This window comes from Odocoileus virginianus, chromosome 23, assembly GCF_023699985.2.
Source record: "Odocoileus virginianus isolate 20LAN1187 ecotype Illinois chromosome 23, Ovbor_1.2, whole genome shotgun sequence".
Lineage (NCBI taxonomy): Eukaryota > Metazoa > Chordata > Mammalia > Artiodactyla > Cervidae > Odocoileus > Odocoileus virginianus.
This window is the reverse complement of record NC_069696.1, coordinates 11599894-11725809: the sequence shown is the minus strand read 5'-3', so window position 1 is coordinate 11725809 and position 125916 is coordinate 11599894. Positions and strand designations below refer to the sequence as shown.

Sequence of the window (125916 nt, the reverse complement as noted above, 5' to 3'; positions counted from 1 at the left end):
GTCTCCATCTCTCTCTGTCCTTGGAAAGGCTGGTCGAGCTTTCTGGTGAAAATGCCGCCAGGCCTCCTGACCGGGCTGGAAGGAACTTCCCAAGACCCAGATGGGCGCAGGTCCTTTTGTCCTGCTGGAAACCCTTCCCTGGTTCCTGTCACTCCCAGGGCTAAAGCCCACCCTCCTGCGAGGGCCTGTCTGACCTGCTTCCGCCATGCCCTCTCCCACTGATTCTGCAGCCCCCTCCCTGAAGACGACCCTGCGTCCAGGCCTCAGCCCCCCCTCCGCAGGCCCAGACTTCCCGGGGTTGCGGTACCCCTGGAGCCTAGTCCACACTGCTCCCTCCCTGAAGACGACCCTGCGTCCAGGCCTCAGCTCCCCCTCCACAGGCCCAGACTTCCCCCGGTACCCCTGGAGCCTAGTCCACACTGCTCCCTCCCTAGTTCCTCCGGGCAACTCCTATACACCTTTCAACATGCCCCTCCTGCCTCGGGCTCCCTGTGATGAGAACACACCTGCTGTTGTTGGGGACACTGGGTGACACCCTCATTTGTCTGGAGTCCGGGCCGGGCGGGTAATAATGACGGTGTAGCAGTTCCTGGGCGCTGTTAGCCCCCTCCCCTCCCCCGGGGACAGGACCTCGGCTGGCCTGGGAGGGAAGCCCCAACTGCCTGCCTCCCCAGGCCTGCCATACACACATTCCCCTGCGTGTCCATGCACACGACACACACATCCACTGTGCACACATGCGCCTGCCCTTGGAGCCCTCAGGGCCCATTGCTTACCGGCGAGCGTGCGGTCTGCACCCCCTCGCTGGCTTGCGGCTTTCCTTCCTCGTTTCTCCCCGGGGAGGGCTCTCCGTGTGGACCAGCTGAGTGGCACGGCTGGAGACATCGCCTTCACTGAGCAACTGAGGCTTAGTTGAGATTAAACTCAATGCCATGTACACAAGACCAGGGTCCCGTCCCCATTTACCCCTGCTCCCCAAAGCTGAGGGCAGGTTGCCCGCCTGGGGGACTTGAGTGCCGGGAGGCATCCGAACCCAGGGAGCCCAGGGATGCCCAGGCCAAGGAGTCCACCCTCTGGCACCAGGATCCCAACATCTGCACAGAGCCAGGTGCGACTCTGCACGGGTCACAGGACAGGTCATAGGTCACAGCAAGGTCACATAGCCTTCAGCTGAGCTGGAAGGAGGCTCTGCACCGGCCTGGGGAAGCACTGCCCTGGCCTCCTCCAAGCCTGCTTCCCTCCCAGGCCAGCTGAGGTCCCGTCCCCAGGGGAGGGAAGGTGGGTGACAGCGCCCAGGAACCACTACATCATCGTCACTACCTGCCTGGCCCAGGCTCCAGACAAATGAGGGTATCACCCCGTGGTCCTGACAACAGGAGGCACCACAAGTAGAAAACACATACATACACAGGTGCACAAGGCCAGACCCACCCAGACACTCCCGGGGCGTCTGCAGGGAGCTCCGTTCAGCCGTGTCCCCACTGCTCTCAGAGTCTGAGGCCCGGGATGTAGGAGCCACGAGAAACCCCTGCAAGTGTTTGCTCCGCGAGAGACCAAGCCTGTGCATGCACGTGACCCTCGGATCCTCACACATGCAGGTGTGAGCTCACGGAGACAAAGACCACGTGTCCCTCGGGAGACGGGGAAACCAGGGCAGGGAGAGCCCTTAGCGGCTGGGGCACAGGAGTGGGCTGAACTTGGAGCCCAGACGCTGGGCCAGAGCTCCAGGGTGTCCTGAGAGGCTCTGGCCTGGCAGTCAGGATGCCGCTTTGAGACCTGGCTTTGCCGTCTGCTGGCTGTGAGACATAAGGAAAGCAGCTCTTCTCTCTGGGGAGGATGTCGTGAGGGGATGTCTGGCTCAGGGGCCCAGAGGATGGGGAAGAGGCTCCCCCAGTGGGCGGGGCCCCATCCCGGTGTTTCTGTGGATGCAAAGGCACACACGCTGGCCATCAAGGCTGCTGTCAGGGCGGCTGGGAGAGTGGGTCTGGAGCTCAGGGAGACCTCGGAGCGGACTTCTGCTGGTGGGCACTCTGCGCACAGTGGGGGTGAAACCGGGGGGGGGGCTGGCCAAGGGGGGCGCATGGACACAGACCGGGGAGGAGGATGCAGGGCTTAGGGTCCAGACCTTTGGGGGGCTTTGGCTAACCTCCGCCACAGGGCTAGGGGCAAAGGTGGGTGGGGGTGAGCACCCCAGCCCCTTAGACCAGAAAACAGGACAGGGGAGGCATGACTGGGTCACTGACACTCACAAGTCTGGGACTTGGGCAGGTCCTATCTCCTGCTGGTCCCCAGAGCCCTCATCTAAGAAATGGGGTGGGGGGAGGATGTTGAGCCCCCCAAAGACCAGGGCAAGATTCTGAGAGGACGGTTGGCTGAGCACCAGTTAAGTGTGAAGTGCTATGGTGAGACCCCTGGTCAGCTGCCACATGGCCGGGCAGCTGGGAGGGGTCCCGGGGGGGACTCTGAGATCCAGGAGGTGAGCGGGCCTTCCCCAGAACTGATGTCTGACCTCCTTGGCACCCCCAGCAGGTTCAGCTGAGGGGTCTCCCCTGGCAGGTGTCACGATGAACAAATGTCAGCTGTTCCCTGATCACCCCTCCCCCATCTCCTCGGGAGCCTCGACCCCCAGCATCTGAACCAAGAAGGGTCCTCCAGCCCGAACTTCAAGGCGGATCCCGAGGGGCCCGCTGCTCTGGCCAAGTCGCTCTCTGCGGCCACTCAGCTCTCACCTGCTTCCTGGGCGCCCACTTCCTTAGTCAGCTCCCTGTGGACGCCCCCTTCCCAGGGCTTCTCAGATGGCCCATTTAGTGAAGTCAAAGCATTGGTTGCTCAGTGGTGTCCAACTCTTTGTGACCCCGTGGACAGGGGCCCACTAGGTGCCTTGGTCCATGGGATTCTCCAGGCAAGAATACTGGAGGGGATTGCCATTCCCTCCTCCAGGGGATCTTCCTGACCCAGGAATTGAACCCAGGTCTCCTGCACTGCGGGCAAATTCTTTACTGTCTGATCCACCAGGGAAGCTCAGACTCTTTCTATAAAATCCTGTTGGCATCACGTCCCTTCTCTAAGCAGCTCTGAGGTCTGCCAGTGCACTCGGGATAAACACCGAGGCCACCCTGGTCTGTGCCGTGTCCCCCTGGGGCCCTCTCCTCATCTCAGGAACCCTCCGCAATCCAGAGCCCCGCCTCCACCCCCATCCGGGATCCAGCCACTCTGACCTCCTGGCTATTCCTCAAGCCCAGCCCTCTGCCGGCTCCAGGCTTCTAGAAGCTCCCGGATGGTTCCTCCCGGGCTGTCCACATGGTGGACAGTCCTCACCCTTCTGCCCACTTCACACCAACCCCACAGAGAAGCCACCCCAGGGGGAACCTCCTGGAAACCAGGGGTTTAACGCTCTTCCCCGCGAGCCAGTCTGGAGCCCGGGGACACCAGCAGTTTGTAAACACTGGAATTAGGGCAATTAGTGGGGACGCGGGTTCCCTCCCCATTAATTCAAGGCAGCTGCTCTTTATCTCTCCCGCGAGTGGGCGCAGGGCTGCTCTCCCCCACTGCGCCCAGCACACCATCCTGGAGGGGGGGCAGCCTGGGAGGACACGCAGTGGGAGAAGCCGGCGGGGCTGGGCTGGGCCAAGGGCACATCCCAGCTCCCCCGCACCTCGCTGGGTGACATTGAGCCAGTCCTTGCCTCTGAGTCTGCCAGTGACACGCCGAGGGTCCTCAGACGGGCTGTGCGGGGTGTCCCGGCTTTCAGCCCCCTTCCTCCAGAACAATACACCCCCAGCCAGCTCCTCCGTGTGCAGACACTTTTGCTCAGAACTGAGCCGGGGGGCAAAGAGAAGGAAGGGTGACTCTGAACAGAGGGGAAGTCAGGAGGCTTTAGGGAGGAGGCGGCCTTGATCAGTAAACCTAGACAGCATATTAAAAAGCAAAGACTTTACTTTGCCAACAAAGGTCCATCTAGTCAAAGCTATGATTTTTCCAGGAGTCATGTATGGATGTGAGAGTTAGACCATAAAGAAAGCTGAGGGCCAAATAATTGATGCTTTTGAGCTGTGGTGTGGGAGAAGACCCTTGAGAGCCCCTTGGACTGCAAGGAGATCCAATCAGTCCATCCTAAAGGAATATTCATCGGAAGGACTGATGCTGAAGCTCCAATAGTTTGGTCACCTGATGCAAAGAGCTGACTCATTAGAAAAGACCCTGATGCTGGGAAAGATTGAGGGTAGGAGGAGAAGGGGACGGCAGAGAATGAGATGGCTGGATGGCATCACTGATCCAACAGACGTGAGTTTGAGTAGACTCTGGGAACTGGTGACGGACAGGGAGGCCTGGCGTGCTGCGGTCTATGGGGTCGCAAAGAGTCGGACATGACTGAGTAACTGAACTGAACTGAAGCCCAGATAGAACATCTGCAGGAAAAAGGGCAGGGAGAGGGGAGGAGCCTGAGCCACAACCTGAGGCAGGAGAGAGGGGACCAGCCCCCGGAGGGCTCGAATGTGTTCAGAGCTGAATCAGAAGCTTCCAGAGGCCACCCCAGATCAACCAGGGACACCCCTCTGTGTGCGGACCTGGGTCGAGTGCTGGGGCCAGGTCGAGGACTCGCCCTTGAGGGGCCCACTCCTCTGCTCACTGTCACGAGCTCTGTCCACTCTGTGATGGGGAAGCCCAGGGCTAACTCTGGGTAGTCAGGGAGGGCTTCCTGGAAAAGGGCACACCCTGACCGGAGCCTTGTAAGCCAGGCAGGCTGGGAAGGAGGCCCAACGGCCAGGGCACTGCTGGGCTGAGCTGCAGGAGGATCGGGGGTTGAGGGTGGGGGGCAGGAGGAGGTACGTGAACCATCGCCGATATCTGGCTTGTACCTGGAACCGAGCCAGAGTCTCCCTCTGCGGGATCTGATGATTTTCTCAGCAACCCGCTCTGGGCAGCTGTTACTTTATACCGTTTACAGAAGAGAAGCCTGAGTTTGGGGAGGTCAGGTGGCCTGCTGGGAACAGCAGGCCAAGGCTAGGGTTCGGGAAGGCTGCCCCAGTGAGGGCTGTGGTGAAGGGGGAAACAGGCTCCCTCTTGAAAGCAGGACTCTGTCTCGGGCCGGACTGTGGACTCCGAGCTACACGCCCAGTGTCTATGGAAATGACATACCAACTGGAAAACCAGGCCCCCCAGATGGAAGAGCCCCAGGGCTCGAACCTAAGCCTAAAAGAATACCCTAATTATCTGTGTAACCGAATAGAATCATAAATTCTATTATGTTTCCTGGGGTGTGACCACAGGCCTATTGATAATTGTCCACTGTTAACTACCTAGGCTTAAGGCATATGAATCACGGGTTAACTTTGATTGTATCTTTCTTTTCCTTTGTTCAGACTAGTTTCAGGAGTTTGGGGAGGTGGGTTTGGGCATGAACACTTGGGGTACATAAAGTTTTCACAAAAACTGGTCGGGGTCCTTGGCTAAGAGGAGACTCTGCCTCGGGCCCGAGGGTATGATAAACTGCGCTCCACTGTCTGCATCGTCCTTCTGAGTGAGTTTGCTTCCCGGAACACGTGGCTACCACGGTGAAAGTCACGCAGACGCCGGCCCGCGGGAATCTGATCCATATCAAGGAAGGTCCAGGCAGTGCTGGGAGGGCAGTGGGAGCCGCTGGGGGCTGCAGGCAGAAGAATAAGTGAGGCTTGGATTTTTTTAAATGTGAGGGGGGATGGATGAGCCAGGAGCAACCAGACCTGACTGTGGCTGAAAGCTGCGGAAAGGGCAGGCTGGGAAGTCACTGCGTGGAGTGTGGCCAGGGCTCACCGGCCACCGCCCCGCGCCCCCCGCCCCCCCCACAGCCCCCACCTGAGCCAGACGTCGGGCCGACGGGGAGGGAAGGAGTGGGACTCTTAACCACTAGGGCCCCTGACAATGAGGTGATTATGTCTTGAGCTTTGCTTTAAAAAACCTTAATGGATTTTTTCCACTCCATAAAGCCACCCTGTGGTCTAGAAACGATAATTGAGATCCGGGGAACAAGACTTAATGCGGCTGAGAGAGCGTCCGCCACGCCCCACTCCCAGCCCCCGTGATGGAGAGAGAGCTCCCTGGCTGTGAGCTATGAGCTGTCCACACTGGTCCTCAGGCCTGTGTGACGGGAATCCTACCTGGCTCCCTCCATGCCAGCACCCTGCCCGGGGCTCTGCAACCAAGAACAAACGCGGTGCCCACAGCAGCCCTGCAGGAAGGGCCCGCTGTTCTCGGGATGCCTGTGGGCTCATCCTTGGTACCACCGACCTTGCCTCTCAGAAGCAGGGCATTCCTGACCCGGGAGTCCCAGCCCCGCCTCCAGCACTGAGACTTCACACCTCTGGTGACGGGGAGCTCACCACCATTTTTCACAGTCTCTCAGCTGATCCAGCGGCTCTGACTACCCGCCACGTGGGTGCAGGATGTCATAGCTGACTGTCACCTCTCCTCGTCTTTGTCTCTGTGCTGCCCACTCTGGCGTCCCTCCATGCCTGACCCAGGAGGCCCCCAGGGGACCGAGTGGATGGATAAGAGCCACGTGTCCCCCGCAGCCCAGCCGTCTCTGTGTTTCTCCTGCCCTGAAATCATCCTGGGCCCCTGCTCACCTGTCCAAGAGGCTTGAGAGGGAGTGACACACGGGGCCACCTGGCAGCTGGATCCCTCTGCCCCGAAGCCCCACTCCTCTGAGTCCTTGCGCTCCCCCTACACCTCCTCCCTACACTCTCTGCCAGGAAGTCACAATGACGACAATGACAACCACAATAATAACAGCAGCGAACACATTTATGGGCACCAGGCCTTGTTTGAGGCGGTTCACACATAACACCTCCTGGAACACTCTCCCCATTCTATGCAGAACACATGGCATTGATTCTATTTCACTGCTGAGGACCCTGAGGATCAGATGGGTTGAGATACTTGCCCAAGGCCACACAGCTCCCTAGGTGTGGGGACCAGGGAGACTTGCTCTTGCGTGCTTGGGATCAGGAAGCCAGAGGCCCTTTCAGTCCCTGAGGGGGCCTCTGACTCTGGGGAGCAGTGTGGCCCTCCCCCCAGCACTGGATCTACTCCTGGGGTCCCGGACATACAGATACTGTGCTCCCGTTCCCGATGCCAGCTTCTTTTCTCTGCAGAACAGAGCACCCTTAAGCCCATGCTGCCGCCAGGCCAGACGTTTACTAAAGGGCCCAGAGGCTCTCCTCAGGGCCTGTGTGATGCTGCGCCCCCTTGGATCCCCGAGCAGTTACAAGGTTCAGAGGCCCCTGGCTTGTACCCCTGAGCCCAGCAGTGAATGGGTCCGAGGGCACAGGAGGACTCAGGGTCCCACGTGCGACTCGAGCGATCGGCTTCTGGTCCACGACCCCTTCAGTCCCGTCAGCTTTGAGGGCCGGGGCTCTATTTCCTGCACGCCTGCTATGTGCTGGGCACCTGGAGCCTTCTTCCACCTTCCTGATCTGTAGTCCCGTGAGGTGAGCGACGGTCCCATTTCACAGAAGAGGAAAAGTGAGGCCCGAAGAGTGAGGATGGGGTCAACCCAGCCATCCAGCTGCTGCCTCCAGGTCCCAGTGCAGGCTGGGGTTCCGGAGTTAAGCCTTCCCTCGTTCCCAGACCAGCAGCTGCTCTTTTTACTCCCAAGCCTCTCTGGTGGCGTTCCTTGCAGGGCCCTGTGTGACTCTGGGCACAGAAGGAGAGAGAGTTGTTTGGAGCCGACATTTGGGTCCGCTTTCTCCTGGCATGATTGGATTCGACTGGATGAGTGAAGAATGCACCCGATTTGCTGAGAATAATTTTTATTTTGCATCTTTGAGCGCCGGCCAAGTTTCAGCTTAGAGTGCAGAGTGGATCCGTTCGTCAGCTCTGAAGATGGGGCTGTGCCATTAACCCCCTGCCCCTCTCCCCTCCCAGGCCACCCCAGAAGCAGTGCTGTTTGGAAGCACAGAACATCTGGGCTGTGCGTGATCCAGCTGCAGGCCTACGGAGAGGAAGACAGGGACGGCCCTGCCATGGAGATGCCGTGCCGGGGGGTCCTGCTTTGCCAGGACACACAGCAGCCTGTGCCCTACCCCTCCCCACTCTAGAGGTTTCTCTTCTCCGGCCCAGGCCAGTTTCTGTTACTGGAATCATAGGTTATTGAGCTGGGTCTATGCTTGAACCACAGTCCTATGTGATTTGGGGCAACAGTTTTCATTGAGCCTCAGTTTATTTATCTGCAAATGGGGTAGTAACACATGCTTTGCAGAGCTGCAATGAGAATTTAGAGAGGCTTTGCAGAGGTCAGTCAGATGCCTGGCAAACCGCGGGTCCTCTTTCCATTCTACCCAGATCTGCCCGCACCCCTGTCACTTTCCGAGCCTGTTTCCTTCAGGTGGTCATACTGACACTCCTACCCCCACGAGACACCCCTTTTCATGCCCTACATGCCTCCTTGCTTTTGTACACTGCGCTCGCATGCATGTTTGTGTCTAGCTTGATAGGAGGTCTTAAATCCAGTTCTGTGAGTTCCAATTTTGTTCTTTCTTGAGATTGTTTTGAATATTATTGATCCTTTTATTTTCTGTATAAATATTAGGATCAGCTTGTCAATCTCTACCCCCAAACACACATACAAGACTGTTGGGATTTAAATTGGGGTAGCATTCATTGTACAGACAAATTTGGGTCGATTTCAACTTGTTATGATATTGAGTCTTCTTATCCATGAACACAGCTTGTCTCTCCACCTTTCTAAAAGTCCTATTTGATTTTGCTCAATAATGTTCTGGTTTTTCCATGCGAATGTCTTACTCTTCTTTTGTTAGATTTGTTCTTGGGTGCTTTGTGTTTTTGATGTTATAAATGATTTCTTAAAATGTCATTTTCTAGTTATTTGTGAAAGTTATAGAGAAATACAGTTGATTTGGGCATATTGACCTTATATACAGCAAACTTGCAAAATTTATTAGTTCTAATTGATTATCTGTACATTCTTTTGGGTTCTCTGTCATAACCAATAATGTCATCAGTATATACTGACAGCTTTTTCCCAGTTCTTCTCCTTTTTCTTGTTTTATTGTACTAGCCTAATGTCGAATACATACAGTGACAATGGGTAGCCTTGTACTTATTCCTGACCTCAGTGGGGGATGTTTTTAATCTCTCATCATTAAGAATGTTGTTTGCTGAAGGTATCTCTAGATATCTTCTATCAGATTAGAGAAATTTCCTTCTCTTCCTAGATTGCTAAATATTTTTAAAAATCATGAATAGTTGTTGCAATTAACCACAGGACCACCAGGGAAGTCCTCTACATTCACTGAAATAAACATACGTTTATGTCTTCTATTCTTCTAATATGATGAATTTTACAGACTGACTGTCAAAATCAAGTCACTTTTTCAACCTGCAGTAAACTCAACTTGATCATAACATATTGCTCTTCGTGTCTCTAGTTGGATTCTATTTTGCTAATATTTTATTTAAGATTTTTGCATCCTTCATTTTTTTGGACATTGAGTCTTTTCTTTCATGTTAGTTGCATTTTGTTGCATAAAAACCTGCACCCCCAAGTCCTGGTTAAAACACTAACCTCGTCTCTCCTGGGTTCTGTGGGTCAGGAATTCAGTCGAGGGCACAGCAGGGAGCTTGTCTCTGCTCTTCAGTGTCTGGGGCCTCAGCTGGAAGCGTTGGAGGCTGGGGACAGGAATCCATGTAAAGTTTCAGTCAATTATGTGCTGACTGTTGATGAGGTGCTGGATTGAGCTCCCTCACAGCATGGTGGCCTGAGTCCAAGAACAAATGTTCCAAGAAGGGGAGAGGGAGAGAGGAAGCGAGAGAAGCAGAGAGGCGCTTTCATCCTTTGTAGACCAAGCCTGGGACCTCACCTAATGTAACTCCTGCAGCTTTCCTTTGGTCAAGGAGGTCACCAGACTCCTTCTAGGTACAGAGCGAGTGAGAAGAGGGTCAATCTCGTTGTAAGAGGACAGGGCAAACATCTTGGTATGTCTGCCTTTAAAAAAACACATTCTTCCTTCTTCCTTGTAAAGTTCTCCTCAGTTTTAAGTATGAAAGCCCTGTTTTGTCTCTAAAATAAGTAGGGAACCATTCCCACTTTTTCTATTCTCTGCCGAGTGTCTACGTGATTGGTGTTATTTCTTGCTTGCTTGTCTGGAAGCATTCATCACTGAAGCCATGTGGTCCTGGAGATTTCCTTGTGAGAAAGCTTTAGATCACAGATCAAATTCTTTAATAGATATAGTATTATTCAAAATTTTTACTTTTCCTGATTGGTTTTATTTCTTCCAGGAGTTCATTCATCTCAACTGAAATTTTAAACTTACTGCTTGAAAGAGGTGTTCACAATACATTTTCTTTTTTTTTTAAGAGTTGGTAAGCCCTGTAGAGATATCAGCTTTTTATTCTTGATACTTCTTTCTGTGATTTTGATCAGTCATATTAGGGATTTGGCAATTTTATTATGTATTTGGAAAACAAATTTAATACTTTGTGGATTTTCACTATTATGCTTATTTTCCATTTTATTATTTAAGATATCTCCCTTTCATTTTTTTTTTTTTTTTTTGAGCTCACTTTGTTGCTGTTGTTTTTCCTGCCTCTTTAGATATTTATTTAAACAACTTCTTTTCAGTCTCTTTTCCCCTGAAATACACGTTTTGGGACTCTCAGTTTTCCTTTAAGCACTGCTACAGAGACATCCCTTATTTTGATGACTAATTTTAATTGTTGTCCATTTCAAATTATTTTCTCATTTTCATTGTGATTTCTTGTCCAACTCACTGAATTTAGAAGTGTATTTAACTAATGATAAATGGTGGGGATATTCTAGTTGTTTTTTTGTTTTTGATTTCAGTAAAATTCCACTATAGTCAAGGAACATATGATTTTAATTAATCGAGATTTACTGAAACCTGCTTTATGGTCTGACACGTAAGCTATTATGGTAAATCTACCAGGTGCACTTGATAAAAATATGAATTGTGCTGTAAACATAAATGTTTACACAATTCTGTATATGTCAGTTCAACCTGGAGTACTGATTGTGTTCTCTAGATTTTCTGTATCATGAGTAAGGTTTTGTCTGCTCATTCTGTCAGTTACTGAGAGAAATGAATTGCTCTCCCGTGTGGCTGCTGCTTCTCCTCTTTTAGTTCTGTCCATTTTTTGCTGTATTTATTTTGAGACTATATTATGAAGAGCATGCACATTTAGAATAGTGTTTGTCTTCCTGGTTGATTGTCCATCTTTATATCTATGTATGATTTTTGTCTTAAAGTCTACTTTGTCAGGTGATACTAGTGATAAAGAACCTGCCTGCCAGTGCAGAAGACCTGAGAGGTGTGGGTTCAATCCCTGGGTCGGGAAGATCCCCTGGAGGAGGGCACGGCAGCCCACTCCAGTGTTCTTGCCTGGAGAATCCCATGGACAGAGGAGCCTGGCGGGCTCCAGTCCACAGAGTTGCAAAGAGCTGGAAGAGACTGAAGCGACTTAGCGTGCGCGCGTGTACTATAGCAAAACCCACTCACTTCTGGCTAGAGTTTGCATGATCTCTTTCTATTTCTTTGCTTGCAGCCTATCATGCAAATCCTTTTATTCAAGATATCTCATCCAAGCAGCATATGGTTGGATTAAAATTAAACCAATTTAAGTGAGATGATCTTTTTCGTATATGAAAAGTTTTTAATTTCTATTTATCCCACCTGTTCTATGTCCCTTCACTGACTTTATCTTAGAAAAATCAAAGGTTTTTTATTATTTAATTTTATCCTTTCCATTAACTTGTTAGTTACCCTTTCTTTGTTCTTTTATTGATTACTCTAGAGATTATACCATGAATCTTTGACTTGTTATAAATTAATTTTAGTGACTATATTTACTGCTTCCTAGAAAATGCAAAAAGGCAAGGACCTTGGAGCATTTTAACTTTATTTGCTCCTTCTGTATATTTTTCTTATTGTTCTGTTGTACCCACACTTATGCTTCATTAGCTCATTTCTGCCTATATCGTTATGTGTCTGCCTGAGATCAATTTTCCTCTCCCTGAAAAACTCCTTTTATAGTATTTCTTTTCTCAAAAGTCTACCGGGAATGAATTCTCTGAGCCATACTTTGCTGAAAGGATCTTTATTTCACTTTTATTTTTTAAGGAATATTATTCATTTCCACTGTATGCATTTTAAAAGCTATGCATTCACTCATTCATTCATTCATTTATTCCTGACTGTGCCAGGCCTTAGTCGTGGCACCCGGGCGTCTCTCAGTTGTGGCATGCAGGCTCTCTAGTTGAGGCACCTGAGCTCAGTAGATGTACTGTGCAGGCCCAGCTTCCCCGAGGCATGTGGGATCCTAGATCCTTGACCAGAATTCAAATCAGGGTCCCCTGCATCAGAAGGTGGATTTTAAACCACTGGACCACCAGGGAAGTCCCTATTTCACTTTTATTTTTTGAAAGGTATTTTCATAAGGTGTGTAATTCTCACTTGGCATTTCCTTCCTTTCAGCACTTTAATTAAGGATACTGTTCCATCATCTCCTCGATCGCATCATTTGGTTGAGAAGTCATGTCGGTCTTATTGTAGTTCTATTGAAGGTCTTGTGTCTTTTCTCTCTGACTGCTTGTGAGACTCTCTCCTTGTCTTTCGTTCTGTGAGAGTGTGTTAGGGGTGACTCAGGGGCCCTTTAAGCATCTTGAATCTTGGCTTGAGGCTATTCATCAGATTTGGAAAATTCTTGGAAATTATCTTGTCAAGTATTGTTTCTAATCCACTGCTTCCCTCTTCTGGGATTCCAATTATATGTACGTTAGATCTTTTATGGGCTTCCCTGTGGCTCAAATGATAAAGAATCTGCCTGCAATGCAGGAGACCTGGGTTCTTTCCCTGGATCAGGAAGATCCCCTGGAGGAAGAAATGGCAACCCACCCCAGTATTCTTTCCTGGAGAATTCCACAGACAGAGAAGCCTGGCGGGATACAGTCCATAAGGTCACAAAGAGTTGGACATGACTAAGTAATTAACACTTTTCTTTTTCTGCTCTTTCAACTGATTCCTGTGTCTTTTATCATCTTTTCTGTATTGGTTCTTCTTTTGTCACTCTGCACTGTAGGTAATACAGATTTTTCTCATTCATTCATTTTCCAGTTAATTAATTCTCTATTCTGCCTAGTCCACTGTGCTTTCAACGCCATTGACTGAATTCTTATTTTCAGTTATTATGTTTTTCAGATCTAAAGTTTCCATTTGCTTTTTTTTGGGTACATCCTGTTTTTTTGGCTGAAATTGTCCATCTTGTCACCAATTTTTACAATAATTACAATAATATTTATATCTGTGTCTGATAACTCCAGGATTTGCATCACCAGTGGGTCAGTATTTTGTCTGTTTTTTCCCCTCTCTTGTTCCTGCTACTGGTATACCCGGAAACTTTTAAATGAATGTTGAACACTGTGTATAAATTTGTAGAGCCTCTGTATAATGTTATAATCCTCTTGAGAGAGTTGACTTTAGCTTCTGGAGGTGTTTAGATTATAAGGAGGAAACATTAAGCCAAGCAGAGCTGATTCTCTGCTGGGTGTTAGACTTCCTCAGGCCATCTTTATCTCCGACTTACCCTTATTCCTGGGTTTTCCTGGTGGCTCAGAGTGAAGACTCCACCTGCAGTGCAGGAGACGAGCGTTTGATCCCTGGGTCAGGCAGAGCCCCGGGAAGAGGGCATGGCAACCCACTGCAGTGTGCGGGCCTGGAGAGCTCCAGGGACAGAGGAGCCTGGTGGGCTATAATCTGTAGGGTTGCAGAGAGTCAGCCATGACTGAAGCCACTAAACTGAGCACGCATCCTCACTCCAGGACACAGCCGCCTCCAACTGCTCGCCTCCTTGGTGGGCGCCGAACTCCGATTTTTTTTTTTCTTTTCATGATCATAAATCTGCTGAAAGTTCTGCTTAGGTTTTTAGTCTCTTAGCAGCCGCTTTCTGCCAGGCGTATTCTGCTTAGGATACAGAACCTTTTTGGAAGAGTAGATGGAGAGAGTTCTGGACTCATTTCTCTGTGCTTCTCCTCTCCTGGAATTTAGATCGTCAGGTTCTGGGTGCCCTGACAGCCCTCAACTCCAGGTTTCATCTCCCCAACCCCAAGAGATTTCTAAGAGCTCTGATTAGCTGCCACTTTTTGTCTTTTTTTTTTTTTTAAGCTTGGCTCCTTCGCCCCTCAGAACAGCTGCCTGCAAATTGGAAGATGTCTCTGGGGAAAATCAGAGTGAACTCTGGCTTTGCGTTAATGAGTTTCCCTCCTCTCTGGATTTGGCCTCTTTGGTCCTGGTTGCCTCTGTAGCTCTCTCATGCCTTTAGACAGACGCTCTGGGCATTTTATCTCACTTTGCACTTTGCTGGGAAATCAGGAAGGAGGGTAGGCAAGAGGCGATGTTGGCCTCAACTCAGCTGGAGGCAGCGGAGATGGCAGAAGATGGATTGAGAGAGAGGAGGTCATGGTGATTTATCAGAGGGGGAGGAGGAGCTCATAATGAATGCAGACTGTTCCTCTGAGATGCCAGGCACACATTCACCAACACTAGGCTTCGACAGGCTCCTCTCTGGATGTCTAAATCTCTCCCCTGTGCATCCTGTTATAGTCCTGAACTCCCATCGACGTCATTTGTGCCCTTGTGGACACCATTTATGTTCCTGTCTACCTCCCTCAGTTTTCCCTGATGGAGGTAAAGAAATTGCCTGCAATGCAGGAGACACAGTTTGGATCCCTGGGTCAGGAAGATCCCCTGGAGAAGGAAATGGCAACCCACTCCAGTATTCTTGCCTGGAAATCCCATGGACAGAGGAGCTATAGTCCACAGGGTCACAAAGAGTTGGACACGACTGAAGCGACTGAACAACCACCACTTCCTTCATCAGCTGGGAGCTCTATGTCCCCAGCATTGTCCAGAACTGAGATGATTGCAGGCCACAGAGGGAATGAATTCATTAAAGAAATGTGAATTTGTCTAACAATGACCTGTGGTGAGATGAGTGTCTCCTGGGTCCAAAGGCACCTGGAGCTGACTGCCCTGGCCCCGGTGGGCGGGCAGCATGGCGAGGCTGAGCCTTCCGAGGTCCCCCAGGCCCCAGTCCATCTGCTCCCCCGGCAGCTGGCGTGCCTGGGCCCCGCTCTAACTGGGTCACTGGACGAGTCCTAAGGCTATTCCCAAGGCAATCCCCGGGCTGCCAGCTGTGCCCAGCCTTTACCCACTCCTGTCCAGGCCACATGCTCAGCACCCCCACCCCTTTATCAGGTCAGAAGGGGTGTGTACCAGCGGCAGGCCTCTCCCTGGCGATGGGAGAACCCAGGGAGTGCATGCCTGCAGCAGCCTGGAGGAAGAAAAGAGGTAAAACCACCACCACCGAGCCTCTCCTTCCAGGCCGGATTTAGACCAACAACCTGATACCTGGCGCATGCGCCCCACCCTCACGCTCCCACCTTGCCAGGCCCTCCCCGACTGCCCACTCCTCTCTCCTGATCACACAGGGAAGAGCTGGCGCAGCAAGTTACCACTCACCTCTGACCGTCCGGGCCCCCTCTGTGCAGTGGAGCCGAGGTCCCCCTAGGGCAGGGGCCATAGGACAGAAAAAGCTGGCCAGGCAGGCACAGCTACGGGAAATTTCTTTGGGTCTCAGATGGAGACTTTCTGAGGTGCTGTGGACAGGTGTGCAGGCAGAGTTGGGAGGTGAAGTCAGAGGAGGGGGTACCCCAGGTCATGCAGCCTGAGGGAATTGGGCTGGGGTCTCAGGGGCTGTATTTTCATTCTTTCCAGAAGCTCCAGCAGTTTCTGGCTCCAGGGTAAACTCCCAACCACCACCCACTGCCTCCTCCAGGCCCTGGCCACCCGATGGACTCCTATTACCCCTCAAAACTGCAAGGCTGCCTCCTCCGGGAACCCTGCCTGAGCCTCCCTGCCCCTCCCAGAAAAGGAGTCATTCTTTCTCTAGGATGCCTCCCCGATCTGACTTCATGCTGGGTGGGCAGTCCCTGCATCAGTCTCCCTGGCCCCTGCCCAGATGTGGGCACCATGAGGACAGTCTGCCTCATCCATCTCTCGCTGTGCCCCCAGCTCCCAGTTCCTTGCTTCTCTGAGGCTCAGCCACTCCCCTTAACTGATGGGTCACTTCCCCAACAGGTCATGTCAGGTCCTCTGACCCCACTGTGAGGGGGCAGAGCTTTCAGCAAGGGGTGACCATCGAGGGCTTGTTTGCCAGCAGGGGAGATACTTTCTAGGAAGCATACCTGGGGCTTCTCAGAATCAGAGACCCAAGCCCAGCCAGGAAAGGGACCAGGAACCAAGAGCTGCCTGGTGGCTGAGAACACAGGCAGATCCACCCGTGGATCAGCCGGCCGCTCCCCCAGGGCCATCCCGCAAGGCCACAAGCATGCTGCTGCCCTCACCAGGGGCTTTGCGGTCGGTTTCTGGCCACTAAACAATGCCAAGTTGGTCCCCAACATCCGAGGCATCAGCGGGTCAGAAACACAGCCTGTGCCTGAAGCATCTGGTTTGGATATTGCAGGAGAAACGCCCGGAGCGCTTTCATGATGGGGCCTGGGTTGCCAGGAGAGCAGGGCTTGTGGCCAGAGAGTCCCCAGTGTCCGGCTGGAGAGCCCTCAGGCCTAATGACATCACTGCACATAAAACGTTCAAGCTCTCTGCTTGTTCTCAGGTAGAGACCAACCATTTTAGCAGGGCCAATAAGGTCCTGCAGGTTCTGGCCCAGCCCTTGACCGCCAGCACCTGTCCTCTTGGCTTGGGCCACCCCGTGAGTCCTTCACTGCCTCAGCTACATCCTGAGGTCCTGCCTCAGGGCCTTTGCACAAGCGGTTTCCCAGGCTGAGAAGGCTCTTCCCCGCCTTCCATGTGGCCAGTTGATTCCTCCACGCCCTTGGGGTCTCAGCTTGAATGTCCTGTACTCAGGGGGGGACTCCCCACTCCTGTTTGCACTCACACACTATTGTGTCCCCTCGAGAGAGACTGCAAGCTCCCCCAAAGAGCTGGTATCCTTCTGACTAGCCCTGTACCCAACATGTGTTTGGTGCTCCATGAATGTTTCTTGAATGACTATGTGAGGGGTCTCTGGTCTTGGCAGGCTTGAATCTGCACTCCAGCCTCCCTCTGCCCCTTAACATTTTACATGACCTCAGACAAGGCACTGAGAGTGAAGCCGGCAGAGGCTGCTGGGCGCACCCCACAAGGAACTGCACCCCGGGGCTGGCTGGGCCTCGAGAGGCCTGAACGCCCCGCTGGCCACGGCCCCAGCACAGGTGGACATCGGAACTTCGCCTGGGGAGTAACTTGCAACCAGATCTGTGCGAGGCAGCCCGAGGTAGACTCTCATCTCGGCCAATCGGTCCCCAAAGCTCCTCCTGAGGAGGAGGAAGGAGACTGCCCCGCGCCCAGCATTCCCCGTGCCTCTGTGCACACACACACACACACACGTGCACACACGCGCGTCCTCCTTTCTGACGCCCGCCCATCTTGCATACTCCACCCAGACAGATTCAAAAAGGCCCCAGCTGCTCCCTGGGCCTCCAGGTCCCTCCAAGGCAAGGAGGAATTAATCAGGCTGGAAGCAGCTGACAAACGTACCCATGGGCTGAAAAGGCCCAGACCCGTTGCACAAACCACCCCATCTCCCTGCTCTGGGCGGATGTGGCCCTAGCTGCCCCCACACTGTGCCATCCATCCTGGAGGCACCCCAGCCTGCATCCAATTATCTCCAACTACCAGCCCAAGGAACAATGGGAGGCTGGGCTCTTATTGACAACTGCCCTGGCCCAGAGGGGCTTGGCCCTCCCACCCCAGCTGCGGGTCATTCTCAGCTGCAGAGGAGGCACCCTGGGGACTGGCCGTGGCCCATGGGTCCAGTGGAGCCGGGTCTGTCTCCCTGTCAGTGCGGGGAGGGGAACAGCATTAATTCTGGTGTGAGTGATGCTGGGAAAGACTCACTTGGTACGCAGTCCGAGGTGATGGCGGGTTGGAGTCCCAGCCCTGACATGGACCAGCTAGGACTGCAGATTCATCACTTTGGTAACAAGTGCATGGACGGGGGGCTGGGTCTTTGGTAATTGCAGCCTTTCTCCAGGCTCTGCACATGAGCCCACGTGCCCCCTGCACAGGACTCCATTCCCTCTTGACCCCCTCCCAGGGGAACCCGTCCCCTTCCCAAGGGTCTGCTCCCCAAACCCCACTCAACTGGCTGATGGCTCTTTACCCCTCAGCAATAGACACGCCCATGATGCACTCAGCAAGGGTTGGGGACCTGGGGGTGGGACAAGCTTCATTCTTCCTCCAGCCCCTCACTCCTACCTGGCAGACCCTTTCCATCCTGGCATGAACACTAACGGTATTTCCTGTAGTTTTTCCAGGCACCTTGGGGTAATACAAAGTCCAGTCTAGTCTAACATTAAAAGTTTAGAGTCTCAATGAATTTAAAGCTTCCGCCTGGCCCAGCCCAGCTCATTGTGGTTTTAGGGGCTGGGATGTGGTCACTTTCTCCTCTGTCCCCCCTCCTCCCCCATTGCTGGGTGTGATTCTTACCCCTCAGTGACCGGGCTCACAATAGGGCCAGAAGAAGGGCAGGGAGAGTCTTCAGATGGGTGCAGCCATCTTCAGGGACCCTCCCCAAGGGCCCCAGAGCTTGTGGTTCCTTGGGCAATGCCCGTCCTCAGCCTCAGCTCCCAGGATGCACCTTTCCTCAAGGTCTAACTGGCCCCAAGAATGAGCCCCTTCGTCCCACAGTTCCTAGCACAGCCTCGCTCCTGACTCACCTCCAGCTGCCTCTTGTCTGCAAACCTATATCCCCAGAGAACCCCAGGGGACACTGGCAGACCCTGGGGGGTGGTTTGTTTGCTACCTTCACCCATGTTCCTCCAGCAACGACTGGCACACACCAGTGTTTTTGTGCAAATTACAGCCAGACCCCTTCCTCCAGGCAGACCCCCTGGCATGCCTGGAGTTCGACCCTGGTCACAAAGTGGTGGCTACCTTTGGGACCTATGCCCAGGGCCAGACTGGCTTGGGTGTGCATCCCCTCCAATGCCTCCACCCCGGGCTCTCTTGACACCCCACGCTCCCCCTTCTCAGCATTGGCACCTAGCCTGGAGACCACCTCTCTCGAGCAAGATCTTGAAGGCAGACACTGTTTCCTGGACAGGACAGCGTTCCCCATGTGTCAGCTGAGTGAGTGGGCTGGTGGGGAGCCAGCTCTCCATGAAATGGGGCCCCCTCCATCCTGGAGTCCAGGGAGCCAGAACCTCAGGGGGTCAGGGGGGCAGCGGCTGCACCTTGGGGGATTGGTTCCCCATGGGAAGCTCCCCCTGCCCCGCCCCGCTGCCTGGGGAGGAGTCCCATGACCCTCTGATCCCACACCCAAGACCCAGTGCCCCACCCAATTCCTCTTTCCTTACACCAGGCCTGTTCCCACGCAGGAGGTGGGATGCGGGTGGCCCCACCTCTGTGATCTCTAACACGCGGGGCAGCTGCTGGAGCGGTGGTCAGGGCGGGGGCGGGGCCTGCAGGAGCACTGCCATCCTTCTCTGGGCCTCAGTCTCCACATCTGTGAAAGGGAGCAGTGAGTCAGGCCCATCTAACCAAGGAGGCTTCTGGGCCAGGGTCCCCCCAGGACACTCAACCGTTCCTTCTCCGATCCTCTATTTGTGGGCCGGCCCAGAGCCGCCGACGGGTGCGAGCACTGACTCAATCAGTGTCAGACGGGGAGCCGAGCAGGATTCCAGGGCACCCTGGGAGGATGCTGGGTGGCATCCAGACACTGCTGCCAACCCGCTCCCCAGGGAACCCTCGTTACAGCTGGGCTGTGTCCGATCCTGCGAGTCGGCCCTTCCAAAGGGCTGTGCTGGGCGGAGGGGCCTCAGATCCTGGATGCAAGCCTGTGCCCGCTCCTTCTCAGGCCCTGGGCTCGCTGACATGCAGACCAGAGGCTCCTGAAGGCAACTGCCCGGGGCCAAGGAGGGCCAAGAGGCCCAGGGAGAGAGGCCGATCCTGGGATTCGGTTCTGTGCGTCACTCACCAGCTGCTCACGGGATGCCTGCTCTGAGTCAGGCTCCAGGGTGGAGACGTCCCTGCGCTCCCGGAGGTCCACACATCTAGAGATGGGGCCCAGGACTGACCAGTTCAGGCTGGCCCTCCCCTGCCTCTCCTGCAGCTGTCTAGGAGCCTCATGGCAGGGACCGAGGAAGGGAGCCAGGCCAGGCAAAGCAACGGGCCCCAGACCCCTGGGCCCCTCTTCTAGCAGGTCACTCAACACGCGTGCTGAGGGGCAAGCTGGCCCAGTGATCACATACCCCACCATGGGGGCCAAAGTGCCGTGGGTGAGTCCTGGTGTCCACCTCCAGGTATTTATCTCGGGCAAGCCACTCAGCCTCCCTGGGCCTCGGTCTCTCTACCTGTGAAATGGGCCGGATCACAGCACATGCCGCAGGTAGTGGACACAAGGCAGGGGCGCGAAGCGTGTCTGCTATCAGGGTCACCTGCCATGCAGGGCCTGTGCCAGGTGCCGGGAGGGACAGAGAGAGGCACAGTGCCTGCCTGACAGACACCAGCAGGTGTCAGGGGCTGGGGGGGCCTCCCCCGGGAGGGGCCGTGGACCAGGACCCTGCGATCAGACTTTTCCTTCCTTTCTGTGGCGAATAGAACAGGCGCGTAGAAGTCGAGTGTGAGAGAGAAGGCCTCCTCTCTGTCCCCAACCCAGTAGGGTGCCCCCAGGGCGGGCCCCCTCCCGCCACCATCCTGGGCTGGCTTCACTTCCTCTGCTCCTTTAAACACCTGCCCTCCACTCCCGGTGGCCACATGGCCCTGGGCATGCTTTTTAGCCCCACAAAATGGGATTAAAAAACATCTATCTTACTTAGGATGATAAGAAAAATAAACTAGATAATCAGACAGCCATTCGAAACCCATCAGCTCCCTCTTCTCAGTTTCCCTCTGTAATTTTCAGATAGGCTGAGTTCAAGTGACTTTAGACTCTACTGAGTGGATCTGCACAGCTCACTTTGCTTCTCTGAACCATCTGCTACCGTGATAACCCCAGCGAACATCTTTGTAACCAGGGCTTCCCACGGATGGTCCCTGGAGGCGGAAGCCGGGGACTGGTTGTGACAAACTCTGGCTTTGCCCCCGTTGGGAATGGTGGAAAGCATTGCCTTTGAGAAAAGCATCTGGGGTGCTCTGAGAGCTGCAAGGACCAGCTCAGGTCAGCCCTAAGGGACCCGGAGGCTCCACCGACGTCCCACGCAGGTAGTGGCAGGATGCGGGTGGATTCAAGCCCGAGAGGCTCTGATCCTCATTTTACTCCTCTGACATCAGTGGTGGCTGCAATTATTTGCTGATGGCCTAAACAGCAGACTTTTATTTCCCCTTTTTATTTCCCCTCAATCCTAGAGGCCTGAAGTTCAAGATCGACGTTTCAGAGTAGGTTTCTTGCGAGCTTCTCTCTCCCCATGATCGCCCCTCTGCATGTGTCTACTCATCTCCTTATAAGGACCCCAGTCCTGTGGGAAGGGGGCCACCCTAATGACCTCGTGTTAGCTTAATCCCCTCTTCAAAGGCCCTCTCTCCAAATACAGTCACTCCCTGAAGTACTGGGGGTTAGGACTTAAACATATGCATTTGGGAGGGGACACCATTCAGTCCATAGCATGGGTGATTCATCATCATTCCAGAATTTATAGACCATGACCCCAGTGACTCCTATAAAAACAGCAACGCCTACCCCCTCAGCAACAACTAGACTTCTGCCTCCAATGGGGAAACTGAGGCGGGAGAGAATGACTTGTCCATGATGACACAGCCAGCCAGAGGCTGAGCAGGATGTGGGTTTGGGCCTGACTCCTTCCAGAGCCCATCAGCTTTCCACGTGCTACAATAGGCTTTAAAATGATCAGGGAAGGTTCTAGACTCCCCACAAGCTGTCTTCAGGGACGGTGACATGGCTGACTGCTTTATATCAGGTCGCCCATGCCGGCCAGGGGCCCACTCCTGAAGGAGCTCGAGGACACAGGACTCAGGACCTATTTATCTTGGCACCACGATGCCCCACCCCTGCCTGGTTCCGCAGCTGCTCAGGAATTGTCGGACCGATCCGAGGGTGACTCAGGCACGGTCACTGCCCGGGAAGAACGCACTCGCTCTGGGAGTGGGCGGTGAGCCAGCACATGTCACCACACATGGGGACACGCAGCCAAGAGCCGGCCGCTTCTCCCCTCCTATTTGGGGCCCACCATTGCTCCGAGCGACGGAGCTGACCTCACTGCATCTGCTGGCAGAGCTCAAGTTAATCCCGAAGCCGTCAGCTGTCCCGGAGCTGAGTCACAAGGGCGGTTGGCAGGGCTCCTCGGGGGTGATCTGGCCCCCACGTGCTTTTGCCTGTGTCCCCATTGGTGCCAGGGGCTCAGCCCATCACTGCAGCCCCCAGAACTACCCAGAGAGCGCATATCCTCGCAGAATGACAAGCCCCGCTGGCCCCAGCCCCGGATTCCTCACCGCTTATGGTCCCAGCCAGCGGCCAGCTGTAAACAGCCTAACAAGGCGGCCCTGCGGGCCCGGGAGCTGCGGTAGCAAAGAACACGTGTCTTTGTCCCAGTTGGAATCTTCTCCCCAAATCGCACTGGAGGCGGTGGGCCTCTGGGTGGCAGCTCAATGTGCAAACCCCAGGCTCTGGGGCGCCGGATCCAGAGCAGGGCTCACGCTTGTCACGCCCCTTTCGTGTGCAGCCCCTGGGTGTTCTCAGGACCCACCAGGAGCCCCACCTGGTAGATGGAGGACTGAGTCAGAGGGTCAAAGCACAGTCCCAGCCGCCTTCCTCCTGGCCCCGGACATTGGCCATCCCCTCACACATCCTGGGGCGTCTCCAAGCCCTGCCAAGTCCCCAGGGAGGCCTGGAGAGTCACACTCAACCTCCTTCTCCTGACGGTCTCCCCCCTTCCACGTGGCAGCCTCACTCCTGAACCAAACTTCCGTCGGGCTTCCTGAGCCCTCTTCTCCTTGACCTTGAGCTGCCAAGCCCAGTTTCAGCTGAGAAGCCTGCTAAGCCACTTCTGGAAGCATACTCACCCCCTCGTAGCCTCGTTCTCCCATCCCTTGGTATCTGAGTCCTTGACTTTTAGGCACAACCCTTTTGGAACAATTTAGCAAGAATTCCCCTACCCTTGAGATCTAACCAAGCTCTTCTTGGTAACTTTCCAACCGCTGACCCCCTCACTTCACTCCTTGGCTCTAAATCCACCCCAGCAATCCTTGCTGGATCCACAAATTGAGCTCAATCTCTCTCCCCTATCGCAGCAACCTTGGATAAAGGCTTGCTTGCCATTTTTAGCCAATGCCCAGTGCAATTTTTCTCTTGATCACACGTCCCTAGACCCCTCCTCCCCACCGCCTCCACCCTCACCCCCAGCCTGGCCGTCCTCCTGAAGTTGCTCTGCCCTGAAATCTTACTCTGGGTCTTGGTCCCCAGCAAGCTCGACAGTCAGAGTCCCTGACTTTCCCTACCGGCTCCCCTCCTGGGCGGGCTCTCTCATGTCTCAGCGCACAGCCCCAAAGTTCACATCTGTAAAACAGGGACGGGGAGAAGAGAAACCACACGCATAGGGCAGAAGGCAGCTCTCTGAGTGGAACAGGTGCTCAGCAAACCGGAGTTCCCTTCTCTGTGTCTGGCTCCTGTTTACAAGATGCCTTCAATCTGCCCGCAGAGAAAGAGTCCGCGTCGCTAAGGGTACTATCTTCCATCAGGGAAAACAAAATCCCAGGTGGCAGGCAAGGGGCGACTCTCAGAAACTGTGACATGTGCCCAGCTCTGGCATTCCCGTTTATCACTCTATTTCAGTGCTCAAAAGGACAGGCAGGTGGCCAGCCGCAGAGCTGAAATGGAATAAAAGAAGCGGGAACTTATTGGATGGTTCGGGCTCAGCCCGGCAGGGTGCGGGTCTTCAGCAAGATAGGTTCGGCTATTTGTTTTCTCCTCAACTGGAACAACGGGGCAGGGGGTCGTGAAAGGCTTTAGATGTTTGTCCAGAGGATTCTTTTCTTATCCACAGGCACGCAGCTCTCAGAACTGGCTGAAATGTCAGCCATGAGCCTGCCAGGCTCAAGCGCCTCCAGGGAGATATGGGTCCTTACCTGGGTTGGCTTTGGAGAATAGGGCCTGGGCTCCATGAGACTCAGGGCTTCCCTAGGTGGCTCAGTGGTAAAGAAGCCTCCTGCCAAGCAGGAGACGTGGGTTCAATCCCTGGGTCGGGAAGATCCCCTGGAGAAGGAAATGGCAACCCACTCCAGTGTTCTTGCTTGGAGAATCCCATGGACAGAGGAGCCTGGTAGGTTACAGTCCATGGGATCAAAAAAGAGTTGAATATGACTGAGCAACTAAACACCACCAACAACCATGAGACTCGGCAGGTGTGATTACTCCAAGCTCTTCTAGGGGGTGGGCGCTTGCTTTTCATGCAGGGAGATGGAAGCCCAGAGGTGAGGGGCCAGCCCAAGGTCACACAGCACACGGACGTGGGAGCTGGGAGTCTGGATACGCAGAGTCCCTTCCTTTGATGCCCTTTTCAAAAAGTCACTTACGCTGTGAAGCATTCCCTGCATCTACCACCCTGTCCAGGTTGGATCAGGTGCCCCCTGGGCCCCCGCAGCCCATCTGGATCCTATCATCAGAGCCCAGGTCCTGTGGCATTTCACCCACCACTGATGCACCTCCCTCCCAGGAGGTGTAGACGCGTCTGGACACAAAGCCTGCAACAAGGGCTGAATGCGTGAACTCACATCGGCCATATCCTACAGGCAGCCTACTCTCCCCTGTAGGGTGGTGGGCAGAGGCCCCACTGCCTGGCTCTCTGATCCCCCCTCACACTAGCTCAGGTCCTGCGGCCGACAGCCAATGACAATCATACTATTAATAACAACAATAATAAAAATAACCGCGGCACGGCTGCCACCAAGGACTGAACCTTACTACGAACCAGGTGTGTTGCCGCTGTGTTTTCCTGAAGGCTCGTGACAGCCGTGGGAGGTGGGTATTATTATCCCAATTTTCCAAAGGCAGAACAAGGGTCCGAGAGCTGCCTCTTTGCTTGATGAGCGAGGGCGTCGCTCCCAGACAGACAGTTCCAGACGGGGTGGGGCTGCAAGGGGGCCGCTGAGGGAGGGTCGGGGGCCGGGCAGTTTGAGCTTGGCAGTGCCACCGGCGTCTTGGGGCAGCTGTAGCGAAGCACCACAGATCGGGAACTCAATGCAACAGACATTGACGCACTCACAGTCTGGAGGCCAGGATCAGAGCTCGAGGTGTGGGCAGGGCCGGTTGCCTCCGAGGCTCTGAGGAGTGATCTGTGACGAGCCCCTGTCCCAGCTTCTGCGGGTTTCTGGCCATCTTTGGTGTTCACTGGCTTGTAGCTGCAGCCTCCCATGTCTGCTCTCATCTTCACGTGGCCTTCTTGCCACGTGTCTGTCTCCAAATGTCCCCTTTCTATAAGGGCATCGATCATGCCGGACCAGGGCTCACCTGACTCCACTACAACCTCATCTGAACTTACTCACATCTGCAACCATCCTAGTTCCCAAAAAAGTGCCACAGTCTAGGCACTGCGGGTTGGGATGTCAACATGTAAATCTTGGAGGGACACAGGTCAAGGTGGGCGTCCCAGGTAGCTCAGCTGGTAAAGAATCCGCCTGCAATGTGGGAGAGCTGGGTTCGATCCCTGGGTTGGGAAGATCCCCTGGAGAAGGAAAAGGCTATCCACTCCAGTGTTCTGGCCTGGAGAATTCTATGGACTGTATAGTCCATGGGGTCACAAAGAGTCGGACAAGACTGAGTGACTTTCACTTTCATTTCAGTTCAATGTACTGGAAAAGACCCTGGCGCTGGGAAAGACTATGGGCAGGAGGAGAAGGGGAGACAGGATGAGATGGTTGGATGGCATCCCAGACTCAGTAGGCATGAGTCTGAGCAAACTCGGGGAGATGGTGAAGGACAGGGAAGCCTGGCGTGCTGCAGTTCATGGGGTCACAGAGAGTCAAACACAACCTAGTGACTGAAGGACAACAATAACAGTTCAAAGTATAACAACAACCCAAGGGCACCCAAAGGTTGCTACGGGTGATCGGGGCCAGCCACAGGGTTAGGGAGGCCAGGCTGAGTGCCAGGTGGGCCCTGGGGACAGGCCAGCCAGAGGAGGGGCCACATGGGGGCTCTGCAGGTACCAGCGAAACTGGGACACCAGCTGCTGCTCAGGGAACTGTGACCTTTGCTCCCCATCCATCCCCCATCCCACTCCTCACCCCAGAAACCTGGAGCGGTCTCTGCCCCTCCGTCTCCCTCAGCCCACAGACCTGAGCCCCCACCCACCTAAAGAATGCTTGAGTCTGTTTACTGCTTACAATTAAGTGAGTGCATATATCATATAGCAGACAGCAATAAATGTCCCAGGGAAAAAGAAGCTGAGAAGGCAAGTGGGAAGCTTCAGGAGTTGAGGGGTGCTTTAGAGAGGTCTCCTCTCAAAACTGCCATTTCCACCAAGGCAGGCAGGAAGGAGGAAGCCAGCCTCGGGGATATCTGGGGACAGCAGAAATGTCCAGGAAGCAGGACAGGCCAGTGCAAAGGCCCTGAGGCAGGAGTGGGCTTGCTGGAGTCGGGAAAGGGTGCGGACAGGGAGCCTCAGAGGCGAGTTGGTTACCTTGTGTGCCCCTGGCCCAGGACTCAGCCTCTGACCCCCACCTGTTGCAAGAGGAGCTTCAATATCAGCATCAAGACCCCCAGGCCGGCTCTCTCTGCACGACAGGCCCGGCTCCCAGACTGGCAAGAACAAACAGCGTGTGATTTCCATGACTGGAATCACTTTATATAACAATACCAAGAAACCCAGGGGAAGAGCAGTGAAGAAAGCCCCCAGAAATAATGAAATAAGATGATGATGGCCTCGCTATGAATAGAAAGCCCATTTGCAAAAACCGCACCAGGGATCACAATATTTCTAAATCTTCCCGTGGCTTCTGTTTAATTGCCACAAAGTACCATTTTCTTCCTTGCGCTTTAATCAACCAATTTAGATGTATTACTGTGCTTGACACCGCCTTGATTTCTGATAAATGAAACAAAAATATTTAAAAAACAGTTGCGTGGTTGAGAGCAGCAGACCCAGATACCCGCCCGTGTTCTGCTGGATGTCTCGGCAGAATCCTGGTTGGTTCGTTCGTTCGGCAGATTTTTGCTGAGGGCCTACTGTGTGCTGGGCCCTGGGGGGAGCAGTGGAAGGTGAGCAGATCCTGAGCCCAGCTGCTGGGCGGTGGGACAGCCGAATGAAAGGGGCACGTGTAACAACGAAGCAAAGGGACAGAGCCCACAGACAATCAGGAGGCGCTTCGGCCACGGCGGGGGGCAGAAACCAGAAACCAGACCGAGAAAGGGCATCTTAATGGGGGGACGGGCAGTGAGACCCCTGAGGCCTTACTGGAGAGCTGACATCTCAGGAAGGATTTGATGGAGGTGAGCAGCGTTGCTGTGTGGTCCCAGGACCAGTGCCCGGCAGGGAAGGTGCCGTGAGCCAGCTTTGCTCTGGGCGCCATGGGGCGATGGAGGGTGTGAGTCTGATTGTGGTTATCGCTGATTGGCTCTGCCGAGTTCTCAATAGGGCCAGGTGGGCACGCACCTGCTACACACCTGTTGGGAGGCAGAGGGCGTGGGGGTGGGGACCACCTGGTCGCCACCAACAGGGATTTCACTATAAGCAAGGGATGCTTCTAAAGGTGCAGATCCTCCTCCCGCTCCGCCTCACTCGATCCCCTGCCTGAGACACCAGGGGCCAGTCTCTGGGCTGGAAAGGGACCCTGCCCAAGCCCTGTCCACCATCTAGAAATCTCCACGGTCAGTTCACGTGTCTGCGGGTCAACACAGGCACCTCCAGATCCCCTGAGACTCAGGCCCAGGCAGAAGAAAGCCCGGGGCCCCACACATCCCACCCTGATGGGCAGGGCAGCGAGCCCCACCAGCCTGGCTACGTGGCTTCACGGTCTGGGCCAGGGACCAGAGCCGCTCCGCCTGCGGAGGGAGAGAGGGGCGGGGAGCCCCAGACAGTCAGGGCTCTGGGTGTTTCTCCTGGAGCGAGGATGGGAGTCAGCTGACCCGCTGGCTCACTGGGCCCCTAACGCAACGCCACCCCAGCTGCCGCGCGTCTGCCCTCCTTGGCCCACCGTGCACCAGCGAGGCACCTCCGCCACGGAGGCTTCCCAAAGCAATCGCAGGCTCTGGGCTGCAGAGGCTCCCCACTCCAGCTCCTGCCTCTCTGGTGTCCACGCCTAGAAGCCTCTCTGTTGGAGTCCCTTGTTCTCCTAGGCGGGCTCTGGGCCCCGTGGCTGGTCCACAGGACTCAAGACAGGCACCTTCACCAGGACAGCCATGGGGGCACCACCGTGTCCAGCTCCACCCTCTCTCCTGCTCTCTCCTGGAGGGGACCCCGGGGCACCGAGGCTCCAGAGACGCAGGACAGACCCTCCAACTGGTCCCGCCAGGCTGGAGGTGGGGCTGCAGCCCCCTCCCCGCTGGGGACTTGAAGGAGGACAGGAACTCCTTGTCCTTCCAGGCTCCCTCTGCTCTGGTCTGCCTGGGGAGCCCGAGGCCTGGAGAAGGGCCCCTGCTCATTTTCTCCATCTGGGGAAGTTGCCTGTCCGATAACCCCATTGACATGCTACTGAGAACTTCAGCTTTACTTGTCCATCGCGAGTGCCGGATGGACACCAGTCTGTGACACCGGGTGACGGGGTCAGGGGGGTGGGGAGGGGCTGACCCCAGGCAGCCGCTGCCCTTGTTGGTTGTCCAGGTGACAGTGCCTGTGGCATTTCCGCGGGGTCGTTGTGGCCGGAAGCAGACAGAGCCTGGGAGGGGCGTCCGATTGGAGGGCAGGACGGAGCCCAAGGCCACAGAAGTGGGTGGTTTGGGGCAGCAGGACAGAGTCGCACCTCCGACCTGCCTGCAGACCTGGGGCCTGAGCACCTGCGGATGCAGGTTTGGTGCTCAGGAGAGATTTAGGCTCAGACTTGGGACCTGACGGCCCACAGAGGGACGAGAGAGGGAGGAAGTGGCACAGTTATAAATACAACCAAGAATCACCCGCTCCCTGACATCTCTCCAGGTGGAGCAATCCCTGGTTTGCAGCAGTCACCGCGGGACCCCTGTTGAATGAATGAATTCCTATTCCAGGCCACTGTGGGAGGGTTTTAAGCTGAGATCTTAATGCAGAAACTGGCCCTCATTGTACTGACTGTGTAAAATACCCCTGAGGCCGCCGGGTATCGATACTGTCTGGAGGAGGTGGAGGAGCACATGGGTCAGCTGCTTGGGGAAAACGCCCTGACCTGTAGGGCAAGGACACGGTGGGGCGGGAAGACACCGGTGCCCTCACCTCCGGCGTGTCAGTGGGAGGAGGAAGCCGTCTGTGCATCTGCCGGCAAGTCAGGACGGTGCAGCACCAGGGCTGGGAGGTGGACAGCCCGGAGAGCTACCACTGGACCCTGCAGGGCAGCGGCACCTTCCCCTCCCGGGCCACACCGTCTGTCTTTTCCGGCCCCAGATCCAGATAAATCCCCGTGTCATGGAACCCCAGGGTAGATACTGTCCATGTATATGTGAGTCGCTGTTGCAACATCTCTGGGAACCAGACTATACTTGATTGCCCCTCAGAATGGGGAGCTCTGTACCTGAGGGGACAGCCTATTCTCTCTCTTTCATCTCTCAGAGTTGAGGCTGTTCCTCCATCCAAACCTGCTTAAATGCTCTCCCTGCCAGTCCCAGGCACCGCCCCCTCCCCTGCAATCGCCGCCAGAAACACAAACAGCGCGTCCATTTCGTCTCCTTCCCAGCTTGGTCTCCAGAGGTCATTTCTGTGCCAGTCACCATGCCCAACTCTTCCCACAAAGAAGCTTGATACCAACACCAAGCACCTACTATGTGCTTCATAAGTACCTACTATGTGTTACTTTGCATGCATATCTCCTTCCACAGCACTGTGGCATATGATGATGGGTGGGTGAGTCTTTGGATGGACAATAGCAAGAGTCATAACATTCTATCCAGAGCTAATTTTTATTGAGGTTCCAGGCACTCTTCCAAGCATTGGCTCCAAGTATATTTGTTAACTAATGTAAAGGCATGGCAGCCGACTCCAGTACTCTTGCCTGGAGAATCCCATGGACAGAGGAGTCTGGCAGCTACAGTCCATAGGATCACAAAGAGTCGGACATGACTGAAATGACTTAGCCTGCGCGCGTGCGCACATACACACACACACACACACACACACACACACACACACACAACAACTTAATGCTTGTAACCATCGTTAGAGGAGACTGCATGCTGAATTGGGAGATGAGAGATGTCTGAATGTGTGCTTTGGGGGGAGACAGATGGGCAAGTGAGATGGGCCATTACCCCCATCTCATGGTGGGGAAAATGGGCTGGGAGAGCTCAGGTGAGCGATCTGAGGTCACACAGCCTGTGAGTGGCTGGGGTTTGCCCCAGGCTATGAGGCTCCAGGGCAAGGCTCTGAGCTGCTGGAGGCTCCTACCTATTCACACGGACTCAGGGGAAGCCAAGGCAGGAGTGCGCTCTCAGCAAAGCTGGACAATGGAGGCGGGGCCTGGGACAAGGGCCTCCATCCTCCAAGTCCACGCGCAGGTGCAGGATCGGGGTGGGGACCTGAGGCACCTCCACACCCTGAAGCAAGGCGCGACAGTATCCTCACCTGGGAAACAGAGACCAGAGGACCAGTGCTGAAGGTCACCCACGAGTAAGTGGCCAAGCCAGGATTCAAACACCTTCCCAGGCTCCAGGTGGACCCCCAGGAATGCAGCCATGTGCTGGCTTGGCACTTTTGGAGATGGAAACTCCCCCCTCCCTCTTGCTCCTCTCCTCCCAGCAGCTGGCAAGGCTTGGCTGTGCCCCAAGGAGGCTAGCGGCAGCTGGCCTCACCATGGGGGGGACAGGACGTGCCCCCCACCCTGCACACACATGGAGTGTGAGGGCAGCAGGCTGCTCGGGTTTCCAGGCTATTCTTAGCAGCTCGGGGCCCACAAGCAAGGTCACCCTGTTGTCCCCGAGAGAGAAGTGACTCAGATTCAGACACACAGACAGAGGGCCTGCCCTGATCTGGAAGGCAAGGGCCGCTTCTGGTCCCGAGAACAGGCCAGGGCGAGCGGCCAGGTGGGAACCTGGCCACGAGGCCCTTTCACTGGTCCTGTCCGCTCTCATTTAGTGGGCACACGATTCCGCCACTGGTCATCACTCCCCAGCAGGTGCCAAGGCCCCGAGGCCCGGGATGCCCGTAGCCACTGATGTGTCATCTTAGAATCAGGACAGCGCCTGGCACACGGAGAAGCTCCAGCAATATTTGCTGAATGAGTTGATTAGTCCGTGCACCAGCCCCAATCTTATTTTTGAGAAATATGTACTGTCTGGTGGGGGAAGGCAGACACTTTATTAATAATAACTGTAGCTGATTGTTTGTGAGCACAGTTCGGTCAGCTTGGCACAGTGAGCATGGCCACACCTCATCAATCCTGGTGACAACCCCACAGGGGAGCATCCTGGTCTTACACACGAGAAGGCCGGCCCTGGTGAAGCTGGGGGTCACCTCCCACAGGGACCTCTAAGCCCAGCTGGAAACCTCTGTGCTGCCTTGAAGATGGGCAGGCAGGGACGGGAGACCCTGGAGAAAAGAGAGTTCCCTGGGCCACGAGGCGGACAGTGGGGTCTGGCCTTCCAGAAGGGGCACCGCATGAACAGTGGGTCCAGAAGCCTGAAGGCACCTGTGGGGAGGAAACCAGGGCCCTTTAGAGAGTCTGCAGGCGCTGACTGTGAAAGGCTGGGTGTCCACGGGCACTGGGGGCCAGAGGAGGACTTGGGGCTGTGTTTTAGTGAGGTCCTCTTGGCTGCCACGTGGAGGGGACACAGGAGGGCCCAGGACAACTTGAGGGGATGAAGGGCCGAATCCAGCCAGGGCTGTCAGGGGTGTAGACAGCTGGAGCTCCGAGATTTGGTGGGGTAAGGGGTGAGACAGCGGCCAAGGATGATGCCAGGTTCCCAAGGCGGGTGTGGGGGGAATGGGGTGGAAACAAAATATCCAGGCTCTTCCATTTAACCTTGACCTCACGTCCACTACTCCCTCCGCCTCATCTCCCCGCCCAGCCAGCACCCATCCACTTAACCAAGCACCTGCCCAGCTGTCCGTCACAAACACACACCAGCCAGGCACCTGCCCATCTGTGTGCCCACCAGCACACATGCTCAGGCATCCCTCATCTCCCAATCCAGCGTGCAGTCTCCTCTAATGATGGTTGCCAGCATTAAATTACTTAATGAATATACTTGGAACAGATGCTTGGAAGAGTGCCTGGACCCTCAACAAAAATGAGCTCTGGGTAGAATATTATTACTGTTGTTATTGTCCATCCAAAGACATGCCCACCCATCATCACATGTTAACCCATCTAGCCGCACATCTATCCCTCATCCATCCATCATTCTCTCATCCATCTATCCATCAACCCCTTCCTCATTCATTTCTCCATGAAGCTCACCATCTAGCCAAACATCTTGCTGCATATTCATCTTTCCATGAGCCTGTTCACCCATCATCCACCCACCTACCCACCAATCCATCCATCATCTACCCACCCATCCACCCACCTACCTGTTATATATCCATCGATTGATCTCTCCACTCATCCATCCATCCACCCACCAGCTTTTCACCCATTCCCACAGTCCCCCCCACAGTCACAAGTACTCGTCGCTGAATGCCCAGTCCTCCGTTCATTCTCAGGATGCGAAGATAAGGAACCATGAGTCCTCCACAGAGACTCTCACTGTCACTGGGAAGGGCAAACCCACACAGAGCAATCACCTATCAGAACATGAGTCTCTGCTCTAAAGGCCAGCGTGACGCAGAAAAGGCCAATCTGTGTGGACTTACCAGGGGAGTCTTCCTGGAGGAGGGAGAATGGCCTAGAACTGATTTCTCAGGGCCCTCCCCGATACCAGCTCACCAGCCTGCTTGCACAAATCAGGCTCCAACGTGCTCTGCTCCACCCACCGCCCCTCTGGTTGCCTCTCACCTCTGCAAAAATTATCTTGTCATTTTTTTCTTATGACACATCTAAGCTGTTGAGACAGCAATCTCTTGCATGGCTTTATCATAACAATAATAAATAAGCACTCCATCCTGAAGGTTTTGAGTCCACCTGCCGGCCCCAGGGAGGGAGGAGCAGAACTGGGAAGCGCCTAGGAGACAGGGAAGAGAGGGTTCTAATTACACTCAGAAATGAATCATGGCACCTTTACGGAAAGGAACTTCACACATCATTATCTGCCGTGGGAAGAGCAGCTTATTTGGGGTGTGGGGAGAATTAATTAAAGTTGGGGAGGCGCTCGGAGAGTTGAGGATGAAAGGTGCAAGGCAAGTGCCAAATGTGCTTATTAATAAAATATCGGTGCCAAGTTGCAGAAGAGGCCAGGTTGTGCACCGGGTGTCCCGGCGGGCGCTGGGAGGGGCGTCAACCGCTCCTGGCTCCTGGGTTGGGCCCAGAGAACCACTTATGCAACTTCTCATACCAAGGATGTTCCGGGCTGGGCCGGCTGGTGGAGAGTGTGGGTGCCCTGGAGCAGCTCAGACACAGGCCAGCCCTCAGGGAGCTCCCGTGGTGACAGACAGTAGCTCAGTGTGACCAGAGCTGTGATGGACACAGGGATCCACCCGGCTCAGAGGAGGCTTCCAGGAAGAGCAGACAGATGACCTGGGTCCTCAAGGTGAAAAGAAGCCGAGAGGGACAGTCCAGGAAGAGGAAACAGAGAGAGCCGGGATCTAGAGGCCTGAGAGCACCGTCGATTCAGGAAAAGAGGAGGGTAGCGCAAGCCTAGGGTGGCCTTGAGGCAGGAGATGCAGCTTGCTGGCCAGTGGACCACAGACTTCATCCGGAAGGAAGGAGGGAGCCAGCAAAGGGCTTTAAGCAGGAGGGTGCTGCCGTCAGGTCTGAGTTCCACGTGGATCTCTTTGGCTGCCACTGGAGGATGGTCCACTATGTGGGGGAACCGAGCCAGGGCGACTGCTGGCTATTGCACACGTCCAGGCGGGAGACACAGAGGCTGGGGAGGGCAGCGCCAGTGAATACCAGGATGAGCAGCCCAGGGGCTGGAAGTGGAGCATTCTCGGGGCCCGGCCCGACGAAGCCAAGACACCTGGTGACCGGCAAAGGGCTGAGCCTGCATGGTCAAGGGCAGATTGCCCACACAGATGGGTCCCTGTGGCCACGGCACTGACCGCATCCTGCTCTGACTGCCAAGTTCCGGGTCCCAGGGTGGGGCCTTGGCCCAGGGTGTGTGTGGAGCATTAGCCCTGTGGACTCCACCTCTGGGGAGGTACCTGGAGCCTGCAAGCTGCAGCTGCCGAGCACCTACATCCAGCCCCGCTCCCCGTGGCATCTGATGAGGACCCCAAGTCCTCTCCTCCCCTAGGCTTCCCGGGGATCCCCTCATCCTTTATGGGTGGAGGAGACCTCAGCTTCTCTGGTCTGACTTTGAGAGCTGGGCTCTGGGATCAAGCAGACCTGGGTTTCAGGAGCCTTGGGTAAGTTACTTCCGATTTCAGTTTATGGGTCTGTGAGATGGGCATGATTTCAGTCCACATCACTTTAGGCCATTTGAGGCTTGTCAGATGCACAGAATAGCATCCAGCACACGGCTCAAAGCCACTGGTTGTGCTTATTTTTAGAATGCTGAAGACCCAAAGCACCCAGTGTAGTGAGTCACACACAACAGGTGCTGAAGGCCTCGTGTCTATTATAATGATCAGTAAATACCAGACTATAGGTACTAGCTACTAGTGGGGTAGAAGCAAGGAGAGCCAAATAGAGGCCCTACGGTGTACCAGACACCTAATAATTTGGCCTCAGCCGACCATTTGAGTCCCTGAGGAGTAGGAATTGTTGTCCCCATTTCAAAGATGAGGATCCTGAGGCTCAGAGAGGGAAAGTGACTTCAGATGCAATGTAGACCCAACAGTCTTGACTCCAAAGCTGGGGGCTTGTTTTGTAATTTTCACATCAAAATAGGACGTTAAGGCGACAAGAAGGCTTCACGTGCTGGGGACCTTGGGCAAGTCACTGGGTCTTTCTGAGCCTCAGTTTCTTCATCTGCAATTTGGGCTCATGCTGCTGACCTTGGAAGCTTGCTCCAGCAGGCCATTGTTCTGAGGCTCCATCTTTGCAGGCAGCACCCCAGGATATTCCCATGATGCGCTGGGGGTGGAAAGCAGCCCATATCCTCTTTGGCTGGGCTCCAAAACCGGACACGGTGCTCTGGGAAGGCCTTAGAGCAACATGTGAGCAAGGCTGGCTGCGGAGGGCCTGGCCCCTCACATGCTCTGGGTCTGGGAGGGCTGAGACAAAGGCATCTATCTCCTGGACACCAAAATGGAGCCACATTTTCTCTGATCAAGAAAGTAATGCAAATAGCATAAAGCGTTCTGAACTTGGAAATCTAACACAGGGCAGGCAGCAGCTGCCACTCACCTGCTGTGTGACCCTGGGCAAGGTACTTAACCTCTCTAATCCATCCTACCCTCAGTTGAAATGAGGCAAAAATAATAGTGCCTTGCTTTGTGGGGGGGCGGGTGGGACACATGAGAAAACGTTTGCAAAGCCCCAGGCCTGGCATAAGGTGCATGAATCCAGGCTCTGAAAGCTGGAGTCTCCTTTCCATTCCCCTCTTCCTAAAGAGCCAGGGTCAGCTGGGGGAGCCCTTGGGCAGGGGCTGCAGGCTGCCCCAGTCTGTGGCTGAAGGCGCTGCCCCCAACCTTCATACTCTCCACCAAGCCCCCAAGTAGCCGTTCAGAGGTTCTGATTCATCACAGATGTTGACCAGTGAACAGGCCACGGCTGGCAGGCGGCCAGACAGGCGGGGGCTACCTGGCCAGGGCCATGGGCTCCGCTCCGCGGCCAAGCTGGGGCCAGCATCCCCACAGCCGGGAGCCTCACCAGAACAGAGTGCAGACAGATGCTGGAACCCAGCACCAAAGGCTCCTTCTTTTCCCTGGGCTCTGTGGAAACACGAGATTTTGCAATAACAAAGGTCCCTCTGTGAGGTGGGGCCAGATCATTTATAACATCGGGAGAGACCGCTCAGCAGAATCAAAGAAGTTTGGAATTCCAAGCCTGGCCGCGGTGCCTGAGCTGTCAAACCCTGGACAACCTGCCTTTCCCACAGCTGGACCCAAGGGCAAGAAGCCAGCCCTGGGCTGACCTGCCTCACCCTCCCTGAGCCCAAGCGGCCTGACTGGCAGCAAGAACAGCGCAGGTGGGGAAACTGAGGCCTGGGGAAGCAGAGCCAGTATGTGCTCCCAGCCCTGGGCTCTCTACTCTGCTCCTCCTTGCATCGAGGTCAAGGCAGGGACAGGGCAGGGGAAAATCCCAGCTATGCTGTTTCTTAGCTGTGTGACCCTCTTAACCTCCCTGGGCCTATCTGTCAAAAGGGGTGACTAGGAGCAAGTCCTGGGGTGGTCATGAGGATCCAAGGAGACCACCTGAGTGACAGCGGGGCCCACAGAGCCCCCAGAAAGTGGGAGAAAAGGTAGATCCTCGTTCCAGAGAGGTTAGGTGACTCACCCAGGGCTTTACTGCTCTAAAATCTATCATGGTCTAAGCTGCCTTGTCCCGCCCTGGGGGATTTAAAATGACTAATCTTTGCTCCTTGGAAGAAAAGTTATGACCAGCCTAGCCAGCATATTAAAAAGCAGAGACATTACTTTGCCAGCTAAGGTCTGTCTAGTCAAGGCTATGGTTTTTCCAGTAGTCATGTATGGATGTGAGAGCTGGACTATAAAGAAAGCTGAGTGCCAAAGAACTGATGGTTTTGAACTGTGATGTTGGAGAAGACTATTGAGAGTCCCTTGGACTGCAAGGAGATCCAACCAGCCCATCCTGAATAGTCACTGGAAGGACTGATGTTGAAGCTGAAACTCCAATCCTTTGGCCACCTGATGCGAAGAACTGACTCATTGGAAAAGACCCTGAAGCTAGGAAAGATTGAAGGCAGGAGAAGGGGAAGACAGAGGATGAGATGGTTGGATGGCATCACCGACTCAACGAACATGAGTTTGAGTAAACTCCGGGAGTTGGTGATGGACAGGGAGGCCTGGTGTGCTGCAGTCCATGGGATCGCAAAAGAGTCGGACACGTCTGAGCGACTGAACTGAAATGAATCTTTAGAACAAATCCCCCACCCCCACCCCCTAAACAGAGGCTTCTGAGAAGGGGCTGCAGGGCAGTAGAAAGAGCTGGAGACCTCAGATTTCTGTCCCAGGACGGCCTCTCACGAGCTATGTGACCTCAGGTCTATTACATGACCTCCCTGGGCCCCCTCCCTACCTCTCCGAGATGAGGGTGCTCCCTGTCCCACTCCTGCGGTTTTTTGAGGTATAAATGAGTGTGGAGGACATGGGACTGACAGACCCTGCATATGCCAATTATCTTGATTATCATTGTTGTTATTATTATTCAGGGGCTGCCCATGGGGAGTGCTGGGCTGTGTGGAAATTGGGCCTCCAGTTCAGTGCTTGGCTCAACTTACCAATTTGCATCACATTAATTCTCATCATTTGCACATTGGGTCTGAGAGGCTGGTGAGACACAGCGAGGCCACTAGAGCCGCCAGCTGCAGCAGAACTGAACCCTGGACAGACACGTGGATGGATTCTGTCTCGTTCACACAAGCTGATACCTCCAAGGGTGGGGTGGGGGTGAGGGCCCCGAGGGTTTGGGTGGGAGTCTTTACCTCTTGATCTGTTAATCAAGAAGGTAAAGATCTTTATGCCCTAGAAATTAAGGAATTTTGGCACAAGTGGTTGCTGGGTCAATTGGCTTCTCTGTGGTTGTGTAAAAAAATTTAGCAGCTTAAAACTGCACCCCTGTATTATCTCACAGTTCCGTGGGAGCAGAGTCAGAGTGGACTCAGGGAGTTCTCTGCTTAGGGTCTCAAGAGCTGGAAATCGAGGCCTCAGCCCAGCTGAGCTCTTTGGGGAGGGTCTGGAGAGACTCCAGGCTCCTCAGGGTGCTGGCAGAATGCAGTTCCTGGCAATTGCAGGACTGAGGCCCCCGTTTCATCCTGGGTGTTGACTGGGGGCTGCTCTCACCTCCCTGCCGAGACCCCTCCATCTCAGCGTCTCACGGTCTCCCCCTCTTTGACATCCTCTTATGCTGACAGCAGAGAAAACTTGACTCTTTAAAGAGCCCTACTTTTAAAGAGCTCCTGTGACTGGCTTAGGCGCACCAGACAATCTCCTTATCTCCTGATCTTCTTAATCAGCTGATTAATAACATTAATTACATCTGCAAATCCCCTTTGGCCTTAGCGGAGTAACACCCTAGGGAAGGGTGAGGCCCTCTTGGAACTGGGTCTGCCAAGTACCTTTTCAAAGCAAACAGAAGCCCAGTTTCCTCTTGGCTAGGAGGGCTGTCAATGGTTCTGCCAGACCTCCTGCCGGGGCCAGAGGAGAAACTAGTTCGCACCCTGTGGCCCAGGAGGGAGGCAGGGGGGAGGCCCCAGCAAGTTTATAGCCCCTCGCCTGGCACAACTTGGCATCAGTACAGCGTGTCTGGCCTTAGGAAGGCCTCTGAACCAGATGACTGACTGTTCTCACAAGTCTTGAGAAGAACATTCAGCCATGGCAGTTATGGCGGGGTCTAGGAGAAGACCCTGATGCTGGGAAAGATTGAGGGCAGGAGGAGAAGTGGGCGACAGAGGATGAGATGGTTGAATGGCATCACTAGCTCCATGGACATGAGTTTGAGCAAAGTCCAGGAGATGGTGAAGGACAGGGAAGCCTGGCGTGCTGCGGTCCACGGGGTCACAGAGTCAGACACGACTGAGCGACTGAATAACAATGGCAGTGGCTTAGACATACTGAGCACCTACTATGTGCCTGGCCTGGAAAAGTCAAAACTCACAACATCTTACAGAAGAGCAAACCCAGGCCTCCGGGGGCTCCCAGCTCAGCACCCCGCTCCAGAACCGGTGTTCCTCATCACTGGGATGCCCAGCCGTCCACTGACCCCACCCTGCAGCCACAAGGAGGCTTTGCCACCACCCGTGACTCCCAGAGCCAGCTGGGAGAGTGCGAGCAGCAAGGGCATAAGGACGGCAGGGACACAGCCCCGGTGCCTCTAAGGAGCAGGGCGGGGCGGCAGGAGACTGGCCAAGGGCAGGCTCCTCCTGGGGCCTCCTTTCCTCGCAGGGAAACGGGCTGTAGTTAGTACCTTCCAGCGTTAGGCAGACCACAGCCTGGGGACTGCAGCCGCCTTGGATTGAGAAGGAAACAGGCTCAAAGAGCTGAGTGCCTTGCCCACCACCTCCATCCACTTCCTTGAGGGACCAAGTGGCCCCCAAGCCAGGCCCGCAGTTCGGACCCCAGCTTGGCGGGATGACTTGGTCAGGGGGAGCCCCAGTTCCTTATGTCTGGAATTTGGGAAGTGTAGGCTTAGAAGCCTAAAGATCTTGAGTCGGAGGCTGAGGAGGAGGGAGGCGGAAGGACTCCGGGGTCCTTGGGACTGCGGGGGGCTGTTCCCTAGGGAGGTGCGGGGTGATGGCAGAGCCAGCCTGCTGGCCGGTTGTGGCTCCTCCGCCCACCCCCCGGGGCTCAGGGGCTCAGACTGCTCGTGCCTCCCTCCCCCCTTCCCAGAGGGGCTCACCGGGCCTGGACGTCGGCCGCCCCCACCCCCCACTTCTAATTAAACAGCAGCAATTTTGACGTGGCAGGTGATCTTCTCGGGAAGCCTGGCTTTAAATTTAGCTCCCTCCCCAGCCAGCCCTTTGAAAAGGCTGCTCTCTCGGTGGAGAGCGAGGAGCGTGAGTCATCCGCCAGGCCGCCCGCCCGGGTGAGCAGCGTTTGCGGGGGAGCAGGCCTCCCGAAGACAGAGAAATAGTAAATAGGGCCGGGATTAAAGGCAGGCAAGGAGTGGAGCACCCGCCCAACTCTACTCACAGTAGGTGCTCAGAAATGCCGGTAGCAGGGTCAGGGGTCATTGCCGAAAAGCCCAGCCCCCTTCATTTCTCCCCCAGCCCCGCCCAGAGTAGAAATACACAAATATTTGTTGAATGGGTCCAGTATTCTTACTGGTCTCACTCGATTCCTCCCGAGATCCCAGGAGTCTGCCCTGTCCTGCTTCCATGGATGCACAGCGTGTGAGAGGCTGAAAATACTACCCCCACCCCCTAAAGATAGCCTGCGAAGAATCTCCAGAACCTGAGGACCTTACCTTATATGGGGCGGGAAGAAAGGGACTTCAGAGATGCGATTAAGGTCAGGATCTTGAGATGGGAGCTTATCCTGGATTATCTGTGGACCCTAAATGCAATCAGAGAGGAGCAGGGTTGGGGGCTCTGACACACACAAAGGAGCAGCCACATGGAGACCCACATGGGGATGGGGCAGGGACAGGCGGGAAGATGCTTGGTTTGAAAGGGCCAGAAGCCAAGGGTGCCGGCAGCCACCAGGAAGTGGAAGGATTCTCCCTGAGAACCTCCCTGAGGGGCAGCCCACACTTCAGCCAGTGACACTGATTTGGGGATTTCCAGCCTCCAGAACTGTAAGAGAATATAAAGATATGCTGTTTTAAGCCACCAGGTTCATGGATATTAGCTATCAAAGCCTCAGGAAACCAGTGCCCAGGAGTTGGGAGAAGTGACCTTGCCTGTGGGCACACAGTTGGTAAATGGTCAAGCTGAGAGTCAACTCCAAGTCTGACCAGTTCCAAACCCCACGCATTTTCCTGTCCACTCTGCCATTTTCTGGAAGGACAGAAGGGCCACTGATGTAGGTCACGGCACTCACTTATTTAGGATAATCAATAGGACTGTCTCCTATGTGATGCAGCCTCTCATTTAATCCCCATGATGATTCTTTGCAGGGGTAGAATGATTCCCATTTCGTTGGTGAGGAAACTGAGGCTCAGGGACGTGAAGTGGCTTTGCTAGGGAGCCTGACTGTAGGGAAAGGAAGGTGCAGAGCCCTGGAAGCACACAGAGGGCAGCCCAGCCCAGCATAGGGAACAGTCACCTCTCAACCTAAGTCCCCCCACCTCCAGTCCAGCACTGGGCCCTCAGCCTGTTCTGTAACCTCTTCGCTCCTTGGTCTCCATCATCCCATGGGGTAATCATGGTCCTCCTCCTTGGGAGGGTTTACAGAAGCTGGGCAAAGTGCGTCAAATATCCCACCTCATCTAATCTTTAAAACATTTCGTGAAGGAGATGATGCTGTGACCTGTTTAGGAAAGGAAGCTGTCAAAGGTGTGGAATCTGGGCTTGGAAGTCAGGGGTGGGTGGTGGTGGTGGGGAATCTAGGCTGGAGCCCTGGTCCTGTCCTTTTGCAGCTGTGTGGCTCAGGGCAGTTGCCCTAACCTCTCTGAGCCTCAACTGCCTCACTTGTAAAATGAGGAAGCCAGGACCCAGCACTCTGGTGAGGAATAAGTTAAATAAGGTGTGTGGCAGGCTCAGCCTGGTTTCTGGAGAGCTGCAATCAATGTCTGTAAAAATGCAGCCAGAGCCGGTGACGCCGCGGATGTGGGGTTTGCAGGGCTGAGGTCCACCTGCCTCCCGGGGCACTCAAAGCCACTCTCCCTTCCTGATCCACCGATCAGGAGCCATCCTCACTGCCATTCCCTCTGCCAGGCCCTTGAAGAGGCTGCAGTGTTCCCTACACGACCATCTTTAACCCCCAGAGGTCACTGGGCTGGGGACAGGTGGGGAAACTGAGGCTTAGTGAGGTTGGCTGGATCTGGCCTGGGGAGGTTCTGCAGGTGAGGGGTGCAATGGGGGACAGGGTGGCTGCTGGGGAGGAGAAGTGGAGAGAAGGGGGGTTTGGAACAGGGGCGGGGAGCCCACTCTGTCCTCAAAGAGGCCCAGGGAAGTCGGGGTTTTCTCATTGGAAACTGGCCAGATCTGGTCTGCGGAGAAGGAGTCTCCGGCCCAAGTCTGACCCTGCCAGGGGCCACCTCAGCCTGACCCCGGCCCTGAGCGCCTCCGGAGGAGGGGCCGCCTGGAAGGGATGTCTGGCTCAGCACCCGCAGCGGGAGGCGCGCGGCAGGTGGGGCCCTCCAGCGGCCGGCCGCCGGAGGAGGGGAGGCTGGAGGGGCCGCCCGGCCTGCAGCCAGGTGGCCGGAGCGGGGCTGGCGTGGCCCCCGCCCGCGCCCCTGTAACAGCTGCGCCGGCCCGAGGGCTGGGGAGCGGCCAGGAAGGAGGCAGGTGAGTGTGGCGGCGCTGGGGAGACGGAGAAGGGGTGCCGAGAGGAGGACGGAAGAAAGGAAAGGAACAGAAGGGAAGAAAGAGGGAGGAGAGCGGTAAGGGGACAGCAGACAGCAAGGAAGGGGGGAGGCGGGGAGGAAACAGTGAGAAAGGGGGAAGCACAAACGAAAGAGGAGGTCGCCAAAGGGAAAGACGCAGAGACACGCGAACGGGGAGAGGGCGAGCGAGGGGAGGAAGAGAGATTGCGAAAGGAAAAACAAGGGGGGGAGAGAGAGAGAGAAGGGAGCCGCGGGCGCTAGGGAGGGAGCGCGGGGCGCCGCGAGCCGGGAGAGGGGGCAGCAGAGGGCGAGCGGCGAGCGGCAAAGAGTGAAGTGGGCACGGCGGCGGCGGCGGCGGCGGCGAGCGCAGGGCCGGCGAGCATGAGCGCGGCGGCGGCGGCGGCGGCGGCGGGCGCGGCGCGGGGCTCCGGGCCGGCGGGCGGGCGGGCCGCGCGGGCCGCCCAGTAGCCGGCCGGCGGGCGGGCGCGCGGCGGGGCGGCCGGCGGGGCAAGCGGCCGGCGGCCGGTCCGCGAGCCGGAGCCCCAGCCCGAGCCCGCGCCCGCGCCCGGCGCGCGTAAGAGCGGCTGCCTTCCCGGCACTGGCCCCGGAGCCCCCCGGAGCCGGGACAACTGTTGCGGCGGCGGCGGGGCCACCGCGGGGGCGTGGGCGGCCCCGCTCCCCGGCAGGCGGCTCAGCCCCGCGGGCGCCGACTCCCCGCGGCGCAGCGGAGAGCGAGCGGGCGGCGGGCAGGAGGTGAGCGGCGCCCCGGGGGCGGGCCGGGCTGGGGCCGCGCGGGGGAGGGGCGCGCCGGGCCGGGGGTCCGAGCGCAGCTGGGGAGAGGGGTTGGGGCGGAGCTCCTGGAGGAGGAGGGTCCCGGCGAGTTGGGGCGGGGGGCGCGGATCGTCGGCTCCCTGGCTCGGCGAAAAGGGGATGCGGGAGCCCGAGGCGGGCGGGGAGAGGTGGGTGCCCTGGGAGAGGCAAGTTCGGAGCATCGTGGGGTCCGGGATGCTGTGGAAAGGGGCCGGGGACGCTCGGGGAAGAGTCTGGGGGCGGGAGCCGCGTCGGGGAGCCGGCGCCTCGGCATTGGGGTCCGCGCCAGGGCTCTCCAAGGTCGGGGTCGCTGAACCTTGGAGAGGACCTGGGCCGGGTCCGAGGAGCGGTCCAGGCGCACGGCGCAGGGACGCGGCCGCTGGCACCGGCTTTCGCGTCCGAGGCGGGGACCGGCGTCCGAGGACCAGTACGGGAACGGGGCGAACCCGGAGCCCCGTGCGCGCCGGGCAGGGTTCCGGAGCCAGGCTGGGGGCCCGACCGGCTCCGAGGGTCCCGGCTGGGCGGCGTGGGCGATCACGAAGGCCTCTCCAAGTGCGTGCCCCTCGCTCGCCACTCGCCGCGTGGTCCCAGTGGAGCCGCTGCCGCCTCCTGGGGCCGAATCAATATTGATTCCGCGCCCGGGGGCCGGGTGGCCTGGCGGCGGCCTCCGAAACGCCTTAGCGCCAACGGTTGCCATGGCAACGAGACCCCGAGAGTCTTCAGGTTATATTTATTCTAATTATTATTACCATTATCAGTGTTAGTATTTGTTACTCAGCCAGAGGAAACCAGAAAGGAGGACGAAAAGCCAGTGTGTCCTGGCGCCTCCAACTGTCATCTCTTCAGAGAAAGCCGATGCTGGCTGGTGGGCCAGGCCCCGACCTCCCGGGTCTGGTGCCCTGAGCGGTTTCCGGAGGCACCCCTGGGGCAGTGGGGCTGGGAAGGCGGCTTATATAATCTGCCAGCGCGCCTTCTGTCTCCTGTGATGCCTCTCCTGACCTCTCGGATCCCTTGTCTTCGTGACTGCTGCTCCTGCCCAGGCAAGCCCAGGCCAGGATGGGAAGAGCGAAAAGTGCTCTGTCCCAGCGGCCTCCAGCCCTCTCTCCCCACAGCGGTGTGACCTTGAGCAAGGCGCTTGAGCCCTCTGCGCCCCTGTTTCCCCATCTTGTAAAGTAGCACGGGCGCCATGCCCACCTCTGAAGGTTGCTGCGAGGTCACACCGAGGAAGCTCTGTGAGTTCTGACTGTGTGACCCTGGGCAGGTGCCTGTCCTGCTCTGGGCCTATTTCCTAGTGTGGAATGAGGGCCTGGACCCCAGTGTGTCTTTATAGTCACCGGCGTCCCGCGAATTTCACTCTGGGCCGCTGTGGAAATCCAGTTGAGCCAGCAAGTTGCGTTCAGATCAGGCTAAAGGGAGCTCTTCCGTCACCCCCGTTCCCTCACCTAACAGGTGGGCTGAAGGTGGCGGGATGCCGGCAGCCCAGCCTCAGTCCTTGGGGTCAGCCAGGACCGTAGCCGTGCTGGTCAGTGTTGCCCGGGATTGGGATCTGTCCCCCACCACCCCCTAGACCGGTGTCCGCTCAGGGCGGAACACGTCCTTGAGCACGAATCCGTCTCCCCCAGAGAGGCTGTGGTCTGTGCCTGTCCAGGCTGGCTGACTGTGGGGCAGGAGGTGGCTGGGAAGTTCGCTGTGGCCAGGCACCCCCCCACCTCTCAAGGCTCGAGCTGAAAGCCCCAGGGAGGGGTTCCTGCGTTTCTTTTCTGTCACCATCACACTGAATTCTCCACTGGGTCTCAGGCCCCTGGGAGGTGTTGGACTGGTGGGGGGAGCTGGTAGAGGGGAGATTCGCTCTGAGCCATGTGGGGTGTTTGTGTGCGTGTGCATGTGTGTGTCCCACCCCGCCTCTCCCAGGCCACCAGCCTGGAGCTTATCGGGGGCAGCTGGACTGGACAGGCTGAGTGGGGGCAGGGCCAGCGCTGCTCAGACCTTTGTGAGTGAGAGAGAGAGCAAGGTCCCAAGGAAGCTGAGGGTGTCATCCAGCCATTCCTCTGTGTATTCGCTCCTTCGCTCACTCCTCTTCCTCAGCCAGACTCCGCGAGCCCCCACGTCTGCTGCTGGAGGGCGGCAGCTCTGCCCTTGGCAGCTCTCAGGGGAACCAGTCCCCGACAAGCCAGTGGGGAGGGGAGGCTGAGTGGGGGGATGCAAGTGGGGAGAATCTGCCCAGAGACCCTGCGGTGGCTTCAGGGCTGGGGGAGCCCGGTCCGGAAGGCAGGCAGGCATGAATCAGCCAGAAGAGAGGAGCGGTGGCATTTTCCTGGCGGAGCCCCTCCAGGGGCACAGATGTGGACACACAGCAGGGAAGGAGGCATCCTGTGGACGGGCGGGCGGGGCTCGGAAGTGGGGCCTGGTGGGGGGTGGGGAGGGGCTGCAGGACTAGGGCGCAGGGGGAGATGGTGCAGTCGGAGCAGGGTTAGGACGGGAGAGCAGGTCACCACCGCCGCCGCCCATCCTGGGTGTGGGTTGGGTCGTGGGACTGGCGCAGGGAGGAGGGAGGGATGGTCAGGTTCATGGACTGGTCCACGGCCTGTGGGTGGAGCCTGTGATTGGGGTGGGCAGAGGGAGGTTTGGAAGAGCAAGGAGAGTCTGCTTTCCAGCTCTCTAGGACAATCCACCCCCACCTTGCCAGCCTCTCTCCTATTCTGGCCAGCATGGTGGGAGAGGACCGCTTCCTGTCCTGGCCCTTGGTTGCTGCTGGGAGGGGAAAGTAGCAAGTGGCCACCAGATCTGGCAGCTCCAACTGCCCGCATCTGTGACAGACGACTTCATTGTCACGAGTATAAGGATTTGCCTGAATGGCAGTGGGATTGCCCTTGACCGTGAAAGCTCAGAGGCCCACTGTGCACTAGGCCCTGTGCAGGGCAGGCACTGAGCCCGTTTAATTCTGCACACCAACCGTGTGAGCAAGCCATTGTTAATTCAGTTGTACTGCTGAGAAAAACGGGCTCAGGGAGGTGAAAAGTAACCCAGCTACTCTCACGCTCCTAACTACTATGCTCTACCACCTGGAGCTCAGCCTGTGCCCGACGGTGACCCTAGTGTTTCTTCAGACACTTTGCTGAGTCTCATGTCCTCCTAGTCATTGTCCTGCTCACTCTCTTCTGGACTGATCCAGAAGATCAGTGGCCCGTCTTAGGCTCAGAGGAAAATGATCACCTCCCTCCTTGGGGATGTTCTACCTCTATTAATGCAACCTCTTGCTTCAGCTTCTCTCCGGATGAGTCACACAACAGATTCATATCAATCTTAGGATGAACTCAGAGCCCACCTCCAGCTCTCCCAGAGTGGTTTTTCCCCAGCCCAGCCACTCTTTCTACAAGTTGCTGAATCAGTAGTCAACTCCTGAGCACTGTGGGTCCTTGGTTCCTAAACACTCTCCTGGCAGGTGGGGTCCTGACTATCTGGAGCCAGTGAAAGTGGGGAGGGTGACCAGAGGCCCTGCCCACCCTGGCCACAGTCTCCCGGGGGGGATGCCAGGTGCTACCCACTCTGTTGATGTCAGCACAGGGCTTGCTGGCAGGGGAGAGGCCTCACCGCCTCCTTTCTCCTTCTCCCCCTTTTTTCTCCTTCCCTTCCCCCCTCCCTCCAGCACACACGTTCCTTGACCGCCTTCTGCAGTGTCTGACTCCCTAGGAAGGTAAAGAAGCAGCCAAGCCCCCTCAAACCTGCCCCGAGATGTGACCCGGGGCGCAGGATCTGTTTGACCACTGATATGAACAAATACCTCTCTGAGCTGAGACCGTAGCTGTCCCAGCACCCTTGGACCTGCCAGTGCACCCCACCATACCCCAGTTTGGCCTACATGTGATGAGCCACTCTTTCCTTTCCCCCTTAGCTGCGAGCAGGTTGAACATTTTCCAGAGGGTCTTCTCTGGACGTCCTGATGTGACCACTCACTGGCAAAGCTCTTGCTGGCTGAGCCTGGGTTTTCTTGTTCAACAGTGCAGCGACTTAGCACCTGCCTAATGGGTTTCATGAGGGTTGCAGTGGGGAAAGTCACAGGCAGAGTCTGGGGCGTGGGAGCCCCTACCCTCTGCATCCTACAGCTGGGGAAGGGGCAGATAAAGTCAGGGACCCCAGCATCTCCGAGGCCCGTATGTTGTACTGTGATGTCAGGAAGCCCTAAGGAGCTGCTGCTTTAGGGCCTGATAGGGAGCTCGAAGCTTGTACACTTACCCATGTAAGTGGGGACCCTGGGGCCCAGGGCGGACTGGCGGCGTGCTCAAGGTCCCAGTGAATTGGGCATCCTGGAAGGTCAAGGATGTTCACGATATGATGTCAGCCCTGTTGGCATCGTTCGGGGGCATCTGAGGCCTCTGCCTGGCGTGGGAGAAGGGGGTGCAGATGTGAAATTTACCCCCAAAACCCTGAGGCTGTCCCGTCAGGGAAAGGCTTCAGAATCTCGCCCTCCCTGGCCATGCAAGCAGAGAAGCAGAAGCCGTGAGATGAAATGCAAACGCCTCCTGTTCCACGTTTCCAGCCACCAGCCATGAATGGAGTGTTCCCTTGGCGTGTTGTGGGCTGGCTGCCCCCTTTCCTCACCAGTCTGGGGCACACACTCCCATCACTGCCCATCTGTCCACATGCACACCTACCCCAGCAGATGAGTGCAAACTCGCCTTCAAGAAATTAAGAAATAATGCATGAGTTTCCCAAATTACACCCATTTAACACTGAATTAAGTAAGTTCTGGAAGCTTTTAACAGAGCCCTGGGAGGAAGAAAAGAATTTTTTTTTTTTTTGGTTCACACTTCCCTGGAAAATGAGACAAACCGTGATCTTTTAAAACCCAGCTACATAATCTGATTATTCCTTGCTGGCAAGCATCTGAGAAATGCCCGGCGGAGGGCGGAGACGGCCGCTTTGCCGAGACTGCGAGATTTGCATTGGGAAATTGGGAAAGTTTGTCTCCTGCGCCAGATTGGAAGCTCCCCGGCGCATGATGGGTTGAAAAGAAAGTGCCGCTTTCTTAGATATCGGCACAAATTAAAAATAAAGGCAAATTCCTTCCATAATCCAGCTCAAGAATTTCTTCCACGGCTCCCTGAGTGGGTTCCTGAAATGATGGTGATTTGCTTTCACTTCAGGCTCCCCGTCTTTGTCAGGAGAACCGTCCACGCACAGCTGGGTTTATAGACTAACAGAATACGCATTTAAGCTCTGGCTCATTCCACCTTTCCAGGACACCTACCCTGTGCCAGACACAGTCCCAGACCCGGGGAACAAGAGATGGTTAAAACAGGACCCTGCCCTGCTGGGTTTTGTGGTGTGTCTGTTGGAGGCAGAAGAGCAGAAATTAAAAAAAAAACACCTATGAGGTCCCACTATACCTGAGGGGTCAGGGAGGGCTTCCTGGTGGTGGTAACTTTTGGCTTGGGTCTTGAAGGGTGGATAGGAGTGTGCCAGCACAAGGGGGCGGAGGGCATTCAGGAGGCAGAGGAGCGCCTGAAGAAAGTCTTAAAATGGGTCTCAGACATCTTTGGATCATTGGATTTTAATGTTTGCAGATTCCTTTATTACAAAGCTCTTTTTGTCCATTATATTCCAGCACTCTCAGACAACCCCAGGGCCAACTTCCTAGGTTCTTTTTCCCTAAGGAGAACAGAGGCCAGAGAGGAGAAGCAATGGCCGGGAACCCAGTCCAAGCTCTGAAACCTGAGGTTCTGGATTAGATGGGCTCTATGGGGCCAGCAGAACATGTCGTAACCTGCTAAATGGGCATTCTAAACATTAAGTCAAAGAATAACAGAATTACTAATACCAAAGTCTACAAGATCCTCTTTCTGTTCCTCCTCCTCGGCTCCAGCCCAGGCTTGGCTTTAGGACAGGATGTCCATGCCAGACCTAGGGGCTCTGAGCCTCAGTCTGTACATCCAGAAAATGGGAAGACGGAGCCTCTCCCTGCCCGTTTGTGGAAAGCCTGGGATCATCAACTGAGCCCCAGAGTCCTGGCCAAAGAGGCCCAGTCAGTGGAGTTCAGCCTTCAGCTCAGGAGGAGCCCAACACACCCTCCCACGGGCTTGCCTCTAAAGGGCCCTGTTGTTTAGATTTTTCTGGGAGCAGATGGGGAACACGGCATCATCTGGCTGTCACTGCTCGGAATCTGATCCCTGAGACCTTGAGGCCTTTGGGGGATAAGCAGGGCCTCTGAGCTGAGGCCCATTGTCAGGGTGACAGGCAGAGCTGAAGGGAAGCTCCTGGCTCCGATCCCAGGGGAGCAGCCTGGATCACCAAGGCTGCACCTGGGGCGCCACCGTGGACCAGTCTCCCCTCTGCTTGTTCCTAACTCTATGGCCCTGGGCAGGTTATATAACTTGTGAGCCTCAGTTTCCTCATCTGTGAAATGGGTTGTTGCATGAATCAGATAAGATAGATTTGCAGCTTTGCACATCGTGTGTATTCAAAGACATGCCAGCTCTCTGTAATCTCACTTTATTACCTGTTACTCTGTGAGCACTGCTCCAGTCTTTTGATGAAGCAGCTGGGAGGGACCCAAACCTGATCATCCAGGAACCCCCAGAGCAGGGCATTCCAAGACTGTGGTTGTTAAGTGAAGAAGTGAATCTAGTGGCCCCGTAGACTGCGCTGGTGCCTTCCCAGTGCCATGGCAACCACAGAGCTGGGCGACGAGATAGCCAGCCCTGGGGCTCAGCTGCCTGAGTTCACATCCCCTGCCTGCAGCCAGTGCCGGACTGCTTGTTCCCCTCTCTGAGCCTCAGTGTCCTCATTTTAAAAATAAGCTTGATAATGTTGAGGATAGTCCTCATAATACCTTACAAGGGTGGTTTTGAGGATTCAAGGTGAGGACTGTGACATTCCAGGCTCCTGGATCAATTACAGTGATGACTATTATTTATTATCCCCAAGTTCTGGAAGGGGCCATCAAGATTTGAATCCCAGTTTCAACCCCTAATAGCTATGTGACCTTAGGCAAGTTACAAAACCTCTCTGAGCTTCCATTTCTTCCCCTAAAAGCAGAGAAGCACTCACCTAGCAGAGTTCTGGCAAGAATGAAAAGAGTTGACTCAAGGAACATGTCCGGTACAGAGCCGAGCACATAATAAGTACTGAGTAAATAATGCTGTTATCATTGTCACCACCACTACGTTTAATAACAGGAACACCCAGAGAGCACAGAAGCAGTGGACTTTCTCTCTGTCCGTGAAGGGTAGAGACCAGCTTATTCCTGATTTAGCTGTGTAGCCAGCTTCTAGCTAAGGCATGCTCTGGGTGGGTCTGTGAACAAAGGGATGTACTTCTGGATGGATGTGTTTGTTAGTCACTCAGTTGTGTCAAACTCTTTGCAACCCTATGGACTGTAGCCTCTGTTGATGGACTTCTCCAGGCAAGGATACTGGAGTGGGTAGGCATTTCCTTCTCCAGGGGATCTTCCCAACCCAGAGATCAAACCCTAGTCTCCAGCATTGCGGGCAGATTCTTTCCCATCTGAGCCACCAGAAAAGGTGGATGGATGAATGAATGGGTGGATGGATAGATGAATGGATAGATGGATGGGTGGATAGATTGATCGATGGGTAGATGGATGGATGGGTGGATGGATGGATGGAGGGATGAATGAATGGGTGGATGGATGGATAGATGGATCAGTGGGTGGATGGATGGACAGGTGGATGGATGAATGGGTAAATGAATGAATGAATGAGTGAATGATGGCTGTCAGGAAACATTGAAAGCCTAAGATCAGGGAAGCTTGGGAAAGGGCCCAAGGACTGGGGCAGAGTCTTCTCTTTGAGGGCTATGAGCGATGGGATAGAATGAGTTTTATAGCCAGATATGATCTCTCTTCTCTGCATGAACATTTGTCCACCTTCCAGGAACTGGGGGTGAGGGGCCAAATCTGAAGACCCAGGTTGCTTGGCATCCCTGACAGTTTGGTTTGGGAGCTGGACAGAGCTGTGTTCAGACTGTGGCTTCCTCCTCTTTATGGCAGGGAAGTCCTGCTGCTTCCCGGAACCTCTGTCTCCTCCTCCATAATATGGGGGAATGCTGTTTCCTTTGGGGGCGTGGTGATGCACGAAGATCACACGTTGAGCATACTGTGTGGTTTGTGAAGGTGCGTGGCAAGCCAGAGGAGGTGTTTGGACTCCATACAGTGGACAAAGGTTGCAGGAAGGTTCTGAAGCTGGGGGAGGCATGGTGCAGGCAGTGTGGACCACCAGCCTGTGGACCATTTGATTCCTTCCAAAGAGGGCACCAGACATGGGTTCTGGAAAAGAGTGAGGGGGGAGGGCACCGCCAACCTGCTGAGGCCACAGAATGGCCCCATGGATGGGGTGCTGGGCCCTAGACCCCGGGCCCTGGAGCCCTGACCTGCTGGGAGGTCCCCCAACTTTGCCTAGCCCTGTCCTGGGTGCTTTGCAAATACTACCTGATTCAATTCTTGTAATACACCCAAACAAGGATGGATCGCCATTCTCACCTGAGGCTCAGAGAAGGGCTGTGACTTCCCCAGGGACACACAGCTGCTAAGTGGCGAAGCCAGGATTCAGATCTTCCCATGGGGGATGGAGAGAAGGCAGGGTACCCTCCGTGGTCAGGAGAGGTGCTGGCCTGGAGGTGTGGGTCGCCATGCTCCTGTGTGCCCCCTTACATCTGGGTGGCCTTGCCCCCCCACCTCCATCCTCTCTGCCTCAGTTTCCTCCTCTGCAGAGCGGGGTCCACAGCAGACCCTCCTGCAGTGTGTCTGAAAGAGGGTCACGGAGGCCAAGCGCTCCAGGAGGGAGGCCTCCACAGGCCCCACCCACTTGTCACTGTTATTTGCATCCCTTCTCTTTGGCAGAGAGAGGCCTGGGGGACCAAGTCCTTGGGGCCGGGTGGGACCTGGCAGGGGCCGGTCAGGGGCTGCACCGTCTGGGCCTGGAGCTCGAGGCCAGTGGGCCCTTAACACCTGGAGCCTGGTTTCTGCTGCCCCTGGGTCCTCCTCTGAAGGGGCCGGGTGTCAGCCAGGAGCAGGCAAGCATTTACCTGGATGTGTGACTATTCACTCCCAAGTCTGCACTCAGGGCTTGTCCTGCTGGGACTCCAGGTTCCCAGAAAGACTGTTCTGCCTGCGTCCAAGTCCCGGATAAGGGACTGCCCTGATGGGAGTGAGACCAGAGGGCAGGGTAGCGACTCTGCCTGGGGGAAAGGGCCAAACATCAAGGAGGCCTCACCAGAGGAGGTGGCACCCAAGGAAATGGAGGATGAGCTGGCCAGGCGGCTGAGCAAGGGGTCGGGCGATCTTGAGGAAGAGGGAACAGTGCATACAGAGCTCAGAGGAAGAAGTTTGGGAAACGTCTGGACAGCGTGGCTGTCCCGTGGTATTTTTGGAAAGTTGTTGAGGCAAGGCCATAGAAGTTGGCAGTGGCTTGGTCTCCAAAGACACTGGCTAGTTAAGGAGTTTGGACTTTACCCTATAGACTCGGGATGGCAGATATGTGGCTTGAGTACCAACACCGGCCACTGCTGCACCCAGGGCAGACATGGCTAATCAATCCATCACAGCATGGAGTCAGGATGTGCTCTGGCCCAGTCTCCCCGCCCCCACAGTCCTGACCAGTCGATCCTGGAGGCACACTCGATGACACCTGTTTGCCCCACCACCATTGTCAACGGGAATCGTGACAGTCCTTCACAGCTGCTTATGGTGTGTGGCTCACCCAGCACCCAGAGTCCTTTCCTGATTAGAGGAGGCAGGTGGCAGCCTTCAGTTCCACCCCGGGCCCCCAGGCTTCCATGTGGTCCCACAGTGTGGGGTAAGTTCCATCCTTCCTGCGAAAACAGAGTCTTTCTGTCCAGTGGGTCCGGGCACAAGCGCCCTTCTGGGGGTGCACACCCACCTATCCTGGGGGGGCCCCCATCCATCTCCTGCAGGTTCTCAGGCTAGCAGGCAAGCCCAGGCAGCCCCCGGATGTCCCGCTGGGGTCTGGCCGAGGAGTGGGGTCTCCGGGGGAGGGGGTCGGGGCCTGGCAGAAGTCTGGGAAAGATTAGGAGGCTTTTCTCCTGAAATTCAGACAATTGGACAATCTGTTCTGGATCGATTTAGAAGCAGTGAAGTGAAAAAAAAAATCAGAAAATATAGTGTGAAAGCTATTTTCTCTCTCAGTGGGGAAGAGCGACGAGCTGGAGTTTATTTGTGGACTGTCCGAGGCCGTGGCCAGGGCCTCTCACCCCCTCGCTGCCTGTTCCGTCACGGCCCTGGCCCACTCCTACCCCCACGCCCCGCAGCCGCCTCCTCCTCCGTGCCCACTGCTGAGCTGGGCAGCCAGGGGTCTCAGAGGGGCGTCCTCCCTGGCGGCAGCCTCGGGGAGCCAGCAGTCTGCAGGGGACTCACACGGATGCACGGGACAGGCAGACAAGGCGACTCCATGACAAGGGCCGTCTGTGTCTGTCTCCTCACTCCTGTATCCTCAGGGCCTAGAGCTGGGATTGGCACCTGGCAGGTTTCCTGCCTGAGTGATGGATGGAGGGGAGGGAGGGAGACAGGAAGGAAGAGAGGCTTTGAATGAAGTGACCTGTTCATGGTCTGTGTTTGTCAGTGGTGGAGGTGGGGTTGGAACCCGAGCTGTGACCCCAAGACCCGGATGTCCCCCCTCCATCCCTGGGGCCAGGAGCAGGTCTGAGACATCGCAGGGTTTCCCCTACCACAGGTGCTTTCCTTTCCTGCAGACACAACTCCCGTACAGGGTCTTTCACCACTGGGGCCAAGTGCCCACGGGTTGGTGTGGGGCCAGACCAGAGCAGGCAAGGGGTGCTGTGCAGAGAGAGGCAGGAGGGCAGGTCCCTCCTCCCCACTTTCCGGTCTGTGCCCAGGGTGGTGGCGTGCTGAGTTCTGGGCGAGTTCAACCAGGGACTGGCTCCCTGGGAAGTCCTGAGTGTGGAGGGCTGGGGAGGGCTCCATCACAGTGGGAAATGGGGCCAGCTGACTCCAGTCCCCAGAGCATGGTCTCTTCTCTTTTCCCCCAGGCACTGGGACAGGGGGAAATACCCAGTGGTTCTGTTTGAGGGTGTGGCAACTCCCTCCCCCACCCGCTGTTTCCTCCCCAAATACCAAGACCAAGAGCCAAAGGCCCGTCAAGGAGGAACCTTGACCTGGAAACAAGATCAACTTGGCCCCAAGTCCCAGTAGCTCCGCTGCTGTGTGATCTTGGGCAGGTGACACAACCCCTGCGCGTCTTAGTTTCCTCATCTGCAGACTGTGAGCAGTAGTGCCCTTTTAAAAAAAACATTAAAAGGAGAGGGTCTTTGTCAACTGTCCGTCACGGGGGCCGGACAACGCATAGTAAGTCCTCGAGAATCGTCTCTCCTCTCGTTTCCACGTGTGGAGGGCCAGCCCTGAAACACAGTTTAACTCTTGTTTGGGTTCTGTCCGCACCCACGTCCTGAGCGCCCAGCTCGGGTTGGTTTCACATATCCTGTCCCGTGTAATCTCACCTGTCCGTGTGAGGCTGGGGGTCAGCACCCCACTTTATGGGGAGAGGCCCAGAGAGGCAAAGGGGCGTGTCCAGGGTCACAGGGTAACCGTGTCCCCCCCCACCCCACCTCTCCAGCCTCTCCCTGGCTGTCCTCTGCCAGGCGCGGGCCTGGCACCCGCCTCCCCAGGAAGTCCCGTCCTCACGCCCCAGTTCTGATCCGGTTTCCTGTCGACGGCTCTCTCATCAATGCTTTTTGATGTTACCTCTCCATTCCCCAGAAATTTCGGAGCCAGCGTTTTCCCCACCGCAGCGCACTAATTAGACCTCCATAACACTGTTTACCTAGATGTCAACGTATGCTATAAAATTTTGCAATTTTTTTTTTCTGCACTGTAAGCAGTGCTTGGTTTTGAAAAGGAGGAAGCCTGCCACGAAGGGCCCAGGAGTTGTGTTCAGCCCTTGGAGGACCCCTGGGAGGAAGGCTCATCCTGGCCCCAGGCTCTGCCTGGAGCAGAGCCTCCCCTGGGGCAGTGGGACCTCCCCTGGGGGTGCAGGTCGCTGTCAGCCTGAGGGTGGGGTCTTCATCCAGCCGGGGTCTGTGCTCCGCCCCTTGCTCTCCAGGTCCTTCTTAAGCTTCTTCGGTGTCAAGGCCCCAGGGTCAGAGCCAACCTAGGGGATGTCAGGGGGGCTCCGGCCACTCTGAATGCCTGCAGACACATTTATTATGAATTCTTTTATTTCCAGAGTGCAAACTCAGAATGGGTCATGAGTCAGGGGAGGACAGGTTTAAACAGAGGACTGCTGGCCGATCCTGGCTTTGTTGGGGAGGTGCCCCCAGGCTGGGAAGCTGTGAGAGCAGACAGGAAGAGATAAATGCCGATGGAATGGCTCAGAGGGTCTGGTCTGATTCCAGAAGCAAGCCGTTACCCAGACACCTGCTGGCACCTGGACACGATGACCTCAGGCCTAAGAGCTGGCCTCCCCTCCCGTCTCCTAAGAGACATGACGCTGCCAGTCTCGGAGACCAGGATGAGGACTCAGGGAATGCATCTGAAGGGGTGTGCATGAGCGGGGTCTTCCCTCCCTCCCGCTCCCCGCCCCGTCAGCCTGATGACTGATCACTTGTTCTTCTGGAGATGGGATGGCTGAGGAGTTGAGTTCGGGGTGCAACACACGTGGGGTGCTGGGGGGTCCCAGGAGTGGAGATGAGCAGGAGGCCACTGTCAGTTCAGGTCAGGGCCCAGGAGAGCTGGTAGGGGTGAGCAAGTGTTAGCAGCGATAGGGAGGGTAGCCTAAAGCCACCTCCTGCCACCTTCGGAAGCGTCCTTTTTTATCTCTGCACTCATCCGTGGCCACCAGGGAGCCCTCCTGGCTTGCAGCCTCAGACCCTGCCTAGCCTACTGAGGGCCAGCATGGCCAGCCAGGCTGGTGACCTCCCAGGCCAGTGTGGGCAGCCGAGCTTTGGAGGGAGGGGTCTGGGCCTGGCCTGGCTCTGGGCGGCTGGCTGCAGGTTCACCTCCGGCTCCGCTCAGCAGCTTTGGTGCCAATTTACAAAGAGTGTGGGTGGGAGGCTCGTTAACCCCCAGAAGTGAAGCCACTTCAGGGGAGACGCATGGATGGGGGGCCCTTCCCAGCCGGGCTGGGTGGGGGAGCCGGCTCCGCACCACCCCTGTGGTCTCTGCTGCGGCCCTATTTGCATAATTTTGAAGTTGATTGGCCTGAAGGCAACTTCGCTTAATCACAGCTGACAAGTCTCTCGTTGCAACGGCAGCTGCTTCCAATTAGCCGTGTTGGTGCCGTGGTTTGTTAGACTCTCCTAGCAGCCCCTCTCCCAGCCAGCCCCCCGCTTCCCAGCCCCCCCTTATCAGGCCCAGAAGGAACCTGCGGGGCCTGTAGCTGCCTGGGGATCGGCCTCCTGCTCCTTGTGTGTGGACAGGCTAGCACACAGCTCAGGATGCAGCCGTGGGGACCTGCCAGCTCCCGGGAGATGTTGCCACGCTGGACTGTGGACTGTGCTTTAGTGCTGAGGCTCCAATGTGGGGGTGCGAAAGCTGGGCTGCCCGGTTTTGTTAATGAAGTTTTCTTGGCACACAGCCTCCGCCGTGCAGCCCCTCTTGTCTAGGGCTTTCTTGCTCTGATGGCAGTGTTGAGTCATTGTGATGAGACCTCCTGACCCACAGAGCCCTTAATATCTATAGTCTGGCCCTTCACAGAAAAGTTTCCCCTCCTCTGACCCAGCCCAGAGCTTCTCATACTTGAGCATGCGTCAGAATCCCTCAGAAAGCTGGTAAAATACAAATTCTTTGTCCTCACCCTGGTTCTAGTCCAACAGGGCCCAGGGGGCCCGCAACCAGCATTTCTAACCAGCTCCCAGGCCCGTACTCCAGGCTGCACCGGTCCAGCCACCTGCAGGGTCCCTTAGGCAGTTTCCATCCACCGCATCCCACTCTGAACACCGTCCTCATCAGACAGAAGAGGAGACGAGGGGTCCCTGGCTTCTGCACAGTCTTGAGCTGATAAACTCTGGCTCTTCCCCACTCTGCTATGCCCTTGACCCAGACACCTCTCCCCAGATGCACCATACCCCAGGGTACCCCAGGCCCCCAGCTGGCTCACCTGGCTTGGCCGGTTCCCTGTCTGGGTTCTACACTGGGGTCTGCCATTAGTAACACTAAGTCCTCGCCAAGTGAGCATGTCAGTCTTCCTTGGGGGTGGGGGAGCCTGCTCGCAGGAAATCAGGGCGCCAAGGGCGCCTTGTGGGGGCTCGGCTGCTTCCCCCGACGCCTGCACTAGGTTCCCAACGTCCGATGGGTGTCATCTGCCTGCCGGGGCGGAGACCCTGCCGCCACCCACCCAGTCACCTGCCGTCACTCTGAGGATGATCGAGGGTGCCTCACAGCCAGCGCGCTTTTCACCCGACACCTTCCCGTGACCTGGGAGGGGTGGGGACGTGCAGGACACCCACTTACCGAAGCTGAGCTACCTGTCCGAGGAGGCGGAGGAGGTGGCGGTGGGGTTCTGAGCCTGGGTTACATCACGTGGGCACACAGGCTTTGGGGGCACATTGCTGAGCTTAGGAGGATCGGTCGTGACCAGTGTCCCCAGTTTCCGAACGAGAAGGCCGAGTTACCCAGATTCATGACCAGGAAATTCCTGAAGGGGCAGAGTGTCTGGGACTCCCCTGGGAGGAGGGGGGAATCACACAAAGACCCATCCTTATGGGAATCAGAACATCCCGGCAGCTGGGATAAACATCCTTGACCCCGCCAGCCAGCATGACAGCCGGAAGAGGAGCCCCACGCCCCCTGGGGCCACCCCCACTCCCCTCTGGGCCCCTGTCACAGCTGTCGGCATTCTTCAACAGCACATTTTTCATAGTCCTTTCGGACCGTGCAGGGTGTGACGGGGACGGAAGTTCCTCCCTCGGCCCAGGGTTGCTAGAACGCCCCGTGACGTTCGTTTGAGCGGCTGCAGGGCTGCTGTTCAGTGTTTGGACATCCTGCAATCCTTCTCCTGTCCCTCAGCTGGACTCTCTCCAGGGTTTCCATCCCATACACTGGGCGGCCGAGAAGGTTCTCGCACCTCGCACCCGTGGCCAGCAGGGCCTTCGCTGAGCCCGGGGTGGGGGCGTTAATACTGCTCATCACAGGTTCTCCAAGGAGCCCGCCATGCGCAGGAGGCCGCCCTGAGCTTGCTGTGCGGTCCTGCTCCCTCCAGGGACCCCTGCCAGCCCACCAGGCAGACTGGCGTGTGCTGTGATTACAGGCCTCTTTTAAAGAGGCGCGAAGGAGCTCCTGCTGTGTGGGGTCGTCACCCGGGGTAAATGCCATGATGCCACCGTACTTTCAAACGATGACGTATGACAGGCGCCCAGCATCTGGCTGAGGCAGCCCAGCTCAGAGAGGTGAAGGCGCTGGCCCAGGGCCGCACAGCCGAGCCGCGGCAGAGCCCCAGGCCGGTCCCTGCCGTCTGGTCCTCCTCTGCTGTGCTGCATCTCAGACCAGAGTCAGGGGAAGCCGTGTTCCCAGGGTGATTGCTACCCCCAACCCAGTCCTGTGTTGATTGCGCTGAACGGACCCTCTCTCCCACGTGTGTTAGTCTCTCTGCCTCCTCTCTTACCCGGCCCCACTGCCGGACGCTCTGGTATGAGTTGAGTCTCAGCTTCACCCCAGCTAGCTGGGTGATCCAGGGTGAGTTCCTTAGACTCTCTGTGCCTCTGTTTCCTCATCTATAAACTGAGGGTAAACTCAACACCTCCTGATTGTGAGGATTAAATCGACACCCACCCGCCCATCCCGTCGGGCTGGCTTGGGCACTTCTTCTGGGCTCCCACAGTCCCCTGGCTTCATCCTCACAGCACCAGTCACCCTGGGCTGCCAGTGTCCCCCTGGACGGTGACTAGATGAGGGGCACCCAGGCCCGTCTGGACCCGGCGCTCTGTCTGCCATAAGCAGAGCACCTGTGACTTCAGGGCACAAGAAAGGTTTATCTCTGGCCCCACTCAGGACAGGCGGGGTCCCACGATGGGGGGGAGGGAGAGGGAACCGGCCTCTGTTGCGGCCTGGCTTTAAAGGCCACTGTGGCACCGGTCACGACAGAAACGCCAGCTACAGACGGGCGGTGGGACGAGACACAGAGTGCCCTGGGTGTGGAGCCGGTGCCCGGAGCAGGCAGACCCGCGGGCCCTTTGACTATGTCCAGGTCACATGATGTGTTTCCAACTGCAGCCGATGCCAGCAGCTCTCCCTGGCAGACAGGGCTCCTTGCTGCCAGCTGGGGATATGCTGGGGTGGGGTGGGGGTGTGTGTGGAAGGGGGCAGGTGGGAAGCTAGCCCAGCAGTGGAGTCAGGTGGACATACCCACCTCCACAGACTCTGCATGTCTGGGGTTCCTTTCCCAGAGCCCAGTAGGCTGAATGCATTCACCAGTGCATCTCGCCGGGGCAGTGACCGGCATGGAGGACAGCCTCCAGAAGTGACAGCACTGGCCAGCATCTGGCCAAGACCTTGGCAGTCTCTCTCACCGTGTGGTATGTTAGCCCAGATGCGCCTCTGCGGCCCCAGTTCAGCTGCTTCTGAGCCGTGAGACCTCATGAGGACCAGCCTCAGTTTGCTCACCTGTAAAATGGGACTCTTTGTGGGGGTGTTGTGTAGACAGAAAGGCAAGGAGACCTGAGCCTGGCCCTGGGGACAGACCCTGGGCAGTGCCCCAGGACCTGGGCCTGAGCTGGACCCCCGCCACTGAGGCAGGACCGAGGCTCTCTTCAGCTGCCCGGCCTCATCCCGCCCCAGAAGGGAGCTCCCGGCCACACAGGCCGGCAGCCATGCTCCTTGGCCTGAACAAGGCCCGACCAAGTCGCTCTAATTTATTGGGGTATAGGCTTGATCGTGGTTGGAAGTATGGAAGGCCGGAACTGCAAGGGACAGGGTTCCTGGGTGTTCCCAGACCCAGGCCGTGCACAGATATGACTTCCTTTGGAGCAAACCCCCCTGAGCCCAGCCATGAGCCAGGGTCCCTGCCCTGGACAAGTGCCTCGCTGGGGGGAAGAGCTGGGCCAGGCCGTGGAGTGACTCTCAGTCCCAGAAGGATGTGAGGGGCTCCAGTGAAGGCTGTGTGGGGCAGGTCGGGCCAGGGCAGGCTCTGGGCAGAGAGGCTGGGCGCCCCACGTGGGGTGCACAGAAGCTGGTCCCAGACCGTCAGCTCGGGTCCTCTGCCTACAGGCTGTGTGACCTCAGGCAAATTGCAGACCGTCTCTGCTTTGGTGTCTTGTGTCAAGAGCCTAGCCCAGCGAGCGGGTGAATAGAGGGTCAAACGCCCAGACAGGCTCGTGCTTTGTGGACCAGCGAGGAAGCCGGGATGGCAGGGAATTCAGGGTGGGGGAAGAAGCAAGAGGCTCCGACTTAGGGCAGCTCCAGCCCCTTCCCCCAACCCCCCATCCCCCCTTTAAGCTCCTCCCCAAAGCCGGATGCCTTTGGGGCCCCCCGGCCCTGGTGCCCTGGTGCCCTTTCTCATCTGTCCTTCACGCCCAGCTCCTCTGATGGTCTCTTCCTGTGCACACGCCCAGCTGGCCAGCCTGGCATGGCCAGGCAGAGGACGGGGTAGGCAGACCCCAGGGCCATGTTTGCTGCCCCACTGTGTGAGCGTGGGCCAGCACCTCCCTGCCTCCCCTCACCCATCAGGTTCAGTCTTCCTCTCTGCTTCCTGCCCCTTCCTCCCCTGAAAGGGCCAAACCCCTGGTTTATGATCCTTGGGGGTGGGCCCTGCGGAATCCCATCCACCTACTGTGTGCGAGGAGTCCATCACACCTACTGTGTGCGAGGGGTGCTCACAGGGCCCTGCCTCCTGCTCCCACTGCAGCCGCCCGCTCCCTGAGCCTGTCCCGCCCCTTGGCCTTTGCACACGCCCAGCTCCCTGCTGGCATGCTCCCTCGCCAGGCCCACCTCCCTTGGTCCAGACGGGCCTGCTCTCCTCACCGATCTTGTGTTCCTTGGGCACACCCTCGACCCAGACCAGGTCAGGGCCCGCCTCTGTGCTCAGGGGCCCCGAGTCTCTGCACATGGGAATATGGTTGGCTCCACGGGGGACGGGATGGGTCTGTTCCGCCCGCCGCCGTGTCTGTGGTCCCTAGCCCACTGCTGCTGGATGGATGCCTCCACCACCTCCTTGGCCGCTCCCAACAGCCCTTCAAGGGGGGCATGTTACCCCCATTACAAACGAGAAACTGAGGCTGTGCTTCGACCTCTCTTCTCCTCAGTGAAGAAGGGCCCCTGGGGCCAGAGCCCCCTCCCACAGAGGGAGCGGGGAAGGAGCCCCCAGGGTGGGGAGAGAAATCGGGGCGCCCTCTGACAGTCTGTGGGTCTGTCTTTCCTCTCCCTGGCCTGACACTTTTAAGTGATTCATTCTTCATGTGATATTTTTGTGTTTCTCCACTGGGGGAAAAATACCGCTGGGATTTCCAGGGGTTGGTTGTTTCATCTCCATGGTGTAGCCAAATAACTCGAGAGAACAGATAGAGGCAGAGGGCTTAGCCGAGCTCTCGGCTAAGCCCTCCCCTTAACCGGGGGGGAAGCAATGTGCCTTTGGCCGCTGCCCCAAGCAGGGAGCAGAGCATCCAGGCCTCCCGTGGGATTCGGGTTTCCAGCCCAGCCTCAGCTGCATGCTTTCAGGTGGATCGCTCCCCTGCCTCGGCCTCAGTTTCCCCACCTGTGGAATGGGAGCGCAGCAGTGCCCACCTCAAACATTCAAGGGAGGGACCCGCGTGGAGGACCTGGTGAGAGCCCAAGAAGGGTGGAAGGAAACTAGCCAGGTTTAGAACTTGAACCCAGAGCCAGGTTGGTGGAGGTGGGGAGGATGCCCTTCCAGGGATCAGTGAGAATGTTCTCTTGAGGGAGGGATTTGGCTAGCAGGTGGTTTCCAAGTTGCTGGTGATCTGCATGCTGTCCTGTGGTCACGCCCGCGCTGATACCCCACAGGGCGCCTCGCAGAGCTCAGTGCTCCCCTCCTGAGTTGACCCTACCCTGGCCATGTAGAGCAAGCACTATCAAGCCTGCCTGATAACGGGGATGGTGGGTGGGGTCAGGGAATGTAGATCCAGGAGTCTGCGCTGTCCCACCTGGGCTCCCCGAGGCTCTGGAGTTGGGTTCTTGGCTTGGCTGTGTGGCATCCACCCAGGGCTGACCCTCCGAGGTCACTCCTGGTGTCGGCAGTGAAAGTTGCCCTCCTGTCTCAGCGAGAGTCACGCTCAGGCCCCGGACTGCATCTCACCTGTTCCCATGGGAATGCGCTCTTTGCAATACAGCCAACCTGGCATTCAGGTCCATGAGTGTTGACAGAGTTCCCGCTCTTTGGGCAGCAAACATGTATTCAGCACCTACTGTGTGCAAAGCATCCTCTGTGGGGGGTAGAGAGGCCTAGAACACCCCCCCACCCAGGAGCTTGTGCCCCACAGGGAAGCAATTAACAAGCAGGCAAGGCGGAAGGAAGTCATGCATGCGCGATCAGTCACTCAGTCGTGTCCAGCTCTTTGCGACGGCATAGACGGCAGCCCGCCAGGCTCCCCTGTCTGTAGGATTCTCCAGGCAGGAAGCACCTTGGAGTGGGTTGCCATTTCCTCCTCCAGGGGATCTTCCCGACTCAGGGATTGGACCCGCGTCTCCTGCGTTGGCAGATGGATTCTTTACCACTGCGCCGCCTGGGAAGCTGGAAGGGAGTCAGTGCTAACTAAGGGCACTAGTCTTCAAGAGTTCAGACACACTTTGCTTTGCTCGAGGGCACACAGCAACCTCTCAGGTGCCTAAACCATCAGCTTTAGAAACGACAGTAGCACCACCAGATAAGAGCCGTTTACGGAGCATTTGCTAATTTACTAGATGTGCTGGGTGCCCTGCTAGCAGTTCTGCCGCTTTCCGTCTTTCTCAGTACCCCAGCAAGGGCAGGGTCACGGTTCCCATCTTACAGATGAGGAAGCCCAGAAGACTCAGCTGCTTAGTGGCAGGACTCAGATTCTAGGCCAGGGGAGACTCAACTCCAAAACCTGTGCCATCTCCCCTGACACTCACTGTGAGCCCCTGCTTGGGATCAGACTAACCTGAGTTCGAATCCCAGCCCTGCCACCCTCCAATTCTCCGCAAGCCACTTAGGCTCTCTGAGCTCAATCTATTTGAAAAACAGAAATGATAATATCTGCATTCATTGAACCCGTCCAACAAGTGTTTATAAAGGGCCTACTTACGTGCCATTAATGGAGCGTTTGCTGATTTACGAGATGTGCTGGGTGCCCTGCTATCAATTCTGGTCCTTTCCATCTGCAGGCAGTACAGGAGAACTGGGTTTGAACCCTGGGTCAGGAAGAGTCTCTGGAAAAGGGGATGGCAACCCACTCCAGTATTCTTGCCTGGAGAATCCCACGGACAGAGGAGCCTGGCGGGCTACGGCCCATGGGGTCACAAAGAGTGGGACACGGCCGGGCGACTGCGCGGCCGTGTGCCGGGCTCTGTGCTGCATCGTGACAAGGCCGAGCGGTGTCAGCCGGACCAGCTTCACGGCGTGCAGTCCGTGCTGAGGGCCCACCCTGGGCTTAATGCTCTTCCTTGGCTGTCTTAGAAATGCTTGGTGATTCTTGAATGAAGACGGTTCTGTGCATTTTTCATTTCGCATCGGGCCCTGCAAATGATGCCGCCGGTCCTGGGTCGCAGCCCTTATCCAGTTTACAGTCTGCAGTCTAGGGGAGCAGACAGGCATAGCTCAGACAGAGCCACTGTACCCAGCATGCAACTATAAACCACCATCTGTATGCGGAGAGGTAGACAGGCTGTGAGCGCACACAGCAGGGTTCCCGACCTCGTGCCTGGGTTGGGGGGACACCTCTTGGAGGACACAGGCTCCGGGGGATTCATCTGAATCTGCCAGGTGAGGGGTGGGCACAGGATGGGGTGGGAGCCGTGGTGAAGGGCCTGCAGGGCGGCCAGTGTGGCTGGAAGGTGGGCCTCCTGGCCAGGGAGGGGTCAGGGCCCTGGCAGGAATCTGGCCTTCACTCCAGTGCTGTGGGAGGCTTGGAAGGTTTTTTGTGTTTTGTGTGTGTCTGTGTGTATGTGTTTTATTCAGCTGCGCTGGGTCTCAGTTGCAGCATGTGGGATATAGTTCCCCGACCAGGGATCAAACCCCAGCCCCTGCATTGGGAGTGAGTGAAAGTTTCTCAGTTGTGTCCGACTCTTTGCGACCTCATGGACTATACAGATCATGGAATTCTCTGGGCCAAAACACTGGAGTGGGTAGCCTTTCCCTTCTCCAAGGGATCTTCCCAACCCAGGGATTGAACCCAGGTCTCCCGCATTGCAGGTGGATTCTTTACCAGCTGAGCCACCAGGGAAGGCAAAATCTTAACCACTGGACCCCCAGGGAAGGCCCTCCTGGGAAGGTTTTAATCAGGGGTGGTGCAATGGGGTTTGCATTTTGAAAGGCAGCTCTCTGACTTTGAAGGGAGGGTGGGTTTTAGGAACAGGGGTGCTGGGAGTCCCCATGTGCTTGACTGATTCACAGAGAGGGTGCAGGCCATCGAGGTGGGCACAGCGTGGCTCTCAGGGCCAGCGTGAGGTTGAGAAGATGGGGATGGGGACCCTCCACAGGCCGTGGCCGTGACTGCTGGCCGTGCAGCCTGGAGTCCGGCTGCCTGCGAGCGTGTCGCTGTCTGGCTCATATCCAGCCCGCTTCCTGGCTTCCCGCCCGCCCTCCACAGGCCCCTGGGGTCAGGAGGACATGCTCTGATCTTGCTTCACACTGGCATCTATTCCTGGACTGCACGTTTGGACTGAGATTTCATAACCTCAAAGTGGGTGTAGTCCTTAACACAAAGATTCACAAACTCAGGGTTATGGAAGGGCCTGGACACGTGAGGACTTGCTGGGGGGTAAAGTCACTGCTGATGCTGCGTGTGCCGGTCCCTGGTGTGTGGGGCTGGTGGTGGGGAGGGGTGCACACCTGTGCCCATGTGTGCACACGTGTGCTGCCTGGAGTGTGACACACCCACCTGCCCATGGGAACCGGGCACAGCAGAGCGCAGGCTCTGAATCCTGGCTCTGCCCCGCCTGCCCCTCCATCTGCACTCCAGGGAGGGCAGGGGAACAGCCCTCAGGGCATCAAGAAGTGAGTGAGCTTGTCAGAGTCCTCGCCTCCCCGCCCAGGGTGGGCGCCCGGCTGCTGTCTCCAGGGTTAGTTCCGATACCCGTCTTGTGGGCACCTGTTCTGCCTGCAGGACTGTTCGTGAACCCCCAGAGGGCTCTGCCCTTGTTTCATTATTAATTCACAGAGCTCATACTATTATTAATAAGAAGAAGAACACCCAGGCTTAGTTACTAGTTCATCATGGGATCACTTGCTCCCTGACTGTCCCCCACAGTCCCCGTGTCGTCCTGCGGCAGCCAGACCTGGTCCTTCTTGTCTGTGGCTGAGCCCCACCCCCACCCAGCCCTGGGTTTGGCGCCTAGCAAAGGCCTGTTGCACTGGGCGTGCAAAAGAGGACCCGTTCCCTGGACAGTAAGGGTCGAGAGGGTGAGCCACTGAGGCGGCTTCCTGGACCAGGTGGCATTTGAGCCTGACCATGTGGTAGGTCCGATGTGGACACGTGAACTGGGGGAAGGGCCAGCCTGAGCAGAGGGCCTGACTCCTATAACTCTGTCACCTGTGCCTGGCACCCAGGAGGCTGGCATGGGACCTGTCCTCACCCCGCAGAGCTGCAGCCCTGCAGGGATGGGTCAGGGTGGGACGTGTTTGGGTGACAGGTGTGTAACTAGTCACAGGCCCTTCTTCGTTCTTGATGCTGTGAAATAAATACAGGGCTCAGGTGGCGGGGTCTATAGCGGCCAGGGCGCCCCCTCGGCAAGGGGTCTGGGTTCTCCACCCACCACCTGCCACTTGTTTTTCTCCAACAGGTTTGCTCTCAAGTCAGGACACAAACCAAGCAGGCAGCATGCTCTCAACCATGCCAGCCTCTGGAGACTACCCGGGAGAGTGAGAGAATTAGAGGGAGGGAAGCTTCACTGAGAGATGGGCACCCCCAGCTGGACCTCGAAAGCTGGTTCCAGGCTGCCCACCTGCAGGAGAGTGGAAGGGTGTCCCCCAGCATGGGGAGCAGAGTGTGCAAAGCCCAGAGGAGAGGCAGATCCTGGAGGGCTGAACCCCAGAGCAGCAGCAAGGGCCAGACCACCCAGGCCTCAGAGCATGGACCTGAACCCGAGCAGGTGGGCGGGTGGTCGGATGGGCACTTCGGGAAGCTGGCCCTGGGCCCGCAGGACCCGGCCTGGTGGGCGAGGCTGGGGCAGAGGCAGCTGGCAGCCGGCGAGGAGCGGCGCTCCCCACGGACACTTTTCAGCTCCAAGCCCCATTTCCAGGCCCTCGGATGCGTCACTTCGTCCAATCATCCCAAGGACTCTGTGAATTAGCTGCTATTTTTATCCTCCCTTTAGGGCCAAGGCGACTTGTCCCAGGACACACAGGGTGTGGTTACAAAAGGTGGAGCCAGGCAGCGTGGCCCAAGTGCAAGGCCCGCCCTCCGAGCCCTGCTGCCCTTGACCCAGTCCAGGCAAGAACTGATGCCCTTGGCCACAGCCAGGGGAGCTCGTGGTAGGCTGAGCAGGGGTCTGGGAGAAGCTGGGAGAGGATGAGGAAACTAGGTGTTGGGCCAGTGGCCACCAGGCATATGGGGTCCTGGGGGGCGGGGGTCTGGGGCAGCAGCCCCCCGCCCAGTGCCCAGGGCCCAGCGCCCCTCCCCACCGCTGCCCCTGTCCCAGCCCTGCCTGGCCTGGCTGACTCGAGAACTGATCTGTTGTTGCTGCTGGTGGGGTTTAATTCATCTTCGCCGGCTCTGTTTCTCATCGCATGCCCTCCTTCCTTCCTTCTCAGGCCTTGCCAAATTCGGTGTTTAAAAATACTCCTCGGATATGGGAACAGCAGTCCCCAGCTGACCCGAGGGGCAGATGCGGGGATGCGTGCCTGACGCGTGCTTTTGGAGGCCGTCCGCTCGGGGAGTCCCGCTCACCCAGAACATTCTCCCCGCAGTGGGAGCTTTTACCATCGGCCATCAGCTCCCACGGTGGACAGTTTACTGGTTCTTAGAGGAATAGAACCCGGGACAATCAATTAGGGCTTCTCTCGTAGCTCAGTTGGTAAAGAATCCTCCTGCAGTGCAGGAGACCCGGGTTCAATCCCTGGGTCGGGAAGATCCCCTGGAGAAGGAAATGGTAGCCCACTCCAGTATTCTTGCCTGGGAGATCCCATGGACAGAGGAGCCTGGCAGGCTACAGTTCATGGGGTCACAAGAGTCGGACACAACTGAGCGACTAAACCACCATGATAAACTGAATGTGTCTGTAGATGTGCCTTCTGGGGTTTGGGGGGCTCCAGAGGCCCTAGAAACTCCTAAGTGCCTGGAGGGACCACCTGCTTGCAGACTGGGCTTCCTTCCTGGAGGAGCCGCAGGGCGGCTGTGTGACCAAGGCAAGTCGCTTCACCTCTCTGAGCCTTGGTGTCCTTTACCAGATGGGTGTTTGATAGCTGCTTGATCAGGCTGTCGGGGGTCATCTGAGAAAACGTGGTGAAAAGCCAGCATACTTTCATGGAGAAGCCGGCTGGTTTGAGCCAGCCCCAGGGCGCAGCCCCAGAAGCCGGGCCAGCCCTGCGGGGTGGGAGCAGGGCTGCTCACTCTGTCAGTCCCAATTCCTGCCTCTGCTGGGGGCTGCCCCCAAATGTCACCAGTGGGTGGGTCCCACGTGCTGGCACCTGACAGCCTGACACACCCAGAACCCCCTCTGCAGGCTCCAGGGAGGGGCTGAGGTGAATGTGGGTGAGCAGACGGCTTGCCCTCTGGGCTGGCCCTCTCGTGGGAACCCCACGGGGCTGGCATCCATGGAGTTTCCAAAGCCGCTCTGTTCCGGCCCAGCCGGGAACAGAGACACTGGTTGGCTTCGAGCTTTGCTGTCTCAGGTCATGACAAATGGAATTTTTATGTAAGTTCCCAGTGACTCTCTGCGGGGTTTTCTTTCCACCACGAATTCAGCCTTTAGTGCTGGCACCTGAGCTGCCCAGGGTTGGGGGGCAGGTGGGCCTGGGGAGGTGGGCAGCCCCCACCCCAACCCTTGTCCCACCAGCAGGGCCGTGGCGTCCATCACCCGTTGACTCATCCTTAGGCGGCCACGTTGGGGGACGTGGGGGGGAATTGGAGACATGAATGGGGGAGGGGGCTGAGCAGATCACAGGTGGGCTTGCTCCTTTGGACGGCGGGATGGATGCGGCCGGCACAGCACATCCCCATGGTGGGGACACCTGTGCTGGGCGGGACCCTCACACCCACAGCGGGCCCTGAGGCCACTGTTGCTTCAGTGCCCCCAAGAAGCCAAGAGCCGGAGTCAGCCAGGCGGGGGGCTGTCACCCAGGCTATGCCAAGCCCTGACCCAGGACTTTCACGGTCTGATAGAACAGGGCGTGAGGACCAGTCCCATAAGGTAGAGCTGGTGGGCGCCCTCATCCTTCACACTCTGAGTCCCTAGAACCCAGCCCAGGCCTTGGCCCAGAGTTGGGGAGTCAGTGAGTGGATGTCGAGAGAATACATAAGTGAATCATTGAATGAACACGTTAATGAAAGATGAGATGGAATATGATAAGCCTCAGTGGAGGGACAAGCTGCTTCCAGCTGACAGAATCGAGGCAGGCTTCCTGGAGGAGGTGACATTATACCAGCTTCTAAGGCCGTGCAGGATTTGGTCTCACAGGAAAGAGAGGAGGGCACCCCAGGTGTGAGTGACAGACCCCCTCCATAGGCGCAGGACTTTGTAGAGAGAAGGAGCAGCAGGAGGGAGGGCTGGGCCCGTGGTGGAGGTGGACCCCCACCCTAGCATTTGTTCAGTGAACCCACCAGCTCTCTGATTGCAGCCCCGGCTCAAAATGTGGGTGGCCCCACCCTACAGGAGCCCAGAGTCTAGAGGCCCGTCTTGGCTCTCAGGGAACCTTCAGCTTTCCCTTCTGCAGAATTGGGGCTCAGGACTTGGCACTCCCCACCCCCTCACAGGACCTTTTCCACGGCTGATCCTTAGGTCTCCCCAGAACGAAATCCTTTCCTAAGCATTTTCAAATGCTTTAATCTCCTCCATCCTCCCAGGAGTGCCCTGAGGAAGGCAGGGAGGAGGCCCAGACTCAGAGCAGTTAAGAAGCTGGATGCCCGTGGGGGCCGGGCTGCTCGTGGTTGGGGGGAGCAGAGAGGCCTGGGTGGAGGGGTGGGCGGGGGCCCTCCCCAGGGGCTGGCGCCGACGTCACCGTGAGTAAGCACCCTGTTAAGGCGTTCCGGCTCCGGCCCACGGCCCTGCCACCCTCTTCCTGTTCTGGCTCACCACACTTCAGAGCCGCCCTGACCCGCTGGTGCCTCCCTGCCCTGGCTGCAGATGAGACGCCCGAGGAGGGGCCTCAGAGCAGGGGCAGGGACCTGCCCGGGAGCGCCCCGTGTTTGGTGGAGAGTCTGACCCTCTCTCCTGGTCCGACACTTCCAGCCTCTGGGTTGCCCACCAACCCCCCCGCCCCGGTAGCTTCCTGCCTCCACTCAGGATTCAGAGCTGCCCTGGACCCATGCTGGGTCCCTGAGCGCTCCCTGATCGGGAGAGCTGTGAGGGCAGAGGGTGGCGCACAGGACCCCGCTTGGCCCAGAGCCTGGCACATAGTAGGTGCTCAGCAAACCCATCCCCAGCCACATGCAGGTACCACCCCGGCGGGGCTCTAGCAGTCCAGCCGACTACACAGGGGACGCTAGGGTCTCCTCCCCAGCTTGAGCTCTCAGACCCCTGGGGAGCGACGGGGGTGATGATAGTCAGGCAACCTGTCCCTCAGGTTTATCCTGAGGCCTCAACAGTCTGATGTAAAGTAGCCACGGAGGGCCAAGGCCCTGCCTTAGGGGGCTTGCAGGTACCCGCCCCTCCCCATCCTCCCGTGCTCCCTGGGGCGCCCACCTCAGGGCCTTTGCACCTGCTGCTCCCTCGGTCTGCAGCACTTCCTCCACCCCCACCACCCACCTCCAGAACTCTGTCATCGTCCCAAATGGGAACTCTGTCCCCAAGGAACAGTCTCTCCGCCTCCCCCAGACCCCCACTCCACCAACCTACTCCTGTCTCTATGAACTTCCCTCCTTTAGGGACCTCGGTATTTGTCCTTCTTGACAGGGTCAGGGCAGGGGCTGTGAAGGGAAGTCCCCAGTAGAACACAGCAGGGAGACCTGGGTCCTGCCAGCCCCTTGCAGGCGCACGAGGTCACCCCTGGTCCCCTCGTTCACCCCCATTCTCGTTCCCACGCCCACCCCCCTCAGCCTGCTGCTTATCTCCACCACCTGAGCCATCCGCACTCCTTTGATGAAGTCTGATTTTGACGTGAAAAGAAAGGGAGGCAACAGCTGACTGGTTGGGGAACTCATCCATCCCGGGAAAGGAAGCTGGATGGCGGCATCGCCACCGTGCGCGTCCTGGCCCCTGCTCCCGGCACACTCGCGCCTCTGCCCGCGCCTGCTCGCCCTGACGCAGGCAGCACAGCCAGTGGTCCGCCCCGCGGGCGGGACGGCCTGCAGCTGGCCTCTCCCGTCTCCTTCTACAGGCGGCGCTCGACGGGTCGATGCAAGCCAAACGATGACCAGTTGTGGCCAGCAGTCCCTGAACGTGCTCGCCGTCCTCTCGTTGCTGATTTCTGCAGGTAGGACCCCCGGGATGCTTGGCGGAAGGTGGGCGGCGGGGTCAGGGTCAGGCCGGTCCTCCCCAGGGTCACTGCTAGCCCAGCCAGAATTGTGGGCGCTGACGGGAGCCACCCTCGTAAGGAGCTAACGTTCGTGGGGCCCCATGTGTGCCTGTCTCAGGGCGCTCCCTGGAAGATTCTCGAGGATGCTGTGGGGGGATCGCTGGCTGACACTGAGCCCTAGGAGAAGCCCTTATGCGCAGTGAGTTCTCTCCTAGGCCTGGCAAGTCAGTCAGGCAATGTCGTAGTCGCCCCATTGCGCTGAGGAGGAGACTGAGGCTTGGAGAGGGAACTGGCCAGCCTGAGACGGCACAGCTGGTGTAGGGGCTGGATTCCAACCCAGGCAGCATCACGCCAGGTCCCCGGCTCCCTGCACCCGACCAGTCTCCGGAGGCCTGCCCCTCCCCGATCCCAGCAGGGGGGCTCTCACGCGCCCCTTCACCAAGATGAACATGAACCGTGCCCTTCGGTTGCTGCAGGGGGCCGCTGGCCACCTGGAGAAGGGGCACCCGCCTCCTGCCGTCAGGGCTGGCCCTGCTCTCAGCAAGGCGCCTGCTGGCTCTGTGTTTCTCCCTCTGTCTGTGTGCCTCTCCCCCATCCTGTCCCTCCCCCTCCGTCCTTGTCTCTGTCTCTCTTTCTCAGGCATGTGTGCACTTAACCCCTGCTCGCCTCTTGCTCTGACAGGGTTGTGGATGCCAACCTGCAGCCTCAGGTCCCTTGCCCCTTTGCTGGCCGTTGTGGCTCAGAAGGAGGCCATGAAGGGCCCAGGGATGGCAGAGCCCAAGCTGGACCAAGGCCCGGGGCCTGGGGGTGACCACCATGCACAGAACTCCTTCCCCGCGGTGGCTCTCCTGAGTGTTAGCTCTTCTTGTCCCCTGGAGGAGAGGGACTCTTCACCCATTTACAGAGGAAACTGAGGCTCAGGCCAGGAAAGAGACCAGCCCCAGGCCACGTAGTCAGAGAATGCAGTCACCTGGCTGTTAAGTGATGGCCCTGCATACCCTGAACTTTGCAAATAGGGGGAATCATGGTCCCCTCTTGGGGACCTTGAGACCCCAGTCCCCGAGAGAGTGGCTGTCCCCATGGTGTTCCCTCTCTGCTTGGGCCTGTTTTCCTGGTGACTCAGGATGCGCAGGCCTCCTGACCACCATCCCTCCACCCTCGGGCCCCAGGGCCCTGCTGCGCCCATGCCTGAGGCCAGAAGCACCGTCCTTTATTGCCCACTCTGTTGCTCACCCCCTCCCTGCTCTAAGCGGGCCCTGTGTGCTGTTTCTGGGTGCTCCTTGGGGCCCCCAGCCTCCGGGAGGCCGCTGGTCTTCCATCACCGGAGGCAAGGAGGTGCAGAGAGGCCCTGATGGCTCAGGCGGTCCTGTGCGTTCCAGGGGTCAGACCAGTGTCCCAGCTTGGGGCCCAGGGCGCCTCGGGCTCCCTCACATTCTTCCTCTGGAGGCAGCAGTGGCCTTCTGGCCTCTGTCAGATGGTCAAAGCAGGCAGCGCCAGGGGTGGCCAGGGTGAGCCTCTGGGGACCTGTCCGTATCCCCTCCCCACCTCCATGGCGGCACTTCCGGCTCCTTCAAAACTCGGCTCAAAGGCCCCTTCCCAGCTCTGCGCCTTCCCTCCCTGGGTCCTGCAACCGCAGCCTCTCAGCCCAGCCTCAGGGCCCCAGCTGGTCTTCCTGACTCCCCACCGGGAGTTGCTGACACACCCAGCCCCTGTGAGCTAAGCTGAGTGTGAGCCAACTCCCCCAGAAGATGGGGAGTTTTCATTGACCGGAACACAGCCCAGAACAGTGGCTAGGATTCACCTCCTGCCTCCGCCCCTCGCCTCCAGCCTCTGGTGGGTTGTCGCTCCAGGTCAGTGGGTCCCAAACCAAGTCTCTTTGCATCCCCTGCGGGTCTTGCTAAGACTCAGACTGTCACTCCCTCCACCTCCCTCCTCCCCCCCCCGACCCCGTCTCAGAATGCAGGCCTCGAGGCGCTGCATCTGTAACAAGTCCCTGGGGGACGAGGACGTGGCAGGTCAGGGACCACACCTCGAGAGCGATGCGCTCAGCCTCAGTTTTCTCCTCTGTACCCGGGAATGCACGAGATCAAGTGAGATGATGAATTCACCAAAGGCTTCCTTACTGACCTCTGTGTCCTTAAGACGGTCTTCTTTTTTTCTAAGGCTCAGAAGGGGTTCTGGAGAGCTCCCCTGACTCCTGAAAGGCTGGGACACTTCTCTTGCAGTGTCCCTGCCCATCCCCACAGAGGAGGGTGCTGTACTTTGAGGAAGGGGCCCGGGATTTCACTAAGCCCCCCAAGCCAGCCTTGGCGCTCCAGTACATGAGACCCGCCCACCCACCGGCCAGCACCGCCCCGCCGGGATCCCCATGCCAGCCCCGGGCACTAGGAGCTGTGTGGGCTGGAGTCTAATAACCTCTCAGCAGAGACAGAGCTTTCAACAACTGAGGCGCTTCTGCAGAACCGGAGCCTTTGTGGCTAGAGAAATGTATTCAGCCTACGAAGCCCCTTTTGAGCGATACAAATTAGATACAGCAGTCCCTTTTATGAAGATACTAATTAAGCTGGAGACAGCGGGCTCCAGGTTTTTTTCCACTGTTATGTTTGTTCAGGCTTTCACTCCTGTTTATCACCATCGGCACGACTAGTAAATAGTGTCCTGGGCTTAGACGGCGTCACCAGTGGCTGAACACCCATCTCTGGCCTTGAGTCAGGGGAATGAGGGTCCGAGGCCAGGCAAGCTTTGTCACCGATTGTTGATGGGGTCTTTGATGGTCTTTTATGTGTTGAAAGATGAAGAGGTAGAAATTGTGTTTAAATTCAATGGTCTGGGGGCTGAATTACTTATTATAAGAGCTGGGGCCCCTGAGGCAGCCCCCTGGGGGCTTCTGGTTCTAGGGCGTCAGTTCAGTGGAGACTGAGACACAAGGGGATGCTGTTTTCTCCACAAGCAGGACCTGGTCCTTGCACACTGTCAACTCACCACCCAGGCCAGCCTGGACTTGGTGGCGAGCCCATCACCAAGTCCGCCCAGTGACGGAGGAGTGGAGAGGGTCCTGGACCTTGGATCCAGGCAGGCCTGGATTGGATTCCCCCTCTACCACCTCTCGCCGGCTCAGACAGGTCACTGTCGGCCTCTGAGCCTCGGTTTCTACCTCTGTAAAGTGGGATCCCAGACCTGCCTCTTAAGATGGCCAAGTGGATTAAATCCGATAGAACCGGTGAAGCACATAGTAGGTGCTCAGTTCGTGTTGTTTCTTAACTGGGTTCCTGCTGTATGCAAAAGGCTTGGAGAGGATCCCCTTGAGGCTAAGATCAGCCCTGCCTGCAGGGAGCTCCTGGTTGACTGACACATTATAAGCAGGATGGTAGCCCAGGGGATGACAGGAGCAGGCTTCCTGGAAGAGGCAAGGCTCACACTGGGCCACAGAGGCCTCCTGGCAAGGGAAGAGGCAGCAAGACCCTAAAATAGGCCAACCAGGCTCTGCCCACGATCCTCACGGACTGACTGGTGTCTTGGGCCAGCTGGGCCTCTGAGGGACCCCCACCAAGCCCGGTGACTCTGTTTTCCAGCCTTGCCCGCGCATTTCCGGGTCTGTGAGCCGTACACAGACCACAAAGGCCGCTACCACTTCGGCTTCCACTGCCCCCGGCTCTCGGACAACAAAACGTTCATCCTTTGCTGTCACCACAACAACACGGTTTTCAAATACTGCTGCAACGAGACAGAGTTCCAGGCGGTGATGCAGGCGAACCTCACGGCCGGCTCCGAGGGCTACATGCACAAGTAAGTACCACGCGGGGCCCCAGTCAGGCCAGGGTGCTGCCAGAACACCCAGCCTCCCAGCCAGCTGTCAAGCAATCAGTGTGAGGATGGGTGGGCTGGAAGGAGTTTATGCAAGTCTTCAGGTGACAGATTTTTTGGGCTGTTCTGTCCTCTGGACTTTAGCCTTCTCATCTGAGAAATGGGCACACGACACGATACCTACCATTCAGGGCTGATGGGAAAGTGAAATGAGGTCAGGAACGTGGAAGACTTTCGGTGCTTGGAGCTGGAACCCATGAGACCCAAGTTCGTTTTTCACTCATTAGTCGTTCAACAAATATTGGTTGACGTTCTTGACTCAGAAATTATTCCCATGCAGCCCCTTTACCTAAGGTGATTAGACCACGTGAGACCAGGGCCCTGATGGACGGGATCTGAATGTAGAGAGAGAGGAGGAGTTTGCTGGTAGAAAAGCAGTGAGAATATGCTAAGTAAAGGCACGTGGTATCCAAACAGTACCTACTTATTTATCTTATTATGAATGAGCATATTTCACATTTTAAAGAGCCATTGTGACTAGCTGTTTATGTCCTCTGCCTTTACCTATTTAATTTTCGGCCTTTTTCCTGTTTAATCATAGGAACTCTTTACATATGAAGGAAATGGGATGCATTTCAAATATTTCCTCAGTGTGTCTTTGAGTTTGTGCTGCTTTTTTCTTCATGCTTAGTTTTTAATTATTATACAGTCAAATTGTACCCATATTTTTGTCTTTTATGTCTGGTGGGGTTTATATCATACTGAGACAGGCTTTTCCTACTCTGAGATCATAAAAAAAAATCCCCCCATGTGTTCTTTTACTTCTTGTATGTTTATTTTCTTGCCTTCAGATCTTTGATCTGTCAGGAATTTATTTGGATGTAATATTTCTTTTTTTTAATGTGCATGCAAGTAGTTCATGTGGATGTTTATTAGGAATCTCGCTTTACTTTTTTCCTAAATGGGTAGACAGTTATCCCAACAGGAATTACTGAATTGTCCGTCTTTTCCTCGCTGATGTGAAATGCCAACTTATTGTATGCTATAATATACTAAATGTGAGTGGGTAGATTAGGGCGGCTTTCATTGGTCTGTTTATGTTTGCTAGTACCTCACTGTGTTAACTACTGTTGCTTGTGATATGTTTTAATGTCTTCTTAGTCTATTCCCCCAGATTTTTTGTCATATAAACTTTATAATTAGCTTTTCTAGTCTCTCTGCCAAAAAAAAATCTAGCTAGTATTTTTTTATGGAGATTGTGTTGGATTTATAGATTAATTCAAGGAGAATGGACTTTTCGTGATGTTGAATATCCCTTTCCAAGAATACAGGGTGCCTTTCCCTTTGTTCAGTTTTTCTTTCATAGTGTTTTAGAGTTTTCTTCATATAGATATTGTACATATCTTTTCATTTATTTGTATTTATTTCTTTTCATGCTGCTATTTTATAACGAGGTCTTTTTTTCTACTGGTAGCTCAGCTGGTAAAGAATCCACCTGCAATGCAGGAGAACTGAGTTCAATCCCTCTGGAGAAGGGAACAGCTACCCACTCCAGCATTCTGGCTGGGAGAATTCTATGGACTGCATAGTCCATGGGGCCACAAAGAGTGGGACACAACTGAGTCACTTTCACTTTCTTCTACTAAATCTTCTGACCAACTGTTGTTTAAATGCTAAAACCTAATGATTTCTAAATATAAATTTTTTTACTCAGCCTCCTTACTGAAATTCCTTTTATTTGTAATACTTTTTCAGTTGACTCTTACATGTCCAATTATGCTGTTTGCAAATAATAATGATTTCATCTCCTTCTTTCCAATTTTTGTGTCTCACTCCTTTTTCTTGTCCAATCATGTTGGCTAGTACCTCTAAAACCATCTTTAGCATTGTCAGGCAGTCTGATCTCCCTCCTGACTTGAATGGGGATGTTTCAGATATTTTCCCAGTAAGGCTGAGAATGACTCCTGGGGTAGATACATTTTTTTCATGGTAAGAAAAAAAATCTACTTGGAAAGAGTGGGTTTGTTGAGTGACTACTGGGGGATCAGTATCACCCCTGGGAGGGGTGGTGGTGGGGAAGTTCTGAGCCTCAGTCTTTGATGTTGGGGCTTGGATGTTTTGCTACCACGCCATGCTCGCTTGGGGAAAGCTGCCTCTTCCCTCTGATCAGGCAGGAGATGCAAATTCCTTGACTATCATCTAAATCTCTCCTCCTCCCACCAAGGCCAGCTCCCCAGCCTGCCTTCCTCAGATGCATGGGTGCTTCCCTTGAATATCTTGCCATCTGCTCAGACCTTAGAATAATTCTGTGTGAAGTAGTTCAGCAAGCCTCTTCTGTCACGAGGGCTGGAATCAAGCCTGGAACTTGACCCAAGCCTTTTTATAAGACCAAAGACTAATTTCCTAAGCCAGGAGGGCGGTGCCAGGCTGAGGTTAGGACCCCAAAGTGTGTTGTAGTTGCCGGCTGAAAGCCAGACAGAAGACAGAGGCTTGGCAGGGTGGCCAGACTTCTCCAGGGCCCTGGCGACTGGCGTCTGGGATCCTCGTTTTGAACCCACAGGTTTCTGTGGTCTGCATGTTCACACAGGATGCACGCGGAATTCTCCACCGTCTCAGCATGGTGGGTCCCGGCTCCGGATAATAAAGTGTCGAACCACAAAACGAAGCCCTTCCCTGGGGAAGCATGGCCACATTGAGGACGTTTAGCTTGGTTTTTATTCTGGAACCTCAGCAAGCATTTTTGGAGCAGGCAGCATGGGGCCGGCTCTTTGTCAACCTTTTGAAGTCACCTGGAAGTCCACCCTTATTCCCCTTGACGTGCAGAAAGGTGAGGCGTGGAGAGGCTGGATAACTTGCCTGACTGAGGCAGCCAGTGGGGGTGGAGCCTAGAGCCGACCTGGATCTAGAGTTGCTTTAGTAAATCCGAGACTTCCGTGGATGGCGAGCCCCAGAGCAGGGACCCCCACCACGACCCTGTGGACACGTGGGCCTCATCCTCCTTTTGGGGGTCGCTCTGCGCATTGTGAGACACTGGCCACCACTCACTGAGGCGGGGAGCACCCCCTCCCCACTAATGGGCTGTGATCCCCAACCGCGTCTCCTGATAATGCGGAGCACAGGAGGCGGGACTCTCCTGGGTGAGAGCACCGCTCTGGAGGAATGCCTCCTCGTCACTCCACCGAGCTTCCTGTCACCTCCCTTCCCACAGATGTGGAGAGAAGCCCAGAAGCGCTGGGCTGCACTCCTCAGCCAGGGTGTTCAGCTCTCCTGGGCCTCACGAGGGAGGCGTGGTGCTTGGTCTCCCGCAACCAAAAGTGTAGGAGGAGGTGGGAGTCACACAGTCCAGAGGAAGGAGCATTTCTGGGCAGAGCTCCCTGCAGCCTGAGTATGAAATGCCAGGCCAAGAGTGCGGAGAAGCAGCAGGGGCTGGCATGGTGGGCGGGGGGGCCCTGGGCTGGGGCAGAGGGGCTGGTGTTTGGGCTTCCTCTTGAGGGAAGCACGGGGCCCTGAGGGCTTCAAGTTGGGTTTGTACTCATGGATGGTGCAGGGACAAGGACCTAGGACATTGCAGAAGCCATGATGGTGACCTGAACAAGACGGGGGCCCCACAGAGGGAAGGGGCCCCACAGAGGGAAGGGGCTGGAGTCACCCAGTAGACAGCCGATCAGAGCTCAGATAAGAGGCCTTGGCGGGACTCCTGCTTAGCCGTCTGAGCTGAGGGACCTTGGGGAGAAGGTCTGAGCCCAGGGAGCTGGACCAGGGCCTTGTGTCCAGCCAGAGCTTGTGTCAGAGAGGGGACAACTGGAAGATGGGCCAGTGGGAGTGGGAGGATAGGTCAGTGGTGAACGGGGTGGGACAGGCCTGCCTGGCTGAGAGGTCCTGAGTGCTCCAGGTATGTGAGGGGAGCCAGGTAAAGTCCACCTTTAGGACCATCCTGCCCTTTGGGGCTCTGATCCCTCTGGGCAGGACACCTGTATTGTCTCGTTAGTCCTCACAGCTACTTTGAGAGGAAGGAAAAAGGGGCTGGGCCCAGGCTGGTCAAGTCACCTGTTGCAGCCACAGTTGAGGCCAAGAGATGCCAGGGCCCTTGTTCCACCAGTGGGCTCTGCCACCCCTGGGTGCTTCTAGAAAACCAGGGCTTGTCTGATGCTGGGGAGTGTGCCAGACATCAGCCCAGAGGCCAGATGAAGGTTAATACCCATCTAGATGGACCAGTGCAGCTGTGACCCCCGTTAGGGCTTTATGAAGATGCAAGGGCCACCTGACACTCACCTGCCCCACCCAGTGAATCAGCCAGGAGGTGGGGCTGGTGGCAGGCAAAAGGAGAGTGCTTCTGATGACTTATTTACTTGTGTTTTTTTGGAGGAACAGAATGGTCTGTTTTGGTTCTGGCTGCCTGGCAGAAAAGCAGGCAGAGCGAGGGAAGCAGCCTCGCCAAGCCCACCACCTCAGGGAGATGCCACTTCTAGCCACTCGGGCGGCGGGCCTGGTGTTCAGGAGTGTGTGCACACCCTCCCATGCCAGGTTCTGGGCAGGGCGCTAGCAGCAGTGATCACCCAGGGCCCTGAACGAGCAACAGCAGCATCTGTTCAGGGCGTGGGGTGGGACGGGGCATGTGCGGTCAGTGATCAGTGCTCTCTGAGGGCAGAGGTCGCCCCTCTGGCAGCCGGTCATGGACTGGAGCCCTTGTGCAGCACATGGGTATTCCTTCACGAGGCAGATGGGCTGCTGGAGGAGGGAGCCTGGGACGGGGATTCTCAGAAGACAGCAGAGTCCTCAAGGCCTCACCATGGGAAGTGACGGGTTGTCAGTTTTCCCTTGGCTGCAGTGAAACCTCTTTCCTCCAAAAGCTTTCCTTTCCCCAAACCCAGAGGTGCTCCAGCCATGCAGACACGATGCCCTCAGGCACATACCTCCCCCATCCTCACCCGGGACTGCCCATGGGTGGTGGTGGGACCACCACCTGGCCTCAGCTGGCTGACATACCTGCTCCTGTCCGGGAAGGTATTCAGCGAGATTTCTCCATCAGAGAAGGCTTGGTTTATTGCTTGAAAAGCACCAAAAGAATTTGAGTCAGTAAACATCCTGAAAGATACTGAAAAATTGGTATCTATGGTTTTGGCTGCCTTCTTATCTTGCTTCATAAAACAGCCTCTGTTTTATCTTCTGACCTTTATAACACACACACACACACACACACACATGCTCAACAAAGGCCCCTGCATCTGGATGAAATTAATTTCCAGATCGCATTTTAAATTAAATTTTAAAAAAACAGAATGCTCACAGCCAGCCAACCATGGAGAGGCCAGGGAGCTGCCTGGGGACAGCGTCCGTGACCCAGGTTTCTCTGCTGGCTGCCACCTCTAGGGTGGCCTCCCTTGCAGGTAAGAGGGAGTCAGCACAGGTGGCACCCCCTTCCCGTGCCCCTCTCCTTTCTCTGAACTGGAGGGGGGCCGTGAAACCACGCTGTCACCCCAATGCCCCAGGCCAGTTAGACTGAGCTGGCTGCGGAGACCCATAGCCCAGCAGCGCCTGCGCTGCCATGGCGATGACATGCTGAGATGCAGGCTGCTCTTGCGGGGGAGGTTGGACCCTGTCCTCAGTTCCCAGTAGAGGATGAGCCAGGACGCGTGGGCCAAGCGGATGTGGGGAATTCCTGCCTGGACATCTGTCTTAGACTCGGTCTTGGGATTTCCCCCCAATTCCACACACTCTGAGGTCACATGGCCCTGTGTCTAAATCCCAGCACAGCCCCTCCCCAGCTGTGCAGGCTTTGGCGATGACTTTGCCTCTCTGGGCCTCATTTCCTCATCTGTAAAATGGGGAGACTGACTCCTAACTCACAGTATTGTTGCAAAGATTCAGAAACACAGGGCGTGGTGATTGCTAGTATTACTATTAACTACTAGAGAATATGGGCTTCCCAGGTGGTGCTAGTAGCAAAGAACCTGCCTTAGCCAGTGCAGGAGATGCTGGAGACAAGGGTTCGAGCCCTGGATTGGGAAGATCCCCTGGAGGAGAGCGTGGCAACCTGGAGAATACCAGGGAGAGGGGAGCCTGGCAGGCTACAGTCCGTAGAGTCTCAGAGACCGACAGGCGTGAAGCAACTTAGCACGCATTCACGCACTAGAGAGTATGTATAGAGAAGGTGAAATCTAGTGAAGAGGTTCATGAGTATCAAGGCTGCCATTGTCACAGCTTGCTATGAGGACTCAATACGTGTTAGCGTAAGGAATGTCTGAAGCAGCCCCAGCCTGAGCGCTGGGCACACAGAGATAAGTTAGACCCTGGCCTTAGCCTCAAGGAGATCTGATCTCGAGATGCAAATGGTCCTACAAGATGGCAAAGACAGCAGAGTGTGTTCTGGGAAACCCAGTGGTCTGGGGGGGCCCAAGGAGAGGGATTGGACTTAACACAGGGCATCAAGGAAGACTTCCTGAGGAGGTGATAGCTGCAGGAAGAAGACAGGGAGGTGGGGGGCAAGTTCCAGGCAGAGAAGCAGCATGGAAAGAAGCCTGAGGGGAGCTTGTCTGCCCAGAGAACGGGGGTGCCACCTGCCTGACTTAGGCAGTGTGGTACAGTGGTTAGGGATGTGTGCTCTGGAGCAGGACGGCTGGGCTTAAAACCTGGCTCTGCCGCTTCATGGCTGTGAGATCTCAGACACTCTTTTATTTTTTTTTTTTTTGCCTTGGTTATTTTATTTTATTTTTTATTTTTTTTATTAGTTGGAGGCTAATTACTTTACATCATTACAGTAGTTTTTGTCATACACTGAAATGAATTAGCCATGGATTTACATGTGTTCCCCATCCCGGTCCCCCCTCCCACCTCCCTCTCCACCCGATCCCTCTGGGTCTTCCCAGTGCACCAGGCCCGAGCACTTGTCAGACACTCTTTTAATTCCTCTGAGCCTCCATTTGCATCTCTGGGCTGAGGATGACGGCAGCAAGGGTTCCTCCCTTGTACGCCGTGAGGGTCAGACGGGCTAGGATGTGTAACGTGTTTAGAGCGATGCCCACCAGCTGCTGCTTTAATTGCTGTTGTTGTTTCCTAGCCCCGGTGGTTTAGGCCTAGCTGTGGTCCTGCTTCCAGCCCCCGCGGGCATCATGGACTCCCTCTCTGTGGGGCAGCATCTGCCCACAGCTGGCCCTACCTGTCCCTCCCCACCCCCCTCCCCCAGCCCCCGCGGCTGCTGCCATGGGAACCACCCAGGAAGAGCCTGGCACTTGGAGCAACCCTGTGGGGGCTCCAGGGGACGGTGCAGAGGGGTGCTGGGGAAAGCGTGGGTGCCGGGGGCTGGAGCCAGTTCCTCCCCACGTCCACGCAGACTCCTGTCTCAGCTTGCCGGACCACACTGCCAGCCCCTGCTTCCTGGCAGCAATTCACATCCACATGTCTCCAGGCGGAGCTGGCTTCCCCTTGAAATCAGGCAGCTGGGGGTGTGGTGGGGAAGACTGCCACTCAGCCATTCACACCTTAGCAAGAACAAGCCCCTGGGACAGCTGCAGGCCTCAGGGAGGTGGTGGCTGGAGGTGGGGCCATGGGAGGGATGCAAGGTGCTCTGAGGCAGAGTTCTGGGGTTACTCATTCCTCAAGCAGCCCGGAAGCCCCAGGCACCTACCCGTGCCTGCTGCCCGCGCGGTGCTCAGGACACGCAGCGCTTCCCCTTGAGGAGCCCCCCGGCCCACGTGTGGGGAGGGAAGGCGTTCCAGGCCGAGGGCGCACATGCGTGTGTATGTGTGTGTGAGTGAAAGTCAGCAGCGGGGCCCAGCTCGGGGAGGGGCTGAAGGACTCGGAGGGGAGCAGCCCCCGTCTCACTGCAGAGGCCGAGGCTGAGCACGGGTGAACCAAGAGGGAAAGATCCAGAATCTGGAAGCCGAGGCTGGGAGGAGCTCCACTCCGCCTCCTCCAGAACCAGAGACACACCCGTGTCCTCCCAGGCCGCACAGCAAAGCCAGGCCAAGAAGAGGCCAGAACCGGGCCTCTGGGCTCCAGGAGCGTGCTCCCCGGCTTCAGACAGCATCTAGGGAGCCCTGCTGTGGGGGACTCAGGACACCCAGGGAGCCTGTCTGCTGGGAGCCGGGGCGGGTCTCTCCCCATGGAATGTGGGGCAGCGGGGCTGGACGCCGGCTCTGCCTCCTGGGAGTGCCTCCTCTCCGCCACCCGCCTGCGCACGCCCACCTGCACAGATGCCCGCAGCAGGCAGCAGATGGAGGAGGCATTTGAGTGATTAATAAGTTGGTCCCTTTAAACAGCCGCAGTCCCGGGCGGGCAGTGTTTGGAGCTCAGCTACCCCAGCTGCCATGGTGAGGCCAGGAAGCAGCCTCCCCACCACCTGAGCACCCAGGGGAGACTCAGACCCCAGCCTGGGTGGGAGGAAACACGTGGACCTGGCCAGCATGGCCCCGGGTGGTGGGCGAGCATCTGAAGGGCACTCAGGTCAGAGGGAAGGCCTGACCCAGCTGGGTAGAAGGAGTAGTGTATCCGGGAGGCTTCCTGGGGGAGGCAGTCTCCAAGAGGCCATGGTTGGAGTCAAGCAGGGAGGAAGGGGCTGGGGGCATTGAGAGGGTTGGCTGGGCAGAAGGTACAGCCCCTGTGAGGGCCCAGTGTCCCCAGGCTCCTCGAGGGTAGAGACACCGTGGCAGGGAGCCAGCGCCCCTTCACGGAGGGGCATCTACGGCATCTCTGCTCCTGGAGGACAGACTAGACCTCAGCGCGGAAGTGCCTGGTGAAGAATAAGAGAACTGATATCAGGGGCCTGAGACTCCTGGCTGTGCAGTCTGGAGTGCCTGATGGGGGGCACTGAGTTGGGGAGCGGCCGCAGGGTGGGCTGGAAAGGCACATGGCTGGTGGGGCAGATGGGCCGGTGTCTGCTGCATGGGGTGGGGGGAGGGCAGCTGAGCCCACGCCCTGATTCCTGGGCTTCTGAGAGAGGGGGTTGCGGGGTGCAATGGAGCAGGCTGGGGTGGAGTTGGCCCCGGGGTGGGGATGCCTGGCTGGATTCCACGAACTTCTGCGAACAGGGTGCTCGGTGGCCCCAGGCAGATGCTTCGAGGCAGGAGCTTGGGTCGCTGCATCCTAAGACAGTGGACTTCCTGCATTTGCCCTGGGCTCGGAAAGATGGGAAGGGCTGGAGGGAGAGGGAGGGGGTGGTGAGAGAGGGGCTGCTGAGAGCCTCCTAGGTGGTGGGAACAGCTTCAGCAAGGGCTAGGAGGGTGGGCAAGCGGGGGCCACCTGCAGGAGACAGCTGGCCAGTCTGGGCATAGCACCCAAATTGGGTAAGAGAAGGAGGGTGAAAGTAGGGGCTCCCACACTATGACAGCCCCAGATGTCCAGCTGAGAATTCCTTCCAGAGGGTCTAACAGTGTGGGGCTCCCCCACCGGGGTTTCTACCCAAGCACGTGCAGTCTTGGAGGGGGTGCTTGGGTGGGACAGGGCCCAGGGCAGTGGGATCTGGGAGGCAGCCAGCAGGGCAGGTGGAGGAGAGGCAGTGGTGGGGGTGGGCATGAGAAGAGGGAGCCAAGATTCCTTGTCCCCCCAGAGGGGCCCACCACCCTCTCTGAGACCCCCGAAGCAGCCTCCGTACCACGTCTTCTAATGGACTCCGCGGCGTAACTGCAGCCCCCCGGGGGCGGAGGTCCCGGCGTCTCTCAGCCTCTCTGTTTGTCCACAGCAACTACACCGCCTTGCTGGGAGTGTGGATCTACGGCTTCTTCGTGTTGATGCTGCTGGTCCTGGATCTTTTGTATTACTCGGCGATGAACTACGACATCTGCAAGGTTTACCTGGCGCGGTGGGGCATCCATGGACGGTGGATGAAACAGGACCCCCGGCGGTGGGGGAACCCTGCCCGGGCCCCCCGGCCAGGGCAGCCGGCCCTGCAGCCCCAGCCTCCCCCGGGCTCCCTGCCGCAAGCCCCCCAGGCCGTACACACGCTGCAGAGAGACAGCCACAGCCCGCCGCTGATGACCTTCCAGAGCTCGTCCGCCTGGTGAGTGGCCACCATCACTTGTCTTTGACGAGCTTGGAAAATGCCAAATCGTATTGCTGCTGGGTCTGGCTCGTCGATTACTGGACTATTTGCTTATTCGTCAAGAAAAGTTTGAAGTGGCTTCTGGTAATAACATGTGCCTATATGGAAAGGTTGAAATGGAGCTTACTCAGATTCTGGTGTGAGAGCTATTGGCGCTGAGCGTGAAATGGAGTTGCGAGTTTCCTGGCTGCCAAGGCAAAAGGGAAAATTGGATGGCTTTCCAAGTTTTCACAGTCTGGTCACAAATTGATCTGCTAGGGGCTGAGGGAGAAATTTTTTTCCCAGCATCAAGTTTGATAATAAGCATATTACTGTGTTCCATCGTGCATGTATGTTGAATCACAGAAAGGCATCTGAGGGTGATGCAATCAGGCTGCTCAGTGATGGCTCAGGGGAAGGGAAGAAAGTCGGCAAGGGACGTGGGATCTTGGTTGGCCTTATAGGGTGGCTACCCCAGCAGACCCCACATTATCCTGCCCCAGGAGCGCGTTCATAGTCACTGCAATTCTCACGTCTATTTGTCTCCAGTCTGGTGGGGGATGGGGAATAACCTAACCTGGAGGTCCCAGGGCAGTGCAGGGCTGGAGGGAAAGGGGAGGGGACGTGTGCGTTTTGGAGCAGGACCCCACTGTGCGGCTGGCCAGCACCAACGACAGGCACCAGCCCCTGGAGGAGCCAGGCTGAGCAGAGATGCTCAAGCTCAGGGTCAGGTGTGGGGCTCGGGTACTCTGCAGGGGCAGAGCAGCAGCCATGGGCATACAGGGCATGGGGTATGTCTCATCCCAGGACATAACAGGACTGAGTCAGCCTGGAAGATCCCGGTGCAGAAACCTACAACACGGTGATCCCTGCCAAGTCCATGAGCTTGACAGGCAACCCAGCCCCAGATCTGCCAGTTACCAGCTCTGTAACTTTAGGCAAGCCCCTTCACCCTCTTAACCTGCCCATCCTTGTGAAGGAGCAGAGTGTAAGGACGTACACTGCCCATCTCCACCTCCCGCCACCCCAGAGTTGTCCTGAGGATCAAACAAAATGCTTGGCGCATAGTAGGTGCTCAGTGAACCGTTGCCGCTTCTTTGTCGGAGATGCAGCCCAGTTAGTTCATGATCGTTTAAGTAGCTAACAGATTGTGACCTTTTCAATAATGGATGACTTAAATAATTAATAAGATACACTTAAATCAGCTTGTGCTTATTGATCGAGTAATTGCCCCATCTGGCACACAGGAGACAAAGATGCAGGCTTGCTCAGCTCAGTTGGACAAATGTGGGCTGGGTGGGTCCTCTGGGCAGGGTACGCGAGCCAGGCTCATGGTAATGTGGAGGTGATGGGTGGAGAAGAGGCTGCTCTTCACTTTGAGGAGCGGGGAGGGGACGCACAAGCCCACCCAAAGCTACAGACCATGAAACAGCTGTTGGCTCAACCCCAAAGGTGGGGTTTCCTGAAATGTGGGTCTCTCACTGCAGACCCACCTGGGGTGTTTGTCAAAATAAATGCCTGGGTCTCAGCCAGAGCCTCCTGATCAGAAATCTCTGGAGGTGATGTCTGTAGGCATGACAGTTTGAGAACCACTGGAAAATGTCATTCCCAGGAGCCAAGTGTTCTGAGAGCTGAGAATCTACTGTGTAGACGAAGGTACTTCTGCCCCATCCCTCTATCCCTCCCTGTGAACTTGACAAGACCACGATGTGAGCCCGTCCTTCTGGGGAGAGGCCATTCTGCCTGCAGGCAACCCACTCCAGTATCCTTGCCTGGAGAGTCCCACAGAGAGAGGACCCTGACAGGTTACAGTCCACAGGGTCGCAGAGGGTCGGGCGCGACTGAAGTGACTTAGCACGCACACACGCTCTGCAGAACCCGGGATGGCTTCCCTGCATAAGGGACTGTAAGGGACCGCGTTGGTCCATTTCTGAGTTGCTGCATCTGGTCCTAACAGTGCTCAGTCTCTCCCTGGCTGTTAACCCTTGCCTGTCTCCAAGGTCTCCCCCTTCCAAGATGGTACACATCACATGCCTCCTGTGTGCCAGGCGCTGTTCCGTGCAATCCAGATAAGGTTCGGAGCAACCGGCCGTGGAGGGGAAAAAGCGTGCAAGCTTTGGGGGGTGGTCCGTGACGTCTGAGTTCACGGCAACTGTAGGAGAGGCTGAGGTCACGGCCCACAGGGTCTGCTGTCTGCAGGGGAAGACGTTCCGCTTTGCAGCTCACAGCCTCTGTGTGCCCTCCTGGGTCACATAGGCAGACTCAGAACAGAGTTTCCATCACTACGTGAGCCTTCCTTCAAGAACAAGCATCAGGAACCTGCAAAGCATAATGGGGGATAGGGGGTCCCCGGGGTGCTGCCCGCCTCCCGTTCTGCCCTCCACGCTCTGCGTGACCTTGGACCGGGGCTTCCTGCTTGGGCTGGTGATTTGCCAGCCGAGGGGAGAAGGGATGGGCTTGGAGAGCGGAGCAGACCTTCGTGTTGCTGGGCCTCCTTGGTTCAAGGAGTGGGCGCCCTTGGCTCCAGCAACGTCTACTGAGGACTTGCTGTGTTCTGAGCACTGTTCGCCTCCTTTCCATCTCACCAGGATCTCGTGGGCTAAGTGCCCACAACACGGGCACCAGTCCCAAGGTCCCCAGTCAGCAGGGTGAACGCGTGATGGGGGCGGCAGGCAGGTGAGCAGTCTGGCTCCAGCCCCTGCCCTCCTGCCTCTGGCCGGCGGCTCCCCGCACTCTGGGCCGCCAGGAATCCCTGCCCCCTCCCGGTGTGGACCTGTCTCGGTTTGGCTAAAGTTCCCCAAACAGCCCCTTCCCTCCCTGACTCCATGCGGGAGCTGGGGACGCAGATGCAAGTGGGGCAAACAAAGGCGAAGTTGAGAGCAGCCATCCCGGCAGGGAGGATACAGCCGAGGTCAACGAGCCTCTCCTTGTCGGCAGCGGTGGGGGGGGGGGGGGCAGGCAGGGGAGGGCTGTGGTGTGCTCACGGCTTCTGTCAACCTGGGGGTCGGGGGTGGCTGGAGAGTGGGGCAGGGTGCTGTCATCAGTGTTTCTCCCGGAACGAGAGCTCGAGTCTGTGCCGCTTTACTCCGAATTGTCACCTGCGTCTTCCAAACACCCACGTTTCAGCCGTTGTGAGTGCTTCCCCGGGGCATCGCGGAGACGCGTCTCCTCTAGCACGGAGCCCATCAGCTGCTCCCTCAGTCTGTCTCGTTCTCTCTCTTTCGACGTTCACCTCCAGAACTCTCCATGGCCTCTCTCTCTCTCCCTTCCCCCTTCCCAGTCTTGTACTACATGAATGATCCCAGCTTCTCCAGCTCCTGGAGGCACCTCCATTCCTGGCCCACAGCCCAGCTTCTCCCCACACGGGAAGCAGGACCAGGGGTTTTCCTCTTGCAAGAGGGGCCGGGGAGGAAGGGGGTCTTCTTTGGTTCCCGGAGTCTCCATCATGAGGTGCATCCCTCTTCTGGGGGTCTCACATGCCCGATCTGGCCCTTATTTGGGGATGGAGGACTCTGGAGTCAAGATCCAGCTCTGGACAACTCCAGGGGAGACTGAGGCAGGAGGCTTATAATAGGCACCCCAGAGGGGAGGCCCAAGGGGGCTGCCGATGCCCGGTCCAGCGGCTGGGAGGAGGGCTGGGCCTGGACACCCAGCAGTGGACTGAGTTGATTCCTCGGTGCTCCAGCCGAGTCCTGTGTGGGGCAGGGCTCAGTGAATGCTCAGAAACCCACGGAGGAGGCCGTGGGCACTGCCCCCACCCTCCTGCAGACGGCTAGCAGGCATCAACTCAGTGTCAGGTGATCAGGACACGGAGACACAGACGGGAACCAGATCAGGGACAGGAGAGAGAAGGATGTAGCCACGGCTGAGTGCTGACCGCGTCCCAGACACCCGTCACCGGCCCCATCAGCAGGGCTGGCACCTGTCAGTCATGAAGCCATCATCCTTCCTAAGTGGATTATCTTAGTGTCATCATCTCTGTTGGCGTTGCTGGAAGCAGCTCATCTCTTGGGGCAGGAGTCAGATGGCTCGGATTCAAGGCCCACCTGTGCCACATGTGGGCTCTGCGACCTCAGGCAGGCCGCTCCACTGGCCAGTGCCTCGGTGTCCCCGCGTAAATGCCAGGCAGGGGTCGTAATCACCCTGAGAAGTAAACGGGCCGATCCTGGTACAGGACTCAGCCTGGTGCCTGATCCCCAAGTGCTGGTGATTCTCGAGGTCATTTCACATTTGGGTAAATAAACACGGTATGGGTCCTGCCCTGCCAGGATTTACAGGGAGGGCAGAAGCATTCTTCACCCCAAATGGGCCAGCCACACGCCATTTGTCTTGTAGGGGTGTTGAGCCCCATTTTCAGATACGGAAGCTGGGGGGTGGGGGACCAGAAGGAGTTCGTTGACCTGCCCAGGTCAGCCAGGAAAGGGGATACTGAGCAGGCCCCAGCCCAGGGCCAGTGGCCTCTCTGCTGGGGGCTCGCAGAGCCTCTAGAGGGGTGGCCTCTTCCTGGGGGAGCGGGGAGGAGCCTCTTCATCAGAAAGTCCTCCAGCCATGAACGGGCTGAAGTGGCCCCAGTTCGCCCCTTAAAAAGCAGTTTCAGAGGCCGAGCATCAGGGGCCGCACATCTCAGAGCATCACGTGCCTCTGAGGTCCCGGCGGACACACGCTGCCTCCATCTCCTTCACAGGAAATGCCGTATCCTCACCACCTGTTTCACCTCTCAGGATGGCCTTGGGGCGACCAAGGCCACCTCTCATCACCGTTGTCCAGGGCAGGGACCCCATGGCCCCTGAGTTGTGGAGCTTTTGGCCTGGATCGGGATTGGGGACAGTCCGAGGGGATCAAGGGCAGCTGCCTTCGGTTCATTTCAGAAAGAAGACAGCTTTCCCTTCATTTACAACAACCTCAGACTGCAACGTCTCCTGCTGAGATCCCCTGCAGGCTCTCCCCTGGCTCATTTCCTTATGAAAAGTGGTGACACGGTGCCCGCGATATTTGCTCATCACGTACCCCTGGAGAAGGAACTCCAGTGTCCTCGCCTGGAGAATCCCATGAACAGAGGGGCCTGGTGGGCTGCAGTCCACGGGGTCGCAAAGAGTCAGGCACAAGCGGGGGACTCACGTTTCTCCCTTGTGCACGTGACACGCTGTTTTTCTTCGGTGTTATCCTCCTGCTGCTGTATCGCCATATTCCTGTGAGTCCTTGTCACTGGGGATCGCGGCCAGACGCTCCTGGCTTTGAATCCCAGCTTGACTCCTCTGGACCTGTCTGAGCCTCGTTTTCCTCATCTGTAAAATGGGGACAATCGCAGCCTGACCTCCCAGTGAGGTCTTGGGACCTGATGAAGTTCTGGCTGCCCTCCAGGATCCCCACCCCACCCCATGGTCCCTGCCTGGTTCCCTCTGGTTCATCCCACCTCCCCATACCCCCCAGGTAAGGGGCTTCAGCTCCTATTCTGGCCCCCAAGACCCTCCCCAGCCTACCTCACTCTCTCTGAAGCCTCAGGCTCTGCCCTCTTCCCTCTAAGACACAGGGAAGCAAGTCGAGCCCTGGAAACCTTGGTGACACCTGCTGTTTAGACCCACCCCTATCATTATTTCCCTGATAACTTCCGCCCTGAGAACTGGGCTGTGCAGCTTTTTCACCCCCTTTTACAGATGAGCAAACACAGGCCCAGAGAGGCTAAGCGACGTGCCCGCAGCCACACTAGTAAGTCCACGGACCTCAGCCAGGGTCTCTTTAGTCCAAAGTCTCCCAGAACAAAGTCCAGTCATGAGCCAACCGGCAACCCCTGTCGATCTCAGAGCTTCCTTCTGCCTCCCCCCTCCCTCACCTAGAACTGATCCAGCCCATTGCAGAACTCATCCTTGCCTCCCGTGTGGGGTCCCTGGAGTTCACCCGACTCCGGAGCCGCCCCCCACCCTGGGAAGAGTGCAGCCATCGCTTTCTTCCCGGCTCTGCGACCAGAGTCTCTGCTGTGTGGTTTCTGCAGGGATACCAGCCAACAGCGAGAAATTCCAGAAAATTAGGAGACAAAGGGAGAGGACGAGATATCCTCTTTCCTTGGCGTCACATCAGACACCGAGGAGGCCTCCGTGACTGGGATTCAGAAGGCAGTGGATTCAGAGTCGGGCTGGAGTTTCAGTGCTCGGGGCTTCCAGCTGGGTGAGGACACTCTGGCCCTGTCCGCTCTGATCCCGTCCTTCCTGGCTGGGCCCTGCCATCCCCCTACCCAGCCTGGTTGACACGGGAAACCACCCTCTGCCAGCTCTCCCGGTTTTCATCTGTTCGCATGGCTGTTGGTGAAAGTCCAGGAGACTGTTCATCAGCATGGCTCGGCGACTGGGAGGGGGGATACCTGAAGGAGCTGGGTGGTGGTGACGGAAAGCCCAGCCCGGAGGCCTCACTTGCTGTGTCCTCAGATGCGTTGCTGGCCCTCTCTGAGTCTCCGTACATGCTCTGAACAGTGATGACGAGAGCTGAAGACGGGCACACGTAAGGGCCCAACCCAGAGCTCAGCACACAGTAGGACTGCAGGGAGCACAGATGCTATTCCTAAGGAGCATCCCCTCTCCCCTCAGCAGTGGCCTGTCCCTCCTTACCCTGGGGAGGGCAGAGAACCGGACTTCTCCGTGGAGAAAATCAGCGTGGGGGTGGGGGCTAAGAGGGAACACTTGGGTCTGGTGCTGGGGAACGAATGTAAAATAAAAGGAGCGCAGGTGCGGAAGGCGCTGCTCCAGCACTCATGTCGGGCGCCCCGTGTTCCTGCCCCAACCCCACTAGAACGTAAGAGTGAGTGAGGGTTTTGTCAGCCTGATTCCGTGCCTCACTCCTAGCTCTCAAATACTTACTCGATGAATCCTCATCTTAAGGACAAGAAAACCAAGGCACAGAGAGTTTAGGTAATTGGTCCAAGGTCACCTAGCTGGTCACCCGCAGACTCAGCGTTTGAACCCAGGCCATCTGCTCCAGGCTGTCAGGGCCAGGTCTCCAGCCTGGTCCCTTTGTCCAGGGAGCTGGATGGGAGGAGCAACCTGGAGTCAGGAGACAGAGCCTGAGGGCCTCCGCATGCCCCTGGAGCCTTGGGCAGGAACCGGCTCCTAGCGGCAGAGTCCAGCCAGGGCAGGACGGAGGGCAGGGGAAGGGACAGGGAGGAAGAGGGAGTGTGTGGCATCCAATTCTGGCCCAGAGAGGGGCAGGGATGGGAGCTGATCGCCCACACTCCTGTCCTGGGTCAGGCACCTGGACACACAGTGAAACTGACTCAGACGCAGACAGTGGCAATGAGCGATCAGATCTCATTGGAGGGAGCCCAGAGGAGACATCTGCCCATCCTGGGCATCAGGGAGAGCTTCCTGGAGGAGGTGATGGCCGAAATGGCCTTTAAAGACGAGTAGGAGTTAGGCAAAAATAAAAATACAGCAGGGAGGGTATTCAAGTAGGAAAGCCAGAATGTGCACAGGCTGCAGTGAGGGGTCATGCCCACAGAGCTTGCAACGGAAGCAGCTGTCCCAGCACACAGTGTATCTCAGAGATGTTTTCTCTGTTAGAATAATCAGATAAGCAGATTCTTTTTCTGGTGAAACCCCCTTCACTGACAATATTCCACAAGAGGCCAGAAATGCCCCCCAGAGAGTCTTCTGGGGTTCACAGCCTTCTCCTTCTGCTCTTTCCCTGCGCAGAGAGCCCCAACCCAACCCTCGAAAGAAATAGCTGGGTTCTCAAGACACCCGAGCCCCTGGGGTCCAGAAGAAAGGAGCAGGCCGCGTCCAAAGAGACCTGGGGCTCGGCTGGGGGATTTTCCCCACTCAAACCAACGAGTAAACTGTGATACTGGAGCAAAAGGGAAGCGGGTGGATGAAGTGGTTTGGAGGGAAAGCCACGGGCAACCCAGATTTCGAATCCCACGGCTGCCCTCTTGAATCCTGTGACCTGGGCGGTTCCCCCATGTCTGGCCCCCTCCCTGCCCACCCCCGCCACCGCCCCCGCCCCTGCCCCAAGGCTCAGGGTCATCGGGAGGGTGATGAGATGCCTGGGGAGGCAGGGCTGCGGGGAGCCAGAGTGCAGGCCCCTTCTTTCTGGTCTTGGTTATCACTTCCCTGTGTAAGCTGTTTCCTCTGCCTCAGCCCTCCACCGAGTCACCGTGACAGTTTCCTTTCTTTTCATGCCAAATTTTCCATCATAAAGTCGCCCGTGCCCGATGGAGAGCAGGCGAGGAGTAGGCCAGTGGGCTCCCCACCTAAGGCGGCCCCTTCTCCCCTCCGGCCCTCGCGGGTCGTCAGTGCCTTGTTTCACTTTTATGGTTGCTGCCTTCGCACATAAGACTGTGTGTCTTGGGTTTTTAGCTCAGCTTTATGTCCCGGAGCGCTGCCTGCATTATTGAGAAGTTTTCATAAGTGCTACGTTAATGGCTGCGTTTGTCGTGCCTCCAGAGGCGGTGGTCCATTGCTCCTTGACCTGCTTCCGTGTCTTGGGCCACCTGGGGGCTTCTGACCTCCCGCCCGGCGATGCTTCTCTTCCCCTCTCAGAGCATTGCTCTGCTCATGCCCCGCCTCCCTCAGCCTCCAGGATGAGAGGGTTTCTGGAACCCCCTCCCCATCCCTGCCCAGACACGGGTCCCCTGGTGATGGAGTGCTCACCCCTCCAAAGCCAGCCGCCTGCTGGTTCTTCATAGGTCCGAAGCAGCGTGGTGAGGGGCAGACCTGGAGGCTTAACAGACCTGGGTTCAAATCTTGCTCCCCCATTTCTTGATGGCTGGAGGACCTCCAGCAGGTGACTCAGCCAAAGTGCCCTCACCTGGAAAGCAGGTGCTGAAATCAGCCTCGCTAGGGTGCTGGCTGCCTAAAGAAGACATGGGAAGAGCCTGACATATAGAAATGGCTGTGCACATGTTTTCCAGCTCTCCCCAGCATCTCATCGGGGTGTGGCAGGCTTTCTAGGATGTTGAAGATAGCAGTCAGCTGTCCCGAGGGTCCACAGCCCTCTCGGCTGAGTACCAGAGAGCAATTAGCACGGGAAAGCGTTTCAGTGAATGAGTAGTTTTCTGGAAGTAGAGAAAGGGCAGAGAGAGCAGCTTGGCTGTGTACCGGAGGAGGGAGAATGCTGAGGAAAAGCAGGGAGCCCATGGGAGCCCCAGGGAGCCCCAGGTCCTGGGCACCACGTCTCGTGGCTCCCAGGCCCTCATTGGCCGCACCTCAGTCCACTTCACTGCTCCATCCTTGTCTCCCCAACCTTAGACGCCAGAGGGGTCTTCTTTAACACCCTTCTCCCCTCCTTCACCACCCCGGGAAATCCACCGGCTCCATGTTTCTGGTCTTATCCAGCTGCACCAGACCCCTGACTCCATCTCCATCCCTGTCTCCCATCTCCCCTGACTCCAGACTCACCCGGATGTTCAGTAGACACGGTGGACAAGCGCACCCGGGGACCCCTGCCCCCTCCTGCTGTCTCCTTGGGACAGAATCTCGGAGCCAGCCTGAGCGCGCCCTCCTGTCCCACTTCACATGTCCTGTCGTCAACTGTATACCTGCTGGAGCCCAGAACCCTCCCTCCACGCCCTTCTCCCCAGACCAGCCGTTCCAGTCCATCTTCTCACCTCCTAATTCTCTCTGCTTCTCTCCTCTGCCTCCCACCCGCCCTGAACACCCAGCAGCAGCAGAGAGATCCTTTTCAAACATGACTCAACACCCACCGACACCTCTCTCACTAGGGTGTGAATCCAGCAGCCTCCCACTGGCCACACAGCTTGACCTGAGACCCCCTCTCCCCAGTCCCTCTGCCCTCCTCTCCCAGTTGCCCCAGCCACACTGGCCTCCCTGGTTCCTGAGCTGGCCAAGCCCACCCCCACCCCAGGGCCTTTGCACCTGCTGCTCCCTCTGCCTGAAGCGCTCTCCTCCCAGACACCTGTGGGGCTCGCTCCCTTCCTTCCACCAGACACCTGCTTGGACGTCACCTGCTCCAAGACGCCTTCCCTGGCCAAGGTTTATAAATAGCAACAGCACCCCCACTCCCTTCTCCTGCCCCCTGTTCTCTTTTGGTTTCTCCGTGGAGCTCACCACCTCTGTTGAGCTGATTTCTTGTCTGCTGTCTCCCTTGCTGTCAGGAATCCTGAGGGAGATGGGGTTGGTCTGCCCTGTGCCCGGCCATGCCCCAGGCACCCGGAAGTAGGTGCTCAATAACCAAGGGTTGAGTGACTGCATCTTTGCCTGCCCGGAGCCGGGCACACACAGCAGGCACCTGGTAAATGGGATGAGCGAATGGCGCCATTATTGTTAACCACAGCAGCTCCCATCTATTGAGGAACCGGTGAGCGAAGCTGGCCACCCTGGGCTCCATGCACAGAGGAGGAAACTGAAGCTCAGAGAGAGTCAGCAGTTTCCCCAGAGCTGCACAGCGCCTGAGCCGGCATTCACGCCCAGGTCTAGCTGACGCCAAAGTCCCCTGCTCATGCATGAGCAGTGGGCTTCCCTGGACTGGGAAGTGGGGTCTCACCGGTACCTCTCCCACTGTGGGAGCAGCACCCTGAGATGGTGCTCATGAAGTGCCCAGCCCCGTGCTGAACCCGATGATGGGTTCCCTGTGCAAGTCAGGTCTTACCCACCCCTAGGGCAGGACCTCGAGGGTCCCTCAAAGGGTATGAGGTCAGGGGCTCCAGGCACCAGCCCACCAAGCCCTCTCTGGCCTGGACACAGTATCGACTGGAAACCATATGGGTTCTGCACCAGCTCCGTCAAGGCTGCCGCATGCACATGGTCGGGTTGCATGGTTGGTTTGGCTTGGTTTGGTTTTGGGGTCTTCCTGCTTGCCCTTGGACCATTGTGAGGGTCTCTTTCAGCCCCAGAATCTTTCTGGAGACCCAAAGAGGGGCTGAAGCAGCCAGGAGCCCCCACGCCTCCACCTGGCTGCTCACCACCTGCCTCCTTCCCCTAGGCACCCTGCCCCATCCGAGGAGGCCCTGGCTACACAGCAGCAAAGCAGCGCAGGCTGGTTTATAGAAAATGTTGCCTCAAGAATCTCACGGCCACTGCCAGCAACCCTGCAGAGGGCCCAGCTGCGTGGTCTTGGAGTCAGAGCTGGGTTCAGACCATGCCTCCACTTGCCAGTGGGGGAACTCAGGCAAATTATCTCACTTCTCTGAGCCTCAGTAGACTGACCCTGCTGGGTGACTGTGAGGATTAGAACAGGGCCTGGCCTGTGACGGGAGCCTCCATAAACACTCACTGTAATTACTGTGTGTTATTAGTGCTAGGATGAAAGTGGAGAAGGAAAGCCACAGAATCCCACCCCCTCACACACACATGCACACAGGTGTTTTGCATTTTCTGCTCTCTTATGCACGTGCTTTTACATACTTCCAAGAATGATGTACAGTAGGCCCTCTTACCCAAAGTTTCACTTTACCCAGTTTCAGTTGCCTGTGGTTAACCTTGGTTTAAAAAACATTAACTGGAAAATTCCAGAAATGAACAATTCATAAGTTTTAATTTGCACACCATTCTGAGTAGCGTGATCAAATCTCACGCCACCCCGCCCTGGATGTGAAACCCCTTTGTGCGGGGTGCTCCGCCCATCCGTCACTTAGCCCTCTCGGTTATCACAGGGCTGGCGTTCAAGTGACCCTCACGTACTTAATAATGGGCTCTCGGAGCAACAACAGTGATGCTGGTGGGTTGGCTGTGCCAAAGGGAAGCCGTACGTGGTTCCTTTGAGTGAAAGGACAGAAGTTCTCAATAAGGAAAGAAAAAACAGCTAAGATCTTGCTAAGATCTATGATAAGAATGAATCTTCTACCCGGGAAATTGTGAAAAAGAAAAAAGAAATTTTTGCTAGTTTTGCTGTCATGTCTCAAACTGCAAAAGTAACAGCCACAGGGCCTCCTAACTGCTTACTATGGACGGAAAAGGCATTAAATTTGTACGATGAGATACTTAGAGAGAGAGACCACACTCACATAACTTATTACAGTGTATTGTCATAATTGTTCTATTTTAATATTAGTTGTTATTGTTAACCTTAAACTGTGCCTAATTTGTAAATTAAACTTTATCATAGGCACATATGTATACAAGAAAACATGGTCTACATACGGTTTGGTTCTCTCTGTGGTTTCAAGTACCCACAGGGGTCTTGGGATGTACCCCCCTCCATGGTTATGGGGGGATGACTGTACTCACAGTTCTGCATTCTAATTTTATTCACCTAACATTGAATTAGCTGTTACCCTGCGGGTTTGACTTAACTTTTCTAAATATCATTGTAGCAGCTCCCCAGTAGTTCAGATTCCATATGCTGGCGTTAAATCAGCCATTTCCCCACAGCAAGGCATTTACACAACTTAACAATTTTTTTTTTTTTACTATGACGAAAACATTGCAAGGGGGAGGAGCATACTCTGGCAAGTTAGGAATGGCAGCAAACTCTTTTATGTGTCTATGGTTTTCCCTTTTTTGAAGTATGTCCTCTGCATAGATTCCAGGCCAGCGGATTATTGAGTCTAGGGGTGTGACAGGTTTATGGCTCTTTGTATTAGTATCAGCCTCATTCCCAAACAGACTGTCACCCACCCGCAGCTTCTGAGGATGCAGCCCCCACTCCAGCCTGAGGTTTGCCTTTTTAAAAATTATTTTATTAGTGGGGCCGAACACCTTGCCTTTCATCTGTTAATTAATTGTGTTTCGTCTCCTGCGATGTATGTGTGTGCAAAGTCACTTCAGTCATGTCCGACTCTTTGAGACCCTGTGGACTGTAGCCTGCCAGCCGCTGCTATCCATAGGATTCTCCAGGCAAGAATACTGGAGTGGGTTGCCATGCCCTTCTCCAGGGGATCTTCCCAACCGAGGCATCAAACCCATGTCTCTTACGTCTCCTGCATTGTGGAGGATTCTTTACCACTAGTGCCACCTGGGAAGCCTCCTCTCCTGTGGGGTGCCCACATATTTTACTGTGACCCCCAAATAGGAAATAATTGAAGCCATTTCCATCAACAACATTTGTTTCCTAAAGTTCAGCTCCTGGGTGTTCCTCTTGCCTGTGCACGTCTCTCCCTTGTACTATTTACTCACTACATTTTTAATTGATCTTAAATCAAGCCTTTTTTTTTTAAAGAAAACCCAGACTTGCTCTAAGCACTCACATCTTTGGTTTAAGGGCTACTTTTTTCCCCAGGACACTCTCCTGTGTGATGGGAGGGAATGTAAATTGGTGTAGCCACTCTGGAGTACAGTACGGAGGTTCCTTAAAAACGTAAAATTAGAACTATCATACGATCCAGCAATTCTGCTCCTGAGCATATATCCAGAAAAGACTAAAAACTCTAATTTAAAAAGACACATGCACCCCAATGTTCATAACAGCACTATTTATAGTAGTCAAGACATGGAAACAACCTGTGTCTATCAACAAATGAATGGATAAAGAAAATGTGGTACATATATATGATAGAATGCTACTTAGCCATAAAAAAGAATGAAATAGTGCCACTTGTGGCAACATGGATGGACCGAGAGATGGGTCTTATCATGCTAAGTGAAGTATCAGACAAAGACAAATGGCACATGATATCCCTTCCCTGGTAGTTCAGTTAATAAAGAATTCACCTGCAATGCAGCAGACCCCAGTTTGATTCCTGGGTCGGAAAGATCCCCTGGAGAAGGGACAGGCTGCCCACTCCAGTATTCTTGGGCTTCCCTTGTGGCTCAGCTGGTAAAGAATCTGCCTGCAATGCAGGAGACCTGGGTTTGATCCCTGGATCGGGAAGATCCCCTGGAGAAGGGAAAGTCTCCCCACTTCAGTAGTCTGGCCTGGAGAACTCCATGGACCGTATAGCCCATGGAGTCAAGAAGATTCGGACATGACTGAGCGACTTTCACTTTCATCACTTATATGTGAAATCTAAAATGTGATACAATGAACTTATTTACAAAACAGAAGCGGACTCACAGACACAGAAAACAAACTTACAGTCACCAAAAGGAAAAGGTGTGGGGTGGGGTAAATTAGAAGCTGAGATTAGCAGATACACACTAGTATGTATAAAACAAGCAATAAGGTCCTGCTGCAGAGCGCAGGGAGCTATATTCAATATCCTGTAATAAGCCATAGTGGAAAAGAATATGAAAAACATTATATATGTTTATATACATATAACTGAAACACTTTGCTGTACACCAAAACCAACACAACTTAACTAACAGTAAATCTATACTTTACTATGTAAGTAAAACTATACTTCAGGTTTTTTTTTTAAGTTACATTTTTCCTGATGCATGTAAAACAAACCCATAAAACACATCCAAGAGTTGGGGGGGGCCACCTCAACAGAAAGTGAAAGTGAAAGGCGCTCAGTCGTGTCCAACTCTTTGTGACCCCATGGACTATATACGGTCCATGGAATTCTCCAAGCCAGAATACTGGAGTGGGGAGCCTTTCCCTTCTCCAGGGGATCTTCCCAACCCAGGGATAGAACCCAGGTCTCCCGCATTGCAGGTGGGTTCTTTACCAGCTGAGCCACAAGGGAATCTAACAGAACTGGCAGTTAAATCTAGAGACATTTCCGGAGCCTGTTGTTAAACACAGCCACTGTAAAAATTCAACGATAGAAACTTCCATATTAAACGCAAAGGTAATAGATACTGGAACTCTTCACTTCCTGATTGTTTTGCTGCATCTGCTCCTTCCTATGCTCTTGAGGTCTGCTTATCTATGTGGTGGGAACAAGCAGGATGGCGACCACCGCCCACCCCTCCAGGGCTCCGCACTCAGCAACATCATGTTGGCAGTGTTTATGTTTACACCATAGAAATGGGCGGTAAATGCTACAAACCAGGGCTTCTTTTCCCCTGCAGGACTGGTCATTAAATGTTTACCAGCTCACTGCTGTACCTTAACAGCTCAGATGCTGGCACCTCCGAGGGTCTGCCTGCCCCAGTGTCTCTGCCCCTTACTATGGAGAAGCAGACGTTTTCTTAGGTGAAGGCAGGGTCCTGGCATTCCCGGGGACATCCTGGCAGCAGTAACCAGGATAACAAGGTGGTTCTGAGGGGAGATTCATCCACCCTTCCCAGATCCTGGTCCTTCCAGGTGCAGAGAATAAGGGAGTGGGTGGGGCGAGAAGACAGAGAGCCTGGCCGGACCTCTGGCCACACATCTGGCTCTCAGTCCCCGAGGAGACCTCTCGGGCATCCCTTTGCAAACCCTCCGGTTCCATCTGCCCTTCCTTCTCTGAGAGAGTCTGCAGCAGGCACCCTGAACTCCCTGATTTATTCAAGCAGCGCTTTATCCAAGGTCGGCACTAGGTCATGGCCGGCGCTGAGTGCTGGGGGTAGAAAGATGAAATGGGTTTAGTCCTGCCTGCAGGGAACACTGGCCGGTTCTGGGCGGGAAATCGATCCTGCCCCTCTGTTTGTGCTGCCTGGAAGATCAAGGTATTCAGCCTCGGGGTGAATATACCTCAGGGAGGGTTTGGGGGGAAAAAATCCCTGAAAATGCACTTCCAGAGTAAACTAGACCCACTCTGTCTGGGCCCAGGATGCAGCTCAGCGAGATGCGTGAATGAGGGCTTTGGGTCCGGCCAACAAGATCCGTGGGCCCTGTGACCGTGGGTAAATCACTCACTCCTCCAAGCCTGTTTGCTTGTCTGTGAAAACGGGACACCAACAGGACAGAGGGGGTGCCTGTTAGGAGCCTGACCCAGAGCCGGGGCTTAGTCCCGTGGTGCCGCTATGCCCAGGGCCCCGCTGCCAGGCGGGTGTGTGTGCCGGGTACATGCATAGCGTATAGTGTGTGTGGGTATGTGTGCATGCGAAGTGCAGGGGTGTGGTTTGGGCGTGGTGTGCATGTGTGTCTATTGTGTGTGTGTGTAGATGTGTGTGTATTGTGTGTGCATGTGTGTGTGTAGATGTGTGTAGTGTGTGTGTGTGCATGTGTGTGTAGATGTGTGTGGGGGGGTGTGTAGTGTGTGTATATGTATGTGTGTGTTGTGTGTGCATGTGTGTGTAGTGTGTGTATTGTGTGTGCATGTGTGTGTAGATGTGTGTAGTGTGTGTGTGTTGTGTGTGCATGTGTGTGTAGATGTGTGTATGTAGTGTGTGTGTGTAGATGTGTGTGTATGTGTAGTGTGTGTGTAGATGTGTGTGTGTGCATGTGTGTGTAGTGTGTGTGTATGTGTGTGTGTGTGTGTAGTGTGTGTGTAGTGTGTGTGTATGTGTGTGTGTGTAGTGTGTGTAGATGTGTGCATATGCAGTGTGTGTGTGCATGTGTGTGTAGATGTGTGTGGGGGGGTGTGTAGTGTGTGTAGTATGGTAGTGTGTGTGTGTGTGTGTGTGGCAGTGTGTGTGTAGTTGTGTGTAGGTGTGTGTGTGCATGTGTGTGTGTAGATGTGTGTAGTGTGTGTGTATTGTGTGTGCATGTGTGTGTAGATGTGTGTATGTAGTGTGTGTGTGTAGATGTGTGTGTATGTGTAGTGTGTGTGTAGGTGTGTGTGTGTGCATGTGTGTGTGTAGTGTGTGTGTAGATGTGTGTGTGTATTGTGTGTCCATGTGTGTGTAGATGTGTGTAGTGTGTGTGTATTGTGTGTGCATGTGTGTGTAGATGTGTGTATGTAGTGTGTGTGTGTAGATGTGTGTAGTGTGTGTGTGTGCATGTGTGTGTGCATGTGTGTGTGTAGATGTGTGTGTAGATGTGTGTGTGTATTGTGTGTCCATGTGTGTGTAGATGTGTGTAGTGTGTGTGTATTGTGTGTGCATGTGTGTGTAGGTGTGTGTGTAGTGTGTGTATGTAGTGTGTGTGTGTAGATGTGTGTGTAGGTGTGTGTGTGTGCATGTGTGTATGTGTAGTGTGCACACTCATCTCTGACCCCTCTGCCCCCTCCTGCTGCCTTGGTCCTGACCCGAGAGCCATGGGCAAGGGGCATGGAGGAGGGGCCAGGGCATCTGAGCAGCCAGGGGTGAAGGAAGACAGTAATGAGGCGGGTCAGCACCCAGCCTGCAGGAGCACGGAGGTGTGAGTGGCGCCAGGGCCAGGGGCCAGGAGCCACGGACAGCCTGGGGTAAGGTGCAAACGCTCCGAGGAGGCCCCTTCGTTTCCCAGGGATTTACAAAAGAGTGGACCGAACCCTGAGCCCCAGGCCAGGCTACGGACACAGAACGAATCAGACGCTTGTCTCAGGCCCCGTGAGACCCTCCAAGCCTGGCCTCCCTGGCTTCCCCTCCCCGCTCCCCACGGGCTCCCACTTAACCCTCCAAACCTTACTCGGGTTGCTCCCCTCCAGCCCCTGCTTCTGCCCCTCTTCCCCGCTCCCATCACAGGCAGGACCCGTGGTCTCTTGTCCCCTCTGTGCCCAGTGGACTGGGCAAGAGCAAGGACAGTCTGAGTCCTGCTGGGGATCCCAGGGCCCGGAGCAGAGCCCTGGGCTGGGAGTCACGGCGGCTCGTCCCCCCAGCACACCGCTGACTGCTGGTTAACCTCGGGCAGCCCCGTCCCTCCCCAAGCCTTACTGTCCCCACCATGTCAGTCGAGGGAAGGGACAGAATGCTTCCGCGGTGCCTTTCAACTTAAAACCTCCCCGACCTTCTACCTGGCTAACGGAGACGCGGATGGGGACAAGAACAGATGTGGAAAGCGCTTTGAAAAATTCATAGCAGGAAGCCCAGGGAGAGAGGCTTTCCTTTTGTGGGGCGGGAGGAGGGGGCGCTGTGGACAGAGCCACGGATGAAAAGGACTGCATCCGGAGCACTTTGTGGCATTTAATGTAGAATGCAGAGCGCCCGGGAAAGCAACGGCATCAAATATTTACCAAAGCAGCATTAAAAATTCACCTTTAGGATGCAGAGGTTTAAAGACCCTGAGCTTCCTGCGAAATGCCACAAGGCAGGGGGGTGAAATGATGGGCGAGAGGGTGTGTGTAGGCCTTGAGCAATGATGCCCCCAGAACAGGGCACTACTTTCCACGGACCCCCTCCTCTACGCCCCCTGCCAGAGCAGCCTCCAGCCCCATGTCTGCAGAGGCACGCAGGCAGCCCTCCTCTGCCATAAGCCTTTCTGAGGCTCCCGTGACCTGCAGGATATGAACAGGCCCAAGACTCAGCCTCCATGGCCCTCTGTGATCCGGCTCCTGCTTCTCTGGGCAGCTGAGTCCCATAGGATGAAAGGAGTCAGCTGCTGAGGTTGGAGGAGATGGAGGTGGGATCAGGGCATGTTCCAGGCACTGGGAGTGGCCTGTACAAAGGCACTGCGGCAGACAGTTGCAGTGTATTCATGCACCAGAAGCAAAATCAGGGTGTGGGAGTGTGCAGAGAGAAGGGGAGCACAGGAGGGGAGGGGTGGGAGACACGGGGGGGTCTGAGATGCAGGGCGGTGGTGAGGAGGAGGCTTCCTGATCCAGGGGTGGGGGGAGCCCTCCAGGAGAGGTCAGGGGCTCTGGCAGTGAGCCCAGCAGAGGCTGGCACTGGCTCACAGACTGGGCTGTGGCCAGAGCAGAGGAGGTGGGGTCAGACGGCCCACAGGACCGGCTGTGGATTGGGGAGGGGGTGGTGGGGAAACGAGAGGCTCCAAAGACCGTGCCCCAGGCTCTGACCTGAGCCACTGGCGTGATGCTGGTGGGATTTCCTGAGATGGGGACCCAGGCCTGGCTTCGGGGATCAGCCACCTGGAGTCTGAGGTGCCTGTGATGCTGGAGTGGGGTGATGCGGCAGACAAGTCAGGGAGGAGCTTGGCGCGGGGGGCGGGGGTGGGGAACACGGGCTGAATCCCAGCTTGGATTTGGCCGAGGGGCCTGTCACAGAATCATGCCGTGGAGGGGCGGGAGGTCACCTGGGGCGAGGATGGAGTGTGGGGACTCCAGCAAGGAAGTGTGGGAGGAGCAGTCCCGAGGCAGAAGGGACCCGGGAGGCCTGAAGGGGGGGTGATCCCCAGGAGCAGGGCTGGCGGAAGGGCCGTGGGGACCCGGCCTCAAATGCCAGGCCCCAGGCCCCGCCCTCTGCCCGTTGCTCCTAAGATGCCCCGTGCCTGATGCAGAGATACAGTCAGCGGGCTCCTCCAAACACGCCATCACCACCCCCATCCGCCAGGCCTCTTATGAACCCAGGGTGACAGCAGGCTTCTCCCTTTGGGGAAGGAAGTGAGGTTTCACGTTAGATACTTCAAAATGAAGCAGTGCTTTGTAAGACCCCAAATCATTCTAATTTGTCCACAAACAAGACCCGTGTTTGATGGTCTCTCGTTTTTCTGGGAGACCCAGTGACCCAGAGCTGCCTATCTTCACCGTCTAGAGGACCAACAAGATGTCTTGCTAAAGGCAAAATAAAAATGGCCTAGAGGGCCTCTAAACCCCCTTTTGGAATACCTTTTCTCCCCACTTAAGACAGCCATGCCCTGAGCGCTTACTGTGTGCGGGCACAGGCACTGTGTGCGTTGCCTGTGACCTTGGCAACATCGTCACTTAGCAGAACAGTGAACTGAAGCCCCTGGAGGCAGGTGACTGCTGGCTGGTGGTGGGAGTGAACACAGACACTCGCCACAGGTCTGCAGGGACCCCCGGGGCCTGGGCCCTGCCTTGTTCCTGACAGCTCTTGCAGGAAGCAGGGAAGGATGAAAGGAAGCCCTGACCCAGAGAAGCCTGGTCGTTCTGGGGGTCGTGGAGCCTGGCTGTCTGCAGGACTGGAGGGAGGGGTCTCGAGGCCAAGCTGGCAGGAGAGGAGGAGGCCAGAGGCGGGTGGTGGGGTCAGGAAAGGAGGAACCTCTTCCAGGCAGCCTTCCTTCACGGCAGAGCTTCTCTGCTCACTAGGTAGTGAGCTCCCCGTCACTGGGTTGTGCAAGCTGAGACCAGAAATTCATTTCCGGAGGTTGTTCACTCTTTGCCAGTTAAAGTACGTGAAGTGCCCGTCTTAACAGTACAGTTTGGTGAACTTCAGTCTGAGATGGTGAACATTCTAACATGCAGAAGCCTTCCTCCCGACCCCTGAACACCACTTCTCTGACATTCAGCCCCTAAATCATTTTGCCCAACTATAGGCTCTCCCTGGGCTGGAACTGGATGGTGTGGACCCTAGGGTCAGCATCTCTCACACATTTTTTTCTATGAAATGAATTCCTCCATGATGTTGCACATATCAAGAGTCTGTTCTTTTTCACTGCTGTATAGTACTCCACTGTATGGGCATACCACCTTCTGTTTGTCCCTTTTCCTGTTGAGGACATCTGGGTTGTTTCCACTTTGGGGTGATTATCCTGATTATCCATAAGGCTGCTCTGAACATCCATGGCCACATGCTCTGGCGAACAGGTAGACACAGTTCTCCTGGGTGTTTAGGAGTGTCTGACGGCTGCTGTAAACAATGACCATAAACTTAGTGGCTTAGAACAGCACAAATGTATCCTCCTATAGTTCTGATGGGCAGAGGTTCCCAAGGAGCCTTGTGAATGCCTGATGTCTCAGCATCGGTAGAGCTTGTCTCTTGGGGGCTCCAGGCAGAATCTGTTCCCGGGGGCAGCCTGTGCCCCACAGCTGGTAGACCCTTCCTCCCGTGGCATCACCGTGACCTCTGCTTCCGTCCTCACACCTTCTCTGACTCTGACCCTCCTGCACCCCCCTCTTCAAAGACCCTTGGGATGACCCGGGGCCCACTTGGGTAACCAGTCTCCCCATCACACGGCCACATTCCCAGCTTCTGGGGATTAGGACAGGGACCTCTTTGGGGGCCTGAGCTTGCCTACACAGGGGCACATGCAGCCTCATGGGACAAGGGATGTGTTCAGACTCAGCACGTGTGGTCTCTCAGTTTCCCAAAGCAGCTGAACCTCTTTGCCCTCCCCGGGTCCTGGGTGAGAGTTCCTCCTGCCCCACCTCCTCACATCTTTGTCATCTTAGCCCTTTATTTCAAGGGCATGGAGGGCAACCCCCTTTAGTTTTACATTGCCTTTTCTCCATGCTTGCGTTTCAGTTTCTATCATCATTCCACAAGCACACCTCCTCCATGCAGCCCCCCATGACCACACCTTTTGCTGCTAAGAGCGCTGTGCTGGGATGGGGGGTGGGGGACTGCCGTCTTACCCCTGCAGTGGTCCTGCACTGTTCTCTTCTTTGAGATGTGGTAACAGTGTGAGTATGGTAACCCCTCAAGTACTGTGAGAAGCCACTAGAAATTGAGCTGAAAACTTCAGTCCCCGGCTCCTGGCTCCTGGTCTCCGGGGGAGCTGTTATCAGTGCTGAGGGCGCATTATCTGCAGCTCACCTGGCAATTAGTCCTGTTGCACTTCTGATTCCTCCGCTTTTACCCAGAGTTACCCGGAGCCGTTATTATTCCGGAGTCTCAGCCTTCTGGAAGTGTTCATTTTAATTCAAATAGCCAGGTTCTCGGTCTTATCTCCCCAGTACCTTTGCAGTCGCCAGCTGGAGACCCTCCTCATCCCCACCCGGGTCCCAGGCCCCACACCTCTCTCTTCAGACCTGCTGCCCAGCCCAGCCTCCCGTACCCAGCCCGTCCGGGAGGGGTGAACATGCAGCCCAGCAGCTGACAGCGCAAGCTGGACTCCTGGCTCCAGAAGAGCTCCATAGGTGACTCTGGGCAAATTGCGATACCTCCCTGTGTCTCGGTTTCCTCATCTGTAAATGGGGGAAGTAAAAGTCCCACTTTCTAGGGTTGTTGGGAAAGCAAAGTGAGATGAGGCGGGGAAAGTGCTGGGACAGTGCCCAGTCCAGGAGAAATCCCCCAACACGGCAGCCCTGACGCTAGCCTTGCCTGGAATTAAGAAGGATCTTGTCTGCGCCCCCGAGCCCTGGGGTCACGCATGAGCTGATCCCAGACTCCCGCCGCCTGGAAGATCCCATGTCACCCGCTGTGACCCTCTGCTTGGCTTCCGCTAAGGCAGCTCCCTTTCCTGGAGTGCCCTCCCCCGCTTCCCGCGGTGAGTTTTCCCCTGAGTCCCCGCCCCCATACAGGCCACGCCCCATCTAGGCCACGCCCCCACCCGGGCCTCGCCCCCAGGCACTCAGCGCAGCGAACTTGACATGGATCTGTTGCTTTTGTTCTGGCGGTCCCAGTGTGGCTCCCCGCTAGCTCTGAGTCCTGGAGGGCTGGGCCCATGCCCAGCAGGTCTGCACCCCAGCACCCAGCCCAGGCCTGGCAGAAGAGACCACCAGCAGGGGCTGCCGACGCCATCGTCCTGCTTTGGTCTCCCTTGCATGGGAAGCCCTTGTTTTTGAACCAGTTCTCCAATGATGGACAAGTCTTTGATCCTAATCTTAGACTTTTACCCACACTGCTGCAGTAAATGAGCTTGTAAGAATTTTGCCCTTGTGGGCGTGTTTGTTGGATGATGGTTAAGTGGAATTACTGGTTCAGAGGGCATGTGCATCTGTGACTTTGGTGTGTGCCAAGCTGCTTTCCAGAAGTGAACTGATGGTGTCCTTCCCACTAGCACGGAAAGCAAAGGCTCCCCGCCCCCAACCCCCCAACTAGCAAACACATGGCGCTCTCGCAACCTTTTTGATCTTTGCGGGACTTGCTTGAGTGGAGGAATGTGGAAGTTTCCTTTGGTCTATGCTCTGGAATGCTTTCCCATTATGGCTTTCATTTGCATGTCTCTCATTTTAAACTTTGGTTTTGCGATTGGACAGTTTCTTTCTTCTTGGCAATTGGTTTGTTTAGATTCTCTCTTCTGAGATTCTTTGGGTAATTTCTATTTTCTTGGAAATTCACCCATCTCATCAGTTTTCTGACTTCGTTGGACAGAGTTGAGTGGGTAGGCCCCCTCTATCTTTTGTTATTTGTCTGTCCCCTCCACCTTTATGGAGTACCTGCTCTCTACCAAGTGTTGTTGGTCCTGGGGGTAAGGTAGTGGGCCGGAGCCACTGAAAAGTCCTACATATATATATATATATATATATATATATATATATATATATATAAAGTCGATTTAAAATGCATCCATAAAATACATGGAGTATCAGATGGTGATAAGTGCTAGGGAGAAAAACCCCATGGGAACAGAGAGAGAGTTGATTGTCCAACTTTTGATGGGGTGGTCAGAGAGGTTCTCAGTAATGGGTGACTTGAAGGACATAAGGGAATATTATTTTTCCGTTGCTAAGTTGCATCTGACTGTTTGTGACCCCATGGACTGCAGCACACCAGGCCTCTCCGTCCATCACCAACTCCCGGAGTTTACTCAAACTCGTGTCCATGGAGTCGATGATGCCATCCAGCCATCTCATCCAGCCTCTGCTGCCCCCTTCTCCTTTTGCTCTCAATCTTTGCCAGCATCAGAGTCTTTTCCAATGAGTCAGTTCTTTGCATCAGGTAGCCAAAGTACTGGAGCTTCAGCTTCAGCAACAGCCCTTCCAATGAATATTCAGGATTGATTTCCCTTACAGTTGACTGGTTTGATCTCCTTGCAGTTCAAGGGACTCAAGAGTCTTTTCCAACACCACAATTTGAAAGCATCAACAGCCATGTGTTTATCTGGGAGAAGAGATGGCAGTATGCTGGTGCAGGTGCTATATTGGTCTAAGTTCTTGGAGAAATGCAACCAACAGGATAGATATAGATAGAGTGAAGATGCAGATGTAGGTTTCTATATATAAATCTAGATATAGATAGATATCTCTATATAAACAGATATCTCTATAATATAGATAAAATATATAAGATCTACATAGAGATTATATATAGAGAGATTTACTCTAAGGAATTGGCTTCTGCAGATTTGGAGATGCAAAAGTTCCAAGATCTGTAGGTGGCAAGCCGGAGAGCCAGCAGAGTTGATGGCCCGGTATGGTCCAAGTCTGCAAGGCCTGAGAACCGCAAGAGCCAGTGGTGCAAATGCCAGTGCCAAGTCTGATGGCAGGAAAAGACTGATGACTGGCTCAAAAACGGGCAGGCAGAAAGGGAACCCTCCCTTCCCCTGGCTGTTCTTTGACCTTCAGGAAAAGGCTTACCTGCCTTGGGGAGGGTGATCCACTTGACTCAGTCTACGGATTCAAAGGGGAAGTTCATCCAGAAACACCTTCATGGACACACACAGAACTGTGTTTGATCAAATATCTGGGCACCACCCCCATGGCCCAGTCAGTTCAGTTCAGTTCAGTTCATTCACTCAGTCATGTCTGACTCTTTGTGACTCCATGAACCACAGCACGTCAGGCCTCCCTGTCCATCACCAACTCCCAGAGTTTACCCAAACCCATGTCCACTGAGTTGGTGATGCCATCCAACCATCTCATCCTCTGTCGTCCCCTTCTCCTCCTGCCCCCAATCCCTCCCAGCATCAGGGTCTTTTCCAATGAGTCAGCTCTTTGCATCAGGTGGCCAAGGGATTGGAGTTTCAGCTTCAGCATCAGTCCTTCCAATTAACACCCATGACTGATCTCCTTTAGGATGGACTGTTTGGATCTCCTTGCAGTCCAAAGGACTCTCAAGAGTCTTCTCCAACACCACAGTTCAAAAGTATCAATTCTTCAGTGCTCAGCTTTCTTTATAGTCCAACTCTCACATCCATACGTGACTACTGGAAAAATGATAGCCTTGACAAGATGGACCTTTGTTGACAAAGTAATGTCTCTGCTTTTTTAATATGCTGTCTAGGTTGGTCATAACTTTCCTTCCAAGGAGTAAGCGTCTTTTAACTTCATGGCTGCAATCACCATCTGCAGTGATTTTGGAGCCCCTCCCCCCAGAATGAAGTTGGCCACTGTTTCCACTGTTTCCCCATCTATTTGCCATGAAGTGATGGGATAGCTCAGTCAAAGCTATGGTTTTTCCAGTAGTCATATACAGATGTGAGAGTTGGACCATAAAGAAGTCTGAGCACTGATGAACTGATTCTTTCGAACTGTGGTGCTGGAGAAGACGCTTGAGAGTCCCATGGACAGCAAGGAGTTCAAGCCAGTCAATCCTAAAGAAAATCAACCCTGAAAATTCACTGGAAGGACTGATGCTGAAACTGAAGCTCCAATACTTTGGCCACCTGATGGAAAGAGCCAACTCACTGGAAAAGACCCTGATGCTGGCAAAGATTGAGGGCAGGAGGAGAAGGGGGCAACAGAGGATGAGATGGTTGGATGGCATCACCCACTCAATGAACATGAGTTTGAGCAAACTCCGGGAGATAGTGAAGGACAGGGGAGCCTGACTTGCTGCAGTCCATGGGGTCGCAAAGAGTCAGACCCAGCTGAGCAACTGAACAACAGCAACAACCCCATGGCACAGTGGTTGGCATGTAGAATCAGCCGTCAGGGCTGCAGCAGAACGAACAAAGAGGAACGTCTTCGGCTTCTCCTCTGAGTGGGATGGGATCCAGTGAGGGTCTGGAGCAGGGGGTGCCATGACGCGACATGCCGTAGATTTTCACTGGATCCCTCTGGCTGCTGTATGGGGGCAAGACAGAAGGGCTGGGCTCGTGAGGAGGCCACGGCAGGAGCGACGGAGGAGGCAGGAAGGGCGAGGTTGATGGCTGCACGTGCAGGCTTTACTGATGGACTGGCTGTGGATGTGGAAGAGCAAGAGGGGCCAGAGGTGCTCTGGGAACCTGGTGGTCATTCTTGGTTTGCATTTGTTTTCTTTCTGCCCACTCTTTTGTGTAATTATGGCAAAACACACAACAGAATTTGCCATTTTAACCACTGTACTTTTCACAGGCATTGAGTACATTCACACTGTTGTACAACCATCACAACCATCCGTCTCCCAAACCTTTTCATCATCTATCTACCCATCCTATTATAGGAAACCTTTCCGAATCGTTCTACCTGCAGTGAATTTTGTTTGTAATCCAGCCTCAGTCTTTTTTTCTTAGCAAGTGTGTGTGGCTCATTAACATTTACTAATAAGGCAGCTACATTTAGTCTTAGTTCTGTCATCATAGTTTATGATATGCTTTCTGCTTTTATAGCTTTTGTGGGGGTTGTCAATTTTCACCATATGCTCTCTGTTTTCTTTGTTTTATTTTTTGTGTATATGTCTTCTGACAATTTGGAAGACTGTGTTTTTCATCCCATAGTTATCTTCATAATTATGCTGTCATATGATACCCTTAATCCTCTGTTTCTTTAGACAATGTTTATTTTCTCCCTACTATGAGTGATGCCCAAATTAGAATATTTCTACTTTCCCCTCTCCTTCTCCCTCTTCCATCAAATGATTTTAGCTGATTATATTAGTTTTTCCATTTGCCTTTGTACCTCTAATATTATTTCCATCTCTAAACGATTTTCTGGACTTCTAGCTATAAACACAGAAGACAGTTTACATATATTACCTCCCTCCTTCTGACCTCCACCCTCCCTCCTATAGTTTATATCAGTTCTCTGTTATCTCTTTTGTTCTTTTTTTATAACAGTCACAATACATTAGTTTCAGACATGGTCCTACAGCTAATTAGATTGTCCTTGCCAGAGTTACTCTGCTTACTCTTGGTTATCCTAATCGTTGTTGTTCAGTCGCTCAGTCGTGTCCAGCTCTTTTCAACCCCATGGACTGCATTACACAAGGCTTCCCTGTCCTTCATTATCTCCTGGAGCTTGCTCAAACTCATGTCCATTGAGTCGGTGATGCCATCCAACCATCTCATCCTCTGTCGCTCCCCTTCTCCTCCTGCCCTCAACCTTTCCCAGTATCAGGGGTTCTTCACATCAGGTGGCCAGAGTATCGGAGCTTCAGTTTCAGCATCAGTCCTTCCAATGAATATTCAGTGTTGATTCCCTTTAGGAAGGACTGGTTGGATCTCCTTGCTGTCCAAGGGACTCTCGAGAGTCTTCTCTGGCACCACAGTTCAAAAGCATCAGGTCTTCAACGCTCAGCCTTCTTTATGGTCCACCCTCACATCAGGCTTCCCTGTGGCTCAGACGGTAAAGCATCTGCCTGCAGTGCGGGAGACCCAGGTTCAGTCCCTGGGTCAGGGAGATCCCCTGGAGAAGGAAATGGCAACCCACTCCAGTATTCTTGCCTGGAGAATCCCATGGACCGAGGAGCCTGGTAGGTTACAGTCCATGGGGTTGAAGAGTCGGACATGACTGAGCGACTTCACTTTCTTTCTCACATCTGTACATGACTACTGGAAAAACCATAGCTTTGACTATATGGACCTTTGTCGGCAAAGTGATGTCTCTGCTTTTTTTAACATGCTGTCTATGTTTGTCATAGCTTTTCCTGCAAGGAGCAAGCATCTTTTAATTTCGTGGCTGCAGTCACCATCCACAATGATTTTGAAGCCCAAGAAAATAAAGTCTGTCACTGTTTCCATTGTTTCCCCATCTATTTGCCATGAAGTGATGGGACAGGATGCCATGATCTTAATCTTTTGAATGTTGAGTTTTAAGCCAGCTTTTTCACTCTCCTCTTTCAACTTTATCAAGAGGCTCTTTAGTTCCTCTTCCCTTTCTGTCATTAGGGTGGTGTCATCTGCATATTTGAAGTTAATGATATTTCTCTTAGCGGTCTTGATTCCAGTTTGGGCTTCATCCAGCCTGGCATTTTGCTTGATGTACTCTGCATCAAAGTTATTTAAGCAGGGTGACAACATACAGCCTTAACCTACTCCCTTTCCAATTTTGAACCAGTTTGTTGTTCCATGTTCAGTTCTAACTGTTGCTTCTTGACCTGCATACAGGTTTCTCAGGAGGCAAGTAAGGTGGTCTGGTAGTCCCATATTTTTAAGAATTTTCCACAGATTGTTGTGATCCATACAGTCAAAGGCTTTGGCGTAGTCAATGAAGCAGTAGATGTTTTTCTGGAATTCCCTTGCTTTTTCTATGATCCAGTGGATGTTGGCAATTTGATCTTTGGTTCTTCTGCCTTTTCTAAACCCAGCTTGTATATCTGGAAGTTCTTGGTTCACATACTATCGAAGCCTAGCTTGAAGGATTTTGAGCATTACCTGGCTAGCCTGTGAAATCCTATGTGTATCCTCTATTAATTTATGCAAGAAGGGCTCATGCGAGCTACAATTTTAAAAAATGTGTTTTAAACGTTTTTCTGCTGACTTTATATTTAAAATCTGGTTCATCTGGGCCTTAAATTCTTTCTTCATTCATTCATTCATTCATTCAGCAAAGTGTGCCAGTTACTGTTCCAGATCCTAGCAATACAAAAATGGACACAGAACAGCACTGCCATGACCCTCATGTAGCTTATTATCTAGTTGGGAGAGACAAATGATAAGCTAGACCAGTAAGTAAAATATCTGGTGTCCTGGATTGAGATAAGTCTAGGGAGAAAGATAAAGCAGGTGATGGGGGACCTGGCTCAGTTTTGTGACGTAGGAGAGACACTTCCACAGACTTTCTCACCCAGAGCCCAGTGATGCATACCGGGGTGTTGGTTCTGCCCTTCCGAGCATCAGTCACTCTGGAAACATGGGCTTTACTGGCTCAGTCAGAACCCTTCCATCAACTCCACACCCTTGACCCTGGAACACACACTAGAGCTTGATCGAAAATGGTTTATCTGTTGTTCACTTGCTAAGTCATATCTGACACTTTGTGACCTCATGAACTGCAGCTCGCCAGGCTTCCCTGTCCTTCAGTATCTCTGGGATTTTGCTCAAACTCATGTCTGTTGAGTTGATGATGCTATCTAACCATCTCATTCTCTGTCGCCCTCTTCTCCTGCTGTCAATCTTCTCCAGCGTCGGGGTCTTTCCCAGTGAGTCAGTCCTTCATATTAAGTGGCCAAAGTAATAGAGCTTCAACTTCAGTATCAGTCCTTCCAGTGAATATTCAGGGTTGATTTCCTTTAGGATGGACTGGTTTGATCTCCTTGCTGTCCAATCAGATGCACGTAGCAGAAACCCAGCTATAGTGGTGTGGCGGTAGACCGTCTGGGACTGTCACCAGAACCAGGTTTCTCCCTGCTTCCCTTCCCACTCCGCCCACATTAGTGAAGGTCTTTCATTCTTATGCTCTTCTCTGAATCCATGTTGCCTTCCCGATAGACTACAGCTTACATGGCATTGGCCAGAGTGGGTCATGTGACCACCCTGGTCTGCAAGGGAGTATGGGAAGGTGAATATTTGTGACTGGGTCATTGCTCCTATTCATGGATATAGAACTGGGGGTTTACTGTGTCTGCCACAGACGGAGTTTGTGTTTTTATTCCTCGTTATCCTTATTTGGAGGTGATCTCCATGAGAGGAAGGACGATGGCAATTCACCTCTGCCAGTCAAAGCTGTAAGTGCCCCCAGGGGCTGATGTTTACACTCCTGATCTTATCCCATGTGTACCAGTAGTGTTCTGGTTTCCTCTCCGTGGCTTTGTATGATACGGTTATATTCAGTGGTGTGACTCCAAGATTCGTAGTGTTTTCTTTTATTTTTATTATGGGTGTTATCGGGATCTGTTCTTAATATCTTCTATTTGTTATAACAAGGGTGACCATATGGGTTAATGTCCAAAGTAGAGTACTTTTGAGGGTGAAAGGGGAACAGTATTGAAAATTATAAGTATTAACTGGCTCTGTCGTAAGCCAAGACATTATGATAACCCTGGTAATCACTGAGGCAGAAAAACACTATTGGTTTTTGTAAGTTGATCTGATGTCTTACAGACTGAAAGTTTTATCTTTATATCTGCACCCTGTGTTCTAATAATTAGCTTGTTGATTCTCTTGGGTTTTTTATGTACATGATTTGCTGATAATGGTAATTAGGATTTTTCTCTTTCATTCTCTACCCTTTATGCTTTTTTCTTATCTTATTGCTTAGGCCAGAGGCTTCCCTGGTGACTCAGATGGTAAGAGTCTGCCTGCAGTGTGGGAGACCTGGGTTCAATTGCTAGATGGGGAAGATGCCCTGGAGAAGGAAATGGCAACCTACTCCAGTATCCTTGCCAGGAAAATTCCACGGACAGAGGAGCCTGGAGGCTACAGTCCATGGGGTCGCAAAGAGTCAGACACGACTGAGCAACTTCCCTCACTCAGAGGCAGTAGTGCTGTATGGAACCATAGTGATGGCAGACTTGCTTTCCTTGCTTCCAGCCTTAAAGTCAAACAATTCTGTGTCTAGGAGACAAAGATGGCATGTGTGCAGAGAAAAACCTGGCTTCTCCTGTCACTGAGGTCAGACAGAAATGTCCCCATGGAGCAGACACCATGTGATATTTTGTTCCCTTCTGCTTTCCTAGAAAACCCTTTTGCCGTGCCTCAGGATGGGGGAGGTGAGACCCAAAGCACCTGGCTCAGCCTCCAAGAAGAACAACTTCAAGACGCCAGGGAGAGCCAAGACGGCCGTGGCGGTGGTGGAGGAGAAAATGCTACCTGTGCCCGAACCCCCTTCCTTGGACTTCTGAGATTAGGAGCAAACAGCGGTGGGAGGCCAGCATGCAGGAAGGGGCTTCTGAGCCACCCGTCTGCGAGCAATAGTCCCACTTTGGGCTGGTGGCTTCTGAGAGGTGGCACCATTGCAGACTCAGGATGACCGACATGGCTGCTCAGGCCAGGTCAAGCAGAAGGATTCAGGCCTGTGCATCCTACCCGTGGTTCCCTTCCCCTGCTCCCTCCAGTAGTGGCCTGTGGGCCTATCCGTGTCAGAATTTTGAATGTGAGTGTGCGTGAGTGTGTGTGCGTGTGTATGATTAGGGGTGTCTTTTTGTTCGATCGGTTTTATCAGGGTCCCCCAAGTTCTCTGATGGACCTGGGTCCCCTTGTGGCGGGAGTCCCGGCCAGCTCCTGCTGGCAGCTGTGAGCCAGATGGAGTTGGCAAGCATCGGGTGCAGCCCCACTGGGCGTGCTGTGTGGCACATCCTCCTGGGGTGGTTGGGATGCAGAAATGCCAGTGGGGATGCGTTCATATGGAAGTTTTTCCCCGTCATGACAGTGATAATGAGAGACACATCTCAGGCCATCTACGGGGCAGGCAGTAGGTTGACTATCTTCACACACACCCACTCTCATTACTTGGGAAGTGAGTAGGATGAACGCCCTGCAGAAATGGCCTGGGTCTCACAGCCAGGAGGAGACCAGTGCTCAGCTTGACCTCAGAGGTCTAAGAACCCAAAGTCAAAGCTCCCCAGCCCAGGGCCCCCAGTACAGTCCCTGGAACATCTCCCCAGTGACTTGGTGGATGGGCCATTGTCCCAAGCTTTCCACCACTGCTGCCCCAGGACCCTCTTACGGCACATTCTGTTTAAGCACCTACTGTATACCAGGCCCCTTGCTGGGCAGCAATCTGGAAAGGAGATGAGTCAGAGAGGCCTCCTCCTTGCCCCCAGAAGGAAGAAACAGACACACAGATCTTTGCTGGACAGAGTGATGAGCACTCTGGAAACTGAGGAGGGAAAGTTCTAGAAGCCCTTCCCATTTAAGGCAAGACTTCCATGCAAACCTGGATGTTCATATTATCTGTCCACTGAGTTCACCATCACCGCCATCCACCCCACTGCCCCTGGGCGCACGCATAGAAGAGCATGATCTGGGAAATGATCACATAAATCCCTGAAGGCCACCCTGGCAGTGTAGACACCCTCATTCCACTGGTATTAGCGATGCCAGAATCTCCCCCAGCACCCAGCTGGGTGGGTCCCTGCTCCTCTGCCCAAGTACCTTTACTCAGCTAGACCCAGTGTCTCCAACGGACCCTCCATCCATCAGATGTGGCAGAGAGCAGGCAGCCTCGTGGTACTGGTGCCCTAGCTGGGGGAGAGGACAGGGGAAAAATGACCAGTGAATAGGAAGGTAGTAATAGCAGTGAGCCCTAAGCCAAGAATTCAATCAAAGCGGTGTTCATGAGGGTCCTGTTAAGTTTGACCAGTCTGGGAAGGCCTTGCTGAGCAGGTTCAGCCCAGACCTGAATGATAAGCAAGAGCCAGCCATGGACATTGAGGATAGAAGAACTTTCCAGGCAGAGGGCACAGCTAGTGCAAAGACCCCGAGGCAGCAATTGGCTTGATGATCTCAAGGAACCAAAAGAAAGTCAGGTTGGCAGGGATGCAGAAGAAAGGTGGAAAGAGAGGCAAGTGAGAGCCCAGACACTGTGGTTCACTGAGAGACACCTGAAGCTGGGCAGATATAACACCCACCCTCTGATAAAGCAGAAGGACATTTTAAGGGCATCAAGCATTCCGCATCCAGCCTGGCTCATCAACCCCATGGAGAAGGGATTCCTCCCATTCCATGAACTAGGATACCGAGACTCAGATGTGTCAGGTGACTGGCCCAAGGTCACAAGGGCAAGCTGAGGAAGACCCAGACCTATGGCTTGAGTCTGGTCTCCTCAGACAGTGCTGCCAGAGCCCAGGGATACCATTTGGCATAGGCCACGCTGGAGAATCTCTGTCTGGGGTCTTGCTTAGGGATCGGCACTGCTTCCTTCACCCTGGATGCTGAGTCATCCCTGGACCTGCCCCAGAGACTTGTCCAAGCGGAGCAGCTGTTGCCACAGAGGGTTGCTCAGCAGCCATTCGGCGCAGCTGGATCAGCCCACACCTGCATCCCATGGACAGAGCCCTGGGGGTCAGAGAAACCCCAGCCTGGGGGAGGGGGTCGGGCACAGGCCCAGACTCTGACATCAGCTCTGTAGGAAGATCAGGGTGACCTCGGGCAAGTCCCGTGCCTTCTCTACTGTCCCTTGCCCCATCTCTAAAAGGAAGGGGTTGGACCAGGTATTTAAGGGGCTTGCATCTCCAGCTTCCTGAGGTTCCAGATGCAGCTCGTGCAGCTGTTCACACGGAGACCCTTCCTCTGCCAAGAGGGAGCTGGTGGCCCTGCCTGCCTGCCACGAACGCTGGGCCCGGGCCACAGTCACGGAGACCAGCAAGGGCTACGGTCCCGATTGTGTCCCCCAGCCTGAGAACTTGCAGGACGCTGCTCCTGGCCCCACAGAGGTCTCTCCAGGAGGGACTGATGACCCCTTGGGTGTTTACAGTTGCAGCCGGTGAGGGATCAGAACACTCTGTTGTAAGCAGGTGGCCCCTCACCATGCAGCTCAGCAACCATCACAGACTTAGCAAAGCAACGGGGCAGCCTGGGATGCAGAGGACAGAGCGTGGGGACCCACAGCCCTGCCCCTTCTCCACTGGGTGGTCTTGGGCAAGTCACTTCACCTCTCTGAGGTTCACCTGTCCAGTGTGTGGGGTGGGGGCCGTGGCTGGAGTGATCAAGGGGTGAGGGCTGTGTGGGTGGTGTGAATGCCCATCTGAAAGGCAGGCATGCGGTTCAGTCCCTCCCAGTGTCCAGAGGTCCTCAAAGCCCCCAGGAGATGGGCCTGGCAAAAACCTGTCCCATCCTACCATGGCAGATAGATGTGCCAGTAAGTAGAAGACCCCTGAGATGATGCTCAGGGTAGTGACAGGTTCAAGTAGAGATTTACAGACTTAGTGTTTTTTAGTGACTCCCAAACCTGTTTTTTCAAGCTGCCTACTTTTACTTTTTACTGTGAGCTTCTGGCTATTACCACATACTTTGCAAAAATAACAACAATAATAATAATACTATGGAAAGAAAAGCAAAAAAGAAGAGAAAGAAGAATGGCAATATATCCACTGAGGAATCTGTCCTTAACCCCTTGTATTCATAAGGACTTTTTCCCACTGGGAACTGTGTGTTATCATGAGCAGTTTTATGCTTTCCTTCTTGTCTGTGTTCAGTGTAATTGTGCATTTTGGAATCTCTACGTAGAACCAATACCTGGTAGCATCTGTGGGTCTCTCTGCCCTTGCCTGAACCTCAGAGATCCCCCTGCAGCTCGAGGAGCAGCCTGCTATACAGGAGGGCCCGGGACTGCCAGATGCCAGCCCAACATCTGATGTTGACCGGGACCTATAGGAAACAGGCCTTAACTGAAAACACATACACACACACACACGTGCACACACACACACATGTGCACACACACGCACGCACACACACACATGTGCACACACACGTGCACACACACATGAATCTGCAGGTAGAGCCTGTCTCTCTGATGCTTTATAGTGAAATAGCAGGTAGGCAGCTAGTGTTCCTGGGGTGGTGGCATTTCCCTTCTTCATCCAAAACCTTCAGGCAAGTTCAGCCCCCGGGCTGGAAAGGACTTGGGGGTATCAGGGAAAACACGACCAAGAGTGGGGTTGGCAGTCTTCTTAAGAAAAGGTTCCTGGCTCCCTTGAGGCCATTCCACCGAGATTATGGGTGTGGCCAGAACTGGCACCATCTCCCCGCACCCAGCAGATGCCCAGACCCCTGCCCACACCAGGCTGGGGTCCCAGCCCTTGGCTATCTCTCCAGACCACAATCCCTGCTCAAGCCCTGTCTCCTGGCTCCTCTGACACCCCATTAGTGTGTCTACTGGAGGTCATGCCGTGAAAGAAGACAAGTTTCCCAGAGTCTCAGGCTTTTAAAAATTGCTTATTGGTTTATTTTCATTTCTTCAGCTTGGCTGATTGGCCCCCACCAATAGGAGGAGTCTTGCCCTAGGTGGTCCTGAGAGGTGAATTTGCAGATTCGGCAGTGACCCCAGTTGACCCTACAGCCTCAAGCAGAGATGCTGGCAGCGTTGCTTGTCAATGTTGCGGGGCAGCCGTGTCATTGCAGAGACATCTGGGTGGGCCCCCCTCTCTGCGGCAACTTTGGGGGATCCTTATCTTACTGCTCACCAGTACGCAGTAAGCGGGTAGTGTCTGCCTGTTCCCAGTGGCCTTCTGAAAGGTCGGCAGGGCAGCCACCCACCCAGCGACTGGATGACAGTCTGGTCACTGCCACCTGCAGCCCCAGAACTCACCACCAGGCTGGGGTGATGTCCTGTGCCCTCTGGAAAATCTATGCCACACCGTGTGACTGACTCCAAGCTCCCCAGCTCCTCTTGAGGGCATAAATGCAGCACCAGATGGTACTTAAGTGATCGTAGGCAGCTTAGGGGCCCGTGGCCTGAAAACTCAAGAGTTGAGTTAAGCAGTCAGGTGAGACCGAAGATTCTAGAAAATCCATTTTGCTCATACATGCATTCATTCATCTGTTCAACAAAAACTTACCCAGCCCCCTCTGGGAACAGTTCCTGCTGCAGATGGAGAAGTCGGGGGAACCCGCCGTGTCTGAGGGAGAGGCTAGGACCCCCTGTGAAATGACTTGCTGTGCCTGATGGTTAGGAATGCTCAAATCCACAGGGAGAATAAGTGACCTTGGAGGTGACATTGTTTCCCCCCCTTTGCCCCGCCCCCAAGCCTCCAGTCCAAGATGCCACCAGATAGTTGGTGCTAGATAGATGCTTGGTGAGTCAGCGGCTTTGACTGTCGGTTACACTGTACCTAAAACTCCTATCTTCCCATCAAAGCCCTGACCCATGTGCCCTTGACAGACGGAAATTCAGGGCTGCTGCGGTGCCCGCCTCCAGGGGGCCCCATTTCTATAGACAGCGCTGGGAACAGCCGCCCCTGGACTGGTGCAGTGAGCTGCCCTGTGAATTGCCCTAAACGGCTCTCTGAAATGTGCAGGATCCCATCGGAGCCAGAGAGCCCCCTGGAGGGTCCCCACGCGTGTGACCAAAGGTTGCAGATGCCGTGGCCCCTGCAGGAATCCGGCGTGGCCGCAACTGGACCCGAACTGGTGACCCCGAGAGCATCTCTTCTTGGAACCTCACCTCGGGTTCTCACCTCAGTTCCTTCCTGTCTCTTCCCATCTTCTGGGTTAAAGCTAGTGGGCTATGTCACGGTCAGCTAACCAGTTAGAGCCTAGGTGATGGGCAGTAACTAAGAGGGGACGGCGAGGGTGAGGGGCCCAGTGCCCCTGACCAGGCGGGACCCCCTAGCCCCCAGCCAGACAAGGGCACAGACAGACTGGTCTCTCTCTGTAAACCCCCGTTTCACGTGCACAGGCATGGGGTCTCTCTGAGAGCTGATAACCGGGAAAACCAAAAACCAATAATATTCCTAATAATAATAAAATATAATGTAATAACAATAATGTGTTTTTCACGGACCGCTGTTGCACTGCTTTTGTCTTTATATACTGTAGTTTTTATAAAGATGTCCTTAGGTTTTAATAAAGGAGTGTCACATCAACTCTTCCCTGTCCTGAAGTTTCGTGTTTCACCATGTCCCCTGGGGCAGCTGCGCTCACATCTGTTGTCAGGGAGGGTGGACCCCCAGGGCCTGGGGGGTCTCAGTTGAGGAGCTGCCCGGGGTGGCGTTACGGGCAGCCGGTCACACAGGGTCCCCCCAGAAAGCTTCAGAGGGCCCAGAGCCAAGGACAGATCGAGAGGGCAGATGATGACCGTCTCTCAGAAGGCAAGAACCAGCTGGGAAAGCGGACAGAGCCGCCCAGGGGCGCACTGGCGGGTGGCGGGCGGGTCAGTGACAGTTGCTGGGGACTCAGCGCCATCCCCACCCGTGCCTGTGGACGACGCAGGCAGAGGGCGGCTCTGCTGGTCAGCGGGTTTCCGGGCCCCACTCAGAAGAGAGCCCCCGACAGTGGGGCCACCCTCAGGCTGGTGGGTTCACGGTGGAGGACCAGCCTCCGTGCTCTAGCAGGGACAGACACGCTTACTGGGCAAATAGGGCTCTGTGCCTCCAATACAAGGGGGCCATGCTGGAGCCTCCTTCCCCCAGTCTTCAACCGCATCATTCCCGACTGGCCCAGAGCAGTTGCAGCCCTCTGGCCGGGTCCAACTCAGCTCGGGAGTTTCTGGCTCAGGTGCTAGACAAGCTCTCCTGCCAGCCCACCCGACTTGAGCCCCACTCCAAGGTCCAGACTCTCAGCATACACCCTCCTCCTCCCCAAACCTCCCCCCGCACCCCCACCCAGCTCCCTGGCTAGAGCAGACAAAAGGACCAGGCGAAGGTTGGGGGATGGACTGGGTTGACGTCACTGTTTTGCTGCTTCAGGCACATCTTTGGGGCACATTGGGGATCTTTGGAGATGCTGTGGGGAGGGTCTTTCATGCCCCTGTTTTCAGGCAAGGAGGGCCAGGCCTGGATGCAGCCTCATGCCCACACATATGCACACTCACACACACACACACCCCTCCCTGCCTTGGTGCTGGGGAGGGGACAGAACAGCCTTTTGAATAAAGATTCTGCTGGAAAGCTGCCTTCTGTCTCCCAGTGGTCCCTTCCCCCATATCAGGGTCAGCTCCGGCCCCAGCTGCCGACAGGGGTGCCAACGTGAGAAAGTACAGTGGTAGCTCCAGAGGCCTCAGGATCTCAGGTGCCCAGTTGAATGTCTCAAACTTGATCCCATGGGCAGCGGGGAGCTGTGGTCAGGCCGGGGGCACAGGAGAGGCAAGATCAATCTGTCCTGGGGGACAGTGGGGTCTGGGCATGGAAACGATGCTCTCCGGCAGGACGTCACAGGCTGGAGGCTGTCAGCGACGACGGTGGAGAGGCTGAGCAGTGCTGGGTCCCGCCCCGCTTCTCTGTACCCCCTTCCTCTCCTGCTCGGCCCCTGGGCCCCTGGGCACAGCCGACCGGCGCTTCCTTAGCGAGGAAGAAGAGCCCGCGGTCCATACTGGACAGACACGACTTCCTCCCCGAGAGAGATGTCTGCAGGAAGTAGGGCCACCTGCCTCCACCCTGGGAGCAGGCCAAGGGGTCCTGGCGGGGCGACTGTCCTCACGCCACCTCGGCCCCGAGCCTCCACAAAACGAAGCAGCCAGGCTCTGTCCACGCTGAGTCCTATCTCAAGATCCCATCCCCGTTGCCTGTGACAACACCCCCTTCAATCTCGTATTGGGGTTTCCCCCTCTGCTGGGTCAGTACCGCAAGCATTCAAATAGGCCTTTGTTTCACCCATCTGAAAGGCACACCCCACCATGCACCTCCAGTGATCAGACTGCGCCCCAACCCCCTGCCCAGCCCGTGAGAGCAGCTGGAAGCTGTAGGCCACATGTACTTTTTAAAGCTATCTGAGGGCCCTAGAGAGCTGACAAGGTAGCAGAGAATTTTGACTTCAAGATCTGAAAGAAAACAAGCTCAGAAAGAGGAGGTGGCTTGGGTTGATTTTTCCCTGGGAACTTACTGATTCTGAAAGGGGCTGAGAGGATGGGCCAGGCTGGGGGGAGGCCTGGGAGTCCAGGACCGCGGGAGGGAGGGATATGCAGCCCCCCGTTACTGATGGGGACTCCGAAGACTGCACCAGGAGAATAAGGATGAGGCCCTGCAGCTCAGTTCTGCTTCCCCTGGGGGCCCAGAGACACCCAAATCCTGAAATCACTTTAAGGGGATCCCAGATTGCTAGCACGCCCACGTAACTGATAGCAGTGAACACCGATCTTCCCCCAGAGGGATTTCATCCTCCCAGGCTTCGAAATATTTCTGCAAACCATTTATCAAGTCTCTACACCCTCAGAGGTAGCCAGGCACAGGATGCAGCAATATGCATAAGAAACAGCAGAAACAGATCACAGGAGAGGCCCGCTGAGGCTCCAAAACAACTGCACTTAATAAGCTCAAGATGACAACCCACTGCAGTGTTCTTGCCTGGAGAATCCCATGGACAGAGGAGCCTGGTGGCCTCAGTCCATGGGGTTGCAAAGAGTCGGACATGACTCAGCGACTAAACAACAACAATAAAATACTCAAACCACATAAAATTATGTCTAAAAATTGAAAACCAGATGCATAAATATATAAATATTTTATATCATACCATTTTTATATTATAAAAATATTATATAGGAAGTTTTTAAAAGAGCTGGTTAGAAATCGTAGAAGTAAAAGATCTGAAATTAAGATCTCAGTAAATGGGTTTAATTTACTGAAGCTTCAATACTTTGACCACCTGATGAGAAGAGCTGACTCACTGGAAAAGACCCTGTTGCTGGGAAAGATAGAAAGCAGGAGGAGAAGAGGATGACAGAGGATGAGATGGTTGGATGGCATCACCGACTCAAACATGAGTTTGAGTAAACTCCGGGAGATGGTGAAGGACAGGGAAGCCTGGTGCACTGCAGTCCGTGGGGTCACAGAGAGTCGGACACAAGTGAGCAACTGAACAACGAGAAAATGGGTTTAAAGACAAACACGGCAAGAATGCCTGCTCTCACCACTGTTTGTCAGGATAGAGCCCAACGTTCCAGTCAGTGCAACAAAGGCAAGAAATGGAAATAAAAGTCATGCAGATGAAACAGGAAGGGTTAAACCTGTCTCTGTTTGCAGAGATGTGATTGTCTATCCAAAAAAAAAAAAAAGCCAAGGAAGCTACAAAAGGGATTCTAGAGCCAATAAGTGAGTTTATAAGATCACAGATGAACACACAAAAATCAATTGTATGTCTAGGTACTAGTAATGACCATATGAGTAATAAAATTATTATAATACCATTTACAATTTCTTTAAAAAATTGAAGTGTAGAAACTTTGCTGGCGGTCCTGTGGTTAAGATTTCGCCTTTCAGCGCAGGGGGTGCGGGTTCGATCCCTGGTCAGGGAGCTAGGATCCCAGGGCTCCTGATGGAGAAACCAAAAGGTAAAACAGAAGCAATATTATAACAAATTCAATCAAGGCTTTAGGGACTTCCCTGCTGGTCCCTGGTTAAGAATCCATTTGCAATGCAGGGGACATGGGTTCGATCCCTGGTTGGGGAACTAAAATCCGACATGACGTTGGAGCAGCTAAGCCTAAGGTCTGCAACTCCTGAGCCAGTACACTCTGGAGCCCACAGGCCATGACTGGAGAGACTCCGCGTCACAACTACTGAGCCAGCACACTCCGGAGTCCACGGGCCATGACCGGAGAGACTCCGTGTCACAACTACTGAGCCAGCACACTCCGGAGTCCACGGGCCATGACCGGAGAGACTCCGCGTCACAACTACTGAGCCAGCACACTCCGGAGTCCACGGGCCGTGACTGGAGAGACACCGCGTCACAACTACTGAGCCAGCACACTCCGGAGTCCACGGGCCATGACCGGAGAGACTCCGTGTCACAACTACTGAGCCAGCACACTCCGGAGTCCACGGGCCGTGACTGGAGAGACACCGCGTCACAACTACTGAGCCAGCACACTCCGGAGTCCGCGGGCCGTGACCGGAGAGACTCCGCGTCACAACTACTGAGCCAGCACACTCCGGAGTCCACGGGCCATGACTGGAGAGACTCCGTGTCACAACTACTGAGCCAGCACACTCCGGAGCCCACGGGCCATGACTGGAGAGACTCCGCGTCACAACTACTGAGCCAGCACACTCCGGAGTCCGCGGGCCATGACTGGAGAGACTCCGCGTCACAACTACTGAGCCAGCACACTCCGGAGTCCGCGGGCCATGACTGGAGAGACTCCGCGTCACAACTACTGAGCCAGCACACTCCGGAGTCCGCGGGCCATGACTGGAGAGACTCCGCGTCACAACTACTGCAGCCCACACACCACAACTAGAGCATCTGCACACCACAATGGCAACTTAGACCTGACACAGCCAAATAAACAAATAAAAACTCCCGACTATAAAAAACTTCAAGAATTAAAGTGTAAATCTAAGAAAATACGTACAGGACTTTTACACTAAGACTATAAACTGCTGCTGATCAAAGATCTAAATAAATGAGAAAATGCACCTTGTTGAAGGACTGGAAGGCTCAAGGTGGTAGAGATGTCAGTTCTTCCAAAACCGATATATAAAGTAAAAAGTTACTATATATGCATAATTAAGCAAGTTTCAACCGACCTCAAAGAGCATTTTTTGACTACAATGCCATTAAGATAAAACTCTAAGAAGAAAAGTAGTAACTAGAGAATTCCCACTTGTTTGGAAAACAAATAGCCTAAGGTCAAAGAAGAAATCATAATTGAAATTAGAAATATTTGAGCATGAAAGAAATGATACCTATTAAAACTTGTGAGTGAAAGCCACTTAGTTGTGTCCTACTCTTTGCAACCGCCTGGACTATACCGTCCATGGAATTCTCCAGGCCAGAATATTGGAGTGGGTAGCCTTTTCCTTCTCCAGGGGATCTTCCCAACCCAGGAAATGAACTGGGGTCTCCTGCATTGCAGGCAGATTCTTTGCCAGCTGAGCTACCAGGAAAGCCCTTTAAAACTTGTAGGATACAGTTAAGTTAGTCCTTAAAGGGAAATTTAAGCTAAAGAGCGTATATTGATAAAAAATAAAAAAATTCAAAAGAGTTCTAAATAAATGAAGAGACATAATGTGTTCATGGATTGGATGACATTCTCCCCAAATTGATTTACAAGTTTTGCTGTTCAGTCACTAAGTCAAGTCTGACTCTTTGCTACCCCATGAACTGAAGCAGGCCAGGCTTCCCTGTCCTTCACTATCTCCCGGAGTTTGCTCAGAGTCATGTCCACTGAGTC

General features: G+C 55.4%; 1 protein-coding gene across 3 annotated transcripts; it reads left to right on the top strand.

Annotated features, from left to right (window-relative positions):
* Nucleotides 1-42131: 42131 nt before the first annotated feature.
* SHISAL1 (shisa like 1) lies at nt 42132-120668 on the top strand. Of its 3 annotated transcripts, none has more exons than XM_070453485.1 (5): nt 42132-42315; nt 70754-70849; nt 74464-74677; nt 84372-84689; nt 114818-120668. In XM_070453485.1, coding segments are annotated over exons 2-5 (597 nt in total). In that variant the 5' UTR covers nt 42132-42315; nt 70754-70785; the 3' UTR covers nt 114819-120668. The 3 variants fall into 3 exon arrangements, with proteins under 3 accessions (XP_070309586.1, XP_070309587.1, XP_070309584.1); XM_070453486.1 differs by lacking the exon at nt 42132-42315 and adding an exon at nt 42337-42410; XM_070453483.1 differs by lacking the exon at nt 42132-42315 and adding an exon at nt 42836-43106.
* The last annotated feature ends 5248 nt before the right edge of the window (nt 120669-125916 follow it).

Bases quoted from the DNA above. Each gene is read 5' to 3' on its own strand.
- SHISAL1 (XM_070453485.1), top strand. From the start codon at position 70,786: ATGACCAGTTGTGGCCAGCAGTCCCTGAACGTGCTCGCCGTCCTCTCG. The intron at 70,850-74,463 runs GTAGGACCCCCG...TCTGTTTTCCAG, and splicing joins CTCGTTGCTGATTTCTGCAG to CCTTGCCCGCGCATTTCCGG. The intron at 74,678-84,371 runs GTAAGTACCACG...GTTTGTCCACAG, and splicing joins TCCGAGGGCTACATGCACAA to CAACTACACCGCCTTGCTGG.